This window comes from Rhinoraja longicauda, chromosome 2 (assembly GCF_053455715.1).
Source record: "Rhinoraja longicauda isolate Sanriku21f chromosome 2, sRhiLon1.1, whole genome shotgun sequence".
Lineage (NCBI taxonomy): Eukaryota > Metazoa > Chordata > Chondrichthyes > Rajiformes > Arhynchobatidae > Rhinoraja > Rhinoraja longicauda.
In genome coordinates this window covers 91607469-91751647 of record NC_135954.1, presented here as the reverse complement: position 1 = coordinate 91751647, position 144179 = coordinate 91607469, and the positions used below count along the sequence as shown (strand labels likewise).

Here is a 144179-nt window from a genome sequence, read left to right as displayed (position 1 = left end):
CGCGCTTCCTGGCAGGATGGAGGCACAATGCTAACGATCGCCCCGGTATCCACGAGGAAAACGGTACCGGTATGTTGCTCAGCAAGGTAGAGGCGATGGTTCTGGCCGATCGAGATTGCCTCTACATTTGATCGGCCGAGGCATTTCCCGAGAATGTGCAGTGGCTTCTACAGTTGCGTGCCTCTGCTCCCCACCGTTTATGAAAGAAACACCAGCCGCGCTGGTGTGTTTCTATGTCGCGAGCCTGTTTCAAAATTGCCGCCGTCGATGTGGCAGTTTGCCGGTTTTTTTTAAAAGTGGCGGGCGGATGGGTGCCATCTTGGCCGCGCGGTCGGTCGCTCACCTGTGTGGAAACCCGATTTACCGAGCCAGCGCGCTTCGTCTTTGCCGCGACCAGCGCATCCGCCTTCTCTGCAAAATCCATCGGGTCCCCGAACGGGACGTCTGCTAGAACTACGCGGACGTCCTCTGGCAGCTTCTCGCGGAATGCCTCGAACATGAGACATTTGGTGTGCTCTCCCGCCAGTCATCATCTCCATCATGAGGACCGACGGCGGTCGGTCCCCGAGCTCAGGTAAGTGCAGGAGTGTGCTGGCCCGCTGTTGTTGGCTGCGGCCGAAGGTTTTCAGCAGCAGCGACTTGAGGCCCGCATACTTGCCGGTTTCTGGCAGGTCGGTGAACGTACTGTGCTACCCGTGCGGTCGTCTCCGATGGCAGGACGCTCAATAGGTGGTAGAACCTGGTTTCGTCCTCCTTTACGCCCCGGAGGTGGAACTGGGCCTCCGCTTGGGCGAACCACAGGCGTGGTTGGTGGGCCCAGAACGGGGGCAGATGAACGCCGACTGCGTTCGGTGTCGATGCCTCCTTATGGGACATCTTGGTGATCTGTGATCACGTCGGGGTCACCACTATGGCGAGTCGTAAGGCGATGTGCGTTGAGGTAGACGTTTATTAGAAGGCTAACAACCGTGACAAAACCAACGCTGTAAACGACAGACAACCATAAATTCAACTGTCTTTCTTGGAGTTCAAAACCAGACTGATTGTTCCCTCTCCTGCGCACCTCCTGACCTCTTCGACCAATCAGAGGGTTCGATGGTCTGGACCAATCCCTGTGCCCCTACAACACAACTCTTTAGTTATTTCCACAACATCTAGAGCTTGCTACTTGTATCTAGATAATACACAAATGAGTTCAATTTGCAAGTTCTCCTCAAAGTCAGGGACTTGGGGTCTTTTGCGATTGTTGATCTGCAGAGTTATTGCTGTTGGCCATTTCATGAGTCAGCTGTGCACATTGCTTTACATATCTTCAAGTCATTCCTTAGATTTTTAAAGCCAATTGGCCATCCATCTATATCTATAACTCAGATCTTGTGAATATATGAATCCGTACCTATATATGTATCTGTGATTTCGGCTGATTTCGGCAACCGTAGCGCCACAATTTTTGCACCGCCTTAATCACCACTCTTCCCGCTGGTCGGCCATGATATTTACATTCAATTTGGTCATATATTTCTTAAGTTACAGAGGTTTTAAAGTTAAAACATTTCATTTCTAACCGATTTATTGAAGGTCTTCAGCGTGTGACGTCACAATGCCCCTGTGAGATGAGCTCGCGCTGCCCCCCCTCCCCCACAACTCATGCAGATATATGTATAACATGTGGACCTGCAGCCACAACGGTAAACCATAGCGCCACAATGTTAGCGCCACCTTAATCACCACTGTCCTCGCGACTGTTTATAACAAGTTTTATTTAAATTAGTCGTATATCTTTTAAGTTACAGACATTTTAAACTTTAAAACTCTCATTTCTAAACACATTTTTTCCAAGTGCTGTGTGTCTGACGTCACCACGCATGGCCTCTCATCACTCGCACAAAGAAGATGGACGCCGTTCGTGGAGCCGCCCGCCCGCAATCAGGGGCTCCCCTCTCACTACTCTTCCCCCCTCTCCCACACCCGGGGGCACACACGAGCAGGAAGGAAATGGTCCTCATCCTTCCCTTCAACCCATGGCGTCCTTGAGTCTCCCCTCCCGCACGGGCCCAGGACCGTCACCGCACACAGGGTGCAGCGCAGCGGGCAGCTTCTCCTCCTCCTCCTTCAGTGTTCGCTTCCACCGATGGCGGGGTCGACGTGGGCCGCTGCCACCGACGGTCCGTCGCCACTTCAGACAGATGGCGGCCTCCTCACGCTCCGCCATCTCGTGCGCGCCTCCCGCCGCGCCTCTCTCCTCTCCCCCCTCGCTTCTACCCCCTCCCCTCCCCACACTCCAAGACCGGCCCCGCCCGACTCGAGTAGTCCGACCTCCGCTGCCCGACTCGAGTAGTCCGGCGCTCCCTCCTCCTCCCTGCACGCTCGGTAAGTGCCTTTCGCCGCCAACGGCTCCACGGAGGGGAGGGGAAGTGGGGGCCGAGTGGGTGGGGGTAGGAGGGGGGTGAGGGTAGGGGGAGGAGAGAGTGGGAGGAGGAGAGAGTGGGGGAGGCGGGGGTGGGGGAGGAGAGAGGGGGTGGTGGGGAAAGGGGGGGTGGGGGAGAGTGAGTGAGAGTGGGGTTGGGGGAGGAGAGAATGGAGGGATGGGAGCAGAGAATGGGGGGAGAGTGGGATTGGGGAGGGGGACGGTGGGGGGAGGGGGACGGTGGGGGGAGGGGGGGTTGGGGGGAGAGAGTGAGTGGGGGGGAAGGGGAACAGTGGGGTCAGGGAAGAGGAGAGGAGGGGAGGAGTAGAGAGTGGGGGTGGGAGGGAGAGTGGGACTGGGGAGGGGGGTGGTGGTGGGGGGAAGGGAGAGTGGGGATGCGGGGAAGGGGGGCAGTAGACTGGGTCAGGGAAGAGTGGGGGGGAGGGAAAGGAGCAGAAGTTGGGTGGGGGAAGGGGACTGAGAGTGAAAGGGGGAGGATGGGGTGGGGGAGGAGGGAGGGGATTGGGAGGGGACAGCAGGTGTGGGGGGAGGAGAGAGTGGGGGTGGGGGAGGAGAGAGTGGGGGTGGGGGAGAAGGGGGACAGTGGGGGTCAGGGAGGATGGGAGAGTGGGGGGTAAGGAGGGGGGGGATAAGGGGGATTGAGTAGGGGGTTGAGGGTGCTACACCAATACAGGAGAGGGTTTGGGTCCAAGGCTCGGTCACACCCTCTCCCCTGTACTGCCTTTAATTGCGCTCCCCCTCCCCCTCCCCCTCCCCCTCCCCTGGAGGAGCACGGTACCACAGTGAAGGAGAAAGAAGATGGCCGCTGGCAGGACGGTGTCAGTGGCTCCCTCTCCCCTTCCCCCCCACCCTTTCCTCCCTTCTCAACCTCCAATCTCCACACCCCCCATTCCATTCCCCCCTCCTCACCCACCCCTCCCCTCTACCCCCTCACCCACCCCTCCCCTCTCCCCCCCCAACCCTCACCCACCACTCCCCTCTCCCCCCCCCACCCTCACCCACCCCTCCCCTCTCTCCCCCAACCCTCACCCACCCATCCCCTCTCCCCCCCTCACTCACCCTCCCCTCTCCCCCTCCCCCCCCCCCCCCCCCATTGAGATTCATTTCTTTTTTAACAGACAATTTATTTTAAAGAAAAAACGTAATTTCCCCAGGTCGCAATGGAAACCCTACGAGGACGGGCCCAACGGGCCCACTTGATCTAGTATATTATTAAAACTCTCATATTGTATATGCATATATATATATTGCATTTTAGTACGTAACCGAAATACAGCAAAAATGGTACACGATAGCACGACAATTTTAGCACCACCTTAATCACCATCATCCCACGGTTCAAATGGTTGTTATATTTCAAAAGTTTTTCACTTTTTTTTAACTTTAAAAATCACCTTTTTAAACTTTAAAAATCCCTTTTCCACCTTCCCTGCCCATCAGCCGCGTTCGACGTCACAATGGGGCCCGCCCGAGTGATGGGAGTGGCGGCCAATGGGGGGGGGGAGGGTGCCCAAGATGACCGCCAGGGGCAGGACCCGCCTGAGTGACGGGTGTGGCAGCCAAAGAGGGGTGGGGGGGGGGTGCCCATCTTCCCACTCAAAGCAACGGCCGTCGCCGTCGAGCTGCCGCTGCTGCTGAGCCGTCAAGCTGCCGCTGTTGCTGAGCCATTGAGTTGGGGGGGGGGGGGAGGGGGAGTGCTGGAGAGCCCCTAAGAGTGGAGGGAGGGGGGGGAGAGGAGTGCGGTTGAGGGGAGATGGTGGGGGGGGGGGGGGGGGACTTTGAGCCCAACAGGTCCACCCTGTCTAGTAAAAACCAATACTTTTCTTGCGTACTTTTTTCCCCCATTAATCCTTTCAAATTACTGGTTTCTGTACCCACCGAGCCACCTGGTCTGTAATAATCTGTGCTTACACTTGGTATCACAAGTCAAGTCAAGTCAAGTTTATTTATCACATACACATACACGATGTGCAGTGAAATGAAAGTGGCAATGCCTGCGGATTGTGCACAAAAAAGAATTACAGTTACAGCAAATAAATAAAGTTACTATAGTGTAGACAAAATTTAGTCTCTGGAGTTATAAAAGTTGACAGTCCTGATGGCCTGTGGGAAGAAACTCCGTCTCATCCACTCCGTTTTCACAGCGTGACAGCGGAGGCGTTTGCCTGACCGTAGCATCTGGAACAGTCCGTTACTGGGGTGGCAAGGGTCCCTCATAATCTTACTTGCTCTGGATCTGCACCTCCTGATGTATTGGTCCTGCAGGGGGACGAGTGTAGTTCCCATGGTGCGTTCTGCCGAACGCACTACTCTCTGCAGGGCCATCCTGTCCTGGGCAGAGCTGTTCCCAAACCAGACTGTAATGTTGCCGGACAGGATGCTCTCTACAGCCCCAGAGTAGAGGCAATGAAGGATCCTCAGAGACACTGAATTTCCTCAGCTGTCTAAGGTGGTAAAAGCGCTGCTTTGCCTTACCCACCAGTGCGGCAATGTGCGTTGCCCATGTCAGATCCTCTGTGATGCAGACTCCCAAATATTTAAAACTGCTCGCCCTATCCACAGTAGACCCATTTATCTCCAGTGGCGTGTATGTCCTTGGATGTTTAGCCCTTCTAAAGTCCACAATCAGCTCCTTAGTTTTAGTGAAATTCAAGAGGAGGCTATTGTCCTGACACCAGAGTGCCAAATCAGCCACCTCCTCCCGGTAGGCCTTCTCATCGTTGTCGGAGATCCGGCCCACCACCACAGTGTCATCAGCAAACTTGATGATGGAGTTTGAGCTGAACCTGGCCCCACAGTCATGTGTGTACAGGGAGTACAGTAGGGGGCTAAGGATGCAACCCTGGGGGGATCCTATGTTCAGGGTGAGGGAGCTAGATGTGTGTTCCCCCATCCTGACCACTTGGGGCCTGGCGGTGAGAAAGTCCGGGACCCAGGCACACAGAGGGGTGCTAAGCCCCAGTTCCAGCAGCTTCTCAACCAGTCTGCTGGGGACTATTGTGTTGAATGCTGAACTAAAGTCAATGAACAGCATCCTCACATAGCCCCCCTGGCTGTCCAGATGAGAGAGAGCGGTGTGCAGAACTTGGGAGACCGCATCATCCATGGACCTGTTCGGACGGTATGCGAACTGCAGTGGGTCCATGTCGCTAGGAAGGAGGGCACAGATGTGCTTCTTGATTAGCCTCTCGAAGCATTTCATGACAACCGAGGTGAGGGCCACCGGTCAGTAGTCATTTAAACACACTGGAGAGGCATTCTTTGGCACCGGTACAATGATGGATCTTTTGAAGCATGCAGGGACCACGGACTTTGCCAAGGAGAGGTTAAATATTGTGGTGAGCACTGGAGCAAGCTGAGTAGCACAAGACTTTAGTACTCGCCCAGATATACCATCTGGGCCCCTGGCTTTCCTCGTGTTCACACGCGTCAGAGCCCACCTCACCTCATGCTCGGACACCGAGAATGTGTGCACATCCCCGGCGGTGGATCCCCCTCCAGCCTCGCTAGCCAGCGCCCCTTCGGTGCTGTTTTTAGACGGCGAGCTGGTGGTGTTACCCGTCTCAAACCGTGCATAAAAAGAGTTCAGGTCATCAGCTAAGGAGGAGCCGGCACTTCCGGTTGAGGGGGTGCTGGACCTGTAGCTAGTTATAGTCCGTAGCCCCTGCCAAAGGCGCCTGGTGTCCTGCTGCTCCATCTGCGACTCCATCCTGTCCTGGTGCCTCTTTTTTGCATCCTTCACTGCCCTTCGCAGTCGGTAGGGACTCTCCCTTGTAGTCGTCCATGTTGCCGGATGCCAGGCCAGAGTTGTAAGCAGCGGTGCGAGCATTCAAGGCCACGCAAATAGACCTGTCCACCCAGGGTTTTTGGTTAGGAAAGATACCGACCCTTACCGTGGGGATGATGGTATCGGCTATTGTGGCAATGAAGTCCGTAACCGCTTCCGCAAACTCATTGACGTCTCTGGAACTTGCTTGGAACATGTTCCAGTCGACATCGCTCAGTGCATCTTGCAGCATGGCCTCTGAATGGTCAGCCCACCGCTTTACGTCCCTCGTCACTATCGCTTCCCGTACTATCCGTTGTTTATACTCCGGCAGCAGGAAAATGGCAGCGTGGTCAGATTTTCCAAAAGGAGGGAGAGAAACGGCCTTGTAGCCTTTCCTGAACGGCGTGTAGCAGTGGTCCAAAGTTCTTTCCCCCCCCTGGTGACACACATGATGTGGAGTAACTCAGCAGGTCAGGCAGCATCTCAGGAGAAAAGGAATGGGTGACGTTTCGGGTCGAGAATCTTTTAGACTTGTACATTGGCCTGTTTGCGTGCGTGTTTAGGGTAAGTGGGGATGTCCTCCAGTGCTGTAACAGTCATGTCAGCTGAAAAGCTGCCTCAGCTATTCTCCCACACTGACACAAACCATATGTCTAAGTATCAGGGTAACCCCACGTCACACAGATCCCCTTCCAACTGACAAGGTCTCTTTGTTTCCAAATCTTCTACTGGCTGCTTTCTTTCTCTCTCATCTGTCCTTTTTTGATTCCTGATCAACATGATTAAAGGATCACGACTTATCCAGGTAGACAAATCTAAACGCAAGCAACGAGTAATTGCATTGTGGAATCATTAACAGACAGTGAAAGATTTAGGAATGGGCTTAAGTAACAAAGGTTACACGTAACTTTTCTTTTCTAATAGTAGTTATAATTAACAACATAAGGTCTTGTGCAATAATAAGAATTTCTGCATGTGATATAAGATATATTTGAATATTTGTTCTCCAATTCTATAAGTTATCCTACCATGTAGAAATAAATATTTTAGTAATAGCAGTTTATACATCCTGGAAAGTCTGATGAGCATGGTGTGACGCAGAAAGTTGTCTTCTAGTAGTTGGTACTTTAGTTTTATTGGCACGTGATACAGTGAAAAGTTTTTTTGTTTTGTGCTGTCCAGTCAGTGGAAAGACGATACAATTATTACAATCAAACTGTCCACAAGTGTACAAATACAGGATGAAGGGAATAACGTTTAGTGCAAGAGCATTATTCTAATACATTCAAAATGTATAAGGAGCAAAGCAATATGAGCAAAGCACAATGTGCTGGAGGAACTCAGTGGGTCAGGCAGCATCTGTGGAGGGAATGGAGAGATGATGTTTTGATTCAAGACCCTTCAGGTTGAACAAAGATTTCGGCATCTGCAGTTTCTTGTATCTCCATTTTTATGCAGGTATTTTTGATATTATTCAAGACCCATAAATACTGTGAAGAGCATGGTCCTGAGTGTATCGAGCATCAATAGGTAATTGCCTCAGGCCTTGGTTAATCATGTGTGCATGATCTGTCAAGTCATTATCAATATCGGCATCATTATTGGTATTATTCATGTGGCTGTTATAGTCCAAAAATGTTTGGATGGACTCGGAAAGAACAGAAATACTGACTGTATTTTAAATGTTGTCATTGTACCTGCCTCAGCCACTTTCTCTGGCAGCTCGTTCCAACTAAGCAGCACCCTTTGGCAGCTCATTGTTGGTCACAAGCTTCCAGTCTGAAAAAAAATCCTTCTAACATCACCTTCGGCATGGTGGCGCAGCGGTAGAGTTGCTGCCTTACAGCGAATGCAGCGCCGGAGACTCGGGTTCGATCCTGACTACGGGCGCCGTCTGTACGGAGTTTGTACGTTCTCCCCGTGACCTGCGTGGGTTTTCTCCGAGATCTTCGGTTTCCTCCCACACTCCAAAGACGTACAGGTCCAAAAATTGTCCCTAGTGTGTGTAGGATAGTGTTAATGTGCGGGGATCACTGGGCGGTGCGGACTCGGAGGAAACCGCGCTGTATCTCTAAATCTAAAAATCTAAATCTAAATCTTCTGCTTCCGATCATCCAGCCAATGATGCATAGTTAGCTACCTCTGTGGATTCCAGATGATCCTACCATGCAGAACCTTGTCAAAGGCCTTGCTGAGCTCAATAAAGATAATAGGAAAAAAAACTGCAGATGCTGGTTTAAATCGAAGGTAGACACAAAATGCTAGAATAACTCTGCGGGTTAGGCAGCATCTTGGGAGAGAAGGAATGGGTGATGTTTTGGGTCGAGACCCTTCTTCAGACTGATATAGATAATGTTTGTTGCCCTGCCTTGAACTCTTGCTATTGTACTTTTAAAAGCTTCAGACTTACCAGAAGTCCCTTTGCTTGTAAACAGTCTCACCCAGTCAGCCTCTACAAGTTTCCACCTAAAACCTCCAAAATTTGCCTCACCCCAGTTTAGGACCTTAACTTGTGGATCAGTCTTATCCTTCTCTAAAGCTATTTTAAAAATAAGAACATTATGGTCATTGGTCCCACAGTGCTTCCCCCAATACTTCCGTCATTTGCCCTGTAGAATCAAAAGGAGACAAATTGTTGGAGTAACTTGGCAGGTCAGGCAGCATCTCTGGAGAACATGGATAGGTGGCGTTTTGAGATGAGACCCTTCCTTATTTGCCCAAGCTCTTTCTCCAGGAGTAGGCCCAGTGTTGCTTCCTCCCTACCAAGGGCCTTCTATATAATCGATGAAGGAAACTTTTTTTTTTCTTGAACACATTTTACAAATTCCACCCATGTCCAAGCCCTTTGCACTATGGGTGGCATACAGTCAAAATTCAAAAAGTTAAAATCTTCCACTAATATAACACTCTTATTTTTGCAGCAATCTGCAATCTTCCTGTATATTTGTTCCTCTAATTCCCGTTGATAATTGGGTGGCCTATAATACAGTTCCATCAATGTGATCATCCCCTTCTTGTTTCTAAGTTCTCCCCAGCCTGTGAACGATCCCTAAGAATATTGTTTAAACACCATGTTAAATACCACCTCGTCAATAAATCAACTGCACCCTCCGCACCTCACTCCCCTTCCACTCTTACCTGTACCTTGATCATGCCTGTCACACTTGTATCTTGGAACATTGAGTTGCTTGTCCTACCCTGCCCTACAGCCAGGTTTCTGTTATGGCCTGTTGCCTGAGCAAATCCACATCCTGAGTTTGTCCATCCTACCTGTTGAGGCTCTTACATTGAAATAAAAGCTGTTTAAGCTATTGGTCTTTCAGTCTGAGGAAGGCTCGCAACCCAAAATGTCATCTATTCATGTTCTCCAGAGATGCTGCCTAACCCGCTGATTTAATCCAGCACTTTGTAACTTTTTAAAATTGCTTTCCCCTCTTTGCTGTGCTCTTGGCTGTCTTTTTTTGGCTGTCTCTTTCACTATGGTTTTTGCCCAGAATTTCTCATTTGTCTCTTTTCTACTCTTCGAGTTCCCTCCCTCAAATCTAGTTTGAACCCTCCTGAGTAGCACCTACAAATCTCTTCACCCTACTTCAATTGGCGCCATCCATTGAGGGTTATTTGGCAACTGTAAATTAATCATTGGTAAACAATACAATACAATACAATATATCTTTATTGTCATTGTACAGGGGTACAACGAGATTGGGAATGCGCCTCCCATACGATGCAATAATTTAATTAGCTAGTCAGTATTAATTTAAACAACCCAATGAAACAAATTGTAACAGTTTTAAAACAGAATAAAGTGCAAGTAGATCTGTGCCAGTTCACTGTGCGATGTGACCATCCGGCTCATCAGGACCAGTTCACAGCAGCTATGGCCCTGGGGATGAAGCTGTTCTTGAGTCTGGAGGTGCGGGCGTAGAAGGCCTTGTATCGTCTGCCCGATGGTAGAAGTTCGAACAGACTGTTGCAGGGGTGTGAAGAGTCTTTGTGGATGCTGGTGGCTTTTCTTTAAAAAAAATTTTTTTAAAGCATATGTACAAATAATAATAAACGACAAACTGGTTATAGAGTTCTTACATAGCTTCAATTTTTAAATTTTTAAAGAAAAAATAAAGATGAAAAGAGACTGAAAAAAAAAGACTATAAACTAATAGAGAAAGAAAGCAAAGAAAAAAGAGAATTACAAACATAAAGATTATGGGGATAGATCCGGGAGTTAATGAGTATAGTTGTACATCCAACCCTAAACTCAAGTTTTAACTTTAGTTTTAAATTTTAGTTTTGTGACAAACCCATTTACTTTTTAAAAAATTCAATAAGTGGAGACCATATTTTAAAAAATAGATCTGGTTTGTCAATTAAGGCAAACCTTATTTTTTCCAAATGCAAGGTCTTGGTCATTTCCGTAATCCACATTTTAATTGTGGGGGTTACTGTTTTTTTCCCAAATTTAAGTATTAATTTTTTTGCAGTTATTAAACTGTAGTCAAGAAAGCGTCTCTGACTTAGCGTAAAGTTTGTAATGTGTTCTGATAATCCTAAAATTATTAATTTTGGATCTAAATCCAGTTGGTTATCGATAACTTTGGAAATTATTTTTTAAATATCGATCCAAAAATTTTGCATATTTGTACAAGTCACAAAAGTGTGAGTTAAATTGACTTCTTGAAATTGACATTTATCACAAATAGGAGAGATACTTGGGAAGATCCTGTTTAATTTTGTCTTCGAATAATGTAGTCTGTGTAATATTTTAAATTGTATTAATGAGTGTCTAGTGTTTAACGAGCATTGATGTATGTGTTGTAAACTTTCGTCCCCTCCATAACCTGGCCCCATCCTACCTGACCGACCTCCTCCACAGGCACACTCCCACTTGCACCCTCCGCTCTGCCGCTGCCAATCTCCTATCCCCCCACATCCGGACTAAACTCAGATCCTGGGGGGACAGGGCTTTCTCCATCGCTGCTCCCACCCTATGGAACTCACTACCCCAAACCATTAGAGACTCCTCCACACTCACCACATTCAAAACATCGCTGAAGTCTCACCTGTTCAGTACTGCCTTCAACCACTGAAGGTCACCTCACCTTCTGTCTCCTTTCTCTGTTCATTTATTTATTTACTTATTTATCTATTTATTCATTTCCCTATGTTCTCAAAATCTCTGTAAAGCGTCTTTGAGTATATGAAAAGCGCTATATAAATAAAATGCATTATTATTATTATTATTATTATATGTCTTGAGTTATGGGTTGAGCCAATTCGTCCTCCCATGCTCATCTATATGATTCTGATGACGGAATGTCGGTATCTAAAAGAGTGTTATAAATATAAGATATTAATTTATTTGTATTGTAGTGACGGTTCAAACATGCATCAAGAATTCCTGGGCCTCTAAATCTATATTCTTACGTATGTGATTTTACATAATCTCTGAGTTGTAAATATCTAAAAAAATTATTAGCATGTAATCCATACTTCTGTTGTAATTCCTAAAAAGAGAGAAAAGTTCCCTTATGATAAAGGTCTCCCACCATTTTAATTCCATAACTTTTCCATTGAATGAATCCTCTATCTGAGACAGACGGTTTGAAAGAAGGGTTATTTGCAATGGGTAGGAAGAAAGATAAATTACTCAATTTTAAAGTGAGTTTTAATTGTTTCCAAATACGGATAACACTATGTATAATCGGATTTCCTCCATATGTTTTTTTATTCAAAGTTATTGGGGCGAATAAGATCGCACCAATGTCAAATGGTAAGCAATCCTCCTTCTCCAACTTTAACCAATCTGGTTGCCGATCAATGTCGTCCAGCCAGAAGGTTATATTTTTAATATTAACCGCCCAGTAATAAAATAGGAAGTTTGGTAAAGCGAATCCTCCATTAGTTTTAGACTTGCATAAATGTCTTTTATTTATTCTATGGGTCTTATAATCCCAAATAAAATTAGTAATAATTGAATCAATTTTTTTGAAACATTTTTTTGGAAGGTGTATCGGGATTGCTTGAAATAAGTATAGTAGCTGTGGGAGGAAGATCATCTTTATAGCATTAATTCGACCAGCTAGTGAAATCGGGAGTGTTTTCCAAAATTGGATATTTCTATGTAATTTAGTAACTAAAGAAGGGAAATTTGATTTAAATAAAGAAGTATATTTCCTAGTCACGTAGATTCCAAGGTATTTGAACTTTTCATAGGCAATTTTAAAAGGGAATTGTTGAAGTATAGCCGGATTTTGTTCTGTAATTGGCATGATTTCGCTTTTGTACCAATTAATTCTATATCCGGAGCCAAATTGAGTTATGAGATTTAATAAATTCGGAATGCTAATTTCAGGGTTTGTGATGTATAATAGTACATCATCCGCATATAAGGAAATTTTGTTAATTGTATGTTTAGTGTTATAGCCGTGAATGTCTGGGTGTGATCTGATACTCTCGGCGAGTGGTTCTATAACGAGAGCAAATAAAAGCGGAGATAATGGACATAATAATAATAATAATAATATATTTATTTTATATAGCGCCTTAACACATGCACAAAGCGCTTTACAAATACTATTAACATAGAAACAAACAGACAAACTATCCTGACGGAAAAGCGGCGAATAATCAACGCCAGCGTCCTCTCACGTCAGGGTCCGACAGTAGACATTAAAGAACACAAGACACAACCTCTGGATAAGTGAAATTTTGGTGATCAACATTTGGTTTGTCAATATTCTAGCTGTTGGAGTTTAATATGGTGACTTTTCTGAGGCATCGTGTGTTGTTGATGCCCTCCAAGGCTGGTAGCTGTGTTCCGATGGTCCTCTGAGCTCTATGGACTACCTGCTGAAGAGCTTTCCTCTTTGCCTCCGTGCAGCTGAGGTACCACACAGGGATGCCATGTGTTAGGATGCTCTCTATGGTGCAGCGGTAGAATGTCGTCAGCAGCTGTTGGGGTTACACTCAGTGCTGGGACCCGAGGAGCCAGCGCTGCCCTCGCAGCTGCGGCTTGCCTGCAGTCCGTTTGTCTTTTGTGTTTTTTGTTGGTTTTGTCTGAATTGTAATTTTAAATATGGTGTAGTGTTTGTGATTGTACGTTGTGGGGGGGTGGGTGGGTGGGAACTGTAACATTGTCTCTCCCGAACGGAGACCCGACCTTTGTTTTCTGTGTCGTGTCTCCGTTCCCGCTGCAGCCTACCATCGGCCATGCACCTGGAGCTGGCGGGCTCCGGCTGGGACCACCTGGGGCGCTGGCTGCCTTTGGATGCTGCGGGAGCGGCTGCGACTCGTCTCCGGAGGCTCCGGCGCGGGCCGCCTGGACGTCGGAAGCCCGCAGGCCCCTGGGTGGGGGCCGACATCGGGAGCTCCGGCAGCGGCTGCGTCTTCGCCCGCCCCGAATCGCGGGGCTTAGGTCGGCCCGCCGCAGACCTTTCACCGTCCGGCGCGGCCTGGAATAGTTGAGTTCTCCATGAATGCTTTATTTGACTTGATTAGTAAGGCTGAATGGCCTAATTCTGCACCTATGTTGTTTAGTTTAGTTTATTGTCATGTGTACCGAGGAACAGTGAAAAGCTTCTTGTGTGTTATCCAGTCAGTGGAAAGACAATATATGATTACAATCTAGCAGTGTGCAGATACAGAATAAAGGGAATTGCATTTAGTGCAAGATAAAATCTAATAAAGTCTGATTAAATATAGTCCGATGAGAGATAGGAGGGGAGGACCACTCTGGTTGTTGATAGAATGATTCATTGCCTGATCATAGCTGGGAAGAAACTGTCTCTGAATTGAAGGTATGTGCTTTCACACATTTGTACCTCCTGCCTGATGGAAATGGAGAGAAGAGGGAGTAACCGGGGTGAGATTATGCTGGTGCCCTCGTCAAGGCAGCGTGAAGTATAGATGGAGTTAATGGAAGGGAGGTTAGTTTGTGTGATTATCTGGGCCAGTACAAGGTGAAGTCTGATTAAAGATGTGGTAGGTTAAGGCAACTCTAAAGTTGTTGATGGAATGGTTCAGTTGCCTGATAACAGCTGGATGTCCATTGTCCTGTGCTTTATTACAGCCATTTAAAGGAGGGACAGCATCTGATTGCTGACATTAGGTCTTTAGATCAGTAATGGATAGTGAGGTAAGGTGTGGCAGCTACCAGTAAGATGGATAAGTTACTCTGGGGAAAAAAATCCTTCCAGGCATACTGTTGAGTAACAAGAGTTGTGCATATTCCTGCTATTGACTTCCTCAGTTTCCCAATAGCGGAATTTCCCCTCCAAATTGCGTCAATCTGATGACTCACAAGACGTTGCCTTTCCATGACGTATGGGAGGGGCGGTTCCGTCCCGCGTTACCATAGTAACCAGGCTCTATTTCTCCCCGCTTCCAAATCTAACATATTTTGCTAGGGCGTGTGTGCATTAGATCAACAGTGGATATTAATTCGGTAAATATGATTCGCTCGGGGAGCACTTCTACCTGATTTCGGGCTGAGTGTCTCCGCAGACGCTCCCAGTCCTCCGGCTCTGCGTAGCCTGGGGACGGGTGGGGACGCCGCGTCATTTCCGCCCGCGGCGGTGACGTCGCACCCAGTGCGGGCCGGATGCCAGTCGCTGGCGCGGAGAGCTCGGAGCAGGACGTGTGTTGCAGCGGCCGTTACTTCAGGTGAGGCTCCTCTCCTCTCCTCTCCTCTCCTCTCCTCTCCTCTCCTCTCCTCTCCTCTCCTCTCCTCTCCTCTCCTCTCCTCTCCTCTCCTCTCCTCTCCTCTCCTCTCCTCTCCTCTCCTCTCCTCTCCTCTCCTCTCCTCTCCTCTCCTCTCCTCTCCTCTCCTCTCCTCTCCTCTCCTCTCCTCTCCTCTCCTCTCCTCTCCTCTCCTCTCCTCTCCTCTCCTCTCCTCTCCTCTCCTCTCCTCTCCTCTCCTCTCCTCTGGATGGGACAGATACCGGCTGCCGATGTAATCACCTCGGCTCTTTCCTACCGAACTCGTGTGCAGCCTGCCTGCTGCCGTGTTACGACTCGCTGAGCTGTATCACCGTCCATATCTCCCTTTACATCACCGTCCATATCACCCTTTACATCACCGTCCATATCTCCCTTTACATCACCGTCCATATCTCCCTTTACATCACCGTCCATATCACCCTTTACATCACCGTCCATATCACCCTTTACATCACCGTCCATATCTCCCTTTACATCACCGTCCATATCTCCCTTTACATCACCGTCCATATCTCCCTTTACATCACCGTCCATACCTCCCCTTTACATCACCGTCCATACCTCCCCTTTACATCACCGTCCATACTTCCCCTTTACATCACCGTCCATACCTCCCCTTTACATCACCGTCCATACCTCCCCTTTACATCACCGTCCATACCTCCCCTTTACATCACCGTCCATACCTCCCCTTTACATCACCGTCCATACCTCCCCTTTACATCACCGTCCATACCTCCCCTTTGCATCACCGTCCATACCTCCCCTTTGCATCACCGTCCATACCTCCCCTTTGCATCACCATCCATATCTCCCCTTTACATCATCGTCTGTATCTCTCGGTTCCCTCTCCCCCGACTCTCTGTCTGAATAAGTGTTCTGACCCATTCCTTTCCAGAGATGCTGTCTGTTACTCCATCCAGCGAGTTACTCCAGCATTTTATATCGATCTTTAAAGTTGCTGTGACCCTGACCTTGGGTGCTCACTGTCTGGAATTTGCATGCACCCCCTGTGGCCTGTGGGGATTTTACCTTGTTTCCTCCCACCTCACAAAAAATGTGTTGGTTGATGAGGCTGATATCTGCCTTGATAGCCTTGATTGACCTTGGCAATGATCATTTTCACCCACTGCAGATGGGTGATAACATCTGATGGGAGTTAATGGGAATGTGGGAGAATAAAATAGTAATGCAACTGGTTTAGGGTTAGTAATGAACAGTGGGATGAAGGTCCTGTTTTTATGCTCAATCTGAAAACTTCTGTGGACTGAAGTAGGGCACTGTTGTGAAATGTGTCTTTCCATCCCCTCCACAGATGCTGCCTGCCCTGCTAAGTTCCTCCAGCTCAGTGGATTTCAGATTCTGGTCTAATCAGTCTCGGTCTTTGGATTTTATTTTATTTTAAGTAAAATGTAGCCCCTTTATCTTTGCAGATTCACAATTCAGTGTATTAGTCTTAAATCATATTTTGCTTTATCGTGGTGTTCTGTAATGGGTAGGTCAGTTTTTTTATTGAGCTCTGGGATGAATGCAATTAGAAAACTTACTCCAATCGGCTCCAAACTTACCTGCATTATAGATGAGGCTCTCACTAGGGTCTCTTCTACATCCCACAGCTCTGCTCTTGCTCCCCCTGCCCCCACTCGTAACAAGGACAGAATCCACCTCGTTCTCAACTTCCACCCCGCCAGCCAGCGTATCCAACAAATCATCCACCAACATTTCCATCACCTACAACGGGACCCCACCACTGGCCATATCTTCCCATCCCCTTCCCTTTCTGCGTTCCGCAGAGACCGTTCCCTCCGTAACTCCCTGGTCCACTCGTCCCTTCCTACCCAAACCACCCCATCCCCAGGCACTTTCCCCTGCAACCGCACGAGATGCAACACCTGTCCCTTTACCTCCCCCCTCAACTCCATCCAAGGACCCAAACAGTATTTCCAGGTGAGACAGAGGTTCACCTGCACCTCCTCCAACCTCATCTATTGCATCCGCTCATCCAGATGTCAACTTATTTACATCGGCGAAACCAAACGCAGGCTTGCCGATCGCTTTGCTCAACACCTGTGCTCAGCCCGCATTAACCAATCTGATCTCCCGGTGGCTGAGCACTTCAACTCCCCCTCCCATCCCAGTCTGACCTTTCTGTCATGGGCCTCCTCCAGTGCCATAGTGAGTCCCACTGGAAATTGGAGGAACAGCACCTCATATTTCGCCTGGGCAGCTTGCAGCCCAGTGGTATGAACATTGACTTCTCCAATTTTAGATAGTTCCTCTGTCCCTCTCTTCCCCTCCCCCTTCCCAGATCTCCCACTGTCTTCCTGTCTCCACCTATATCCTTCCTTTGTCCCGCCCCCTGACATCAGTCTGAAGAAGGGTCTCGACCCGAAAAGTCGCCCGTTCCTTCTCTCCTGAGATGCTGCCTGACCTGCTGAGTTAAACCAGCATTTTGTGAATAAATACCTTCGATTTGTACCAGCATCTGCAGTTATTTTCTTACTCCAATCGGAAGGAATTTTCAATTACCTGGATTTTAAAGACGGCCTGAAACAGGACAGCAGGGACAATACTGCTTAGCAATTTCAGTTTAAGTGTTTCCTGTTCAGACTCTGGACAATGTAAACCAATAAACAGTTACTGGGAATCTGAAATAAAACCAGAACTGCTATAAACAGTAAGCAAATCAGATAGTATCTATGTTGCAAAGAGTTAATGTTTCAGAAGGAAGGTTCCATCAGAACCAGCAAAATGGAAAAACTAGTTTGAGTTATAGGGAGAGTGGGATAGGGATGTGTTGGACCAAGTGGATATCTTGGCCCTGCCCATCCTCTCTTCCATCTTTATTCTCTTCTCTTCCCCCCCTCCCCCACCCACCCTCACAATCAGTCTCAAGAAAGATCCTGACCCAAAACGTTACCTCTGTTTTCCAGAGAGGCTGCCTGACTCGCTGAGTTACTCCAGCATTTTGTGCCTTTCTTTGAATGTCTCTTGTGCGGGGTTACCTAGCTGATCCCACAGTTTATGGGGTTCTATGGTTGACATAATAAAGGAAGTTAAGGGGAGAAAGATTTCATTGTGAGATGCTGTTGATTATGAAAACGATTGGGGTTTTTTTTCTATTTATACTGATGTTTCTGTGATAGTCCATTAAATGTAAAGTGCTTGGAGATGGTTTAGACTTGTACAGTACCCGAAATATCCTGTCTTTTTTGTAGTAATGAGATTGTGCAGCAAGGATCTGTATTTTTAAACTTATAGGAGGTAATGCAAGATTTTGATAGCAGGGGAATTCTGCCCTGGCGAAGAAGTCTGGAACTCGACAAAAGGAGTTTCAGGATAGAATATATCATAGACTGGATATATAGTCATAGTTATACAGTAGTGAAATGGGTCCATCTGCCCATCGTATCCATGTTAACCAAGGTGCCTATCTGGGCAAAACCCGTTTGGCTATCCCTATACTCTTGATGTGGGCGTGGCTCGCTATACTCTTGATGTGGGCGTGGTCTCGCCAGCACCTTGTACACCTGTCCAATGCCCTGACCAATGAAGGCAAGTGTACCTTCCTCATTGCCCTCACTAACTGTCACCAGTTTTGGGGAACTGTGCTTTACCCCTAGGTCTCTCTGTTGTAAAACATTCTACTGCCATTGTGTAACTTTCTTGTTAAACCCTGCCTGGTTTAACTTTCTAAAATGCACAATTTTGCGCCTATCTGAGTTAAATGCCATCTGCCAATCATTTGCTGACTTTCCCAGTTGGTCAAGATCCTTCACAAATTTTTGTGGAATCCCCATACTTACTAATTATACCAACTACATTCTCATCCAAATTATTTACATAGATAACAAACAGCATGGGACCAGCCACAGATCCCTGAGGCATGACACTGGTCACTGTGGCCTAAACTGGAACATGACCCTCACTTCTACTCTCTGACTCCAACTAACAAGTTATTTTTTCGAAGATCTGTGAATGTAACATGTGCAGATCTTTGAGTCTGGAGAATCAAAGGATAGAGAGAAGTAAAGGATCAACCATGATATTCACTGAGATAGCAGCCGTGAGAGTCTGTATGTCTATTCATTGTGTGACAGTCAGCTTTCATTTGATTATCTAAAGCTGGTAGGAAGAAAGCAGCCGTCCAGAAAAATCTTTTAGAGATGACACTAAATAGAGACCTCCAGTTGTAATTTGACCATTAATTCAACACTTTTGCCAGTTAGGGAATATGCTGGAAATCACGGTTTCTGGTTTACAATTCACCCTTCTCTAATGAACCAACAAGCAATTTTGCAATGTCATTGTGAATAGCCAGAAAGTAATTCATGACTCATGTAAATGACGAGGGTTTCCTGTAAACCAAACCAAGCAAGTGGCCTCCACCCACAAAGTCTCAAAGCAAAAAATGTTTATGGGGAAGTATGTGGAAATACTTTAAGCCTGGTTTACACAACTATGTAAATCATTTCAGCCTATGAAACTAAAATTGAGTTTACTTTCCTTCAGGCAATTGTGGTACTAAACATGGCCATGTTACTATAAAGGAGAGACAGTTATATTCAGTTTTTACTTGGACCTGGCCATTGCTGGCAAGGTCAGTATTCTTTGCCCTCTCTGATTGACTGGTGCCCTGGCCCACTTACCTGAGCCTGATCATTTGCCTGTGTTTGGCCCAATATCCTTTGAAACTTTTATCTGTCTAAGTGTCTTTAAAATCTTGTAATTGTACCCACCTCTACGAGTGTATTAGTCTGAAATCATATTTTGCTTTATTGTGGTGTTCTGTAGTGGGTGGATCAGTTTTTTATTGACCTCTGGGATGAATGAAATTAGAAAATTTACTACAATCTGAAGTAATTTTCCATTTCTTGAATATAAAAGACAACCTGAAACAGGACAGCAGGGACAGTACGGCTTTGCAATTTCAGTTTAAGTGTTTCCTGTTTTGACTGGACAGTGTAAACCAATAAAAAACAGCTACTGGGAATCTGAAATAGAAAACGTAGAAAAAGAGGTGCAGGACTAGGCCATTCGGCCCTTCGAACCAGCACTGCCTGGGAAAACCAGAATAAAACCAGAAATGCTTTAAACAGTAAGCAATTCAGGCAGTATCTGTGGAAGAAAAGACTTGATGTTTCAGGTTGAAGATGCCATCAGAACGAGCAAAATGGAACTAGTTTGAGAGTGGGATAGGGATGTGTTGGACCAAGTGGATATCTTGGCCCTGCCCATCCTCTCTTCCAGCTTTATTCTCTTCTCTGACAACCCCCACCCGCCCTCACAATCAGTCTGAGGAAAGATCCCAACCAGAAACATTACCTCTGTTTTCCAGAGATGCTGCCTGACTCGCTGAGTTACTCCAGCATTTTGTGCCTTTCTTTGAATATCTCTTGTGCAGGTTTACCTAGCTGATCCCACAGTTTATGGGGTTCTATGGTTGACATAATAAAGGAAGTTAAGGGGAGAAAGATTTCATTGTGAGATGCCGTTATTATGAAAACGATTGGGTTTTTTTCTATTTATACTGATGTTTCTGTGATAGTTCATTAAATGTAAAGTGCTTGGAGATGGTTTAGACTTAGTGGAAGCATTGGAGATCATTTTTCAATGTTCTATAGATTCAGGATCAGTTCCTGTGGATTGGAGGATAGCAAATGTTATCCCACTTTTTAAGAAAGGAGGGAGAGAGAAAACGGGTAATTATAGACCAGTTAGTCTGACATCAGTGGTGGGGAAGATGCTGGAGTCAATTATAAAAGACGAAATTGCTGAGCATTTGGATAGCAGTAACGGGATCATTCCGAGTCAGCATGGATTTACGAATCATGCTTGACAAATCTACTGGAATTTTTTGAGGATGTAACTAGGAAAATTGACAGGGGAGAGTCAGTGGATGTGGTGTACCTCGACTTTCAGAAAGCCTTCGACAAGGTCCCACATAGGAGATTAGTGGGCAAAATTAGGGCACATGGTATTGGGGGTAGGGTACTGACATGGATCGAAAATTGGTTGACAGACAGAAAGCAAAGAGTGGGGATAAATGGGGCCCTTTCGGAATGGCAGGCAGTGACCAGTGGGGTACCGCAAGGTTCGGTGCTGGGACCCCAGCTATTTACGATATACATTAATGACTTAGACGAAGGGATTAAAAGTACCATTAGCAAATTTGCAGATGATACTAAGCTGGGGGGTAGTGTGAATTGTGAGGAAGATGCAATAAGGCTACAGGGTGACTTGGACAGGTTGTGTGAGTGGGCGGATACATGGCAGATGCAGTTTAATGTAGATAAGTGTGAGGTTATTCACTTTGGAAGTAAGAATAGAAAGGCAGATTATTATCTGAATGGTGTCAAGTTAGGAGGAGGGGGAGTTCAACGAGATCTGGGTGTCCTAGTGCATCAGTCAATGAAGGAAGCATGCAGGTACAGCAGGCAGTGAAGAAAGCCAATGGAATGTTGGCCTTCGTAACAAGAGGAGTTGAGTATAGGAGCAAAGAGGTCCTTCTACAGTTGTACTGGGCCCTGGTGAGACCGCACCTGGAGTACTGTGTGCAGTTTTGATCTCCAAATTTGAGGAAGGATATTCTTGCTATGGAGGGCGTGCAGCGTAGGTTCACTAGGTTAATTCCCGGAATGGCGGGACTGTCGTATGTTGAAAGGCTGGAGCGATTGGGCTTGTATACACTGGAATTTAGAAGGATGAGGGGGGATCTTATTGAAACATATAAGATAATTAGGGGATTGGACACATTAGAGGCAGGAAACATGTTCCCAATGTTGGGGGAAGTCCAGAACAAGGGGCCACAGTTTAAGAATAAGGGGTAGGCCATTTAGAACGGAGATGAGGAAGAACTTTTTCAGTCAGAGAGTGGTGAAGGTGTGGAATTCTCTGCCTCAGAAGGCAGTGGAGGCCAGTTTGTTGGATGCTTTCAAGAGAGAGCTGGATAGAGCTCTTAAGGATAGCGGAGTGAGGGGGTATGGGGAGAAGGCAGGAACGGGGTACTGATTGAGAGTGATCAGCCATGATCGCATTGAATGGCGGTGCTGGCTCGAAGGGCTGAATGGCCTACTCCTGCACCTATTGTCTATTGTCTATTGACTTGTACTGTGCCCGACATGTCCTGGCTTTTTTGTAGTAATGAGATTGTGTAGCAAGGATCCGTATTCTTAAACTTATAGGAGGTAATGCAAGATTTTGATAGCAGGGGATTTCTGCCCTGGCTAAGAAGGCTGAAACTGGGCAAAAGGAGTTTCAGGATAGAATATATCATAGACTGGATATATAGTCATAGTTATACACTAGTGAAATGGGTCCATCTGCCCATCTTATCCATGTCAAACAAGGTGCCTATCTGGGCAAAACCCATTTGCCTATCCCTCTGAAGATTTTCCCTTTTATGTAGTTGCCCAAATGTCTAAGTATTGTAATTGTCCTTAACTCTACCACTTTCTCTGACAGCTTGTTCCATATCCTCACCACTTTGTGGGGAAAAAAATCACCCCTTTAAATATTTTCACTTTAAACCCATGGCCCTTGGTTTTGGGCTCCCCAGCTCTATGAGAAACACAATAATCATTTTGCTTGTCTATCCCCTTCATGGTTTTATATACCTCTATAAGGTCTCCTCTTGCCCTCTTATGTTCCAGGGAAAACTGCCTCACCCTATCCTGTCACGCCATATAACTCTAACTTTTTGTTTCTGGCATCATCCTTGAATCTTTGCTGCATCCGTGTGCTTAATAACATCCTTCCTGTAATAAGGTGACTAGAACTGCACGCTGTACTCTTGGTGTGGGTGCGGTCTCGCCACCACCTTGTACACCTGTAACACAATGTCCCTACTCCTGTCCAATGAAGGCAAGTGTACCTTCCCCATTGCCTTTACTATCTGTGTCACCAGTTTTGGGGAACTGTGCTTTACCCCTAGGTCTCTCTGTTGTAAAACATTCTACAGGGCCCTGCCTGGTTTAACTTTCTAAAATGCACAATTTTGTGCCTATCTGAGATAAATGCCATCTGCCATTCATTTGCCCACTTTCCCATTTGGTCAAGATCCTTCACAGATTTTTGTGGAATCCCCATATTTACTAGTAATACCAACTACATTCTCATCCAAATTCTTTACATAGATAACAAGCAGCACGGGACCAAGCACAGATCCCTGAGTTATGACACTGGTCACCGTTGTCTAAACTGGAACATGACCCTCACTTCTACTCTCTGACTCCTTCTACTTTTAGAGTTGACAACTAACAAGTTATTTTTTTGAAGATCTGTGAATCTGGAGAATCAAAGGATAGAGAGCAGTAAAGGATCAACCATGATATTCACTGAGATGGCAGCCGTGAGATTCTGTATGTCTATTCATTGTGTGACAGTCAGCTTTGATTTGATTATCTAAAGCTGGTAGGAAGAAAGCAGCCGTCCAGAAAAATCTTTTAGAGATGTCACGAAATAGAGACCTCCAGTTGTAATAGACAATAGACAATAGACAATAGGTGCAGGAGTAGGCCATTCAGCCCTTCGAGCCAGCACCGCCATTCAATGCGATCATGGCTGATCACTATCAATCAGTACCCCGTTCCTGCCTTCTCCCCATACCCCCTCACTCCGCTATCCTTAAGAGCTCTATCCAGCTCTCTCTTGAAAGCATCCAACGAACTGGCCTCCACTGCCTTCTGAGGCAGAGAATTCCACACCTTCACCACCCTCTGACTGAAAAAGTTCTTCCTCATCTCCGTTCTAAATGGCCTACCCCTTATTCTCAAACTGTGGCCCCTTGTTCTGGACTCCCCCAACATTGGGAACATGTTATCTGCCTCTAATGTGTCCAATCCCCTAATTATCTTATATGTTTCAATAAGATCCCCCCTCATCCTTCTAAATTCCAGTGTATACAAGCCCAATCGCTCCAGCCTTTCAACATACGACAGTCCCGCCATTCCGGGAATTAATCTAGTGAACCTACGCTGCACGCCCTCCATAGCAAGAATATCCTTCCTCAAATTTGGAGACCAAAACTGCACACAGTACTCCAGGTGCGGTCTCACCAGGGCCCGGTACAACTGTAGAAGGACCTCTTTGCTCCTATACTCAACTCCTCTTGTTACGAAGGCCAACATTCCATTGGCTTTCTTCACTGCCTGCTGAACCTGCATGCTTCCTTTCATTGACTGATGCACTAGGACACCCAGATCTCGTTGAACTCCCCCTCCTCCTAACTTGACACCATTCAGATAATAATCTGCCTTTCTATTCTTACTTCCAAAGTGAATAACCTCACACTTATCTACATTAAACTGCATCTGCCATGTATCCGCCCACTCACACAACCTGTCCAGGTCACCCTGCAGCCTTATTGCATCTTCCTCACAATTCACACTACCCCCCAACTTAGTATCATCTGCAAATTTGCTAATGGTACTTTTAATCCCTTCGTCCAAGTCATTAATGTATATCGTAAATAGCTGGGGTCCCAGCACCGAACCTTGCGGTACCCCACTGGTCACTGCCTGCCATTCCGAAAGGGACCCATTTATCCCCACTCTTTGCTTTCTGTCTGTTAACCAATTTTCTATCCATGTCAGTACCCTACCCCCAATACCATGTGCCCTAATTTTGCCCACTAATCTCCTATGTGGGACCTTGTCGAAGGCTTTCTGAAAGTCGAGGTACACCACATCCACTGACTCTCCCTTGTCAATTTTCCTAGTTACATCCTCAAAAAATTCCAGTAGATTTGTCAAGCATGATTTCCCCTTCGTAAATCCATGCTGACTCGGAACGATCCCGTTACTGCTATCCAAATGCTCAGCAATTTCGTCTTTTATAATTGACTCCAGCATTTTCCCCACCACTGATGTCAGACTAACTGGTCTATAATTACCCGTTTTCTCTCTCCCTCCTTTCTTAAAAAGTGGGATAACATTTGCTATTCTCCAATCCACAGGAACTGATCCTGAATCTATAGAACATTGAAAAATGATCTCCAATGCTTCCACTATTTCTAGAGCCACCTCCTTAAGTACTCTGGGATGCAGACCATCAGGCCCTGGGGATTTATCAGCCTTCAGTCCCATCAGTCTACCCAAAACCATTTCCTGCCTAATGTGGATTTCCTTCAGTTCCTCCATCACCCTAGGTTCTCCAGCCCCTAGAACATTTGGGAGATTGTGTGTATCTTCCTCAGTGAAGACAGATCCAAAGTAACGGTTTAACTCGTCTGCCATTTCTTTGTTCCCCATAATAAATTCCCCTGCTTCTGTCTTCAAGGGACCCACATTTGCCTTGACTATTTTTTTCCTCTTCACGTACCTAAAAAAACTTTTGCTATCCTCCTTTATATTATTGGCTAGTTTACCCTCGTACCTCATCTTTTCTCCTCGTATTGCCTTTTTAGTTAACTTTTGTTGCTCTTTAAAAGAGTCCCAATCCTCTGTCTTCCCACTCTTCTTTGCTATGTTATACTTCCTCTCCTTAATTTTTATGCTGTCCCTGACTTCCCTTGTCAGCCACAGGTGTCTCTTACTCCCCTTAGAGTCTTTCCACCTCTTTGGAATAAATTGATCCTGCAACCTCTGCATTATTCCCAGGAATACCTGCCATTGCTGTTCTACCGTCTTCCCTGCTAGGGCCTCCTTCCAATCAATTTTGGCCAGCTCCCGCCTCATGCCTCTGTAATCCCCTTTGCTATACTGCAATACCGACACTTCCGATTTTCCCTTCTGCCTTTCCATTTGCAGAGTAAAACTTATCATGTTGTGATCACTGCCTCCTAATGGCTCTTTTACCTCTAGTCCCCTTACCAGATCAGGATCATTACACAACACTAAATCCAGAATTGCCTTCTCCCTGGTAGGCTCCAGTACAAGCTGTTCTAAGAATCCATCTCGAAGGCACTCTACAAACTCTCTTTCCTGGGGTCCATTTCCAACCTGATTTTCCCAGTCTACCTGCATGTTGAAATCTCCCATAACCACCGTAGCATTACATTTTTGACACGCCAATTTTATCTCCTGATTTAACTTGCACCCTAAGTCGAGGCTACTGTTTGGGGGCCTATAGATAACTCCCATTAGGGTCTTTTTACCCTTACAATTTCTCATTTCTATCCATACTGATTCAACATCTCCTGATTCTATGTCACCCCTTGCAAGGGAATGAATATCATTCCTTACCATCAGAGCAACCCCACCCCCTCTGCCCACCTGTCTGTCTTTTCTATACGTTGTGTACCCCTGAATATTCAGTTCCCAGCCCTGGTCCTCTTGTAGCCATGTCTCAGTGATCCCTACAACATCATACTTGCCCATGACTAACTGAGCCTCAAGCTCATCCACTTTATTTTTTATACTACGCGCATTTAAGTACAACACTTTAACTTCTGTATTTACCTCCCCTCTCACATCGTTCACAATTGGCCCTGCCCTTAATTTCTTTTCCGCTCTGGAACTTCTGTTCCCATTCTTCCTAGAGTCTTTTGCAATATCTCCTGTATTCCCTTTTACCTCATCTTCATATTCACAATTTGTTAACCCCTCCCCCCCACTACTTAGTTTAAAGCCACAGGTGTCACACTAGCAAACCTGCCTGCCAGAATGTTTGTCCCCCTGCTGTTAAGATGCAACCCGTCCCTTTTGTACAAGTCACCCCTAGCCCAGAAGAGATCCCAGTGGTCCAGAAATCTAAATCCCTGCTCTCTGCACCAGTCCCTCAGCCATAAATTCATACCCTCTATCTCTCTGTTCCTGGCCTCACCAGCACGAGGTACCGGTAGCAGTCCAGAGATAACCACCTTCGACGTCCTACTTCTCAGCGTTTTTCCCAACTCTCTAAACTCCCGCTGTAGCACCTCCTTCCTCTTCCGCCCGACGTCATTCGTGCCCACGTGCACAACGACTTCAGGTTGATCGCCTTCCCTCGCTAGGATTTTCTGAAGCCGGTCTGTGATGTGTTGAACCCTGGCACCAGGGAGGCAACAGACCATCCTCAAGTCCCTCCTGCTGCCACAGAATCTTCTATCCGTCCCTCGGACTATGGAGTCACCGACCACTACGGCTCTTCCAGACTTCGGTCTCCCCTGTCGTGTATCCTTGCCAACAGGTCCGCCACTCGGACTGGAAACGTCTTCTGCCCCGACAGTTCCCAAGAGGGTATACCTATTTGCAATAGGCACAGCCACCGGGGTCTCCTGTAGTCCACGTCCACTCCCCCCGGAAACAGTCTCCCACCTTCGCTCGACCTGGACCCTTGGCGTGACAGCCTCACAATAGGTCCTGTCGAGGAAACTCTCGCATTCCCGGATGGCCCTGAGGTCATCCAACTGCCTCTCCAACTCCACCACACGTCCCTTCAGGAGCTGCACCTGGACACAGTTCTTGCAGGTGTAGCTCCCAGAAGCTCCCGCGACGTCCCTGTCTTCCCACATCCTGCAGGAAACACACCGCACCAACTTTTCCGCCATCACCTTGTGCCTATAACCAGCTCTGGCTTAAAACAATGGTATCCTCCTCACCTCAGCCTCCTTGCCGAAGACTCGCAGCCAAAGACTCGCACTTTTCTCACTGGGCACTTCCCTCACTGGGCTGCACCTGAACAGGGCTGCACCCTTTTGTGAGCCTTGCTTATATCACCAATTTAAATTGCCTGATTGTCCAATTTACCTGACTTCTCACTTAAACTGCCTGTTGAACTGTGATTAGCACTTACTTTACTGCTCAGCCAACGGGCGTCCTTGCTCTGCTCCCGGACTTTTCAAACTGACTACTACTTCCTTTTGGCGCTCTTTTTAAACTGCCTGTTGAACTGTGATTAGCACTTACTTTACTGCTCAGCCAACGGGCGTCCTTGCTCTGCTCCCGGACTTTTCAAACTGACTACTACTTCCTTTTGGCGCTCTTTTTAAACTGCCTGTTGAACTGTGATTAGCACTTACTTTACTGCTCAGCCAACGGGCGTCCTTGCTCTGCTCCCGGACCATTAATTCATCACTTTTGCCAGTTAGGGTATATGCTGGAAATCCCGGTTTCTAGTTTACAATTCACCCTTCTCTAAGGAACCAACAAGCAATTTTGCAATGTCATTGTGAATAGCCAGAAAGTTATCCATGACTCTTTCATGTAAATGACGAGGGTTTCCTGTAAACCAAAACAAACAGGTGGCCTCAACCCACAAAGTCTCAAGGTAAAAAATGTTTATGGGGAAGTAATTGGAAATACTTTAAGCCTGGTTCACACAACTATGTAAATCATTTCAGCCTATGAAACTAAAATGGAGTTTATTTTCCCTCAGGCAATTGCAGTACTAAACATGGCCATGTTACTATAAAGGAGAGACTGTTATATTCAGTTTTTACTGGACTTGGCCATTGCTGGCACGGTCAGTATTCTTTGCCCTCTCTTTGAAGGTGCTCATGAGCAACAACAGTGAACCACCAAAAACCGGTGCCCACACTTACCTGAGCCAGATCATTTGCCTGTGTTTGGCCCAATATCCTTTGAAACCTTTCTTATCTGTCTAAATGTCTTTAAAATCTTGTAATTGTACCCACCTCTACGAGTGTATTAGTCTTAAATCATATTTTGCTTTATCGTGGTGTTCTGTAGTGGATGGATCAGTTTTTTATTGACCTCTGGGATGAATGCAATTAGAAAATTTACTACAATCTGAAGTGATTGTCCATTTCCTGGATATAAAAGACAGCCTGAAACAGAACAGCAGGGACAGTACGGCTTTGCAATTTCAGTTTAAGTGTTTCCTGTTCTGACTCTGGACAGTGTAAACCAATAAAAAACAGCTACTGGGAATCTGAAATAGAAAACGTAGAAAAAGAGGTGCAGGAGTAGGCCATTCAGCCCTTCGAACCAGCACTGCCTGGGAAAACCAAAATAAAACCAGAAATGCTTTAAACAGTAAGCAAGTCAGGCAGTATCCGTGGAAGAAAAGACTAAATGTTTCAGGTTGAAGATTCCATCAGATCCAGCAAAATGGAACTAGTTTGAGTTTATGGGGAGAGTGGGATAGGGATGTGTTGGACCAAGTGGATATCTTGGCCCTGCTCATCCTCTCTTCCAGCTTTATTCTCTTCTCTTACACCCCCCACCCGCCCTCACAATCAGTCTGAGGAAAGATCCTGACCAGAAACATTACCTCTGTTTTCCAGAGATGCTGCCTGACCCGCTGAGTTACTCCAGCATTTTGTGCCTTTCTTTGGATATCCCTTGTGTAGGTTTGTCTAGCTGATCCCATAGTTTATGGGGCTCTATGGTTGACATAATAAAGGAAGTTAGGGGGAGAAAAAAAAATCACAGGACATGTTTAAGCTGTGAAATACAAGTTGGAACTATTGTTGAAGTTGGAACTATTGTTGAAACCTAAAATTAATTGAGAATGCTGTAAATCCCCAACAGATCTGGTAGTGTTTGTGAAGAGAGGGAAACTATTTAAAATTACGGGTATACCACTGTACAGGAGGGCCAGCCAGTTCTGGTATGAGTAAAAGCTAGTTAACTGATGATATTGAATGTCCCTGCAATGTGCCTTGACTGAAAATGAGGTGCTGTTGCTCAAAGTCACGCAGGGCTTTGTCGGATTCCTATCACCAGACAGTGTAGGAAAATAACTGCAGATGCTGGTACAAATCGAAGGTATTTATTCACAAAATGCTGGAGTAACTCAGCAGGTCAGGCAGCATCTCAGGAGAGAAGGAATGGGTGACGTTTCGGGTCGAGACCCTTCTTCAGACCCTATCACCAGACAGATCAATGAAATTGTTTAAATTAGCCTAATTAATGTCATCTGGAATTTCACTTTATAAAAATGTGTTGTATTTCTGAGCTGCAATTTTTTTAAGCTCTATTTATAATCCTGACATTTATTGTCAACAAGAAAATTCATTGCAATGTTATCCTTTTTTTCCCTTTGTATTTGCTTCAGTTATCTTGAGGTCTTTTTACTTCAAGTTGCAGGTGTACTAGAAGGGAGTCTCCTGTATTAACCGGGTAGTAAGTCAATTCCGGTAAAGAATTTGCATGTAACTAGGGAGTGGACCTTGAAAGCAATGAGCAATACTTGAGTACATGCATAACTTTACCATTCTTTAGGATTTCAGTGTACTGCTCATTGATTTTGGGGTAATTAAGCTAAACCCATGATTCTGTTTGTACGTTTGCTCAAGTCGAGGCTTAATTATTGAGCCGCACAACAGAGAATTAAGCATAACATTTAAGGAAAACTTCTTGCCTTACTGGATAAGTGCATTTAAAATGTTTTATGACACAATGTTCAAGGTGCCTAGAAGACTTTGTATTAGACCTCCTGGCTGGCATTTGTCTCAGCTAACTTTATTGTAGATTTCATTGTGAGATGCTGTTGATTATGAAAATGAAAATGATTTATTTTTCCATTTATACTGATGTTTCTGTACATTCCATTAAATGTAAAGTGCTTGGAGATAGTTTAGACTTTGTACAGTGCCCGACATGTCCTATCTTTTTTTGTAGTAATGAAATTGTGTATCAAGGATCTGTATTCTTAAACTTACAAGAGGTAATGCCTTAGAGGTAAAGAGGTATAGTCATAGTTAAACACTAGTGAATTGGGTCCATCTGCCCATCTTATCCATGTCAACCAAGGTGCCTATCTTGGCAAAACCCATTTGGCTATCCCTCTGAAGCTTTCCTTTTTATGTAGTTGCCCAAATGTCTAAGTATTGTAATTATCCTTAACTCTACCACTTTCTCTGACAGCTTGCTCCATATCCTCACCACTTTGTGGGGAAAAAAATCACCCCTTTAAATATTTTCACTTTAAACCTATGGCCCTTGGTTTTGGGCTCCCCTGCTCTATGAGAAACAGTAATCATTTTGCTTGTCTATCCCCCTCATGGTTTTATATACCTCTCTCAGATCTCCTCTTGCCCTTTTATGTTCCAGGGAAAACTGCCTCACCCTATCCTGTCACGCCATATAACTCTAGCTTTTTGTTTCTGGCATCATTCTTGAGCTTAAGCACATCCTTTCTGTAATAAGATGACTAGAACTGCACCCTATACTCTTGGTGTGGGTGCGGTCTCGCCAGCACCTTGTACACCTGTGACACAATGTCCCTACTCCTGTTTTAAATGCCCTGACCAAAGAAGGCAAGTGTATCTTCCCCATTGCCCTTACTACCTGTTTTGGGGAGCTGTGCTTTATCCCTAGTTCTCTCTGTTGTAAAACATTCTACTGGGTCCTGCCATTGTGTAACTTTCTTGTTAAACCCTGCCTGGTTTAACATTTTAAAATGCACCACTTCGCACTTGTCTGAGTTAAATGCCATCTGCCATTCATTTGCCCACTTTCCCAGTTGGTCAAGATCCTGCTGTAATCTTGGACGTCACCATCACAAATATTTGTGGAATCTCCATACTTACTAATTATACCACTACATTCTCATCCAAATTATTTCAAAGGTCTTTTATTGTCATGTGTACCAATTAAGGTATAGTGATATGCGAATTACCATACAGCCATACTAAAAAAAGCAACAACACACACAACTACATAAAAGTTAACATAAACACCCACCACAGCGGATTCCTCACTGTGATGGAGGGAATAAAGTCTAAGCTTCTTCCTCTTTATTCTCCCATGGTTGGGGGAGTCGAACCATCCGTCGGGGTGATCGGAGCTCCCGCAGCCGGCGTTAGAAGCTCCCGCGTCCGGGCAGTGAAGCTCCTGCGGCTTGACGGTCCCAAAGTTGGTCTCTAAACAGAGACCGCGAGCTCCACGATGTTAAAGTCCGCAGGCTCCCGCGGTTGGTGCTCCGAGGTCGGTCACTAGCAAAGGGATCGCGAGCTCTGCAATGGTAAGCCTGCAGGCTCCCGGGGTTGGAGCTCCCGAAGTCGGTCTCCAGCAAAGGCCGCCAACTCCTCGATGTTAGGCCGCCGTGCGAACGGAGATACGATACGGGGAAAAAATCGGATCTTCGAGGTGAGAGATTTTTAAAAGTCTCCCCCAACCCCATCCCCCACATAAAACAAGCTAAAGAACACTAAAAACATACATTTAACACATACTATTAAAACAACAAAGAAATAAAGGACAGACAGACTGTTGGTGAGGCAGCCATTGCTGGGTTTACATAGATAACAAACAACAGGGGACCAAGCACAGATCCCCGAGACATGACACTGGTCACCGGCATCGAAACTGGAATATGACCTTCACTTCTACTCTCTAACTAATTGAGTAGACATGAACGTCATGTAATCATCAGTAATCACTCTCCATTTCTGATAATGTGATAAAAGGATAGACATTGAAACTGTTGAAGGTGTTTGGGCCGAAGATACTCCTCTGAAGAACTTCTGCAGTGATGCCCTTGGGCTGGTGTGATCGAATATATATTTTCTCACTTTATTCATAGAAATATGACTTTTACCTTGGGGGCAACTGTCTCATGTTAATCGCTAGCATCTTATAGCAGTTCTCCCTAAATACTTAACAGGTGTTATTAACTTTAATATCTTTATTCCTGCAGCCATCATGTCTACAAGTAATGCAAACTTGCTTCCTACACATGGCCAAGAAGATGACCACACTTCTAAACTTCTTCGAAAATCCAAGGAGTCCCCGTTTGTTCCTATCGGTAAGTTGGTTACTAGATCACCAAGCCATAATTCTCAGGTTTCTAATGTTGCAGAAACTATTATATTCCAAATTATTGGTCAAAATTAAAAGTATTTATGGTTGGGATTAGAGGACAGGAACAGGTTTATTGTATATTGAACCAATTTATAAATTTTGAGCTGTGGTCAGCTTCAATCCCTCATTCTGGGCCTGAGTTTGCAATGTGGTTCATTGAGTGCATTTTGCTGAATTTGCACTTGAGTGAATCTTTGTACTGTTCATTCAATAATTGGGAATTTGTTCAATGATCCATGTAAGTCCACATTCAAATAATATTGCAGCTAGAAACCCAGAGCTCAGTGGTTGGGTATTTGTGGATGCAGCATCTCAATGTCCAGACCTTTCAATAACAGTTAAAGCATGAGTGATCAGATAGTTGTTACGGTGGGTGGGCACTTATCTTTGTAAATTAAATGTCATGAGTAGCGAAATCGGAGGCCTTGCAAAGGAAAATATTGGAGATGCTGAAATAGAAGCAGAAAATGCTGGTAATAGCAAGTCAGGGAGAGAAACAATTAATGTTTGGGGTTTGGTTTTCCATCCGAGACATTTCCTTTAGATTCTGGAAATTATTAACAGTTTAGATAGATTGGCTTTCCTTTAGAAAGGGGGTACTAATTTGCTTAGTCATCGTGACACATCAGATGGTGAACAATGGAATTAAATTTTATCTGACTCTACTATGCAAGCAGTACTGTAATTTCTGATTAAAAGTATGGCATGGTTTAGACAATATTCTGAATAGTTTCCAGCTTTCAGAAAAAATATTGTTTCTCTTTGTTTCAGGTATTGCTGGCTTTGCATCAGTGGTAGCCTATGGACTCTACAAAATGAAGGCCAGAGGGAACAAAAAAATGTCAGTGCATTTTATCCACATGCGTGTGGCAGCCCAAGGATGTGTGGTGGGAGCAATGACTATAGGTAATTGTCTCGTTGAAAACAATCGTTCAGTTGGAAATTTTCTGAACCTCTTTGAGGTTGGTGTTAAATAAATAGACCTTTTAATTGCACCTCTTAGAGGCCATCTGGTCACCTTTGGCTGTTCACAATCTTGCTGGCACTTCTGGTTTCGAATTCATGTTGTTTCCTGTGGAAATAGCAATTTTGCAATGTTATTGGCAATTCGTGAGTGCGATACGTTAATCACAAACTATTTTAAAACCTTGAAGTTTGAATGCTGATGACTTTGTGGAGGTGGGTAAATGCTACAACGTGTCCAACACTGCTCTCAAGAGGGTGCAGATCATTGGCTGAGGTTTGATTCTGGAGCAGCTGACAATTGTACGTTGGCCTCAGTGGAGCTATTTGAGTGGGGAAAGGGAAGCCTAAGATGTTGGATTGCACATTCCTCTGCAACTCAACATACTCAGTCCAGGCCATGTTTGTGCACTGCGCCACATTCCTTCTGAAGTTTCTTTGATGTATTAAGTAGGAGCATGTCTCGGGGAGAGTGTAGGACCCGAGATCATAGCCTCAGAATAAAAGGAAGTGGCTTTAGAAAGGAGATGAGAAGGAATTTCTTTATTCAGAAGGTGGTGAGGCGGAATTTCTTTAGTCAGAAGACTGTGGAAGCCGTCAATGGGTCTTTTTACGGCAGAGATTGATAGATTCTTGATTAGTACACTTCACATTTGTCATAAGTTAATTGTCTGATAACTATTCATCCAATGTTTTTTCTATTGCAGGAGTTCTGTACTCTATGTACAAAGAATACATTGTGAAGCCCAAAGAGAAAAATGCTCTCCTTCATAAATGAATTGAGACTTCTACAGAATCTCCAAGAACTTAATTTTAGGCTCTTAAGTATACCGCACACTGAGAAGATTAGAATTTTTCTTGTTTTAAATATTTGAGAATACGTGCTGTAAACCTAAGGTGGGTTCACACTTTGGGAGTAGTTGCAACAAAGAACTGCAGATGCTGCTGAAGGCACAAAAGGCCACACTGCTGGAGTGACCCAGCAAGTCAGGCAGCATCTCCAGAGAACATGGATAAGAAATAGAATTGGTGGCAACATTTTATTTACATTAACTTTCATGTATTTGCACATTTCTAGCTGTGTAAAAAGATTCCAATTGATTGAGTTATTTTCATGCTTTGTTTTTTATTTTGGAAAATTCTAATTTCCAGCACATTATATATTCAGCATCTCTACTGATTTTCCAAGAAGACTGAATACGGGTTTAAAGTACATGAGACTTTTGAATGGGAAACAGTATCAGAACTGGGCTTTCATTTTGACATTGTAGCAGTGCTTTGATGTGTTAAACCTTGCACCAAGATTTTTAATCTCAACTGTGGTAAAACTTAACATGCCGAGATTAAATTTCAGTACTAAAGACTTGAATATTGTTAATGTATGAGAGTGAAAACTATAGATTGGTTTCTGAAAAGTGGTATTGTTTTTCAGTGAAATTAATATTAAAGCAGTGGTTATCACACAGATCTAAAATGCCAGCACACACTTCCAGTGGTGTTTTACTCCCCTTGCAAGTTCTAGTGTGATTTGACTACCTCTTTTAAGTATGTAAATTAAAGAAACATAAAGATGAATTATAGATTTATTATAGTAGAAATCGTTTTCTTAATGCCTGATTTAAGGTTGTATTTTAGTTATTTATGCATTACAAAATCTCCCCAATGAAAATAGTTGAAACAAATAAAAGTCTCAGACTGTTGTTATTTTTATATGTAACTAGCAAAGCGGGCCCGTTGGGCCCGACCCCACACCCCCCATTCTCTCCTCCCCCAGCCCCACTCTTACTCTCCCCACACTCTCCCCTTTGGCCCGTCCTCTTAGGGTTTCCATTGTAACCGGGAGGGAGTGAAGGGGGGAGGGAGGGAGAGGGAGGTTTGGGGGGGGGAGGGAGGTGTGGAGGGATCGAGGGGGAGGTGGTGGTGGAGGAAGGGAGGTGTTGAGGATGGAGGGGGGGGAGGGAGTGGGGGAGGGTGATGAGAGATGGGGTGGTATTTGTGGAGGGGGAGGGAGGGAGGGGGGGAGAGAGTGGGGGGGAGGAGGGAGGGATGGGGGGGGGGGGGGGGAGGGATATGGACCTCCCCTTTTCCCAGTACCCCTCTTTCCCCCACCACCAAGTCCCCTCCGCACGACCCCTGTTGTCCCATTCCCCATTCTCAGCCCCCCCCCCATTTTCTCTCCCCCAGACACACTCTTAGCATCAGTTAAAGGCCCGGGGGGGGGGGGGGGGGGGGGTGCGGGGGATCGGATCAGTGAAAAGTCCGGGGGGGGGTGCGGGAGATCGCATAATTCAAAGGCCCGGGGGGGGGATAGCCGGGAGATGTTCTCCCGGGTGTGGGAGAGAGGAGAGAAGCATGGGGAGAGAGGAGAGGTGAGCCGGTGATCGCGGGCTGGCGCCGCTAACGGCGTCCATTTTTTTGGTGCGAGTGAGGAGATGCCGCACATGCGTGCTGAGCAGAGTGAGGAGATTCCGCGCATGCGTACTGAGCACTGCCTCACCGCAGCGCCCTCTATAGAAACCTCAATAAGGGGGGGGGGGCAGTGTTTAAAACCTCTGTAACTTAAAAAATATGCAACCGAATTAAATAAAAATATCATTTTCCAGCCCCACCCCGCGTGGTGATTAAGGCGGTGCAAAAATCGTGGCGCTACGGTTCACCGTTTTTTCAGAAATCAGCGAAATCGCAGATACATACATAACATATATTCACGAGATCTGAGTTTTAGTAGTACACTAGAACAAGTGTGCCCGTTCAAAGCGGGCCCGTTGGGCCCGTCCCCACACCCCCCATTCTCTCCTCCCCCAGCCCCACTCTTACCCGTTGGGCCCGTCCTCCTGATCTGTGTATGTCAAGTGACCACTATATTTCCTAATCAGATGTTAATAGTTAATAGTTAATAGTCGTTTATTTGTCACATACACATAAATGTGTAGTGAAATGAAACATTACCTGCAGTTGAACAATAAGACCAATAAGAATAATCAATAAAAATGCAATAACACATACAATCACAAACTAACACCAAACAAAAAGAAACATCCATCACAGTGAGTCTCCTCCAGTCCCTCCTCACTGTGATGGAAGGCCACAATGTCTTTTCTCTTCCCTGCCGTCTTCTCCCACGGTCAGGCTGTTGGCGTTGCCACGTCGGGGTGGTCGGGACTCCCGACATTGAAGCCCCCGCTGGGCGGTGAAAATCCCGCGGCCTATTCCAGGCCGCGCCGGACGGTGAAAGGTCCGCGGCGGGCCGACCCAAGCCCCGCGATTCGGGACGGGCGAACACGCTGTCGCTGCCGTTGCCGGAGGTCCCGATGTCGGCCCCCATCCAGGGGCCTGCGGGCTTCTGACATCCACGCGGCCCGCGCCGGAGCTTCCGGAGACGAGTCGCAGCCGCACCCGCAGCATCTGAAGGCAGCCAGCGCCGCAGGTGGTGAGTCCGGGCCGCGGGCTCTGCGAACCAGAGCCCCAGGTGGTCCCAAGTGCATGGCCGATGGTAGGCCGCAACGGGAACGGGGACACGACACAGAAACAAAGGTCGCGTCTCCGTTCGGGAGAGAGAATTTTACAGTTCCCGTTCCCTCCCACCCCCCCCCCCCCCCCCCCCCCCCAAACATAACATACAAACCCTACACCATATTAAAACTACAATTCAGACAAAAACAACAAAAACCACAAAAGACAGATGGACGGCAGGCAAGCCGCAGCTGCAGCACTTTGGTCAACGTGGGTTGTTTTTAAATGTGCTATACAAATATAATTGACTTGACTTGACTTGACTTGCAATAACAAAAAACAGCACTTTAAAACAATCCTGGAAACTTTTCGAAACAATGTTCGAAACAATGTAGCCGTCACAAGCTGAAGACCAAATCTGCACTGCAGCGCCCCCCTGAAAAGGGGGGGGGGGCAGCGCTTTAAAACCTCTGTAACTTAAAAATCACGCGACCAAAGTAAATGAAAATATCACGGCCGAGCGAGCGCGAGATTGGCGATTGAGGCGGTGCGAAAACCGTCGCGCTACGGTCCGCCTTTTTTCCGCAATCGATGTTACGTACGGTTCAGGTCTTGGCGCCACGGTTTACCGTTTTGCCGTAATCAGCCGAATCAGTGAAATATATGTACAAGTGAGGAGATGCCGCGCATGCGTACTGAGCACAGCCTCACCGCAGCGCCCTCTATAGAAACCTCAATAAGGGGGGGGCAGTGCTTTAAAACCTCTGTAACTTAAAACATATGCAACCGAATTAAATAAAAATATCATTTTCCAGCCCCACCCCGCGTGGTGATTAAGGCGGTGCGCGTGGCGCTACGGTTCACCGTTTTTTCCGAAATCAGCGAAATCGCAGATACATACATAACATATATTCACGAGATCTGAGTTTTAGTAGTATACTAGAACAAGTGTGCCCGTTCAAAGCGGGCCCGTTGGGCCCGTCCCCACACCCCCCATTCTCTCCTCCCCCAGCCCCACTCTTACCCGTTGGGCCCGTCCTCCTGATCTGTGTATGTCAAGTGACCACTATATTTCCTAATCAGATGTGCAGCACTTTGGTCAACGTGGGTCGTTTTTAAATGTGCTATACAAATATAATTGACTTGACTTGACTTGACTTGACTTGACTTGCAATAACAAAAAACAGCACTTTAAAACAATCCTGGAAACTTTCGAAACAATGTTCGAAACAATGTAGCCGTCACAAGCTGAAGACCAAATCTGCACTGCAGCGCCCCCCTGAAAAGGGGGGGGGGGCAGCGCTTTAAAACCTCTGTAACTTAAAAATCACGCGACCAAAGTAAATGAAAATATCACGGCCGAGCGAGCGCCAGATTGGCGATTGAGGCGGTGCGAAAACCGTCGCGCTACGGTCCGCCTTTTTTCCGCAATCGATGTTACGTACGGTTCAGGTCATTCTCAAAAATATACACAAGATCTGAGTTTTAATAGTATATAGATAGATAGATAGATAGACTAGAAAAGAGGGCCCGTTGGGCCCGTCCCCACACCCCCCATTCTCTCCTCCCCCAGCCCCACTCTTACTCTCCAAGTGTGCCCGTTGGGCCCGTCCTCCTGATCTGTGTATGTCAAGTGACCACTATAGCCTTCTTTTTTTTTTTTTTCCTAATCAGATGTGCAGCACTTTGGTCAACGTGGGTTGTTTTTAAATGTGCTATACAAATAAAACTGACTTGACTTGACTTGACTTGACTTGCAATAACAAAAAAGACTACTTGGAAGCTTTTCGAAACAATGTAGCCGTCACAAGCTGAAAACTAAATCCTTTTCTGGAAACTTTCGAAACAAATGTAGCCGTCACAAGCCACAAGCTGAAAACTAAATCTGCACCGCAGCGCCCCCCTGAAAAAGGGGGGGGCAGCGCTTTAAAACCTCTGTAACTTAAAAAACATGCGACCAAATTAAATGGAAATATCACGGCCGAGCGAGCGCGAGATTGGGGATTGAGGCGGTGCGAAAACCGTCGTGCTACGGTCCGCCGTTTTGCTGCAATCGCTGTTACGTATAAATATACGATATATTCAGGTCAAACCCAAAAAAAATATATAAACAAGATCTGAGTTTTAATAGTATACTAGAACAAGTGTGCCCGTTCAAAGCGGGCCCGTTGGGCCCGTCCCCACACCCCCCATTCTCTCCTCCACCAGCCCCACTCTTACCCGTTGGGGCCGTCCTCCTGATCTGTGTATGTCAAGTGACCACTATATTTCCTAATCAGATGTGCAGCACTTTGGTCAACGTGGGTTGTTTTTAAATGTGCTATACAAATATAATTGACTTGACTTGACTTGACTTGACTTGACTTGACTTGACTTGCAATAACAAAAAACAGCACTTTAAAACAATCCTGGAAACTTTTCGAAACAATGTTGGAAACAATGTAGCCGTCACAAGCTGAAGACCAAATCTGCACTGCAGCGCCCCCCTGAAAACCTCTGTAACTTAAAAATCAACTGATCTGTGTATGTCAAGTGACCACTATATTTCCTAATCAGATGTGCAGCACTTTGGTCAACGTGGGTTGTTTTTAAATGTGCTATTAATTGACTTGACTTGACTTGACTTGACTTGCAATAACAAAAAACAGCACTTTAAAACAATCCTGGAAACTTTTCGAAACAATGTTGGAAACAATGTAGCCGTCACAAGCTGAAGACCAAATCTGCACTGCAGCGCCCCCCTGAAAAGGGGGGGGGGGCAGCGCTTTAAAACCTCTGTAACTTAAAAATCACGCGACCAAAGTAAATGAAAATATCACGGCCGAGCGAGCGCGAGATCGGCGATTGAGGCGGTGCGAAAACCGTCGCGCTACGGTCCGCCTTTTTTCCGCAATCGATGTTACGTACGGTTCAGGTCATTCTCAAAAATATACACAAGATCTGAGTTTTAATAGTATATAGATAGATAGATAGACTAGAAAAGAGGGCCCGTTGGGCCCGTCCCCACACCCCCCATTCTCTCCTCCCCCAGCCCCACTCTTACTCTCCAAGTGTGCCCGTTGGGCCCGTCCTCCTGATCTGTGTATGTCAAGTGACCACTATAGCCTTCTTTTTTTTTTCCTAATCAGATGTGCAGCACTTTGGTCAACGTGGGTTGTTTTTAAATGTGCTATACAAATAAAACTGACTTGACTTGACTTGCAATAACAAAAAAGACTACTTGGAAGCTTTTCGAAACAATGTAGCCGTCACAAGCTGAAAACTAAATCCTTTTCTGGAAACTTTCGAAACAAATGTAGCCGTCACAAGCCACAAGCTGAAAACGATAGATAGATAGATTAGGATAGATAGATTAGGATAGATAGATAGATAGATAGATAGATAGATAGATAGATAGATAGATAGATAGATAGATAGATAGATAGATAGATAGATAGATAGATAGATAGATAGATAGATAGATAGATAGATAGATAGATAGATAGATGGATGGATGGATGGATGGATGGATGGATGGATGGATGGATGGATGGATGGATGGATGGATGGATGGATGGATGGATGGATGGATGGATGGATAGATAGATTAGATAGATAGATAGATAGATAGATAGATAGATAGATAGATAGAATAAATTGAAGATGTCTTCTGTTGTCTTGTACAGTTAGTTACAGGGAACACTGGGCTTATGTATTGCAAGGTTGCGACTATTGTGTAGCAACAGTTTAGTTTAGAGACATGGAGTGGAAACGAGCCCTTCCGCCCACTGAGTTTGTGCCGCCCAATGATCACCAGTACACTAGTTCTATGTTATCCCCGTTTCACATCCTACACACAAGGGACAAATTAAACAAACCAATTAACCTACGAGCCTGCACATCTTTGGAATGTGGGAAACGGGAGCCCGTGGAGATAACCCATGTGGTCACAGGGAGAGCATGCAAACTACAGATGGAATCTGCAATCGTCGGTCTCTGGCATTGCAACTCTACTGCTATGCTCAATGTATAAATGTGGTTGAGACTGGCTTAGTCATGCAAAATCATGAGGAAACCAGCTGTCAGGCAACTTATTACAGACTGCTTTGCTGTTAAAAGGCAGCTGGCAAAATAACATTCAGTCTCTTGAATTGATTAGTCAAAATAATAACCTAATCAAAGATTGCATCTTTGCTCATGACTGATGTTCTCCAGAGGTGCTGCCTGACCTGAGTTACTCCAACACTGTGGTTTTTTGTTTGTAAACCAGCTTCTGCAGTGCCTTGTATCCAAAAAAACACATCTTCCCTTGATGTTGCCTTTGTTATAGCCTCTGTTTCACGCTAATGGAGAGAGAACCCCATTTATAGAAAAAAAACATCGGAAGATGGTAATTTGTGTTTGACAAGGAAGTGCAAGTTAGCAAATCCAAGAATTTACAAAAGTTTATCAGACTGAGATGAGACATGAATTATGAGAAGCAGACTTGGCCTACACCAGTTTTGAAGTATGCAATGTTATTGAAGTATACATTTATAAACAGGACTAGACATGATGGGCACAACAATACAACAATGCCTAAATGTAGGGATGGCTGTCCCAAAATAAGAAATTGGCCATTTAAATTTGACATCAGAAATTTCTCCCCCAAGAGGATCCTTGGCATACTCCACCCCCACAAAATGTAGAGATTTGTTTATTCAAGGCAAAACTCAATAGATGCTTGGAAATTTAGGGAATTAAATGATATGTAGTTTCTACAAAAAAAACTATACCAATGGAAAGTTACTAGAGAGTATTCTGAGGGATAGGTTATGCAGGCATTTGGACCGACATGGGCTGATTAGGGATACTCAGCATAGTTTTGTACGTAGGAGGTCGTGTCTCACAAATCTGAGTTTTTTGAAGATGTGACCAAAAAAGTCTGAGGGCAGAGCTGTATATGTTGTATACATGGATTTCGGTATGGCATTTAACAAGGTTCCGCATGGGAGGCTGTTCTGGAAGGTTAGATCGCATGGGATCCAAGGAGAGATAGATGAATGGATAGCAAATTGGCTCCAGGGAAGGAAGCTTCTCGGACTGGAGGCCTGTGACTAGTGGTGTGCCTCAGGGTTAGGTGCAGGGCCCAGTACTGTTTGTCATCTCCATACAGACAAGAACATACAGGCAAGATTAGCAAGTTTGCTGACGATACAAAAGTGGGTGTTTTTTTCAGATAGTGAAGATGGTTGTGAAAGATTGCAGCAGGATCTGGATCGATTGGCCAGGTGGGTGAGGAATGGTTGATGGAATTTAATACAGAGAAGTGAGAGGTGTTGCATTTTGGGATGTCTAACAGGAGCAGGACCTACACAGTGAATAATAAGCCTCTGGGGAGTGTTGTAGAGCAGAGGGATCCAGGAGTGCAGGTGCATGGTTCCTTGAAGGTCGAGTTGCAGGGAGATAAGAGGCTTTTGGTACCTTGGCCTTCATCAGCCAGAGTATAGAAGTTACATAGATACATAAGGGGCGTGGCTGTGTTCTGCAGCTGCGGCTCACCGGCAGTCTCTCCGTTTTTTTGGTGTTTTTTTGTCATTGTCGATGTTAAATGTACGTTTTGTTTTATTTTTAACTCTGTGTATGTAGGGGGGTGGTGGGGGGGTTGGGGGAAACCTTTTTTTAAATCTCCTCCTCAACGGAGATGCGACCTTTACCGTGTCGTATCTCTGTTCGCGCTACGGCCTAACATCGTGGAGTCGGCGGCCTCCAGCTGGGATCGACCTCAAAGACTCCGGTCGCAGGGCCTAGACTTACCATCTCGGAGGCCTCGGCCGTGGGCCCTGCAGACCGCAACATCGGGAGTTCGCAGGTCCCTGGCTGGCGACCGGCTTTGGGAGCTCCAGCCGTAACAGCTTCGACCGCCCCGAAGCGCGAGGTACGATCAACCCGCCCGCAGGCCCTTCATCGCCCTGCGTGGCTCGGCCGCAGCACTTTCCATCGCCCGGTGGGGGCTCAGGACTTTCATCGCCCTGCGTGGCTCGGCCCTGGGACTTTCCATCGCCCGGTGGGGGCTCAGGACTTTCATCGGCCTGCTCGGCTCGGCCCTGGGACTTTCCATCGCCCGGTGGGGGCTTCAAGGGGTTGGGAGCCTCGATCACCTCGTGGCGCCACGGGAGAAGAATGAGGAGGAGATAAGACTTTGCCTTCCATCACAGTGAGGGTATGCCTGGAGCAATCACTGTGATGGCTGTTTTGTGTAAAAAATTGTATCTGTGTGTCTTGTGCTTTTTGATGTCTGCTGCCGGACCCTGACGTGAGAGGACGCTGGCGTTGAGTATTCGCCGCTTTTCCGTCAGGATAGTTTGTCTGTTTGTTTCTATGTTAATTGTATTTGTAAAGCGCTTTGAGCATGTGATAAGGCGCTATATAAAATAAATATATTATTATTATTATTATTATTATAGACAATAGGCGCAGGAGTAGGTCCTTCGAGCCAGCACCACCATTCAATGTGATCATGGCTGATCACAATCAGTTCCCCGTTTCTGCCTTCTCAACAGTCAACAGTCAACAGAGCTTTATTTGTCATTCGGCACCAAGGTACCGAACAAAATTACATAGCAGTCACACAAAAAAAAAAGAACACAAGACGCATGACCCCAACACAAACGTCCATCACAGTGACTCCAAACACCCCCTCACTGTGATGGAGGCAACAAAACTTCCACTCTCTTCCCCACGGACAGACAGCTCGTCCCCGACCGGCCCCATATCCCTTGATTCTGCTAGCCCTAAGAGCTCTATCTAACTCTCTTTTAAATACATCCAGTGAATTGGCCTCCACTGCCCTCTGAGGCAGAGAATTCCACAAATTCGCAACTCTCTGGGTGAAAAAGTTTTTCCTCATCTCAGTTCTAAATGGCCTACCCCTTATTCTTAAACTGTGGCCCCTGGTTCTGGACTCCCCCAACATTGGAAACATGTTTCCTGCATCTAGCGTGTCCAATCCCTTAATAATTTTACATGTTTCTATAAGATCCCCTCTTATCCTTCTAAATTCCAGTGAATAACAGCCCAGTCACTCCAATCTTTCCTCATATAACAATCCCTCCATCCCGGGAATTAACCACGTGAAACTATGCTGCACTCTGTCGATAGCAAGAATGTCCTTCCTCAAATTAGCCCAAAATTGCACACAATGCTCCAGGTGTGGTCTCATCAGGGCCCTGTACAACTGCAGAAGGACCTCTTGGCTCCTATAATCAACTCGTCTCTTTATGGCCAACATGCCATTAGCTTTCTTCACTGCCTGCTGTACCTGCATGCTTACTTTCAGTGACTGATGTGCAAGCACACCCAGGTCTCATTGTACTTCTCCTTTTCCTAACCTGACACTATTCAGATAATAATCTGCCTTCCTGTTCTTGCCACCAAAGTGAATAATGTCACACTTATCCACATTATACTGCATCTGCCATGCATTTGTCCACTCACCCAACCTGTCCAAGTCACCCTGCATCCTCATAGCATCCTCTTCACAGTTCACATTGTCACCCAGCTTTGTGTCATTTGAAATTTGCTAATGTTACTTTTAATTCCTTCATCTAAATCATTAATGTATAGCTGTGGTCCTAGCACCGAGCCGTGCGGCACCCCACTAGTCACTACCTGCCATTCTGAAAGGGACCCATTAATCCCTACTCTTTGTTTCCTGTCTGCCAATCAATTTTCTATCCATGTCAATACCCTACCCCCAATACCATGTGCTCTAATTTTGCCCACTAATCTCCTGTGTGGGGCCTTATCAAAGGCTTTCTGAAAGTTCAGGTACACTACACCCACTGGCTCTCCCTTGTCCATTTTACTTGTTACATCCTCAAATAATTCCAGAAGATTAGTCAAGCTTGATTTCCCCTTTGTAAATCCATGCTGACTTGGACCGATCCCATTACTGCTATCCAAAAGCGCCGCTATTACATATTTAATAATCGACTCCAGTGTCTTCCCCACCACATGTTGCAGTTGTATAAGACGTTGGTGAGACCGCATTTAGAATATTATGTTCAGTTCTGGGCACCATGTTATGGGAAAGATATTGTCCAGCTTGAAAGGGTTCAGAGAAGATTTATGAGGATGTTGCTAGGACTGGAGGGTGTGAGCTATAGGGAGGTTGAATAGGCTGGGTTTCTATTCCTTGGAGCGCAGGAGGATGAAGGTTGATCTTATGGAGGTGTACAAAATCATAAGAGGAATAGATTGGGTAGATGCACAGAGTCTCTTGCCCAGAGTATGGGAATTGAGGACCAGAGGGCATAAGTTTAAGGTGAAGGGGAAAAGATTTAATAGGCATCTGAGGGGTAACCTTTTTACACAAAGGGTGGTGGGTGTGTGGAACAAGCTGCCAGATGAGGTAGTTGAGGCTGGGACTATCCCAACGTTTAAGAAACAGTTAGACAGGTACATGGGTAGGACAGGTTTGGAGGGATATGGACCAAGCGCAGGCAGGTGGGACTTGTGTAGCTGGGACATATTGGCGAGTTGGGCCAAAGTGCCTGTTTCCACACTGTATCACTCTATACCTCGAAGATGAAGGAGAGGGGCCAAATGTCCAATCCCACATTTTCTTGGGTTCCAGTGTAATAAGTGGCATCCAATTGCAGGTCTGGTTTAATGAGTTTTATCTAGGCTCAATCTGCACAGCTCCAATAAGTAATTTATTATAAAAATATATTATTTGTCTCAATATAACCAATTTCTGAAGCAGTCATTGCTGCCGTTATCTATTGTGGAATCACATATAACACCTATTTCCAAACTCTTAGAAATACTGTAGATACAGGGAATTCAATCTGAGTTTGATGCATGACTAACCTATGCGGCGTGTTTAAGGAATACAATAATTAAACATATTGTTTTTAAGGCATTTTCCAGTATTCGGTATCTATCTCCTACAAACAAATATATGCAAGAGCGTAAGTTTACAAATGAGCGGAGAAAGGAGACAAAACGGGGTCAATAATGAGAATGAGGAGAAGCGGGTGTGTAGGAGACAGATTTGTAGGAACAGTGGGTCTACCATGGCCGAGGCATGAACGAGGCGCAACTCAGCATTGTGTCAAATCCGCAATGAAAATAAAAATTCATAGAGTTGCTATTGGGAAAGAGAAAAGAGGCATTTGCACTAATAGAGTGTTCGAACAAGTTTTTAAATAGTATTTACGTTTGCTTGTTATATGCATTTCCCCACTAGATGGCATTTGGCAGACACTACAAACTTATCCTGAGTAGGAAAGGGAATGCACCGAAAAAGTTGAAATCTCACTTATGTGCAAAAGTAAGATTCCAGCGTTTTCATTGCACACGTACCCGAGTGGCAAAGTGAATGCACTCAAAAAGTTGCAATCTCACTCTTGTAAATCAAAAAATGTTTTGTTTTTTAAGCTGCAAGAGTGAGATAATTGGGCTGCGGAAACATTTTTTTATAATAATAATTTTGCAATGTTTTTTTTTGTGGGAATGCTGCATTGTGGCTGAGAGAGGATCCCAGGGCAGCGCGTGCTTGTGGTCACCGCCGGCCCGGCCGCCAGTGGCAGTGGCAGTGGCCGCGTGCCCCGCGCTGCGTCTCCCCGGCTACCGTTGCCATGACACTGCGGCCTGCGGCCCAGCGGACGGGCCTCACGCCAGGCCCGTCCCCCGGGGATAGTCTGAGTGAGGATGGAGGGCGGCGTGGACGCGGACGAGGACGAGGAGGTGACCCGGGGCCTGAGGCAGCAGTTCCAAGCCCTGCAGGAGCAGCAGCAGAGAAGGCTGGAGAAGATGCTGGCCGCCAGGAAGGAGCAGGCTGCCAGCCCGGCCGCGCCTGACCTGCAGGATGACTTGAAGCTGCACCTGGCGGCTCCCCAGCCGGCCACCATCGACGTTGCTGCCAGGTAGTTACACTGTCATGGCGGCTGCAGCTTGCTTCTCCTCTTCCTCCACCTCTCCAAACCACCCAATCTCTTCTCCCACCGAACCTAGTCCTCTTGCCCAACTTCCTCCTCCCGTCCGCACCAATTCCCTTCCCTCTGTGCCCTCGCCCCACCTCTTCATCCCCAATGCAATGCCCCTCTCTGACTCCCATTATCCCGCTCTCTCCATTGCCCCTAATCCCACTTTTTCCATCACACTGCTTCCTCTCCCGATTCCTTTCTTCCCGTTCTCCCAATTCCCATCCCGCCATCCTCTCAGTTCCACCCCTCCATCCTCCTGATCCCCCCCCCACATTCCTCAGTTCCACCCGTCCATCCTCCTGATCCCCCCCCCCACATTCCTCAGTTCCACCCCTCCATCCTCCTGATTCCCCCCCCACATTCCTCAGTTCCACCCCTCCATCCTCCTGATTCCCCCCCCCACATTCCTCAGTTCCACCCCTCCATCCTCCTGATCCCCCCCCCCCACATTCCTCAGTTCCACCCCTCCATCCTCCTGTTCCCCCCCCCACATTCCTCAGTTCCACCCCTCCATCCTCCTGATCCCCCCCCACATTCCTCAGTTCCACCCCTCCATCCTCCTGATTACTTTGCCCTTCATATTCTTGATTCCCACTCTTTCCATCCTTCTGATTCCTCCTCTCGCTATCCCCCCCGTTTTGCCCTCTCCCGTTTTCTCCATTACCTCGATGGCCCTGTCTCCTTCTAAAGCTTGGAGCACACGGATGAACCCCTGCGGTCACAGGGAGAATGAGCAAACTCCACACAGACAGTGCCCGAGGTCAGGATCGAACCCGGGTCTCTGGCGCTGTGAAGTAGAAGTCTTGAGTCTAATTCCCAGATAAGAACATAAAACACAGCCTTTGTAATGTTGCTATTTCATCAAGGTTTTTTTTAGATATGACTTTAAGCAATCTCCCTTGCCTGTCAATTGGATAGGAAAGTTCCCTCGGTGCCTTTTCAAGGAAGAGTAAAGGAATTTGTGCTGTTCTCTTGGCTGATACTTGACTTATATTAACAGCTTTCAGTCATACACTGGCTTTAACATAGGAACTTCACGAGGACATGTCAAACACAAATTGGCACATTTGTGATGACAATATAGTTGACAAATGGTGTGATCAAACAGACATACTTTAAGTTGCCACTAAAAGAAGGAAAGAAGATAATAATTCCCTGATTATTGTCTCATTCTGATTTCTGAAACCTTGATTTATGTAAATCGGCTGCCTTTAATAAAACTGACACTTTAATAAAACTAAAACCGCCATTGCCTGTGAAGGACTTTGGGATGTCAAACTGTGGAAGATTTATATCTGTATAAGTTATAATCATTTGTGATATTTTTATTACATAGGCAATGGGTTGAAAATTCCACCTGTCTCCAATTATTCACATAAACTAAAAAAATTAGTGAGTAAGTGGGTGATTTCAAACTTCGAGTATTCGAGCTTTGCTGGTGGAGATCACAAAATCAATGAAGTGAACATTGATCAGGTAATCTTTTATTGCACACCAGGAGAGGTCAACGTTGATACAAGCAACTGCGGATGTTCGTGTACAACAAAACGACACAATTAACTGGAGTGACTCTGTGGGTCGGGCAGCTCTCTGGAGAAAGTGGATAGGTGATGTTTGAAGAAGGGTCCCGACCCAAAGCATTACCTATCAGTGTACTCTAGAGATGCTGCCTGACACGTGGGTTGCTCCAGCAATCTGTCTTTTTTGAGGTCAACATTGACAGCATACATGTAATGAAATTGCATTTCGCTATTTCTTTTCAGACTGTCCTGTATGATGTATATGGAGCGCCACCTGGTGGACATATTTCTAATAAGATTTTAAAAAGAGATACAGCATGGAAACAGGCCCTTTGGCCCACCAAGTCCATGCTGACTGTTGATCATCTGATCACACTATCATATCATATCATATCATATATATACAGCCGGAAACAGGCCTTTTTGGCCCTCCAAGTCCGTGCCGCCCAGCGATCCCCGTACATTAACACTATCCTATACCCACTAGGGACAATTTTTACATTTACCCAGCCAATTAACCTACATACCTAGTTCTATGTAATCCCACTTCTCATCAACTCTGTACACATTTGGGGCAATTTTTTTACAGAGGTTAATTAACCCACAAACCCACACGTCTTGGGATGTGGGAGGAAACCGAAGCACCTGAGTGAAACTCACGTGGTCACAGGGAGAACGTGCAAACTCCACACGGACAGCACTAGAGATCAGGATCAAACTCAGGTCTCTGAAGCTGTGATGCAGAGGCTCTACCAGCTGCACCACTGTGCCGTCCATGTTGAAATATATATAAACGCAAAATATACTCAAAGGACTAGAGTAGTTCAGGCCCTAAGAATAAACCTTTCTTGAATCATAACTGTTTCCAGTTGTGATAGAAACCAGACTTGGAAGAATTAGTTTTGTTGCTCTTTCCAAAGATAATGTTTCACCTGATCCCAGTTTACAGCATTCCTGCTTTTAAACTTCAGATTACTACCTTTAGCTGTACTTTGCTGTACGAAAGTGAAGATGGGTCTCGACCCAAAACATCACCCATTCCTTCTCTCCAGAGATGTTGCCTGTCCTGCTGAGTTACTCCAGCATTTTGTCTTTATCTTTGGTTTAAACCAGCAACTGCAGTTCCTTCTTACACCTCACTTTAGCTTATTCTAATTTTCTTAAGTGTTCCCATCGATTTGCTTGAAAGCTCCATGAACCCTTTCCTACCAACCTTCCTGAATCATTGTGTGCTGCATGTCATCCCCCATTCTTATATTTCTAAAATTGCTTAACACTCACAGTTTTATATTGTTTGTACAATCCAAGGAAGGTGATGGCTTGAGGCCCGCAGCAGCCTGGGAGTCGCCTGGATCGAGCACCACTCATAAGAACTAGAGTGTGGACAGGACTTTGAAAATGGCACCAAAACATAGCACATGCGGGCTCAGTAGACTATTTCTGTAACTTTGTTAATCGGGTATGGCAATACTTTACTGGGCCATATGTAAGAAAGGAATTTCACTGTGCGTTTGCACATGTGACAATAAATGCACCATTGAACATTGAACCGTGCTTTGAAATCCATATAACCATTCCATGAATGCCTTGCCTTCTCTCTTATAATCTTTGTAGCCTTGATATTTTACATTTAGGGTCTATGTTTTTTTTAAGCTTTGTTCCTTCCCCTAAGCATTTCTAATAATTTATTTCTATAGTGAGAATAATTATAGATTCTGTTTCTATTATTGCTTTTGGATCTTAGTCAATGTTTTGATTTTTAAATTTTCATCTTTGTTTTTGTGTCTCTTGGTGGTCTCACCCTTCCCTATTGATGTAATCACCTCCAGTCTTACAAATCTCCAGAAAATTCTGTACTTTTCCAGTCTGAATTCTTAGGTGCCACTGAATATAATGGAACCCACATCTTCAGCTGCCAAATCATCACGATCTTGAGTTCCCTCCCAGACGTCACCCATCATTCCTTTGATAAGACATTCCTTACATTCTACCTCTTTAACCTTGTTTCAGTTAAAGGATGACTCATTTATGTCCTTTGAGGCCACTTTTTAAAATTATTCATTAACACTTCTCTGAACCACCTTGGGATGTTTCTGTTTTGCTTGATAAGTAGCTCAATTACTGCATAGTTAGTTTGATGGCCTAGTTAGATTCAGGATAGTTCTTCAGTCCGAAGAAGGAGTTTAGTATTAGTTGATTTTTTTTTAGATTAGAGATTTAGATTCTGACTCAAAATGTGATCTGTCCAGTTTCCTGACCTGCTGGTTCATCCAACAATTTGTTTTTTGCTCACTATCATATAAAATAGTTTTGATGTTTTACTAGAGAGTGATTATAAAGAAGAAGAACATGAAAGATCAATGGCACTATTCTGAAGATGAGCAGAGAAGCTGAGGCATAAAAAATCCTGGAAGAAGAAATAATAATTATCAATACAGTGATAGGGCTGAAGAGTCTGTTTTCATGCCGGGTCATTCAATCAATCAATCAATCAATCAAACTCATGTCAATGGTTCATTGGGCACCAACAATATCAAGATATATGGAGATAAGATGGAAAACCAGAGTACATGTAAAAGTCCAGTTGTGACTTTCAAAATTTAGCAATGTAGTCAGAATATTCCACATATTGGAAAAGTAGCTCAGGTATGGTCTCAAATCTTTCCACAGACGGGTTTCATTTCAATTTTTAATCCTTTCTTATTTAGCTATCATACCAGATATGTGTTAATATTCCAGACAAATTCAACTGACCTGTGCAATAATTTCTATAGTAATAAAATCTGATGATAGTGAGCATGATTCGGAGCACAGTGGATGTTTTGTTTAGTTTAGTTTAGAGATACAGCGCAGAAACGGGGCTTTCGAGTCTGTGCCGACCAGCGATCCCCGTACACTAACACTATCCTACACACAAGGGATGATTAATTATTTTTACCAAAGCCAATTAACCTACATCCTACAAGTCTTTGGAATGTGGGAGGAAACCGGAGCAACTGGGGAAAACACACATGGTCACGGGGAGAATGCACAAACTCCATACAGACAGCATCCATAGTCAGGATCGAAGCCGGGACTCTGGCATTGTCAGGCAGGAACTCTACTGCTGTCTGAAGAAGGATCTCGACCCAAAACGTCACCCATTCTCTCCATTCTGTCTACCTTCGATTTAAACCAGCATCTGCAGCTCTTCCCTTCACACTCTACAGCTGCCCCTGTTGGCAGAGAAGATGCGGAGAAAGTAAATCTTGTGATTCCTGTAATGATCCAGGCATCCTACAGAGACTATGTTTGAGAAAACAAAACCGTGGTTTTATATAGCAGCTTTAACTTCCCTTTCAGATGTCGCAAAGCAGTTAACAGTTACTTTTGGTAGTGTGATGGAGGTTATAAATTTCTATCTTCACAGTAAGATTTTCAAAATAAGTTGATTGACAAATTTGTGTGCAACGAGGAAGTCGCAACTGGGCCTGCTTTTACTCTTCCAGTTCTTTCTTGGGTGACTGGTGAACATCAAAACTATTTCACTCTCCCAAATCTTGAGTTTATCCAAAACTCTGCTGCCACCATCCTTGCCCAATGTTTAAAAACTGTCTTTTTGTGCAAGGGTTTGGTTATCTATCCTAATGCTTCCTCCAGTATGTCACAGTCTGTCTGATTTTGCACCTGTGAAGCATCTTGTATGTTTCACTACATTAAAGAATGTATAAATTGTACAATTTCTTGTTGCATTACATTTCATTTTGGTATATTGAATTCATTCATTTATTCAAAATAAATCTGCATTGAACAGTGCATGTTATTTAAAAGAAGCAAGTTCAGCATTTGTACAGGTACAGTGCCATGCAGAAATACTAGCCCATAGATTTTGGAGGGGATTGCCTTGAAGAGACAAATAGGACAGGATCATTGGCTCAGGAGACTTTTTAAGAAAGGAGGGAGAGAGAAAACAGGAAATTATAGACCAGTTAGTCTGACATCGGTGGTGGGGAAGATGCTGGAGTCAATTATAAAAGACGAAATTGCGAAGCATTTGGATAGCAGTAACAGGATCGTTCCAAGTCAGCATGGATTTATGAAGGGGAAATCATGCTTGACTACTCTTCTGGATTTTTTTGAGGATGTAACTAGGAAAATTGACAGGGGAGAGCCGGTGGATGTAGTGTACCTTGACTTTCAAAAAGCCTTCGACAAGGTCTCACATAGGAGATTAGTGGGCAAAATTAGAGCACGTGGTATTGGGGGTAGGGTACTGACATGGATAGAAAATTGGTTGGCAGACAGAAAGCAAAGAGCGGGGATAAATGTGTCCCTTTCAGAATGGCAGGCAGTGACTAGTGGGGTACCGCAAGGCTCGGTGCTGGGACCGCAGCTATTTACAGTATACATTAATGACTTGGATGAAGGGATTAAAAGTAACATTAGCAAATTTGCAGATGGTACAAAGCTGGGTGGCAGTGTGAACTGTGAGGAAGATGCTATGAGGTTGCAGGGTGACTTGGACAGGTTGTGTGAGTGGGCGGATGCATGGCAGATGCAGTTTAATGTGGATAAGTGTGAAGTTATCCACTTTGGTGGTAAGAATAGGTAGGCAGATTATTATCTGAATGGTGTCAAGTTAGGAAAAGGGGACGTACAACGAGATCTGGGTGTCCTAGTGCATCAGTCACTGAAAGGAAGCATGCAGGTACAGCAGGCAGTGAAGAAAGCCAATGGAATGTTGGCCTTCATAACAAGAGGAGTTGAGTATAGGAGCAAAGAGGTCCTTCTGCAGTTGTACAGGGCCCTAGTGAGACCGCACCTGGAGTACTGTGTGCAGTTTTGGTCTCCAAATTTGAGGAAGGATATTCTTGCTATTGAAGGCGTGCAGCGTAGGTTTACTAGGTTAATTCCCGGAATGGCGGGACTGTCATATGTTGAAAGACTGGAGCGACTAGGCTTGTATACACTGGAATTTAGAAGGATGAGAGGGGATCTTATTGAAACATATAAGATTATTAAGGGGTTGGACACGTTAGAGGCAGGAATCATGTTCCCAATGTTGGGGGAGTCCAGAACCAGGGGCAACAGTTTAAGAATAAGGGGTAGGCCATTTAGAACGGAGATGAGGAAAAACTTTCTCAGTCAGAGAGTTGTAAATCTGTGGAATTCTCTGCCTCAGAAGGCAGTGGAGGCCAATTCTCTGTATGCTTTCAAGAGAGAGCTAGACAGAGCTCTTAAGGATAGCAGAATCAGGGGGTATGGGGAGAAGGCAGGAACGGGGGTACTGATTGAGAATGATCAGCCGTGATCACATTGAATGGTGGTGCTGGCTCGAAGGGCCGAATGGCCTCCTCCTGCACCTATTGTCTAGACAATTATTAGAGTGATTATTACAGATTATCAGGTATTATAAAGCTCTGTAGAACACAAAGTGTTGGAGCAACTCAGTGAAGCAGGCAGCATCTCTGGTGGACATGGATAGGTGATGTTGCAGACCAGGATCCTTTTTCAGACTGAAGAAGGGTCCCCATGCGAAACGTCATGTAACCACATCCTCCAGAGATATTGCCTGACCTGGTGAGTTGCTGCAGTACTTTGTGTTCTTTGTAAGATTCCAGCATCTGGAGTTCTTCGTGTTTATACTTTACAGGCACATATATCATTTTGTCCAATTAATAGGTGCAGAGGAAGGCAGATAAACTAAAACGCCACATTTTGAGAAGTGTAGATTAATTTGGTGCAACGATGCATAATGCCGCAATACTCCATGGTTCTGGCAGCATTTGTGGAAATAATTGGGTTGTGTGATTGTGGCTATACAATATACAATAGACAATAGGTGCAGGAGGAGGCCATTCGGCCATTCGAGCCAGCACCACCATTCAATGTGATCATGGCTGAAATAATCTGCCTTCCTATTCTTACCACCAAAGTGGATAACCTCACACTTATCCACATTAAACTGCATCTGCCATGCATCCGCCCAATCACACAACCTGTCCAAGTCACCCTGCAACCTCATAGCATCTTCCTCACAGTTCACACTGCCACCCAGCTTTGTATCATCTGCAAATTTGCTAATGTTACTTTTAATCCCTTCATCCAAGTCATTAATGTATATTGTAAATAGCTGCGGTCCCAGCACCGAGCCTTACGGTACCCCATTAGTCACTGCCAGCCATTCTGAAAGGGACCCATTTATCCCCACTCTTTGCTTTCTGGCTCTTTGCTATAAGAAGGGTTTGAGTTGATACAGGGTCTTTTCCTGTCTTGTCATTGTTTCTGTGTTTGTAGTGTGCAATGGTGTGAATCCCTGAATTTTCTAGCTTGTTGGAAAATGAGAACGAACAGCTGCAGGAACAGATCCTGGAACTGAGGAATGAGAACGGCCGGCTCTACAAACTCCTCAGTGAGAGGGATTATGAAATCAAATACCTGAAGAGAAAAAGGGAGGAAGATCGACTTGCCCTGGCAGGTAAGTAGACTGGCAGGCAGGTTTGGATGCTGATAACACGTGAGTCACTCTGATTCCAGTAGATACTGTTGGAGCCTCCCTCCAAAATAATGTCTATTGAATAGTACAAGTTCAAGAGTTCAAGATTCAAGATTCAATTTAATTGTCACATGTACCAATTAAGGTACAGTGAAATTTGGGTTGCCAAGTTGGTGTAAAAGGAACAAAGTTCCATATTGGCACAAGAGTATCGCCAAGTAGAAATTATAGCCCATAGATTTTGGAGGGAATTGACTAGAGGACACAAATAGGAGAGGGTCATTCCCCAATTTGCATTCCCACCCCAAGGGTTTGTGTGGTTGTGTGCATGCGTGGTGAGAAGGGGCGAGCTGATTGTGCATTTTATTAAACAATTAATAGCAGGGATAGATTGCTCGAAACAGGCAGGTGGTCAATGTTTCATCTTTGTCAAATTTAACATTTTGGCTAGAATCTCAACAGGCTTTGTCAGAGCATTAGTTAAAAGAGTTATAAAAATAATAATCATCTAAAATTGGTGTGTGTCGCAATCTGTGTGTTTTTTTAATGTATTCTAATGTGAGAGGGACAGATTATTTTTCTCTCTGACCTCTTATTCTATGATCAAGGGCGGCACAGTGGGGCAGCAGGGTAGCTGCTGCCTAACAGTGCCGGCCGGAGACCCGAGTTCAATCCTGACTACGGGTGCTGCCTGTACGGTTTGTACATTCTCCCTGAGACCGCATGGGCTTCCTCCGGGTGCTCAGGTTGCCTCCCATATCCCTAGCATGTGCAGGTTTGTAAGTTAATTGGCTTCTGTAAAAAATAAATTGTCCCTAGTAGTGTGTAGGATAGTGCTAGTGTACAGGTTGATCGCCGGTCGGCGTGGACTCGGTGGGCCGGAGTGCCTGTTTTCACACTGTGTCTCTAAACTAAACTAAACTAAATAAAGTGTAGCATAATATGTTCCTGAGAATTTCCAGGAAAAGGAAAAAGTATACAATATTTCAGCTCTTCCTGGGTGGGAAGTACTGTATTGTCAGAGCTGTTTAAAGATGCTTAGACAGACATCTGAAGGGAATAGAGGGATGCGGTGATGGGATTAGTTAGATTGGCATCGTGTTTGGCGCAGACCTGATGGGCCAAAGGGCCTGTTCTTGTGCTGTACTGTTCTACCTTCTATATTCTTTGCTGCTGATGAAATAAATGTCACCTCCATAGGCTCTTTAAAGCAATGGTGTGTTACCAACCTGTGTTGCATTGCAGGGACTGCTGGCATGACAAGCGATGTAGCTGCAAGCAAAATGGTTGAGCTGTCAAAGAGGAACCGCGAGCTGACTGTAGAGAACGAAAGCCATAAATCAAAGGTCAAGCAACTGAGCAACAAACTGCAAGAGCTGGAAAAGGAGGTGCTGTCACAATCCAGTTGTAGATATTTGAGGTGCAGTTGAGAGTTTGAAAATGTTACAACAAATATGTTCCACCTTTCACCCTCTGGTATAAATACTTCAATGATGTTTTATTGGCACATGCACCGAGGTACAGTGAAATTCTTTGTTTTGCATACAATCCAGTAAAATCAATAAGCACAGTCATAGATAAGTATAAAAGTGCAAGATTGTAATGTAAGAATTGTAGACTTCACTTAGGCACTACACAAAGAGTTGCCATGTTGCTTGCGCCAACCCACAGGATCACAAGGAGAACGTGCAAACTCCACACAGTCAGCACCCAAGGCCACGATTGAACCCAGGTCTCTGGCGCTGTAAGGCAATGGTTCTACTAGCTGCATCACTGTGCACTAGATAGGTGGATTTTCCCTTGTTGAGCAAATGGAAATTCTCCAGGTAAATGTACAAGATGCTGATGAGGTGGATTTGGAGTATTATGTTCAGTTTACCCTGTTACCCTGTCATAGGAAGGGTGTTGAGCTGGAAACAGTGTAGAGAAGGTTTATGAGTATGTTGCCAGGACTTGAGGGTCTGAGCCATGGGGAGAGGTTGGGTAGGCCAGCACTCTATTGTTTGAAGCGCAGGAGGATGTGGTGATCTTATAGTGATGTATAAGACCATGAGGAGAATAGATAATAATAATAATAATAATAAACATTTATTTTATATAGCGCTTTTGCAAGTGCTCAAAGACGCTTTACAAAAACAGTCATAGATAGGGTGAATGCAGAGTCTTATACCCAGAGTTGAGGAATCAAGAACCAGAGGACATAGGTTTAAGATGAGAAAGATGTAATAGAAATCCGAGAGACAACCTTTTCACACAGAGGGTGGTGGATATATGTAGGCAGGTACTATAACAGCATTTAAAGGATATTTGGACAGGTAAATGGATAAGAAAGGTTTAAAGGGACATGGGCCAAACATGGACAGCTGGGACAAACATAGATTCAGTTTCTGTGCTCTATGGCTCTATGACACTATGTGGATTTCTAGTAGCTTAAATTTGAGATTTCAACGTAGTTTGATAGATTTACATTCCTATAAAATAAGCAGTCAACCAAAAATGGAAAACTTGTGCTAATAACATTGTTTGCACCTGGAGTGGATTGATCATAGTATTATTCAGAGCATACCATCAGAAGAACAATAAATATGATAACCTGGATCAGGTACTGAACCCAGCTAGTGAAAGATTTATGAGAATAACTTTTCTAGCACCTCAAGAATCAAGAGTGTTTTATTGTCATATGTCCCAGATAGAACAATCACATTCTTTCTTTCTGCAGCACAACAGAAATGTAAACATAGTACACTGTAAACAATATAATAAACGAGAAAAAAAGTTCAGTGTGTATATATACACATACTCACAAGTATACACACATATATATATATATATATACACATACACACACACATATACGTACACACATAAAACAAACAATAGCAGTGCAATAACAATAATAATAATAATAGTCTATTGTAGTACAGAGCTTATTTCAGAGCTTATATGCGGGTTGGATCATACAACTGCTGCGGGCTATGCCTGGGTAACAACGCAGGAGACAGAGCCCGACGTATAGTAGTTGACAACCTGCTGAAAAGCTGTGACATTTTATGTTTACAAGAAACGTTTTTATCGAAACAGGACTTGGGAAAATTGAACTCTTTTAATGATGATTTCCACGGGGCTGGTGAGTCCACTACTGACCTATCTATGGGAATAGTGAGAGGAAGGATAGCAGGGGGAGTGGCCATCCTTTGGCAGAAAAGGATGGACTCTGCTATTAATGTCATTAGGCTAGAAGTTGACTGGTGTATCGCTATACAGATAAAAATGAATAACAAAGAAGTTACTATCCTCAATGTATACACACCGTATGAGTCACAACAAAATGAAGACGAATACCTGATTAGATTAGCTTTTATAAATTCTTTTATTTCTGATAATCATTCCACAAGTATCTATGTAGTGGGTGACATGAATGCTGACCTATCAGACAAAAGTTCCTTGTTTGCAAAGCATATGCTGCAGTTTTGTGTCGATAACACTCTTATATTATCCAGCCAAAAGCTCCTACCTGCAGATAATTATTCTTACATAAGTGAGGCCTGGCACTCTACATCATGGCTTGACCACTGCATTAGCACTGCTGATGCTCATGATATTCTAAGATCTATGGAGATTGTGTATGAGGCATCTATGTCTGATCATGTTCCTTTTGTTATGGCACTCGATTGGGGCAGTCTCCCGGAAATGTCTCAGGAGGTTAATAGTGCCTGTAAGGCTAAACTGGATTGGTCTAAGCTCTCAGATGAGGATGTGATGTTATACTATGGGAGAACTGATGTCCTTCTAAGTAATGTATATCTACCCAGAGATGCGATTATGTGTACTGATGTGAATTGTAATAACAGCGCTCACTGTAAGGACCTCTGTGCTATGTATAATTGTATTGTGGGTGCTGTGTATGAAGCTAGTAGGCCATGCTTTACTCACTCTGATAAAAGACACAGCATTAAGCCAGGGTGGAATAAACATGTGGCTGCTCATCATGCTGAAGCTAAGGATGCCTTTAAGGCTTGGGTCCTGGCAGGTAGGCCCAGAGAGGGGCCTGTCCTGGATCACAAAAAGCTTAGTAATGCTCGGTATAAATATGCAGTTCGTTATATCAGCAAACACGAACAATTAATGAGAGCAGACTCTATGGCTGATAAGCTCCTTGGTAACGATGTTACTGGCTTCTGGAAGGAGGTGAGAGCTCTGAACAGAGGCAGTACATCGTTACCATGTACCATAGAAGGAGTCTCAGGAGCCGACAACATAGCTGATTTGTGGAGGCAACATTACTCTGAGCTATTCAATTGTATTAAAAGTGATCCCTACAAAGTGGGCAACATTGCCAACAGTGACAAAGTGGGAATCACAGCCAATAAGGTCTATCAAGCAATCACACAGCTAGCTGATAACAAAGCTAGCGGCTTAGATCAGATCACTGCAGAGCACCTCAAACTTGCAAGCCCGAGAGTTGCTGCCCTTCTTGCAATCTGTTTTACTGGCCTTATGAATCATGGTCTGTTACCGGACTCCATGTTGTCCGTTACTCTGGTGCCTGTCATCAAGGACAAAGCGGGCAAGGTGGGGAGCTTGGATAATTACAGACCGATTGCTCTAGCCAGTGTGTTATCCAAAGTCCTGGAAAGAATTTTATTAGATAGATTATGTTTTTATTTGGGTACTACAGACAACCAGTTTGGCTTCAAGGCTAAGCATGGTACTGATTTATGTATCTATGCCCTGAAGGAAATGGTTGAAATGTATAGAAGGCAGAATTCCTCTGTGTTAATTGGTTTTATTGATGCCTCTAAAGCTTTTGATCGAGTCAACCATCATAAGCTGTTCCAAAAACTGAGTCAAAGAGGAGTGCCTAACAGTATAATTAGGGTCCTGGCATATTGGTACGCCAACCAGAGCATGCAGGTCAAATGGGGTAATGCAGTCTCTGTACCATTTGGTGTTGGTAATGGGGTTCGCCAGGGGGGGCTACTCTCACCAGCCCTCTTTAATGTGTACATGAATGATTTATCTGACCAGCTTAGAGGCTGTAAAACAGGATGTATGATTGGTAACACCCTGGTAAACCATCTTATGTATGCCGATGATCTGGCGATTTTTTCTCCTAGCAGTGCTGGGTTTCAGCAGATGTTGAATATATGCTCTGAGTATGGTGTCCAATTTGACGTGAAATACAATGCTAAAAAGAGCGTTGTCATGATTTGTAAAGTAAAAAGGGACAAAGATCTAGTCTTCCCATCATTTTACCTGTCAGGGCAGGTTCTATCTGTCTGCTGTAAAGCTAAGTATCTGGGACATGTCATTACAGATCAAATGTCTGATGATGAGGACATGTATAGACAGCGCCGCATGTTGTATGCACAAGCTAACATGTTGGTTAGGAAATTCCACTGGTGCTCAGGAAATGTCAAGATAAACCTGTTTAGAGCGTACTGTACTCCTCTTTACACTGCTCCTTTGTGGATAAAGTTTAATAAGTCAAGCATCCATAAACTTAAGGTTGCCTATAATGACTGTATGCGCATATTGCTTAGAAAGCCAAGGTGGTGCAGTGCAAGTGAACTGTTTTGTAGTGCAGGAGTCAATACGTTTCATGCCCTGTTGAGGAATCTCATGTTTAAATTTATATGCCGATTGAATGGTTCTCAGAATTCCATCATTGTGCTGCTGGTAAATCCTGGTTTCAGTGCCGTGAGATACCTGTCACCTATGTGGAAACATTGGTATTGTTGCCTTTTCTAATTTAATTTAATTTTATATGTATATACTGTGTACTGTATGTGTATTCTAATGGACCATGAGTCTGCTTAATAAATTTAATTAATTAATTAATAGTCCGATGGCTGTAGGGAAGAAGCTGTTCCTGAACCTGGATGTTACAGTTTGCAGGCTCCTGTACCTTCTTCCCGATGGCAGAGGTGAAATGAGTGTGTGGCCAGGATGGTGTGGGTCTCTGATGATGCTGGCTGCCTTTTTGAGGCAGTGTTTCTGATAAATCCCTTCGATGGTGGGAAGGTCAGACTCGGCAGTGTTCACCACTCTGAGTGTAGGGTGTATGACAATGTTCTATAATCTCTACAAGTCAAGCCAAATCAAGTCGAGTTTATTGTCATATGCACAAGTATGGTGAGATACATGCATCACAGGCACATGGACTCAGACAATACAAACAAACATAAATGATACATAAAATACACATAAATACTATGAGAAGGAATGGAGCATTGTGACCTACTGTGAACTTTAAGTTGATGGCTTCATCATTCTGATACCTCCATAATGTAATGTATGTTTTTGTAGCTTCAAACGTCCCTAAAGGGCAACCAACCACTCAGTGTCAATGAAGCATCTGGACAAACCAACAAGAAGTCATCTCCCAAGATACAGAATGAATCGCTGGTCAGTAGAAAGAATGAACTGTAACTCTCTTTCTTTTCTCTCAGTATTCTCTGTCTTTATGATACTTTTGTGGTTTCTGTTTCCTCCTCTATTTCCTTCATGCATCTTTATATCTTCAGTTTTCTGGCTCTCTCTTATTTTTCTCTCTTTCTCATAGTGCTCTTTTTCTTTTCCCTTGTTTTCCAGAGGCCCTTTACTCAGTTTGGAGTTACTTGTTAGCATCCTGCTCTAAAGATATTTCCCTTGCGTTTATCCCTTGAGGCATCTTTTTCTATTTTATGCCAGTTATCTCCAAAAAAAAGGTTAGGCCTCTCCTTTTCATTGTATCTATGCTACTCCACTTACCTCGGTGTGAATTTACTCAGCAGTAATCAAACCCAATTTGTGTTATTCTGACAGAGTTTGGGAGCCGCCATGTTTAAATTACAAAGAGTGGTGGAACAGATGCAGCCCGGGGCAAAGTTGTCTTCTCTGTTCCTCTCCTTGATTTCCTCTTTTCCTTATGTCTCCTAAATCAATATTTAAAGCTATTTATTTTCACATGATTCTTAGCAATCTTTGCCATTAACAGGCAGCGCCTGTGGAAATATGAGGTAGCCTTGTACTGATTTAATTCATGGTCACCATCAGGAAACATTACCTGCAATCTCTCTACAGATGCTACCTGACTGACTGTGAACTTACAGATTTCTATTGTCTGCAATATTTTGTTCTGTGTTAGGTATCTTTGTACCCTATTATGAAGTACACATTTAAAATTATCTTAATCAATTGTTTCATTTAAAAAAAAATTATTTTCCGTAACTCATGTTTGCACTCTGATTATTGTTGTCCATAGTCTGACAGCATTGACGTGAAAACTCTTCAAGATAAACTTTCAGCAGCTAACCTTAAGCTGGTTGAATCCCGGAACCAAATGCTGAGTGTTAAACAAGAGCTGAAAGTGGCGCACAAGGTACTCACTAACTAGTCTAAAGCTGGTAAAATTTAATGTAAATACAATAGCAACTGGCTACACCACGTCACCCTCTTCCCACAAATAAACTATTCGTGGACTCACTGTTACACAAAATTGAATGTAAAGGGGTCATAGATCAGAAGACAAAGGAGCAGAATTAGGCCATTCGGCCCATCAGGTGGGGGTTAAGTAAATATTAATGTAATGACCTGCCTAATGGAAGATGTGGACTACTGGTTTCACACCAGGCCTAATATTGCTATTCATTGTCGAAGTGCAAAATCTGGTGGGTTGCAAAACTTGATCCCTTCATTTCTCTGTCAGGGTGGTGGGGATGCAATCAATTGTTGTTGTTTAAGCTAAAGTTAGCTCCATTATATCTGGGGATGCTTCTGTGCAATGCTGATGAGGGCGCTACTTTGCCAGAGGTGGTAGATGTTAGTGAGCCCTGCAGAGATATGTGCAGGAATGCAGCTTTCACAGACCACAGCAACGAGGACTCAGATAATTTTGATGTTTTCTTCAAGAACTGAAGATTTGAAAATCTTTTTCCAGGTTTTGACTAATGAAGTGGGTGATGAAGTGAACATCCAACATTTGCTGAATAACAAGGGCTCGTGGCGTGGCCGAGCCCAGCAGATCCTCACCTTGCAGAAAAAGGTATTGGTTTTAGTTTATTATTGTCATTTGCACCGAGATACAGTGATTAGTTTAGTTTAGTTTCAAGATACAGTGGGGAAAGGGCCCACCGAGTCCACGCCGACCAATGATCACCTGTACTATCCTAGTTCTATCCTACACACTAGGGATAATTTACAGAAGCCGATTAATCGACAACCCTGCACATCTTTGGAATGTGAGAGGATACCGGAGCACCCAGAGAAAACCTATGTGGTCACAGGGAGATCATACAAACTCCCTGCAGACAGTACCTGGAGGATTGAACCCACGTCTCTGGCGCTGTAAGGCAGCCACTGTGCTGTAACGGTAGAGGAAAGACACAAATTATTGGAGTAACTTTTGCCAGATTATTCCAACTTGCTAATTTTTTTTTAAAGTCCTATTTTTTCATACCACCAAACTCTATTGATCTTTTGTCTGAGTCCATTTTATGTCTGTCGACTGTTTACGTTCTCCCGCTGTTTCTCTACTGATTCTTTTCATCTTCACATCCTCCATATGCTCAGTGTTCAGTCCTTAGTGTGCTGTGTCGGAATACCCTGCTCATCTCAACAACCTTTGAAGGAGCTCTAAAAACCCATGTCTATCAGCTCTTTGTTGAGTATATCTTTATCAAATCTTGTTAACAGAAACCTGACCACTCATGGGTTTATCTTTAGCGATTGTTTACTTGTCACCCCATTTGGATTTGAGCTGGGCTCTGATTATTAGCATAACAGGAATCCATACATTGTAAACAGGTCACTTTAGGAATTGTGACTGAAGCTCTGGGCTACCAGTCTTCCAGTCTCAGGGTCTAACTATTACAGCAGTCCTGATAATACTCAGGATACCGTCCACAGGTAGCTAATCCAGAAGTCCAAAACACAAAATGCTGGAGTAATTCAGGGGGTCAGGCAGCGTCTCTGGAGGACATGGATAGGCGATGTTTCTGGCTGGGACCCTTCCTGACCCGAAACGTCGTCTATCCATGTCCTCCATAGATGATGCCTGATGCGCTGAGTTACTCCAGCATTTTGTGTTTTGCTTAAGATTTCAGCATCTATAGTTCCTTGTTTCTCCAAATTACAAATCCTCTCAGTCTTAGGCCTCCATCTCAGCCCTTTCCTCAAATCTTGAACCATTCATAGTTTGGTGCAACTGACGGGCTTGCTTAGTCATTTCAGAGGGCTTTGCTGTAGAAATGCAACACATATAAGTCAGAATGAGTAGGAACAGCAAGTTTCCTCAAAGAACAGGATGCGTTTTCTTGATAATGACATGGTATTACATGGTAGTACAAGAAAATAACTGCAGATGCTGGTACAAATCGAAGGTATTTATTCACAAAATGCTGGAGTAACTCAGCAGGTCAGGCAGCATCTCGGGAGAGAAGGAATGGGCGACGTTTCGGGTTGAGTCCCTTCTTCAGACTGATGTCAGGGGGCGGGACAAAGGAAGGATATAGGTGGAGACAGGAAGATAAAGGGAGATCTGGGAAGGGTGAGGGGAAGAGAGGGACAGAGGAACTATCTAAAGTTGGAGAAGTCGATGTTCATACCACTGGGCTGCAAGCTGCCCAGGCGAAATATGAGGTGCTGTTCCTCCAATTTCCGGTGGGCCTCACTATGGCACTGGAGGAGGCCCATGACAGAAAGGTCAGACTGGGAGTGGGAGGGGGAGTTGAAGTGCTCGGCCACCGGGAGATCAGATTGGTTAACGCGGACCGAGCGCAGGTGTTGAATGAAGCGATCGCCGAGCCTGTGTTTGGTTTCGCCGATGTAAATAAGTTGACATCTGGAGCAGCGGATGCAATAGATGAGGTTGGAGGAGGTTACATGGTTATCATTACTGGTTCTAGATTTTTTTTTTCATGATGAACTATTCCCTGGCTGTTGGGAATTTTTATAATTTACATCTCTGGATCTTTGGGACAAACTTGGATTAATAGTTTAGTAACGCGAGCACAATGCTTCATTCCTCTTTTTATTAATGCTGCATAGAAACTGTAAACACAAGGAATCTGCAGATGTTGGTTTAAAAAAAAGACATGAAATGCTGGAGCAACTCAGCAGGTCAGGCAGCATCTCTCGAGAACATGAATAGGAGATGTTTCACTCAACTATCCATGTTTTCTGCATAGTTTTTAAGAATGATTAAAAGTAGAGATGACATATTCTAATTATATCTAACTAATAATATTCTGCTTATGTAGATTCGAGATTTGGAAAGTCAAATTGGGTCAAATACGCATAAGGAGCAATCATCTGGACCCAGTGTTGAAGAGGAAATGCTGGGTGCTTCTGGTAACCGACGTCTCTCGAACCAGGAGAAAAATGTTGTGCACATTCGGGCAATGGAGAAAGAAAGAAAAGAAGCTTTTGAGGTAAGACCTTAAGGGGAAGAATTAGATGCAGATATAAAGAATAAAAACATTTTGGTAAGGAAAAATACTTATTTGTGGCTGTTTGATGATCATTGAATGAACTTGAATGTAGCCCCTCAAGTCATGTATGACTTCCCCCCTTTTTCCACCCTCTCTTTCCTATGACCTACCGTGGTATGCAACATTCTCCCACTATCCTGTCCCCCTTTTCCCTGCCGTCCCCCCCGCCCTTCCATATATATCCCTATCTCTGGGTTTATAATTCACTCCTCCTCTCTCCTAATCTGACACCTTTTATCTCCCTTTCATCTCTAGCTTTTGTCCATCTATCTGCAATCAAACTACCCTCACCTATCTCCACCTGTCATTTGCCAGGCTTTGCCCCACCCACAAGGTAGATACAAAAAGCTGGAGTAACTCAGCGCGACAGGCAGCGTCTCTGGAGATAAGGAATGGGTGACGTTTTGGGTTGAGACCCTTCTTCAGACTTGAAGGAGTTTGTCCCACTCCCATCTGTTTTCCAGCTTTCTCCCCCCACTACAGTCAGTCTGAAGAAGGATCCCAAACCAAAACATTGCCTATCCATTTCCTCCAGAAATCCTGCCTGATCCACTGAGTTACTCCAACACTTTGATTTTTTTTTGTAAACTAGCATTTGCAGTTCTTTGTATATATTCTAACTGGGAAAGATATTGTTGTCATATGGTCTAAGTTCTGAAATTCATGTAATCAAATAGAGGTGTCTTTCACCAGAATGACTGGAGCAACCCAAGAAGGCTACTTACATTCACCTTCTCAAGAGTAGAAACAAGGAATGCTGTTGGTGGTTCACAAAAGAAGACTCAAAGTGCTAGAGTAACTCAGCTGGTCAGACAGCATCTCTGGTAAACATGGATAGGTGGTGTTTTGTGTCGGGACCTTTCCCAAGGACAGTTAAGGTTGGGGAATGAACGCTGTATTTGCTTGTGACACCCATAATCAATAGCTGAATAAAAAAATGATTGGGGAGAAAGAGAGAGTAAAAGGGGCATCAGGACAGTAGCACATGCTTGTAGGCAGACCATCGTTTCCGAGAGGTAGTGTCAGTGCTATGTCAATGGACACCAACTGATTGACTCCCGAGCAGCAAAGCCAATTATGTCATCTATGAATATTTATACAAGCTGTGCTTTATTCATTTTCTTAGAGAATGACTGGTGACTATGAGAAGCTGAAAAAAGATCACGAGGATCTCAAGAGCAAATTCGATGGATCAAAAGCAAGAATCCAGGTTCTGTCCACGGAGCTGAAAACTTCAAAGAGTCAAGTGGTAACACTTCTCCAGAAAGGAAAGCATGATGACGAACTTGTTGACGCATTGCTGGTGAGAAATCATATTTAGTTAAGATAAAAATGAAGAGTGGAAAGCGCCGTGTTTCAAAAAAGCTGGCTGGTTTGGTGCACAATAAAAATATTAAGTAGGTCAGACAGCGTATGTGTGGAGAGATAAATTGTTTTGGTGTTACTAGTTTGAGTAGAATGAATAAAACTAGCAGTTTTCCTGTTAAAGATAGACACAAAGTGCTGGTGTAACTCAGCGGGCCAGGCAGCATCTCTGGAGAAAAAGGCTGGGTGCTTTTTCTCCAGAGATGTTGCCTGACCTGCTGAGTTTCTCCATCAGTTTGTGTCTATCTTTGGTATAAACCAGCATCTACAGTTCCTTGTTTCTACAGCTATCCTGTAAATCTAAGTGTCCTGGATACCATTGCATCATGTCAGCCACCCTGAAACTGGCCATTTAGTTTTTTTTTGCTTCCTATAGAGCAAGGCTCATTGTTGATGAGTGGAACGTAGGCATGTGAAAATTCTACCACAACTACTGCAACCTGTTCATTTACAACTCAACCTCGACTAACTCAGATAAAACAGAATAATTGTACATTTCTTTGTTATTTTGGGACATAGATCGCCTGCTGCATGGATTAACAATGGTGGTCATTGGTGGCCCTTTTCTCTCCACATGAATATGAGGGATTGTGTGGACCAAAGTTACATATGGGGTAAAAATTGTGTTTATTTTCTAACCATGCCATTGATATGGACTTAGCCCAGTTCTTTTGGGCTGGAACACTGCTTCTTTATGGCGGGTGACATTCTCCTGCCTAAAGAGTTAAAATTTATGACTTTTAAAAGACATTTGGATAGATATATGGATAGGGATGGTTTAGAGGGCAATGGGCCAATGCATACAAATGGAATCCGCTCAGAATGCCATCTTGATCAGCATGGGCAAGGTGGGCCAAAGACCTGATTCTGAGCTTTACAGCTCGATAAATCATTGATTCAATATAAAAATGGTAGGTGCCAGAACAAGGTTTGATATTCTCTCCTCTGCTGACTACACATGTATTGTTCTTACCGGGGAGAGGGGGTTGAAATCAACCCTTTAACTATCCATTGCAAAGAGCAAGAAGCACAATGTTATTGACAGTAGACTTTCTCTTATATCGGATCTCTTACAGAAACAGCAGAAGCAAATGCAGGAACTTCTAGCTCATGCAAATGAACCGGGTTCGAAGAGCAAGGAAAATGTGAGCCAGCATCTGAATGTTGAAGCTCAGAAGCAGGACTTCCTGATTGGAGAGCTGAAACAGATGGTAACTGAGCGGGAAGCCAAGGTGAACGATCTTGAGAAAGAGATCAGACAGCTACTGCTAAAGGTATGCAAAAGGCCTTTGTTCATCCCAGGAAAGGATATAAAGTGTTGGAGTAACTCAGCGGGTCAGGCAGCATCTCTGGAGAACATGGATAGGTGACGTTTCGGGTCACGACTCATCCCAGAACTTGATGTTGTCTTTGTACTGCTTCAGTGAAATAAGATTTCAGCAGTCCAGCATTGGATATATTTTTAATCCACAGACAATATTTAGTGTCTGAAGCAACAGTCAGAGAGGTGAGGCCTTGTTCTCACTCTAATTCTGCTGGGACATTTCATTCGGGAAATTGTTCCCAATTAATGAACTGAGGTTCACTAAAACCCAGCATATATACGAAATGAATCTATTGCAAAAATATAGATATTGGCACTGTTTATTATTGTTATATGTACCAAGATACACCGTGCAATCCAGTCAAATCATACTATACATTACATGAGTACAATCAAGCCAATACAAGTTCAACAGAGAGTACATAGAGAAAAATAAACAGAATGCAGAATATAGTGCTGCAGCATTGTCGCATTGCAGCTAGAGCGGAAAAAGCCATTTAAACACAAAAGTGCAATGGCTGCAAGAGGGTAGGTTGACTAATCGAGACTACACACTTGGCTTATGCGAAGACTGTTCAGTAGTCTGATAAAAGTGGGAAAGAAGCTGTTCCTAAATCTGGTCATATGTGCGTTCAAGCTTTTGTACCTTCTGGCTAAACTGTGGATAACTCATTGATTTTATCAGTTTCATCATGAACTTCCACCCTGTGCTCAAATTCACTTGGGCCATCTCTGACACTGCGCACACCCTTTCTTGAACTATCTGGCTCCATCGCAGGTGACAGACTATAAACTGATCTACCACAAAGCTATTGTCTGCCGCTACTACTTTGACTATACCTCCTTCCACCCTGCCTCTTGCACCAATGACATCCCTCACTGTCAATTTCTCTGTCTCCATTGAATCTGCTCCCAAGATCCCTTTCTTCAGTGAGCACAATTTGCTCCTGCTGTTGTGATGAAGCCCTCACCTATGTCTCCTCTATTTCCCATAGTTCTGCTCTTTCTCCCCTCCCCCCCCCCCCCCCCCCACACTCCCCTCCCCAGACAGAATGTGGATCACCACCATCACAGGTCACATCTTCTTGTCCCCATCCCTTTCTGCTTTATGCAGAGACCATTCTCTCTGCAACTCCTTGGTTCCTCATTCGTCCTCTCCTTCCTCTGAAACCGCAGGAGATATAACATCTGCCCCTACATATCCTCTCTCACTTCCATCCACGGACCCCATCAAACCTTTGAGCTAAGACCTATGTTCACTTGCATCTCTTCCATCCTCGCCTATTGCATTCATTGCTCCGATGTGGTCTCCACATTGGCAAGACCAACTGTAGACTAGGTTCTGCTGAAGGTGTGTGCTCTGCCTGCCAAGGCCTGCTGGAGCTCCCAGTTGCTAACCATTTTAACTCCCCTTTCCATTCCCATATTGACCTTTATGTTGTTGGGCTCCAAGTGTTCAGCAAAACAGTCGCCTTGTCTGCGCCCAGTCGGAAGCTCCAGGGCATTTATCTGCTTTTAGTTAGTATAGTCTTAGAATTGGACAGCACAGATACAGATCCTTTGGACCACCATGTCCTTTCTGCATGTGGTACCTACCTTCATTAATCCCATTTACCAGCATTAGGTCTGTAGGCTTCTTTGCCTTGGCGATTCAACTACAGTTTGCCTCACTCTTTTTGTCTAAAGATAGAAACTCTTCCAGATGGTCAATTACACTGAGAAAGATTCTAAAATATCGCTTTACTATTGTCATGTGTACCGAGATATAGAGAAAACAATGTTATTTTGCATGCAATATTTTGCATACAAATCAAAAATGTGTACAATCAAGCCATACACAAATACAACAGATAGCGCAAAGAGAAAAATACTAGAGTGAAGAAATATAATGATATAGCATTACTGCTACAGAGAAAGTGCAAATTAAAAAAAGAGTCAGCGCAGTTAGTGCAAGACCTGCAAAGAGATAGGTTGGGAGATTACACTCAAGTTTATGGGAGGATCGTTCAGAAGTCTGACAACAGCAGGGAAGAAACTGTTCCTGAATTTAATGGTACGTTGCTCTTGTAAGCTTTTGTCTCTTCTGCTCGACGGGAGAGAGGTGAAGAGGGATGACATTTGGTTATTGATTATATTAGTAGCCTTTAAATATTAAATATTTTTGCAGCCAAGTAACCTCAAATGACTTGTATCTGACTAAAGGTGGATCAAGAAGAATTGGCCATACTGGTAATTTCAACATTATCTGGCTGATAAATGAACTAAACAGTTTGACACCTTCCCCAGCAAGTAACTTGTCCAGTCTGCCCTCCATTTTAAGGCATCGATTTATGTGTCATGTTTGGTCCCACATGATGGTCATAACGAGATTTATATACTTTGTCACACAGCAACTGCAGGAGAAGAAAGTGTTAGCTGATCAGTCAGTGGTAAATCCCACTCAATCCCACCTTTCCTCAGCTCAACTGGACACTAACAGTGGCCTGCCAGTACCGGATCCTCTGACGGCTGATGGTGAACTCTCAGGAAGGCCAATTTCTGCCTGGTAAGACAATAAAAAAATTAAGCATTAAGAAAACTGCATCAAGCTCAAACTGAGCAAAATTTGGTATATTATACAAAATATAGCAACCTCAATATTTTATCCATATTGAGAACTCTTACCAGTTTAAGGACAGAGTATCTTAGACCAAGATTATCTCTACCTACTTAGACCAAGAGCATCTTAGACCAAGACTACTATGAATGTGATGTATGAGTTCCAAACTATCAAGAGAGACAAGGGGATCTAGCTTAGGTAAATGGACACATTTCTCTCTGACATAACTTCTCAAATGACCCGACCTTTCTTTCAACCAGTTTCTTAACTGTTAATGGGATATAGAGTCAAAAGTGTTTCATTACGAAAACCATTGGGACCTGACAATGAAAGTTCTTGCTTGCAGCAGCTTTGCAGGTCCATTAACATAATTACACCACAGCTACATATACAATAATCAATAATGCAATAAGTTAGCAGTTGTGGTGTATTATGATAAGAATCGACGAGTGAGACGGGTTAGCATACAACATATAGCCGCTTTACTTCAACACCACCAGAGAGTTAATACAGGTATCCCACAATGCTTTATACCCGGAACTACGGCAAGGCTCAGCTGCCAAAACACAAAAACTCAAATGGTAAATACACCACATTACCCCCTTTTTAAAATGAAGGTAATCATAAATAACTGAAATTAGCAAGTGCCTTATTACTGACAATAACCATTCTCAAAGTTACTACTATGCAAAGTTACTTGTTATCACTAGAGACCCTCTTGTAGTTTTAACATGTCTCAGTCCATCTGTGTGTTCATATTAATGAAAACAACTTAAACAACTAAACAGTCCTTCATGCCGAACATTTCCTTTTTTTTTAATGAAGCTTAAGGGACATAGCGGTCTGGAGGCTTCCTGACCCTTGATGATCGGCGTGGACTCAGCGGAGCAGCAGCTGCAGCTGTACTGTCCCTGGCTCGCTGCATGATGACATGTCCTCCGGCTGTGCGGGTTGGCTCGGTGCAGAAGTGTCAGTGGTTGAGTTTTCAGTGTCCTGATCCAGTCCATCTCCCATGACTCTGAATCTCAGCTGATCTCCATGTCTCCTGTAGGTGATGTCAGTGTCTCCTCCTTGTACTTTGTAAGACACCGGTCCTGTTTGATCCACTATGACTCCAGGAATCCATGTGCGTCCTCCCCCAGCCGTATTGTATAAATACACTGGGTCAGCCACTGAGAAACACCTGTCTGCTGCACGGAGGTCATGGTGGAACTTCTGCTTGTACTGTTTTTTACGAACAGCGGCTGCTGTGTCCGGACGGATGAAATCCAGACGGGTGCGCACGTGTCTGTTCAGAAACAGGTCAGCGGGTGACTGACCAGTAGTGCAGTTTGGTGTGGTGCGATACTGCATCAAAAAGAGGGAGACCCTGTCCTCCACATCCATTGCGGTGTGTGTCAGCTTTTTCATTCCACCCTTGAATGACTGAACGTACCGTTCTGCCAGGCCATTCGAGGCAGGGTGACCAGGAGCACTTGTAGAATGAAGGATTCCATTCTGCTGCATGAAGTTTTTAAACTCCTCTGACGTGAACTGCGTTCCATTATCCGTGACAATGTGCTCCGGCAATCCATAAGCTGCGAACAGTCTTCTCAGTCGTGTGATAGTGGCTTGTGATGTGATAATCATAGGCAGAGAGAATCATTGCCCATCTTTGGATTCGAGCTGCAGCCATGGTGGGCAGGCTTTTGTGTTCTCCAAACAGTGTTAGCAGGGGTTTGTGATCAGTCACAAGTTTGAATTTCCTCCCCCACAGGGACTGGTGAAACTTCTTTACACCAAAAATGAGTGCCAGTCCCTCTTTCTCAATCTGAGAATATTTCTTCTCAGCAGGGGATAATGTGCGTGATGAGAAGGCGATGGGGCGCTCCTCCCCTGTAGGCATTTTGTGTTGTATGACAGCTCCAATGCCATACGCTGAGGAGCTGAGGAGTCACTGGCCAGAGTGAGAGGAAGCTTTTGGTCATAGTGCACCAGGATCTTGTCACTTGTGAGCAGCGATTTGCACTTGTCAAAAGCTTTCTGCTCTCGACTTTTCCACTCCCACGACACCTGGTCTTTCAGCAACCTGTACAGGGAAGCCAGCACGGTGCTTTGGTTGGGCATGAACCGACCATAATAATTCACTAGTCCCAAGAAAGCTCTGAGCTCTTTCACACAGGTGGGGGCTGGTGCATCCTTTATTGCTCTGACTTTCTCCGGTGACGGCTGGATGCCCTGGCTGTTTAACACATGACCCAAGTATTCGATTTGTTTCTTTCCAAACTCACACTTTGACTCCCTGACTCTCAGTCCGCTCTCCTGCAGTCTCTGTAGCACTTTATGCAGGTTTTGCAGATGCTCTTGTTCAGTTTTTCCTGTGATGAGGAGATCATCCAGATACACCACTACATCCAGATCTTTCATGAGGTTCTCCATGATTCTTTGGAAGATGGAGGGTGCTGCGCTCACACCAAAAGCCAGTCTGTTATAGACAAATAAGCCTCGGTGTGTGTTAATGGTCAACAGTTTTTTTTATTCATCCTCCAGAAGTACCTGCTGGTACGCTGAGGCGAGGTCGATCTTTGAAAACACTGTTCCTCCACTGAGGGTTGCCATCAGCTCCTCTATCCGTGGCAAGGGATAAGTCTCTGTGGTGGCAGCTTGGTTTACAGTGAGTTTGTAATCTCCACACAGACGAATGGTATGGTCCTTTTTTTCAACAGGAACAACGGGTGCTGCCCATTCACTATGTTTGACTGGAGTAATTATGTTGGCCTTTTCCAGTCGGTCCAATTCAGCCTCCACCCGTGCTTTCATGGCAAATGGCAGTGGGCGGCTTTTGCAAAACTTTGGGCGGGCCCCTGGTTCCACCAGAATTGTTGCTTTGACATCACGCAGAGTGACAAGTTCATCTTTAAACACTTCAGAGTGTAACTCCAGTACATCCTGTATTGATGTCAGGTGAGGCATTTCCTTAATATGCTTTATGTCTTCCTGATGAGACTTGTCACTGGCATGTTTAATTTTTTTCCAGTTTAAGGTGAGCTTTTTTAACCAGTTCCTTCCACACAAAGCTGGTCCTGCTCCCTTTACCACAATCATTGGTAACTGCTCACTCTGAATCTCATAGCTGACAGTGGCTTCAAACTGTCCCAACACAGGAATAACCTCCCCTGTGCATGTCTTTAGTGTGACTTCAGCAAGCCCAAGTGGTTGCTTTAAAAAGGTGGTCTGAAACAGCTCCTCTGAGATGATGCTCACGGCAGCTCCGGTGTCAATTTCTAGTTTGACTTCTTTGCCATTAACCACAAAACATGCCCTGTATGCTTGTTTACAGTTGTTGCCATTTACTAATGAAAACATGGGCAACACTATTTCTTCTGCCTCCACATACTTTGTGTTTTTATCAGTCTGTCGTTTATATCTGCTCTGTGTCGGTGCCGCCGCCACTTTTCCTCTGCATGCTCTTTTAATATGCCCGGTTTTACCACAGTTGTAACACTTTGCGTCTTTAAAGCGACACACCTGTGGGCTGTGATTTTTGCCGTTACATCTGTGGCAGTTCCTCCCCGTTTGCTTAGCCGTGTGCGCATCCACTTTATGCACTTGGTTCGGACGCGCCTCGTGTCCCCGCAGCTGCTGCGTGTCTCTCTCCGCAGTCTCCATGCTGAGGGCGACTTCAAATGCCCGTGCAAAAGTCAGGTTGGACTCCGACAACAGCTGGCGCTGGCTTGCCTCGTTACAAATCCCACTGATAAAACGGTCACGAAGCGTCTCGTTCAACGTCGCTCCAAACTCACAGTTAACTGCACACTGTTTCAGCTCCGCAAAGTAACTGGTCACAGACTCGTCCGCCCGCTGGTTGCATCGGTTAAAGCGGAATCTCTCCGCAATAAGCAACGGCTTGGGTTCAAAATGAGTCTTTAAAATGTTCACAATGTCGCCGTAGGACTTATCTTTTGGCTTCAGCGGCTGCACCAGGTTCCTTAACAGACCATATGTAGATGCTCCCATCACACTTAACAGAGTAGCCACTTGCTTCTCCTCTGCAATGTCGTTAGCCTCAAAAAACTGCTCTAAACGTTCCACATACGCCGACCAAGACTCTGTCTTCGGGGCGAACTCCCCTATGGAACCTATGATAGGCATTTTCTGCATGTTTTATCCTCGTCGCCAACTTTAACTGTGGTGTATTATGATAAGAATCGACGAGTGAGACGGGTTAGCATACAACATATAGCCGCTTTACTTCAACACCACCAGAGAGTTAATACAGGTATCCCACAATGCTTTATACCCGGAACTATGGCAAGGCTCAGCTGCCAAAACACAAAAACTCAAATGGTAAATACACCACAGCAGTAATACTTTGTAACCAGACCATAATAGGGCCCTGTATTTTACCCTGAATTGCCATGATCAGAGTTGAAGTAATAAACTTTCACTTTGTTAAGACCATTTGAAGTACAGGACAGACCTCTTTGGACTTAATGCAATCCACTAATCACACCTCAAAGTTAAGGATGTGGTTAGAACCAATGTTGTCAATAACTTTGATATTGTTTTAGATGCTGTGTATGTTTGCTCCTGATGCTCAAATTCACACATTTAGTTAAACTAATAAATCTTTACTTTAATTTGTCTTTTAAGCATGCTTTTCCAGCTTTCTTCTCACCCCCCCCCACAATCAATCTGAAGAAGGATCACAACCCAAAACGTCACCTATCCATGTTCTCCAGAGATGTTGCCTGACCTGCTGAGTTATTCCAGCACTTTGTTTCCTTTTGTGTATTAATCAGCATCTGCATTCTTTGTTTTGACACTATGCTTTTTAAAAAATACTAGCATCAGCTAATCTGTTACCAATCTTCTGAGGCCTTCCCATTGAATGACTTCTGCAAAATGACCCTGAATATTTCATGGATTTCCTTCCTGGTTTTCTTGGTCGTCAAGTGAATAACTGTGGTTACACTGCTGGACTAGAAATCCTGAGGCATGGGCTAACAATTCAGTGACCCAGGTTCAAATCCTACTGTGGCAACTGGCAACATCTCTGGAGAGAAGTGAGTGTGAAGGAGGGTCCTGACCTGAAACATCGTCTGTCCATTTCCATGCACAGATGCTGCCTGGGCTGCTGAGCTCCTCCAGCACTTTTTGCTCAATCATTTGCATAGGTGCCCCATCCATCACCAGGCAGTGGTGGAGTCCCCAATCTGGGAAGCTGAAAAAATGCCACCTATTCTACATGAAGGTGTCTTTACCTTCTGTGGATGTGTCTTTGTGTCCCAGTATCAGACTCCTGAACCATCTCAAGAACCCTAAGTAAAAATGCACAAAAAATCATTCTTGAATAAAGTGACCAACAATGACAATAAATACATCTATAAGGGTGCTCATGCCTTCCCTGTGAGTATACAGAGGAAGTGGTCATTCAGGACATTTACCACCTTGTGCTTGCTTTTGGATTTGAGTATACTTTGCATCTCTTAAGCTTTTCACATTTTCTCTGATTCTTTTCTTTTTGCTGTTATGAAAAAGTGTATTTTTTTTTAACCATCAGGGTATTTTCAGTCTGATCACATTTTCATCGTGTTTCTACAATGAACCCCTTGAAATCCCTTTACTATTTTCCTTGTGAGATTTGTACATTTTCATTTTTTAATACCTGAAGTAACTTTAAAATTGTTACTTAGTTCTGGTACATATTCAGTTCATCTGAGGTTTTTAGTTAAAGAAGTTCTCCATTATTGCAATATACGTTCTGTAGTTGTGTTTTTCATGTAGGAGGGAATCAGGAATTTATAATACCAGAGTGGCTGATTCTCCCACCTTTCTCTTATTATGTTACACAGTCTCTCGCGGCTGGAAACATGGTGGGAGTGTGCAATTGAATGTGAATCCCACAACCTGATGGTGCAGCCCAGCTACACCCCAAAGAAGGGTCTCGACTCGAAACATCACCTATCCATGTTCTCCAGAGATGCTGCCTGACCTGCTGAGATACTCTAGCACGGTGTCCCCAGGCTTAAACATAGTTTAGAAGTATTGCTCTGTGGTTATTTTATGAAGATAACACTTTCATTGTCATCAAATCTGTAAAGAGTAAACGTCAGTGCTTCCAGCTGAGAGCCCAGGTCAAATAACTCAAATTGCAGCCGCCCATCGTCAGTGGTTTCCTGCTGAGTCAGTCCTTAGTACCCAGAATGAAGTGGATAATTGGACTCAACTAACTGAGGGTGAAATCGTAGCCTTGGGTGATCGTCAGATTAGACAAACACTTCTTTCTCGGTGGTCAGGTCATGTGCCTCACTGCAGAAGTAGAGAGTCAGTCAAAAGGAGGTTTTGACTTACTGTGTCCACACAAAATGAGGCCTTTAGCAAGATGAAAAAGAGTAAAGTTGGAAGGGAGGCTAAACATCAATAAAATTGAAAAAGCACAAACTGCAGATGCTGGTTTACAAAGAAAGACACAGAGTGCTGGATAACTTAGCAGGTCAGCATCCATGGAGGACATGGTGAGGTGACGCATGCGTAATAAAGTATCTACTACTGACTAATGTGTACTGTTGTTTTTCAGCGAACTTTAACAAGGATCCTTCAAGTTGAAAACCTAGTAATTGTTTCTGAGACTACTTAGGATTTATGGCATAGAAACCTACATAGTGTGTCTATGCTCCATTTCAGCTCCTTTCACCTTTTCCCATTGAAATCTATCAGTATACTCCTCTGTCCCTTTTGCTCCACATTCTCAACACTGTCTTTGGACACGTGACGAGCCATTTATTCAGTCTCTGAGCTGGTATTTTAGCCATAGTACTTATGCGGCTGGTCCAATTGAATTGCTAGTCAATGGCTGCCCCTCAGGATATTGATGGTGGCGGATTCAGCATTAGTAATGCCGTTGAATATCAAAGAAAAGTGATTATATTCTCTCTTGAGAAAGTATCATTGCCAGGCAATTCTGTGTTCTCTGTCTTACCACTTCTGCACGATGGGAAGTAACTGTTTCATCAGAATTCCCCCTGGGTTTCTTGGTGACTGTCTTATATTGAAGGCCTGCAGTTATACATTTCTGTATTTGGAAACATTGCCCCAGTACCCTTTCTATGAAAACCTCTCATAAATTCAAAGACCACTTTTAGATCAGCCCCAATCTTCTCTTCACAAAGGGCAAGGGACCCAGTCTTGCTGATAGGGAGGCAGTCACATTTCTCTTATCATCCTTTAAAATTTTCGCTATGCCCTTTCTGGTGCTTCCATTGTCTTTTGACAAGTATCCAATTGAGATTGTCATGCCCCTACTGAATTTATTATTATTTTCTTAATCCAACCAGTTCGGTATCCAAAATGGGTCACATCCTGATCGAGTCTGCTGCCCTGCGATCACGCTCAGGAACTCCTATAGGAAGAACTAACAGGTTTATTCACTTTCTTTAACAAAGAGTTTTGTGCTTTGAATGTAAAGATCTGAAATGTCAAGCTTGTTACTTTATAAGAGGTACGACCAATAGAGTGGTACGCTCATCAAGGCATGGGATGAAAATAACTTGCACATTTTGAGACTACAGTCAATTAATATTTCTTGAAAATTAGAACATAAGGAAAGGGCACAGTAAGATATTTGGTCGTTTGAGTCTTTTTCAGCACTCAGTAAAATCTTGGCTATTCTGACAACTGCTGCTTTTGTGGAACATAGAAAAGTACAGCATGAGCAGGCCATTCAGCCCACAATATCTGTGTAATCTGGCAAATGCAGCTCACAGGTAGCTGCTACAAACTATAGAACTGTGAAAAGATCCTTGGGGGACTCCAAAGATAATTGTGGGAACTGAAAAAGAAGGCATTGCTGCTGATTCTGTGACTATGCTGGATTGAGAAAGAGTTATAGTGTCATACAGTGTAGAAACAGGCCCTTCGGCCCAACTTGCCCACGATCTCATGATCTACATCTCTATAAGATTATCCCTCATCTTCCTGCGCTCCGAGGAATGAAGTCCTAGCCTGCTCAACTTCTCCCTCGTCCTGGCAAGGGTGAAAGAGCACCTTGATAGTGAAAGAGTACTCCATTGAGACTTGTTCAACATGAGACTTCATAGAAGGAGAAGTTTAAGTCAATTGTTAGGACAGTATGCAGAGATGTTCAACTCTCCATTTAGTTTTACCATGCTATTGCTCGGTCGAAACATCAAATGAGCTGTCCGAATTTAAATAGCACAGTATAAATTTTAAGCAAATGAAACTATGTTTTTTTTAACTTGTTACTTTTCCTCCACAGTGTGAATCAGATTGATGTGAAAGCTCTGCAGCTACAGTGCACAGAGTACAAGGCTTTATATCAAGCTGCAGAAGTGGAAAGGGATAAACTAACAGAGCTAGTTACTCTCCTGCAGAAGAGGTAAGATCAAGATCACAAATATCTCAAGCTAGCATGACCAGCTCCAGCAAGAGAGAATGTAACTACTTGCCCTGCAAATTCAATAGCATTACTATTGCCAAATGCCTCACATCAACATCCTGGGGGGTACTCTTGACCAGAAAACCAACTGGGACGGCACATATATACCAGGGGTATAAAATAGGTTCAGATCAGAGGCTAGATAACCTGCACTAGGTGACTCACCTGCTGACTTCTCAATCCACAATCTACAAATCAGGAATGTAAACTAAACTAAACTAATGGAATATTCTCCATTTGCTTGGCTGTGTAGAGCTACCAGCACTCAAGAAATTCAATACTATCCAAGACAAAGTATCACCCAATCCTTCACCTTGATATGAATTTCCTGCACCACCAGTGCAATATTATCAAAGTATATACCACCTAAAAACTGCATTGCAGCTACTTGCCTAGGTGAATCCAACATCAATTCCCAATGCCAAGAGGAAGGTTAGTAAGTACAAGGGAACACCACAATCTGCAGGTTTCCCTCCAAGTCACATACTATCTTGAGTTGGTAGCATATTGTGGTTCTGTCACCGTCACTGTATCTAAATGCTGGAACTCCCTGCCCAACAATGATGGCTGCTTTTACAGGAAGGACTGCAATTCTTCTTTCGTGTTCATCATTCAAATGTTACATCACTGTCATCGTCCGTCCTGAAAAAGGCACAAGCTTCCGGTGACAATCATTGGGAGCCATCGCTTGTACAGTTGACGATGGTGGTAGCAGAAATAGCTCAGGACACTTCCAGTTTCCAGCCCCGTGATGTGGACGCTTCTGCTATGGGGCCAGGACTGCAATGACTCGGGGAGATGGCACACCACAACCTTCTCAATGGCATTCAGAGATGGCCAATATGATCAAAACATGTGATTAAAACAGAAACTACTCGAAATACTCTGAAGGTCAGGCAGGATCTATGGAGGTTGAATCAGACTTAGCGATTCAGATTCGTGACCTTTCACACAGTTTAGAAAAAAAAATAGATTAAGAATGATAGTCATTCTGTGCAAATTGCTCTCTCACCTTTTACAGCCAAGAATATATTTCATCTGTACCTAGAAATTTATCTAATTTCAAAGTTGCTAATCCTATAATTCTCCATTTGTTATGGTATTTATCTCACCCATTATCTCACAGTTCAGACTTCTGACTACTAATGCTGCCTTGCCCATAACCAATCTTTTGGCCAGACTTTGTTATCTGCTGTAATATGTATTGGTTTTAGGTTATGTTGGTCATGTTGGCCATCGTTATTGTGAAGTGCCTTTTACCACTTTACAGACACTGGCAATTATTGTTGTAGTTGTTTTGAATCCAAGTTTAATTTATGAATTATGTGCAGCTGTAAAGGGACGATGCTAATATCACTGACTATGCTTTAGGTTAAAAGATAGCAATGACAAGATTTTGGACGCTGAGCAGAAGTTTCAAGAACAGCGACGGTGGTCCGTGACTTTAGAGCAACAACTTGGAAAAGCCAAGCTCGATATGGGAAAGAGTCATGATGTTAACAAACTCACCAACAAGAACAAAACAAGTTAAGTACATTGTTGTGATCCGAGTAGCTAGCTCATTTGGATAGAGTCATAGAGTCATACAGTGTGGAAACAGGTCCTTCGGTCCAACATGCCCACACCGACCAACATACCCCATCTACACTAGTCCCACCTGTCCGTGTTGGCCCATATCCCTCTCGACTTATCCTACCTATGTACCTGTCCAAATGTTTTCCAAATGTTGTGATAGTAGCTGCCTCAACTACCTTATCTGGCAGCTCGTTCCGTATACCTACCAAGCTATGTGTAAAAAAAAGTCACCCCTCAGGTTCCTATTAAATCTTTCCCCTCTCACCTTAAACCTATGTCGTCTGGTTCACAATTCCCCTACTCTGGGCATGAGTTTCTGTGCATTTACCCTATCTATTCCTCTCAAGATCTTATCCAACTCTATAAGATTACCTATCATCCTCCTGCGCTCCAAGGAATAAAGTCCTAGCCTGCTCAACCTCTCCCTATAGCTCAGACCCTTAAGTGTTGGCATGTCCGTGTAAATCTTCTCTACTGTTTTTCCAACGATCTCTGCCTGTCCAGATGCTGGTTGATCCAAAAAGATTTCAATAATTTCCCTACCATTCATATTAGCTTGTCAATTGCTGCTTATTCCTTGCTGTTCCTTTGAATAAATTCAGTCACCTGGCACCTCTTCTGTGTTCAGAGAAGCTTGGATTCATCTCATCAAGTTGTACAAGTCATACATCATGGAGAAGGGCCATTCGGCTAGCAACCTCCATGCTGATTAATTGGCTCCCATCTATATTAATCCCATCTTCCAACAATTGGCCTGTAGCCTTCTATGTCTAATCGTTTCAAGTGCTCCTCTACAACTTTCTTATATGCTAACCCCCAAAACTGCACGTCTTTGGGATGTGAGAGGAAACCGGAGCAGCGGCAGGAAATCCGGTCACAGAGAGAATGTGCAAACTCTGCACAGACAGGACCCGAGCTGGTAGAGCTGCTGCCTCACAGCACCAGAGGATCGAACCCGGGTCTCTGGTGCTGTGAGGCAGCGACTCTACCAGCTGCCCCCGCCGATGTTGTATAAAGTCTAATTAATGTTGTGTAAAGTTGGACCATTACCTCACTACTCTTATATTCAATGCCCAAGCCTATGAAGGTCAGGACCCCATATTAAAATAATGGTTTTGCCTTGAGCATAGATGTAATTTATGTAGTTTTGTATTGATTTTTTTAAATCTCTGTGAGCACGACTAACAGATGATCTGTGAAATGTTGCCTATGATTCTAAAAACTAAAACTCATACAGCTCTGTTTCACTAAATAAAGGTTTGTCCATCAATACCAGCCATCTGTGTGGCAGTGGTGACCTGTCTCCAGGGAAATCTTCGGCCTTAAGTTTGGAGACACAACTGGAAGAACTGAATATAAGGTAAGAAGTTGTTTAACTTTTAAGAGTCAAAATGACTTAATGGCAGCAGTTACTTCCACATTAAGCTTCTCGGTTGTGCAATGAGTTATTAATGATTTGGTGGCGGCCAAACCATGATTACCTGCCTGGCAAACGAGACTTAGAGGCAGCACAGTGGCGTAGCAGTGGAGCTGCTGCATTACAGTCCAGAGACCCGGGTTCAATCATGACCACGCGTGCTGGCTGTTTGTATGTTCTCTCTATGACCACATGGGTTTTCTCCGGGTTGTGGGAGGAAGCCGGAGCAGCAGGAGGAAACCTGGTCACAGAGAGAACGTGCAAACTCTGCTCAGACAGGACCCGAGCTGATGGAGCTGCTGCCTCACAGCACCAGAGGATTTCCTCCCACACTCCAAAGATGTACAGATTGGTAGGTTAATTGACTTTTTTTAAGGTGTAAATTGTCCCTAGTGTGTAGGATAGTGTTAGTATGTGGGTCGCGCGGACTTGTTGGGCCAAAGGGCTTGTTTCCGCGGTGTATCTCTAAAGTCTATAGTCTTAAACAAGTTGGATGCAAAAAATTGAACTGACCGGATATAAACAGAAAATGGAAAATGCTGGAAAACCTAAGCAGCATCTGGAAAACCTAAGCAGCAGAAAAATGGTTACGTTAAAGTCTTCACTTAAGGTCTATGCATGAAGGCATTGTGCATTGTTGAAATGATTTAATTCATGCAGGAAATATATCTTACAATTTTAAGATTTGTTTGACACTTTTTTTTCAACAATAGTATTAAAAGTGATGAGGCATATTTCCATATCTCTAATTCACAAATCAAGTGAGTTGCAATCAAGAGATGTGGATGGATAGTGAACCCCCTGTCCCATTGTCATGTTGGACGGCGTCAGAAAATCGATGTGAGAGATCCCTGGCTGCCAGTGGCTGACTATAAGATGCTTCATTCTTGCTGATCTGCCCTGTTCTCTTGGGGTGTTTTAATCCTTTTGCATGGTGGCTATGTCAGAACAATTAGATGTTTTTTTACTTATTTCGATGTTACACGTGATTAGGTACATACTAAATGCAGTTGTTTTTAAATAGTACAGATACACCACTGATTTTCCAGGATTCGGTTCCAGAGCCTTTCGAGGTATTCCGTTTTGGCGGACTAACAGAGGTCACAGCCTCTGAGAGGAGTCCAAAGGTACCGGAACGGTCCGCCGAGGCCGCCTAGCAGCTGAGATGCCTCCAGCGCCTGCAAGGTCGGCTGCAGAAGGCGTTTCCCCCGGGACACAGAGGCGGTTGGTCGGGCGAGGAGAGGGACGTCGATCGAACGGCCGAGCCAATCGAGGGCGATGGAGGCCTTGCAGCAGCCTGGGGCTCACCTGGATCAGCACCACTCCAGTACATCTAGTGCGCGGACCCAACTTTGGTCATTTTGTAAACGCCGCCAAATATGGTGGTGACTTGTGCATGTGTGATCGGCGCTAAAATAATTCCACTGTGCAGTGCACACGTGACCATAAACCACCATTCACATCGGCCGCTAAAAAAAAAAAAGTTCCCACGCTACCACGGAACGTGCTTGCTGCGGGCCGGATAAAATCTCGTGGCAGGCTGGATGTGGCCCGCAGGCCACAGTTTGGAGACCGCTGGTTTAGAAGTTAATAAAAGAACCCGACTCGGCTCTGCAGTTGCCCTTAACTCTACATTAACCAACAACCCATTCTAAAGCCAGAACTGTATATTATATTTACTTTTTAAAAAATTGGTTCAATATATAATTTGTTGTTTAAACTTGTTTAAACAACAAATTATATATTGCACCAATGTACAAAACAATTAAAACAAGTATTTTATCAAAATCTACCAATAAGAATAGCACAGGACCGACCGCATCATTTCATTTTATGCAGTACGGCACTCAGCAAAGGGCAAGCGTTCCATCACTGGATCAACAAAAGGGATTTTGTGCGATTTGAAGATTAGTGATAGATGTTTTCAATTGCAGTGCCTGATGCTTTGAACTGTTCTGGTGATTTGTTTTAGGGTGGAAGTTTAGCCCTTCAAATCTTTGATCTGGTCGTACTGATAGAAACTCATGGACGAATGCGAGTTTCGGTTGCCTGATACCTTGATGGAGCCAAGCAATAATCACACACAGGATGTAGGCTGCTACTGAGATTTGGCTAATACCCAGCAAATGGAATGATAGAATGAATGATTCAAGATTTCAAGAACAATTTATTGTCATATGTACCAATTAAGGTACAATGAAATTTGAATTACCATACAGCCATACTAAGTGAAAGGCAACAAGACACGCAGTCACATAGAATAAAATTTGACATAAACATCCACCATATGGGATTCCACATTCCTCACTGTGATGGTAGGTTATAAAGTTCAATCATCTTCTTCTTTGTTCTCCTGCGGTCAAGGCTGTTGAACCATCCATCCGCAGTTGGGGCCCTCGATCAAAGCCCCCGCAGCCGATGGTCCGAAGCCCTCGTGTCGGGATGATCAAAACTCCCATGTCGGGGCGGTTGAAACTCTCTCTGTGGCATGGAGCTCCTGTGTTGGCCTCTTCTTACCAGAGACCGCGGACTTCATAATGTTAAAGTCCACAGGCCCAGCGGTTGGAGCTCTCCACAGTCGATCCCAGGCAAAGGGATCGCAGCTCCGTGATGTTAAAGTCCGCACCGTGCCCGCGGCATGAAGCACCGGGCCAGTCTCCAAGAAAGGCTGCCAATTCCTCGATGTTAGGCCGCAGTGGGGACGGAGATACGGTATGGGAAAAAATCGCATCTCCGTCGAGGTAAGAGATTGAAAAAAAGTTTCCCCCCAACTCCCCCCCCACCCCCCACATAAAACAACCCAAGGAACACTAAAACATACTTTTTAAACATACATAAAATAACAAAAACAGAAGAAACGACAGACAGACTGTTGGCGAGGCAGCCATTGCTGATGATTATCATAGGCACAAAATCCGGTGAAGTATAGGTCCAATGAAAGTTTTGCTTGTAACAGCATCACATGCATCTAGACTCATACAGCAGACCAAAATATAAATACACATAAATAATACATAAATCGCAAATAAAATTTGCAAGTCAGTAAAAAAGAAAAAAAGTCTGCAAAGAACAAGACAGTAGTGCAAAACTCAATTAGAAAAAAAAAAACAAGACCATGATAGTGCAAGAAGTGTTCCATGGTGTTCCATTGTCAAGATAGGATTAGAGTTGTGCAGGTCAGTTCAAGAACCTGATGGTTGTAGGAAAGTAGCTGTTCCTGCACCTGGTAGTGTGGGACTTCAGGCTTCTGTGGCAGAGAAGAGAGCATGACCCGAATAGTGGGGATCCATGAAGATAAATGCCACCTTCCTGACATAACACCTAATGTAGATGTTTTCGACGGTGGTAGACACAAACTGCTGGAGTAACTCAGCAGGTCAGGCAGCATCTTGGGAGAGGAGGAATGGGTGATGTTTCGGGTCGAGACCCTTCTTCAGACTGATGTCAGGGGAGGGGGCGGGACAAAGATAGAATATAGCCTGAGACAGGAAGACTAGTGGGAGAACTGGGAAGGGGAAGGGGATGGAGAGGGAAAGCAGGGACTATCTGAAGTTAGAGAAGTCAATGTTCATACCGCTGGGGTGTAAACTACCCAAGCAAAATATGAGGTGCTGTTCCTCCAATTTGTGCTGGGCCTCACTCTGACAATGGAGGAGGCCCAGGACAAAAAGGTCAGATTGGGAATGGGAGGGGGGAGTTGAAGTGCTGAGCCACCGGGAGATCAAGTAGGTTAAGACGGACTGAGCGGAGGTGTTCAGCGAAACGATCGCCTAGCCTGCGCTTGGTTTCGCCAATGTAGAGAAGTTGACACCTGGAACAACGGATACAGTAGATGAGGTTGGAGGAGGTGCAGGTGAACCTCTGCCTCACCTGGAAAGACTGTTTGGGTTCTTGGATGGAGTCGAGGAGGGAGGTAAAGGGACAGATGTTGCATCTCCTGCAGTTGCAGGGGAAAGTACCTGGGGAGGGGGTGGTTTGGGTGGGAAGGGGCGAGTTGACCAGGGAGTTTCGGAGGGAACGATCTCTGCGGAAAGCAGAAAGGTGTGGAAATGGGAAGATCTGGCCAGTAGTGGGATCCCGTTGGAGGTGGCGAGAAGGGCTGTGCTCATGATGGGCTAAGCTGGGTCCACCACTCTCTACAGCGTCTTGTGTTCCTATGCTTTGGAAATACCATACCAGGCCTTTACGCGATCCATCAGTAGACTTTCTACAGTACATCTGTAGTACAAAGTAGGCACTGGCACCTACTCAGTACATAATGACTGGAACAGTGGCATTGTTGCCTCACAGTTCCAGTCACCTAGCTTAACCCCGACTTTTAGTGCTGTCTGGAGTTTCCCCGTTCTTCCTGTTATTGCGCGGGTTTCCTTTGGATACTCTGGTTTTTTTCCACATCCCAAATACTCCACAAAGGGTTGTGAGTTTAAATAAAATTACCCCTTGTATGTGGCTGAGTGGTAGAATCTGGGGCAGGGTTGATGGGAATATTTAGTTTAGTTTCGTTTATTGTCATGTGTACCGAGGTACAGTTAAAAGGTTTTTGTTGTGTGCTATCCAGTCAGTGTAAAGACTATAATCGAGCTGTCCACAGTGTACATATACAGGATCAAGAAAATAATGCACAGTGTAAGATAAAGTCCAGTAAAGTTTGATTAAAGATGATCCGAGTATCTCCAATAAGATAGATAATAGCTCAGGACCGCTCTCTAGTTGTTGGTTGTATGGTTCAGTTGCCAAATGAAACTGTCCCTGAATCTGGAGGTGTGCATTTTCACACTTCTGTACCTCTTGCCTGATGGGAGAGGGGAGAAGAGGAAGTGACCGTGGTGAGACTTGTTTTTGATTATGCTGGTTGCCTTGCTGAAGCTGCATGAAGTGTAAATGGAGTCAATGGAAGGGAGGTTAGTTTGTGTGATGGTCTGGGCTGCGTCCACAATTCTCCACAATTTCCTGCGGTCTTGGATGGAGCTTTTCGCAAACCATGCTGTGATGCATCCTGATAAAATGCTTTCTACGGTGCATCTGTAGAAGTTGGTGCGAGTTGTCAAGGATACACCAAACTTCCTGAGCCGTCTAAGGAAGTAGAGGCATTGGTGTGTTTTCTTGACCATTGTTTCAATATGCTTAGTCCAGGAGAAGGTGATATTTATTCCTAGGAGTCTGAAGCTTTCAACCATCTCTACTTCAGTACCATCAATGTAGACTGGGGTATGTGTACTGCTTCACTTCCTGAAGTCGATTACTATCTGCTTTGTTTTGCTGACATTGAGAGAAAAGTTGTCGTCTTGACACTGGGTTACGAGGTTCTTAATCCCCTTCTTGTACTCTGTATCGCCATTATTTGATATCTTGCCACATTATTGGTGTTGTCCACAAATTTGTAAATTGAGTTGGATTTGTAATTGGCTGCACAGTTGTGGGTGTATAAGATGGGGGCTGAGAAAGCATCCTTGTGGAGCACCAGTGTTATCTGTACAAAATAATGCTTTCAAATGAATCCACCAACTTAAAACTGTGGCATCTGTTTGATTTCAGACTCACCATACAGATGGACGAAAACGAGGCCTTAAAGATGGGTTTGCAAAGCAGCTTACAAGCCAAAGAAGAAGACCTGAAATTGTACCATGACATGCTGAGCCAAGTGAAGCAGGTCTTCCTACAAGCTCTTCGACAGCACAAGGAAAATAATTAAATCCACTACTTCAGCCAGAACAATGTTCCTTGAGTTTGGTGTGGAGGTATCTAAAATATCTAGCATTTGGAGAACAAACAATCAAAAGAGGAAAGAAAATAAGCCAGCTCAGGAGCATGTCACTGAGAAACAAGGCGTGCAGATGCTGGAACTCTGAAATCAACCTGACTGCTGAGTATCTCTGTGTAGAAAGGAGCTGCAGATGCTGGTTTATACCGAAAATAGACACAAAGGGCTGGAGTAACTCAGCAGCTCAGGCAGCGTCTCCGGAGAAAAAGGATGGGGTCAGAAGAAGGCTCCTGACCCAAAACGTCACCCATTTCTTTTCTCCAGAGATGCTGCCTGGCCCACTGAATTCCTCCAGCACTTTGCGTCTATTCTCTGAGTATCTCTGACAGTTTCTGTTTGTATTTTTCATCGTACGTTAGCTTGAACTGTTGCAAACCAGACTGGGTTAATTGGCTATTTGCCTGGCTCCTGTCTTTTATATCTCAAATGACTTGAGCAGATCAATGCAGGGTGACAAATGAGGCGTGCTACTCAAATCATCTGCGGTTCCCTACCCCATCACAGTAGTGGACTGTCTCCACAATGACTTGCAATGTTTTTGTTTTACCCTTCAGCCGAAAGCTTTTTCCAAGTGTTAATCGGTCATACCAGAGGCATAAGAAAAGCTTTGAACAATGAAAAGCACAGACTGGCATTAGCAGAGGCTGGCACAATGGTTCGTAAGAACAGTAGCTTTTGAACTGACAGTGGAATTATTGTTAAAGTTAACTCAAAGCCTCATTAATCAGCTTGCGTGCAATCTCATGTGCATATTGTACACTTTACTTGTTCTACACTGAGGAAAGTACATTTTAAATATAGAATATATATGTTTTCATATTTCGTCAAGACGGAAGAGACCAGCAGATTTATGCTCTCAGAGCGATCTCAGATTAAAAGCCTAATTATTTCCAACACAGTTTTCACATACAGAACTTGTTTAAAAAAAAGTTTCCGAGGAGCGTTGACACCAATCTCTGCACTTACCTTCTAGGTTTGTAGGTTAATTAGCTTGGGTAAAAATAGTAAATTGTTCCTAGTGCGTATGATAGTGTTAGTTTATGGGGTGATCACTGGTCGGTGCGGGCTCAGTGGGCCGAAGGGCCTGATTTGGCACTGTATCTCTAAAGTCTGAAGTCTACAGAGCAGCTTACAGAGCAAACCTGGTAAGAGTGGGTTGGCACTAATTCAGTAGCCTCATTCCTCATGGCGCAAGGTTGGACTGCATTATACATGGACACTCCTCCTTGCGTTGCCAGGAGATACATTGCCTGGGGAGCTCTGATTGATATGTGGTCCATTTTGTTCTGGTCCAAATGGCAGGAGAAAATCATTTTCCCAACATCACTTCCCTTCATCTCAGTGAAGACTCATACATTCAGAAAGAATACAGGTAACTTTTTGAAAGTAAATGTGCAAACATGCTAACCTCGTTTGGAAATAAATATGTCTTTGTACAATGGAACGGGATGTTTTCACGCAACTTGCTTCCTTTTTCAAGATGCAAAATGCCTGTAGATGAATAATAACTCAAAGGGAGGAAGTTACAAGTCTAACTATGTTTGAAAAATAGCAATGAAGAAAATGATGAGATTGAAGATGGACAAGTCTTGATGATTTGATGGTTTCCAATCCCAAGTTAGAAAAACGGAAAATAAATTGAGATGTTTTAGTGATGTTACTTTCATTTTAAAAGTTCAGTAGTTAACAAAGTCACTCCATTATTTAAGATTGATGAAAATATTGTAATATAGAGGTCCAGGCGTTGTGTAAACACTTTGTTTAATCATTAACCGAATACAACCCCTGTCACTCACCCGTGCGTGCCCGAGTTCAAATCCCTGCTACCAAATCCTTTGTTCTCCTGGCACACGACGGCCCGCCCCCCGGACCGCGTGATTGGTCGGCCCAGATCACGCCCAGTCCATGCGAAAGTTCGAGCCCGACAAACAACGGTTCAATACCAAAGTGGTTTGGCCCGCCACATGACCCCCCCCCCCCCCCCCCAGAACCGGAGCAATGGAGGCGGTTAGGCTGACGAGTGAGGCGGCATGATCGCGTGTACGTGTCTCCTGTGTTCAGGGTCGCAGCTGGCAGAGTTGAGGGCGCGTGTGGTCGTGACGGTGGACGCCCTTTGCGGCAGGGTTGTGCCACCTGCACTGGTTGGTCAATGTCCAAGTGCGCCGGCTTAAGACGGTCCACGGAGACAGTCGTGCTTGCCGCCCATGTCGATGATGAAAGTCGTGGTGCCTTGTTGCAGTACCTGGAAGGGTCCCTCGTAAGGCCTTTGCAGTGGCATACGGTGGGAATCGCGGCGAAGGAAGACGTACTGGCAGTCCTGGAGGGCGGGTGGGACGTACGAGGTGGTGGGTCCGTGACGGGACTTTGGGACTGGAGAGAGCGTGCCCACCTTCTCATGGAGGTGCGTCACCATGGTCGTGGCCGGTTCCTAATGTCCACGTGCCGCCGGGATGACGTCCCTTGGGACCATAAGCGGGGCGCCGTACACCAGCTCGACCAAGGAAATTGCCAGGTCCTCCTTCGGGGCAGTGCGTATCCCCAGCAGGACCCACAGCAACTCGTCCATCCAGTCCGGGCCTGTGAGCCGTGCCTCTAGGGATGCCACTAGGTGCCGGTGAAAACGCTCCACGAGGCTGTTTGCTTGCGGGTGGTAGGCCGTAGTGTGGATCAGCTTAGTGCCAAGCAGCTGGGCCATTGCTGACCACAACTCAGAGGTGAACTGCGCATCTCTGTCGTAGATGTCCACCGGCAAGCCAATGTAGGCAATCCAGTGGGCAGTGAAGGCATGTGCACACGTCGCAGTGGAGGTATCCGAGAGTGGGACGGCTTCCGGCCATCTCGTAAATCTGTCCACGTTGGTGATTAGGTGCGTGACACCTCTGGATGGAGGCAGCGGTCCAACGATGTCGACGTGGATGTGTTCGAAACGTCGGTGTGTCAGGGCGAAATTCTGCAGCGGTGCCTTGATGTGTTGCTGAATCTTTGAGGGGATGCACGCCCTGGCCCAGTTGCCGACCTGTTTGCGCAACCTGTGCCACATGAACTTGGCTGCCACCAGTGCCTTTGTTGTCCGGATGGAAGGGTGAGCCAAACCATGAACCATGTCGAACATCCGGCAGCGACAGGCTGTGGGATTGATGTGTCTTGGCTGTCCGGTAGACACGTGGCAAAGGAGCGTGGTGTCAGCGGGCCCGAATCGCACATCCTCCAACAGCAGGCCTGAGATGGCAGTGCGGTAGGTTAGCATCTCCTCATCCTCTCGCTGGGCGGCTGCCACGGCCGTGTAGTCGGCACCTGGGGCCAAAGCGTGGATGGCATTGATGGCGGTGCGGGACAACGCATCTACGACCCGGTTGCACTTGCCTGCGATGTGCTGGACGCAAGTCGTGTACTTGGAGATGTAGGCCAAGTGACGCTGCTGCCGGGATGACCAGGGATCAGACACCTTGGCAAAGGCAAACGTGAGTGGCTTGTGGTCGGTGAAAGCTGTGAAATCCCTGCCCTCGAGGAAGTAGCAGAAATGGCGGATGGCCAGGTAGAGCGCGAGGAGCTCCCGCTCGAAATCACTGTATTTCTGCTCGGGGGGTCTCCACTGTAGAGGTCCAGGCATTGCGTAAACACTCTCTTTAATCATTAACCGAATACAGGCCCCGTCGCTCACCCGCGCATGCCCGAGTTCCGTCGCTCACCCACGCATGCCCGAGTTCCGTCCCTCACCCGCGCATGCCCGAGTTCAGTCCCTCTCCCGCGCACTGCCATCTGTAAATCCTCTGTCCAACATGAGCCGATTCCTTAATGGCCAAAATCTTAGCAACAGACCTAATTATGGCATTGATTTGTTTGATTGAAAATTGACAAACATTCACGCTGCTGAAGCAACGGGTAAAAAAAGCAGCTGCAAAGTCCTGCATTCAAAATATGGAGTTATACTAAGAGATTTCTCGCGAGTCGGGTTTCTCCTCATCATCACCTCTGAAATGTTTGAGACAGATGTCTGGGTGCTGCCTTGAGAATGTAACAGCCTCGTTTATAGAATCACAGCAGCTGGGAGGGGCTCCAAGAGGGGTTTGAGGTAGTGCATTTCCCACAGGGGAGCCTGGATCCCTTCCACAGAATCCAATGCAGACTAGGATACGGTAAAGTCAGAAAAAATCATCAGCTTTTTCCAAGAATGTCCTCAAGTTTCTTCAGTCAATCAGCAAGATCCAGCAGTAGAGTTGCTATCTTACAGTGCCAGAGACCCAGGTTCGATTCTGACTGTGGCGTTTGTACTTTCTCCCTGTGATCCCGTGGGTTTTCTCCGGTTTCTTCCCACACTCCAAAGACATACAGGTTGGTTGGTTAATTGGTTTAGGTAAAAATGGTCAATTATTCCTAGTGTGTAAGATGGTGCTAGTGTATGGGGTGATCGCTGGTCAATATAGACTCGGTGGGCCGAAGGGCCTGTTTCCCCACTGTATCTCTAAAGTTTAATGTCACCTATCCTTTTTTCTCCAGAGATGCTGTCTGACCCGCTGAGTTATTGCAGTACTTGTGATGATACTTTATTGTCACTTGTACCCAGCTAGGTGCAGTGAAATTCTTTGTTTATACATACTGCTGCTCACCGGGTGTGTATCGGCCTGCTGCTCTTTGTGTCTATCTTTAATTAACTACAAAGCAGCCTGACAGTATGTTTAAAATTGCTTAAGGACAGATATTAAATGGGAACAGGATGTTAAATTCGATGAGCACAGCCAAAGACCATCAGAATCTAGCCTCAAGTGCCTCTTTGAGAACAGAAGGAAGTTCTTTGACGGGTGAAGGGATATTTACTGGAGCCAGGTGGATTAGTAGTTTATTTTAGTTCAGTTTATTATTATGTGTACCAAGGTACAGTGAAAAGCTTCTGTTGCATGCTAACCAGCCAGTAGAAGGACAATACATGTTTACAATCGAGCCATTCACAGTGTACAGATACATGATAGGGAATAACATTTAGTGCAAGATAAAGCCAGTAAAGTCTGATCAAAGATAGTCCGAGGGTCCCCGATGAGGTAGATAGTAGTTCAGGACTGCTCTCTGGTTGAGGTAACATGATTCAGCTGCCTGATAACAGCTGGGAAGAAACTGTCCCTGAATCTGGAGCCGTGCGTTTTCACACTTCTATACCTTTTACCCAATGCTTCAGTGTGGCAATGTTTTACTGGACTGTATGTAAGAAAATAATTTCACGGTGCCTCTGATTGTGCAGGTCATTGCCAATACTGTGCTTAGAGAATAAGACTTGTTGAGAAAGCAGCAGTGTGCAGGAAACAGAGTCTGGGTGGTGTGTAGCAGGTGTATTGGGAACCTGATCAATGTCAAGGGAATCAGGATGAAAAAGAATGCTCCCTTGACTATTCTGTGGGGAAAAAAATACATTGTTATTGTGAAAAATTGAATAATTTAAAAAAACTAGAGCTTAATAATTTAAAAAAACTAGAGGATTAAGCAAAAAGATAGAAAATAGTAGATCATTTGGGCCTTTCACAATTTAGTAGGATCTTACACGAAGGGTGGCGCATGTATGAAATGAGCTGCCTGGGGAGGTAGTTGAGGCAGGTACTATCAAAACGTTTAAAAAACCTTTGGACATGTACATGGATAGGATAGTTTTCGACTGATATGGGCCAAACGCAGGAGGTGGGACTGGTGTAGATGGGGTATGTTTGTCAGCATGGGAAAGCCTGTTTCCACACTGTATGACTCTATGATTCTGTCTCTATACTATGTTCCTGCCCTTTCCCATGCACTTTGACTTCTTTAGTTTTGAGAAATCCAAGTCAAGTCAAGCGTATTGTCATGTGGACGGGTGCAGTGAGGTACAGATACACTGCAAATCTTGCAACAGCATCACAGCACATAAACTCAGACAACACACAAAATGTAACTTCTACAAGGCAGTGAAAAGAAAACAGTTATGCACAGACCAGATATTAGTGCAAAACACAATTAGAAATTATTGTGCAAAAGCTGGTTCATAATGTACCAATGCTGAAGTAGGATTAAGGTTGTTCAAGAACATGATGGGTGTAGAAAAGTAGCCGTTCCTCAACTAAGTGGTGTGGGATTTCAGGCTACTGTACAGTAGCAGTGATAAGAGGGCACGGCCCCAGATGGTGGGGATCCACAATGATAGATGCTGTCTTTTTGAAGCATAATTTCATGTCGACGCTTTCAATGGTAGCTGTAACCATGATGGACTGGGCCATCTATCTTTTTCATCCATCGTTTGATCTCCACAACCTTCTGTAACAGATTTACCGCTCTCTACAGGCTGCACACTGGGAAGCATTCAAAAAATATGATAGTGAGATTGCAGCACCAAAGAGCTTGAGCAATAATTAATGATCAGGCCAAGGAATCAAGAAACCTGAATGCCAGGGAACTGGACAAGGAAGAACAAGATAGCACATGAGAACTGAAAACCAGTGAGGCCTTACAGGAGTACAGAAAATGTGCAAAATATTTAAAAACATAAGTGAAAAGAGGGCACAAAATGGCTCTGGCAGCCATATTTATGGAAAATCCTGAACCATTTTAAAAGCGTGTAAAGGGTGAGAGGATAACTAGGGAAACAATACTGTCAATTAGCGACCAAAGAGGCAATCAAGTGGGGAACTGCAGCTGCTAGTTTATAACAAAAATAGACACAAAATACTGGAGTAACAGTGGGTTAGGCAGCATCTCTGGAGGAAAGGAATAGGTGACGTTTTGGGTTGGAACCCGTCTCCAGTCTGAAGAAGTCCATCACTGAATTCATTTCCACACACCTCGACTCCATTCTATCCCCCCTGGTCCAATTTCTCCATTCCCATATCCAAGACACTTCACACACCCTTTGTCTCTTCAATAACTTCTGTTTTCCAGGCCCCCACTCCCTCATCTTTACTATGGATGTCCAGTCACTCTACACCTCCATCCCCCACCAGGAAGGTCTTAAAGCCCTCTGGTTTTTCCTCAACCGCAGAACCAGCCAATTTCCATCCACAAACACTCTCCTCCGCCTAGGAGAGCTGGTCCTAACCCTTAACAACTTCTCTTTCGACTCCTTCCACTTCCTCCAAATCCAAGCCGTAGCAATGGGCACTCGCATGGGCCCCAGCTATGCTTGCGTCTTTGTAGGGTACATTGAGTAATCACTGTTCCAGGCATACACTGGCCCTATCCCCGAACTCCACCTCTGCTACATTGACAACTGCATCGGTGCTACCTCCTGCACACATGCAGAACTCACTGACTTCATCAACTTCACGACTAATTTCCATTCTGCACTCAAATTCACTTGGACCATCTCCCTACCATTTCTAGATCTCACAAAGTGCTGGAGTAACTCAGCAGGTCGGGCAGCATCTCGAGAGAGAGAAGGAATGGGTGACGTTTCGGGTCGAGACCCTTCTTCAGACTGATCTCGCCGTCTCCATCACAGGAGATGGACTATCGACTGTCATCTACTACAAACCCACTGACTCCCATAGCTATCCAGACTACACTTCTTCCCACCCTGCTTCCAGTAAAGACTATCTCCTACTCCCAATTCCTCCGTCTACGCTGCATCTGTGCCCAGGATGACTTGTTCCATACCAGGTCATCGGAGATGTCCTCACTCTTTAGGAAATGGGGGTTGCCCTCTTCCTTTATAGATGAGGCTCTTACTAGGGTCTCCTCGATATCCTGTAGCTCCGCTCGTGCTTCCCCTCCCCCCATTCGTAACAAGGACAGAGTCCCCCTTGTCCTCACCTTCCTCCCCATCAGCCGTCGCATACAGGACATAATCCTCCGACATTTTTTCCACCTCCAACAGGATCCACTACACCTTGCCACATCCAACAGGATCCACTACATCTTCCCATCTTCACCCCTTTCTGCTTTCCTCAAAAACCGTTCCCTATGTAACTCCCTAGTCAACTCATCCCTTCCCACCCAAACCACCCCCTCCCCTAGGTACTTTCCCCTGCAACCACAGGAGATGCAACACCTGTCCCTATATCTCCCCCCTTGACTCTGTCCAAGGATCCCGCAGTCTTTTCAGGTGAGGCAGAGGTTCACCTCCTCCAACTTCATCTACTGTATCCGCTGTTCCAGGTGTAGACTCCTGTATCTTGGCGAGACCAAGAGCAGGCTTGGCGATCATTTCACTGAACACCTCCGCTCAGTGCGCCTAAACCTACCTGATACCTTGGTTGCTCAACACTTTAACTCCCCCTCCCATTCCCACATTGACCTTTCTGTCTTGGGCCTTCTCCATTGTCAGAATGAGGCCCAGCACAAATTGGAGGGACAGCACCTCATATTTCGCTTGGGTAGCTTACCAGTGGCATGAACATTGACTTCTCTAACTTCAAGTAGCCCTTGCTTTCCCTCTCTCTGCATCACCTCCCCCCTCCCACTTCTCCTACCAGTCTGAATGTCTCCAACTACATTTTATCTCTGTACCGCCCACTCTTCTGACATCAGTCCGAAAAAGGGTCTCGACCTGAAACATCACCCATTCCTTCTCTCCAAGGATGCTGCATGGCCTGTTCCTTTTCTCCAGAGATGCTGCATGGCTCCATCCTCTCCATATCCACTCGATTTAGGCCTTTCATTATTCATTAGGTCCTACAGGAAGTGGCAGCACTGCGCAGCAGCTGCGGCTCGCCTGCAGTCCGTTTGTCTTTTGTGTTTTTTTTGTTTTTTTGTCTTAATTGTAGTGTTTGGATGTGATGTAGTGTTTTTTGTGGTTGTGTGCTATGTGTGGGGGGACTTTAATAAATTCCCTACGAAGTCTCTTCCAAACGGAGACGTGACCTTTTTCTGGGTCGTATTTCCGTTCCCGCTGCGGCCTACCATCGGCCATGCTCCTGGAGCTGGCGGCCTCCAGCTGGGACCACATGGGCTCTGGTTCGCAGAGCCCGTGGACTGTACTCACCACCTGCGGAGCTGGCTGCCTTGGGAGGCTGTGGTGGCACTGCGAGTGCGGCTGCGACTCGCCTTCGGAGGATCCGGAGGCTCCGGCCATGGACCGCGGGCCCTGTGGACATCTGAAGCTCGCAGGTCCTTGGGTGGGGGTCGACTTCGGGAGCTCCGGCTGTGGCAGCGTCTTCGCCCATCCCGAATCGCGGGGCTTGGGTCGGCCCGCTGCGGACCTTCACCGTACGCGGGATTTTCTCCGCCCAGCTGGGGCTTCAATGTCGGGAGCCCCGACCGCCCCTACGTGGCAATTTCAACAGCCTCACCGCGGGAGAAGAGGAAAGGGAAGAGGGAAGAGGGAAGGGAAGAGAAAGACATTCTGGCCTTCCATCACAGTGAGGAGGTGATTGGACGAGACTCACTGTGATGGATGTTTTTTTGTTTTGTGTTGGTTTTGTGATTGTGTGTGTTATTGCTTTATTTTTATTGCTTCTTATTGTAGACTGTGGGTAATGGAATTTCGTCCAAAATACATGTTTTTTGGATGACATTAAAGGCTATTCTGATTCTGATTCTAATGATGGCAAACCTAATTTTGGATTAAGTAGAGAAAGAAACAAAACAACTATTGGATACGTGGCTTCAAAGAGAGCTCACTGAGCTGGTCACTGAAGTCTAAGTCATGGTCCATTTGGTTGCGCCTTCAGGGGGAGTCAGTCCCCAGCGGCCGAACGGACGTCCCGGCGGATTGCGGCCTGCAGGAGAAAATCACCGCGCCGGTCCCCTCCTCGTTGGACCCAGCTGAGTGCCAGCCTGGAAGGGGGAGGCTGCCGTGCCAGCACCTGTTCCTCCGCCTAAGACCAGAGATCGGATGGATGGAGCTAGCGATGACGGGCGGGGAGCGAGGCCGGTAAGAGAGGAGAGGGAGCTGGAGTCTGGCCAACCGTGCCCTCGAGATTGGCTGTGGGACGTACCCCTGGGTAACAAAAGTGGATGGGCGAGGTCAGGACAGAGACGTGGTGTCAAAGGAAGGAGACGGCTGGAGAACTGCAGTAGCCTAGGATTTGCCTGGAACAGGCACCACTCATAAAACTAAAGCGTGGACTTTGAAAATTGGCGCCAAAACACCGCACCTCTTGTAGGCGGGCTGAGTAGACTATTTCTGTACACTTGCTAATTGGGGATCAGGAGTTTGGCAATATTCTACTGGACTGTTTGTAAGGAAATGTATTTCACTGTGTTGGCACTTGGCACATGCGATAATAAAAGCACCATTGACAATTGAACCATTGGAATTGGAGATGCATCACTGTATTCTATTTCTCCTGGTGGGAGGTGGGGGTCAAAAGTGAGAAAGGTAGAGCGTACAAGCCTCCACTTCAGGAGAACTCTCCCCCAAACAGACCAAAGCATTGAGACCGCAGTCTGGGTGTCAATGATTTAGATGTAAATGAGGAGCATTCTACTTAATGCGTGACCGGCATCTCAAATCTTATTGTTCGGGAGGTTTTGTTTAAAGCTTTTAACATTCATGAGGACGTAAAGTTTGCTGCTTACTCTCAGACATAAGTTTAAAAAGAGGAAAATGACTTCATACTCATTCCATGCAATAGAGCTATAGAGCTTGAAATGTTGTCATGTCAAAGGGTGTGTAGGCACATATATAAACCTGTATTGTACCTCATGAATAATACCTATTTGGAAATTAGACAGCTTAGTGGCACAGCAGGTTAAGTCAATGACTCACAGCTCCAACCTATAGGATTTGATTCTGGCTTCTGGTATGTGTTTCCTCGTTTTCTCTGTGACTGCGTGGGTTTCCTTCAGTCACCTTTCTACAGAGCATCTGGATTTACAAAGGACTGGAAGGTAAGCTAATGTGACCCCACTTTTTAAGAAAGGAGGGAGAGAGAAAACAGGGAATTATAGACCAATTAGCCTAACATCGGTAGTGGGGAAGATGCTTGAGTCGATTATTAAAGATGTAATAGCAGCGCATTTGGAAAGCAGTGACTGTCAGCATGGATTTATGAAAGGGAAATAATGCTTGACTAATCTTCTAGAATATTTCGAGGATGTAACAAGTAGAATGGATAAGGGGGAGCCAGTGGATGTGGTGTATCTGGACTTTCAGAAAGCCTTTGACAAGGTCCCACACAAGAGAATAGTGTGCAAAATTAGAGCACATGGTATTGGGGGTAGGGTATTGACATGGATAGAGAACTGGTTGGCAGACAGGAAGCAAAGAATAGGAATTAATGGGTCCTTTTCAGAATGGCAGGCAGTGCCAATGGGGTGTCGCAATTATTAACAATTTAGATGAAGGAATTAAATGTAACATTTCCAAGTTTGCTAATGACACAAAGCTGGGTGGCAGTGTGCGCTGCGAGGATGCTATGAGGCTGCAGGGTGACTTGGATAGGTTGGGTGAGTGGGCAGATACATGGAAGATGCAGTATAATGTGGATAAATATGAGGTTGTCCACTTAGGTGGTAAGAACAAAAAGACTGATTATTACCTGAATGGTGTCAGATTAGGAAAAGGGGAGGTACAGCGAGACCTGGGTATCCTTGTACATCAGTCACTGAAAGTAAGCATGCAGATACAGCAGGCAGTGAAGAAAACAAATGGCATGTTGGCCTTCATAGCGAGAGGATTTGAGTATAGGAGCAAGGAGGTCCTACTGCAGTTGTAGGCTCTGGTGAGACCACATCTGGAGTACTGTGTGCAGTTGTGGTCTTCTAATTTGAGGAAGGATATTCTCGCTATTGAAGGAGTGCAGCGTTGGTTCACCAGGTTATTTCCCGGGATGGCGGGGCTGACATTTGAAAGAATGGATTGACTGTGCTTATATTCACTGGAAATTAGAAGGATGAGAGGGGATCCTATAGAAACATACAATTCTTAAGGGATTGGACAGGCTAGGTGCAGGAAAAATGTTCCCAATGTTGGGGGAATCCAAAAACAGGGGTCACTGTTTAAGAATAAGGCCATTTAGGACTGAGATGAGGAAAAACTTTTTCAGCCAGAGTTGTGAATCTGTGGAATTCTCTGCCACAGAAGGCAGTGGAGGTCAATTCACTGGATGTTTTCAAGAGAGAGTTAGATTTAGCTCTTAGGGCTAAAGGAATTAAGGGATATGGGGAAAAAGCAGGAACGGGCTACTGATTTAGGATGATCAACCATGATCATGTTGAATGGCGGTGCTGGCTCGGCCTGGAAACCTGTACATCTTTGGAGTGTGGGAAGCAACCGGAGCACCCGGGGAAAACCCACATGGTCATAGGGAGAACGGAAGTATTGGAGGCTGTGGGACAACCTGCTAGATTATAAAATTATGAAAGTATAGATGGGGTAGACAGTCAGAACCTTTTTTCTCAGAGTGAAAACATTAAATATTAGAGAGCCTAGATTTAACATGAGAAGGAGAAAGCTTAAAGGAGAAGTGTGAGAAAAGGTTTTTTTTACACAGAGGGTGGTGGAAAAGATCAGGCTGCCAGGGAAGATAATAGAAATAATTATAATATGTTTAAGAGACATTTGACATGAACAGTCACAGAAAGGAGAGATATAGACAATGTGCAAGCATTCTTCCGACAGATGGAGCAGGGAGAACAAAGCTGGAAAAGGGAGGCGAGGGTGGGCCAAAGCCTGGCAAGTGATGGGTGGATACAGGTGAAGGGGGGGGGGGGGGGATGGGGGGAGTAAATGACAAGGACTAGAGATGGAAAGTCAGATAAGGAGAGCAGAATCTGATTTTTGAGGCAGGTACTATAACAGCATTTAAAATACATTTGAACAGTTTACATGGAAAGGAAAGGATGAGAGGATTATGGACCACACGCAGGCGGGTGAGACTAGTGTGGATGGGGCATTTTGGTTGGCATGGACAAGTTGGGCGAAAGGGCCTGTTTCCGTGCTGTATTAGTCTTTGAAGAGGGGGAGGGGGGGGGGGGGGGGTCTTGCAGTGCGGAAACAAACCATTTGGCCCGACTCGCCCGTGCAATAACAGCATTAAAGGTGAAATTATCTGGGTAAACGCCCCAGCGGCGCTGGGTTGTTAACTGTGCGGGTGCCAGCAGATACAACCCAGGACATAAGCGGAGTGGTGTTGGGTGTCCCGGCAACTCCAAACGCCCAGTCCTCTCCCTCTCTCCCAGAATTGCTGATCGCGGGTGGATTTGACAAACAGCTGATCGGGGTGAGCCAAATGCCACTGGCAGGTCTAAATTTAAAAATACCCATCTGAGCTGCACTCCGCACAAGTCGCTGCTCATCTCACTAGCAACAACATTGTCACCCGGAGCGAAATCAGGCTGGCAAATTTTCCCTCGGGCATCTTATTTTAAAACAATCAGCAAGATTTTGAGTGTTTCCGCCTTCAAGGTGTGTGTGTTAACTAACTGGATAGAAGGTTAGTAAGATTGAAAGACACTGCGGATGGGTTGCACAATTGCTGATAGTAAGTAATGTGATGACCTCCGCCTGTATTTCTGTGTGTCTGTGTGTGTCTGTATGTGTGTGTGTTTGGCTGCAGCAAATTCTGAGCCATTATCCCAATCACAGCATCTCTTTTCTTATTATTTGGGTTAATGAGAATCGAAAGAAAACTGGCCCGCAGTTTGCTGCCTCGAGTTTCGAACCGCCCATCCGAGCGCTATCGAGTGTCACTGCGGTAACCCATGTTTAGCCGCATTTCCCTTTCCAGTATAACAATTGGCCGGTTTGTTTTCACCGTCTCATTCCTTTTGATTTGTGTTACATCAAATCGTGTTGGTGGAAGTTTTTTAATCAAACATAATCGACATAGAAGAATGTAGAGACAAGGAACTGCAGGTGTTGAATTAGACAAAAAAGACAGCGCCGGAGTAACAGAGTTTAGTAGGATGAGGGAGGGGGGTCTTTATTGAAACCTAACCGAATAGCGCAAGAACTGGATTAAGTGGATGGGGAGAGGATGCTCCCACTAGTGAGAGAGTCTAGGACCAGAGGCCATAGCCTCAGAATAAAAGGATGTAAAGAGATGAGGAGGAATTTCATTAGCCAGAGGGTGGTGAACCTATGGAATTCATTGCTGCAGGCGTCATTGAGTATTTTTAAAGCGCAGATTGACAGATTCTTGATTAGTAAGGGTGTCAGAGATTATGGAGAGATGGCAGGAGAATGGGGTGGAGAGGAAAAGATAGATCAGCCATGATTGAATGGTAGTGTAGATTTGATGGGCCGTATGGGCAAATTCTGCTCCTATAACTTATGAGCTTACGAGTAACTCAGTGGGCCAGGAGGCGTCTCTGGAGAACATGGATTGGCAACGTTTGGGACCCTTCTTCAGTAATCAGCATATCTTTGTTACGGAGAAATCCTGTCCAACCAATTTGATTGAGTTTTTCAAACGGTTGCAAAATTCATCGATGAGGGTGGTATGGTTCATATGGTCTACATTGACCTCAGCAAGGCCTTTGACCAGGTACCACATGAGCTAGTTCAAAAGATGAGAGTTTGTGGGATCCAGGACAAGATAACAAATTAGTTCTGAACTTGGTTTGGTGATATGAGACAGGATGGCGGAGGAAGTAGTTCTTGTGACTGGAAACCTGTGACTGACTAGTGGTGTAACACAAGGATTGCTGTAGCATTTCTACTGTTCTTTATATACATTCATGATTTATAAGTGGATGTAACGGGTGAAGTTTAATTTAGTAAAGAGGTACGGTGAAAAACATTTTGTTGCGTGTCAACCAGTTAGTAGAAAGACTATACATGATTAGAATCGAGCCATCCACAGTGTACAGATACAGGATAAGGTGAATAACATTTAGTGTAAAGTAAAGTCCAATTAAAGAGGGTCTCCAATGAGGTAGATAGTAGCTCAGGACCGCTCTCTTGTTGTTGGTAGGATGGTTCAATTGCCTGATAACAGCTGGGAAGAAAGTGTCTCTAAAACTGGAGGTTTGTGTTTTCGCACTTCTGTACCTCTTGCCTGATGGGAGAGGGAAGACGAGGGAGTGACCGGGGTGAGACTCGTCCTTGATTATGCTGGTGGCCTTGCCGAGGCAGCGGGAAGTGTAGATGGAGTCAAAGGAAGGGAGTTTTGTTTGTGTGATGGTCTGGGCTGTGTCCACAATTCTCTGCAATTTCTTGTGGTCTTGGATGGAGCTGTTCCCAAACCATGCTGTGATGCATCCTGATATAATTCTCTGTACGGTGCAATTGTAGAATACAGCACATTTGCAGGTGACATGACAATCAGTATTGTCGTTAATAGGGAAGGGGATAGCCTTGGGCTCCTGGCCAACATTAATGAGTTGGTACAATGGGCAGAGCAATGAGATATGGAATTTAATCCCAATAAGTATGAGATAATGTATTTGGGAGGATAATTACGGGTAGGACATGCTCTAGGGGATACTGAGAAACAGTGAGAACTTTGTTCATGAGTCTGACAATTCCTAAAGATGGCAGCACACGTAGCTAAACATACCAACACAGGTAAACAAGGCATACCGTAGAGGAGACTCAAGGAACGGCAGAAATTGGTTTACAAAAAAAGACACAAAGTGCTGGAGTAACTCAACGGGTCAGGCAACATCTCTGGAGAACATGGAAAAATGACTGAAGAAGTATCTTCACCGGAAACATTACCTATCCATGTCCTCCAGCGATGCTGCCTGGAGTTACTCCGGCACCTTGTGTCTTTTTTTATAAGCCAGCATCTGCAGTTCTTTGTATCTATGATGCCAAGTTAAATTAATCTCCACTGCCTGCCTGCGATCTATCTCCCTCCATTCCCCATATATCCATGTGCCTATTAAAAGCTCCAAAAAAATGTCACTATCGTATCTGCCGCCGCCACCTCCCATGGCAGCTCATTCCAGGCACTCGCCACTCTCCGTGTGTAAAAAGGAAACCTACCCCACATTCCTTCCCTGGTGGCTGCTGTTATCATTGTGAACTGGGCCATGGAATTCTTGTATTCATGATGCACCTTGTATCCAGACTCCGTCAAATCCAGTGATTTTGTTCTTGAATCTCGTTGGGCTAAGCAGATTTGCAGATCCAGCAATTTGCACCCTAATTATAACTGTCTCATGTTGCAGTTTGAGAATGTTGTTCAGTTAACATTAACCCCTTGCTTGCACCAGGCCTGGCTCCATGGATGGTAGGTTTGCTGTATGAGGAGGTACCCATGACTTGGCAGAGAAAGTGAAGAGGTCCTGCAGAAATAATATGGGGAGTTAGGCAGAAGGTTGAAAAGCAGGACCTCATGGGCTGTAATCTCCAAATTGCTCCTAACGCCATGTGCTAATGAGACGAGGAATAGGAAAATAGAGCAGATGGGTGTGTGGCTGAGGAGTTGGGGCAGAAGATTATGATTTGGACCACTTTTGAGCCAAAGGTGACTGTACGAGGGAAATGGGTTCAATAGGGGGATCAATATTCTGGCTGGAGATTTGCTGGAGGTATTTGGGAGGATATCCAAAACTCCAGATTCACAGTTTCTTCCCAACTGAGCGGTCCTCTCATCAGTTCGAGTACGGTCCTGACCTCCCATCTACCTCATTGGAGACCTTTGAACTTTCTTTCATTGGACTTTATCAGATTTCAATGTTATTTCTTTGCGCTGAATGTTGTACCTATTATCCTTTATCTTTATTTGTGCACTGTGGACGGCTTGATTGTATTCATGTATAGTTTTATCTTTGACTGGATAGCACACAAACAAAAGCTTTTCACTGTATCTCGGTAAATGTGACAATAATAAACTAAACTTAGCTAAATGAAACTAAACTAGTTTGGAAGGGTTGGCAAGCAGTAGTGTGGCTGATGAGATAGTTGACAGAGAAGTAAAAGCAAGCAAATTTAAAAGGCAGTGTGGGATGGGAGGTGATCGACTAAATTACATTTAATTTAATGCAAAGCCTTACTCTAAGGCAGCTAAGCTCAATACGTGGATAGGTTTATGAGATTGTGGTATAGCTATTATGGAAATATGGTTGAGGGAGGAACAAGACTGGCACCTCAGTTTCCAGGATACAAATGCTAAGGGAGGGATAGAGATGAGAGTAAGAGAGGAGAGAGAACGTCAGGGTGATACATAGAGAGGATATTCCCGGGGGATTGTCCAGCAAGGCTATATGGGTGGAACTGAGAAATAAGGGGTGATTGTACCATAGGCATCCCCAATAATCAGTAGAAATTAGAGGGACATAGAAACATTAAAAAATAGGTGCAGGAATAGGCCATTCGACCGTTTGAGCCAGCACCGCCATTCAATATGATGATGGCTGATCATCTAAAATCAGTATCCTGTTCCTGCTTTTTCCCCATATCCTTTGGCCCTAAGAGCTAAATCTAACTCTCTCTTGAAAACATCCAGTGAATTGGCCACCACTGCCTTCTGTGGCAGAGAATTCCACTCGCTGGGTGAAGAGGTTTTTCCTCATCTCGGTTCTAAATGGCCTACCCCTTATTCTTAAACTGTGACCCCTGGTTCTGGACTCCACCAAAATCAGGGACATTTTTCCTGCATCTAGCCTGTCCAATCCTTTAACAATTGTATATGTTTCGATAAGATCTCCTCTCATCCTTCTAAATTCCAGTGAATACAAGCCCAGTTGACCCATTTTTCATTATATGTCCGTCCCGCCATCCCGGGAATTAACCTGGTGAACCTACGCTGCACTCCCTCAATAGCAATAATGTCCTTCCTCAAATTAGGAGACCAAAATTACACACAATGCTCCAGGTGTGGTCTCACCAGGGTCCTGTGCAATTGCAGTAGGACCTCCTTGCTCCTAAACTCAAATCCTCTCGCAATGAAGACCAACATGCCGTTAGCTTTCTTCATTGCCTGCTGCATCTGAATGCTTACTTTCAGTGACTGATGTACTAGCACACCCTGGTCTCATTGCACCTCCCCTTCTCCTAATCTGACACCATTCAGATAACAATCTGCCTTTCTCTTCTTGCCACCAAAGTGGATAACCTCACCTCCACATTATACTGCTTCTACCATGCATCTGCCCATTCACCCACCTGTCCAAGTTACCCTGCAGCCTCATAGCATCCTCATCACTGCTCACACTGCCACCCAGCTTTGTGTCCACTGCAAAATTGGAGATGTCACATTTAATTCCCTCATCTAAATCGTTAATATACATTGTAAATAACTGAAGTCCCAGCACCGAGCCTTGTGGTACCTCACTAGTCACTGCCTGCCATTCTGAAAAGGACCTGTTAATTCCTATTCTTTGCTTCCTGTCTGCCAACCAGTTCACTATCCATGTCAATACCCTACCTCCAATACCATGTGCTCTAATTTTGCACACTATTCTCTTATGTGGGACCTTGTCAAAGGCTTTTTGAAAGTCCAGATACATCATATTCACTGGCTCCCCCTTATCCATTCTACTTGTTACATCCTCAAAATATTCTAGAAGATTAGTCAAGCATTATTTCCCTTTCATAAATCCATGCTGACAGTCACTGCTTTCCAAATGCGCTGCGATTACACCTTTAATAATCGACTCAAGCATCTTCCCCACTACCGATGATAGGCTAACTGGTCTATAATTCCCTGTTTTTTCTCTCCCTCCTTTCTTAAAAGTGGGGTCACATTAGCTTACCTTCCAGTCCTCTGTAAATCCAGATGATCTGTAGAAAGGTGACAAAGGTCTTGTTGGTCACCCTTGTGTCAAACATAGTCTTCCTTTCAGCAAGAAATAATTACTCATCATGAAGGTAGTGTCCAAAGAAATACTAAGGAGGATAGTCATGACAGTGAAGATATCAGGGATCATGGTTGATCCAAGACAGCTAAATCTAGATTATTTTGAAGAAAAATTATTGTCTGACAATTCAGAAGTTGTAACTTACAGAGTGGGGTCCTCAGAGAAAGACTGATGACAGCTTCAGTAATGTATGAAATCTATTTCACGTTACAGATTTTCTCCCTTCCATCATTTTATCCTGCTGGAGAAGCCACATAGCTATCTCCATTGACAATCATGTATATCAGCCCATTACCGGTCTGGCTTTGTCGTGCCCCTGCTCTCTTCCAGCTTTCTTCCCTTTGTGAGGCGATGAACTATTTTAGTTTAATTTCGTTTTTTGTTGTCATGTGTACCAAGGAACTGTGAAAAGCTTTTGTTTATGTGCTATCCAGTCAAAGAAAATATGATACATGATAAAGGATATGGGTTACACATTTTGTGCAAAGTAGAACATTGAAGTCCGATAAAATCAGATTAATGAAAGTTTAAAGGTCTCCAATGAGGTAGACAGGAGGTCAGAACCGATCTCTAGCTGGGGACAGGATGGTTCAGTTGCCTGATAACAGCTGGTAAGAAACTGTTCCTGAACCTGGAGGTGTGCATCTTCAAACTTCTGTACCCCTTGTTTGCTCTATGACTTTATAACATGGTAAAAAGAACAGGAAATGCATATGTGGTTGGCTTATAGGTTCAGAAGGCTGGTTACCACCTACACTGACTGGTTGGGTGACAAATCTATTTCCTTCATGTTCCAATATCCTTGTATGTAAAGGAAGAAATGCTGGTTTATACCGAAGATAGACACAAAATGCTGGAGTAACTCAGTGGGTCAGGCAGTATTTCTGGAGAAAGGAATATGTGACATTTCGGGTCGAGACATTTCTTCAAGCAGTCGCAAGAACGCTCTCGATTCAAAACGTCACCAATTCCTTTTTTCCAGAAAAGCTGCCTGACCTGTTGAGTTACACCTGCATTTTGTATTTATCTTCTTTGCATGTAAATATCTGTTTCGCAATCTGATGCTGCGCTTATAACAACTAACTTGATATACAGGTAAGATTTTGCACAGAGCTGAAAAGATGTACATAGTTTCCTGCCAAGTGCAGTTAACATCAGTTGAGAAAGAAGCAGAGTTAATGTTTCAGGTTCTTTTTAAGATATTCGGATGAAGGGTCCCACACTGGAAATTATAACCTATTTCATTCTCCACAGATGCTGCCTGACTTGCTGGGAACTTTATTTGTGTTTCCAGCATTTTACCAATTTTATTTCTGATTTTCGACATCTGCATTTTAAAAAAAGTTATTTTTGACTGTCTGGCGTCAGAAGTTTGTTGATTAATTGTTGAAACAACATTCTGAATCAATCTTTTTAATATATTCTGTGTACGTTTGAGATTTTTGAAATGTAATGGATTATAATAGGATGTGGTGCAAGACCCAACCCCATCAACAAACTGGTCCAAGCAAAAGATCTGGCCAGAGCCATTTGTTTGGTTGTGGGCGATTCATTGAATATACGGCACAGGAATGGGCTCTTCAGCCGACAATGTTTGTGCCAAACATGATGTTTGTGCCAAACATCAAGTTAAACTGATCTCATCTGCCTGTACATGATCCATATCCCTCTAATTCCTGCACTTCCATGTGCCTATCTAAAAGCCTCTTAAACACCACCGTCGCATCTGCCTCCACCATCACCCATGGCAAAACGTTCCAGGCCCCCACTACCCAGTGCAAAGAACCTGCCATGCATATCTCCATTAAACAGGCAGCAGAGTTGAGCATTTCCCCCTGGAAGTGGAAGGTCAAAGGGAAGGTCAGCAATCGGTCAATTGAGATTCCCCCACAACCCTGTGCAAAGACCCTCCCGTGTTAGCATTGACCAGTCAGTAAATGACCTGACTGGGAGGTATTACTGATCTTCCAATCTACCTCATTGTAACCATAGAGTCAGACAGCATGAAACCAGGCCCTTCAGCACAACTTGCCCATGCTGACCAAGATGCCTCATCTACACTAGTCCTCCCTGCCTGCATTTGGCCCATATCCCCCTAAACCACTGCTATCCAGGTACCTGTCTAAATGACTGAAAAGGGGATATAGTTGCACTTTCTTTCATATGCACTTTCTCTGTAGCTCTAGATTATATTCTGCACTCCCGTTATTTTATTTTTTGTACTACCTGTTGTACTCGGGTGTGGAGGATTTGCCAGGATAGCACACAAAACACTGTACCTTGGTACACATGACAAGAAAATTTCAACACCTTTGAATGCCTGTAGAACTCGTATGTCAACTGTCCCCTTTCTATAACAAAGACTCTTGCTGACAAATGCTTTGACAGAAGTTCCATCGTTCATAGTCCTGGCTCTCAAGAGGATCACAAAATAAGACACAAAGTGCTGGAGTTGTGCTGCCCCATGCCCATCCTTCAACCAACACCAACATAGCAGTTTGCATTTGCATTTGGGAGTTTGCTGCCTGAAAAACTCTGCTCCATTTTCCACAGTACAACCTTCACAAAAGCATTATCATTCAATTAAACTCAAGTGTGCATTTACTTAGACACAAGGAACTGCAGATGCACATTTACCAAAAAAACCACAAAGTGCTGGAGCAACTCAGCAGGTCAGGCAGCATCTCTGGAGATGAAGATATGACTGGTGGAAGGATCATGTTGAAAGTGGCACAAATTACTTTAGTTTAATTTATAGATACAGCCCCTTCAGCTCACCGACTCCGCACAGACCAGCGATCACCCATATACTAGTTCTATCCTACACACTAGGGACAATTTACAGAAGGCAGTTAACCTTCAAACCTGTACACCTTTGGAATGTGGAAGGAAACAGGAGCACCTGGGGAAAACCCACACAGTCACAGGAAGAACATACAAATTCCATACAGTAGAGCACCTGTACCTGGGAAGTCACCTCTCCTCCAATGTCGACCTTGATGACGAGATCCAACATCATCTTAAGTGTGCTGGAACAGCTTTTGGATGTCTTCGAACGAGAGTCTTTCAAAATCGTGACATCCGAACAGACACCAAAATGTTAGTGTACAAAGCAGTGGTGATTCCAAAGCTCCAGTATGTATCAGAAACCTTGACAACATACCGACGCCATCTGAGAACACTTGAAAAGTTCCATCAAGGATGTCTATGAAGCAGCTTAAATATCGGCTGGGAAGACAGAAGAACCAATGTCAGTGTGCAGAATGAAGCAAAAACATCGAGCATCGAAGTCTTCGTCATCAAGAACCAACTAAGATGGAGCGGTCATGTTTTTTGGATGGAAGACGAGCGTCTCTCAAAGCAAACCTTCTACTCCCAGCTTAAAGAAGACAAACGTAAAAGAGGCGAACAAAAGAAGAGATTCAAAGAGGCGAACCATCATCCAAAAAGGAACAACAACCTTCGAAACCAACAGATGCGCAGAATTAGAAGATAAGAGAAGTAAACAGAAAGAGAGGCAGCAACAACCAAAGCCCAATCTGACATCTGGAATTACCTGCCCTGAATGCTGAAGAACTTTCAAAGCTAGGATTGGACTCGTAAGCCACCCGAGAGTTCATAAAAACAATGGAACGTAGACCATCATCCTTGACCTCGAGGGATAGCCATGACGTCGACTGTTTGGATCGAACATTTGTCGCTGGCGCTGTAAGAGTCTGGGTGACCTTGGCCTCTTTCTTATGGTGATGTACTCAATGGGCTGAATGGCCTGATTCTGCTCCTATGACTTATGAACATGAGATGGACTTTGGTGCCCCTGCCCATACATTACAGTGGGAGCTCTGTGCATGGGGCTTGGATTATTTGCTCTGTGACCTCCTCTACTCTGCCCTCCTGACTCCAGAGGTACTGCAGCCATTGCTGCAATGATACAAGAGCTGGAGCAGTAACAAGAGTCGGGCACTTGGCTGAGATCAGACACCCAGCTGCACCGAATGTGATCTGCTTCCTTGTGAGCTGAGATATGTCTGGCTGTGTGCTCCTTGGCTGCAATACCAGACAGAGGTTGCAGATTCCTGCCGGATATCATCACTAACACATCCAAAGCTCGTCAGAAATAAGAGGAGAAGGCCATTCAGCCCATCGAGCTTGTTCCTGCACATTCAATAAACTCAGCACTGATCCATTAACTCGGAAACCTCCAATGGTTCTTTATTATCGCATGCACTGCGGTACAGTGGAATTCTTATTTTGCATCAATAAATTATTACTATACATAGGCACAGTCCCAGGTTAAGTATAAAGTGTATAGAAATAGCCCACTGCGGTCATATACAAGAGTCGACAGGTTTTGTTGTTTCCAAAGTCCCAACTGCAGCCATCGTTTCCATCTGGATCGGCCAGTGAACTGTCGTCCCTCTCCTCGCCTGGCCAGCCTTGTGTGTCAGAACCTTTCTTCAGACTGACGGGAAGAGAAGGAGAACTTCTTCAAAGTAGGCAGACTGTGTGGTGATTTTGGAGTGGAGCAGACGACATGTGTAGGAAGGAATCGCAGATGCTAGTTTATACCGAAAATAGACAAAAAAGTGTTGGGGTATTTCAGCCGCTCAGGCAGCATCTGTGGAGAAAAAGGATGGGTGACGTTTTGGGTCGGGACTCTTCCTCAGACTGAGGATTACATCACAGCTTGGTTTGGGAACAGCTCTTCCCAAGACCGCAATAAATTTCAGAGAGTTGTAGATGTAGCCCAGTCCATCACACAGACCAGACTTCTCACCATTAACTCCATCTACACTTCACCTTGCCTTGGAAAAGCAGCCAACTTAATCAAAGACTTGTTCCACCCAGGTCGTTCCTTTTTCTCCATGCTCCCATTCAGCAGAAGGTACAGAAACTTGAAAGGGCACACCACCAGACTCAGGAAGGGCTTCTTCCACTCTGTTAAAAGCTTCTAAACTGTCCTTCCATAAGTTAGGGTTCTGTCTGATTCATCTTTGCCCCATTGCAGACATTGGATTTTGTTTCAGGAACTAATGCGCTACAATGTTGAGAACAACATCCTGAACTTTGTACCTTTACTCTACCTAATGTACTTGGGTTTGACTTTTTGCATTTATTTATGTACCTCTCCCTGTAGCTCAGGCCCTTGAGCCTGGCACCAACCTCGTAAATCTTAAGTTCTATGTCTTTGTTTCTTTATTGATGTCTCTTATCATATAAATTGGCCCATCTTCTGAGCAAGTGAAGCACATTTAGGAATGGTACTTGCCGTTAAGCGGTTATTTGCTTTACTCATGGATGAGAAGCGGACACCATTTTCTTTTGCCCAATTTTTTAATGGTCCTTGGACTCTGACCTACAAGGTAATTTTGGAGCCTTGTTGACCTCACCCTGGCGGTCACACGCAGACTTCCTTCCCAAAGGGTTCTCTGCACTCACTTTTAAGGTGAGCGGGGAAAGATTTATTGGGAACCTGAGGGGTAATTTTTTTACAAAGGGTGGTAGGTGTATGGAACAAGCTGCTGAATGAGGTAGTTGAGGCAGGTACAATCGCAATGTTTAAGAAACATTTAGACAGGTACATGGATAGGATAGGTTTAGAGGGATATGGGTCAAATGCGAACAGGTGGGACTATTGTAGAGGGGGGCATGTAGGTATGCGTGGGCAAGTTGGATGGAAAGGCCTATTTCCAAACTATGACTATGATTCTAAATGTCTGTGCAGGAGCTGGGTGCTAATATTTGCAAAGGGTGTTGGTTAATTCTCCACACTTTGTCATGAAAACAGCATACTTTTAGTTTCCCTTTAAGGATACAACATTCAGCCATAGATGTTGTCCAACAATCCATTGCTGATGTGATGTCAGCTGGTAGAGCTGGTGCCATAGGATTATGGTATGCAAGGCCGTAGTCATGTTCATAGGAGCAGAATTAGGCCATTCAATCCATCAAGTCTATTCCACCTTTCAATCATGGCTGATCTATCTTTCCCCCTCAACCCCATTCTCCTGCCTTCTTCCCATAACCCCTGACACCCTTACTAATCAAGAACCTGTCAATCTCCGTTTTAAAATACCCAATGGCTTGGCCTCCACAGCCACCTGTGGCAATGAATTCCACACATTCACCACCCTCTGACTATAGAAATCCCTCCTCATCTCCCTTATAAACATACGTCCTTTTATTCTGAGGCTGTGCCCTCTGGTCCCAGACTCTCTCACTAGTGGAAACATCCTTGTCATATCGACTCTATTCAGGCCTTTCACTATTCGGTAAGTTTCAATGAGGTCCCCCTCATCCTTCTAGTTAATGAATAGCATGCTGAGGTAGGTGCTCTTCTTGTTAAGGTGATCACGAGTAAGAGAGATTGGTATTGGTTATTATTGTCAAATATAGTGAGATACAGTGAAAAGCTTTGTTTGCATGCTATCCAGTCAAATCACACTCTACACGAGTACAATCAAACCACGCACAAATACGACAGGTAGTGCAAAGAGAGAAATACCAGAGTGCAGAATATAGCATCACAATGTTACAATGTTACAGGTGCAGAGAAAGTGCAGGTAATAAAAAGTGCAAGGGCCACAATGGGGTAAGTTGGAAGATTGAGACTACACCCTAGTTTATGAAAGGACCGTTCAGCAGTTTGATAACAGCAGGAAAGAAACTGTTCCTGAATCTGGTGGTACGTGATTTCAAGCTTTTGTATTTTCTGCCCGACAGGAGAGGGGAGAAGATGGAATTGCCGTCCCCTATAGACCTATTTTTACTGTGTGAAAATTGCAAGGAGTCTAGATTGCGCAGAAGACTAATTTAGATTTTCTGTTCCTTTTTCAGCTCTTCCCTCCACGATTTAGACTTCCTCTCCTGAAGCTGGTGAAGTGCAGACATGGGGCTTACGACTGCCTTACCCAAGGTGGAACTGTACCTTTACAGTCTAGTGTTGACCATGGCAGTCCTGTGGTCAGCTAGCTGGATCTATGAAGCATCGACAGGTAAGGTGCGAACGGTTTCGCAGTAGAAGCTCAGTTGTCATTTCCCCCCCTGAACCCCTCCGTCATTTTCATTGCTCTGAAAAACATTGAATAATTTGCTAACCATTTAAACTCCCCTTCCCATTCTCACACCAACAATTCTGTCCTGGGCCATCTCCATTGTCAGAGTGAGGCCACACACAAATATAAGGAACAGCACCTCATATTCCACTTTTTGTAGCTTACAACCCAAGGGTATGAACATTGAATTCTTCAATTTTAGGTAACAAACCTACAAACAACTGTTCCCCCCCCCTTGTTTGTAGGTTACTTGTAGGTTAGTTTATTTTAGTTGAGAGATACAGCGCGGAAACAGGCTCTTCGGCCCAACGAGTCCGCACCGACCAGCGATCCCCGCACGTCAACATTATCCTACACACACTAGGGACAATTTCTACATTTACCAAGGCAATTAACCGACAAACCTGTACGTCTTTGGAGTGTGGGAGGAAACCAAAGATCTCGGAGAAAACCCACGCAGATCACGGGGAGAACGTACAAACTCCATACAGACAGCGCCCGTAGTCAGGATCGAACCCGGGTCTCCGGCGTTGCACTCGCTGTAAGGCAGCAACTCTACCGCTGTGCCACCGTGCCGCCCAGTTTGTAGGTTACTTGGCTTCTGTAAATTGTTCCTAGTGTGTAGGCTAAAACTAGTGATCGTTGGTCAGTGTGGACTCGGTTGGCCAAAGCACCTGTTTCCATGCTGTATCTCTAAACCAAACTAATTAAGGGGCCACTGATAAAGTGGAGGGTTTACTGTGTTTTTCCAGGGTAGGGAGTCTAAAAGTAGAGGACATAGATTTAAGGTGAGAAGGCAAAGATTTAAAAGGGACCTGAGAGGCAACCTTTTCACACAAGAGGGTGGTGGGTATGCGGGATGTGCTGACAACCTATCATTGAAGCAGGTACTGTAATAACATGTGCAGGGCAGCACAGTGGCACAGCAGTAGAGTTGCTGCTGATGTTCACAGAAACAAGCTTGTTCAGCAGCGGGATGTGTAATTAAGCCCAGCGGGTAAATCTGCTGCCCATCAAATAAAGATGTCAAAGCCAAGAAGCACAGCATCGCCACATAGTGGTAGGAATGGGTAAGCTGCACATTCGAGGGAAATGCACCATTCATTGAGATTCTTTGTGAATAATTTTTAAAAGAGTAGGGGGAATAATGAATTTGTCGTTGTGCAGGGAAGGACGTTGTGCAGGGAATTTGTCGTTGTGCAGGTCGTTGTGTGTCTGTGTGGAGGGAAGATCGGTTTAAAAAACAGACTGGTGACATTTGAAAAGATATACCCAAGAGTGACATGAAAGTATGAAGCCACAGGTTGGCAGCATGGAAGAGTGCTACAGCATCCCAGCGTAACAACGACAGGGATGTGGGATGAGACTGTTAATGATTCAATGGTGCTTTTATTGTCATTTTGTGAAGTGCTAACACAGTGAAATTCTTTATCTTACTCACAGTCCAGTAGGACATTGCTATACCCCCAATCCTCGATGTACAATCCTCAAAGTGTACAGAAATAGTCTACTGAGTCCGCATGTAAGAGGCACCATGTTTTGGCACCATCTTCAAAATCCACGCTCTAGTTCTTATGAGCGGTGCCTGTACCAGGCAAGTCCCAGGCTGTTGCGAGCCTCCAGCCGTCTCCTTTCCTGGGCGCCACGTCCCTCTCCTCGCCCGTCCATCTTTGTTCACCTGGGTGCCTCCCTCAGCTGACCACCAGGGTGCGGTAGACCAAACCCCGGTTCCCTCTCCTCTCCTACCTGCTTTGCTCCTTGCGGGGCGTCCTTGGACTTGTCCAGGACAGGTTCTTAGGGAATTGTTGCTTCTTGTGGGATGAGACTGATCCTAAGACTTCTCCTGTGGAAAATCCAGCAATGTCGGTGGAGAACCATTCGGCTGAATTCATCCTTGCCGACTAAACCAGACCCACCTCTCAGTATTTGGCTCCTATCTAAACTTTTCCTATCCATAGGGTGTCATAGTGGCACAGCAGTAGAGTTGCTGCCTCACAGCGCCAGAAACACAGGTTCGATCCTGACTACAGATGCTGCCTGCGCGCCACTTATTCTAGCCATCTGTCAATCAAACTTCCCATCTGTATCCACCTGTCACTTGCTAGACTTTGTCCCACCCCACCTCTCTTTTCCAGCGTTAACCCCCCCTCCCCCCACTCCATCAGTCTGAAGAATGGTCCCGATCTGAAACATTGCCTGTCCATTTCTCTCCACAGATGCTGCCCGACCCGCTGAGATCCTCCAGCTCGTTGTGTTTTGCTCGAGGTTCCAGCATCTGCACTTCCTTGTGTCTCCTTTGAACTTGTGTCGTTCTCCATGATGACCTATGTTTCTGTTCTCACCTAGAAAACATGAGCAAGCAGACCTTTAAGCAAAGTGTCAAGCGTGGCTGGTCGTACATTGGTCGTAAGATGGTGAGCTTTGCTATTCTATGTCATGGCGGTTCCTCGAGCCTGTTGTTGTGCCGTCACCTCGCTGCTGGCCAGCAGAACTGACCTGATGGACCATTCCTGGCCATCAATCACTAAAGAGACTCTGCTGTCATGAAAGCCGTGGGCAGCACAGTGGCGCAGCGGTAGAGGCCCTCTGAGGGGGCGCTGTGAACTGTTTATGTATGTGCTGTTATGTTTGTGTACCATTGTATGTTCTTTTTTAGTACCCTGCACTGATGTACAGCACTTTGGTTAACGTGGGTTGTTTTTAAATGTGCTATACAAATAAAATTGACTTGACTTGACAAGATAATCAAGGACGAGTTTCACCCCGGTCACTCCCTCTTCTCCCCTCTCCCATCAGGCAAGAGGTACGGAAGTGTGAAAACACACACCTCCAGATTCAGGGACAGTTTCTTCCCAGCTTTTATCAGGCGACTGAACCATCCTATCAACAACAAGAAAGCGGTCCTGAGATCGCTCTACCTCTCCGGAGACCCTCGGACCATCTTTAATCTGACTTTACTGGACTTTATCTTGCACAAAACATTATTCCCTTTATCCTGTATCTGTACACTGTGGGCTGCTCGATTGTAATTACGTACAGTCTTTCTGGTGACTGGTTTGCACGCAACAAAAGTTTTCCAATGTACCTATGTGACTATAAACTGAATGAAACTAAACACTGCAATTTAAAACAAACCAAGTATGCTAAAAATCCTCCAGCTCCAGAATCCATTTATTTAATTCTGGATTTAAATTTGCAGGGCAGCTAAAATTAGATTCTGTGTTAAATGTTTATACTCTGTGCTAAACAAAAGAATTAAAATAACACAGACTGTGTTGGTTAGGGGAAGCGGGCTGGCCCTGAACCACAGTGTGAGTGCTTCCTAAACAGAGGCGAGATTGTTTTCCGGACCCTGTTGTACAAGCAGTTGCTACTTCTGCCTCCTAATTTCTTCTTTAGCCCTTTACTTTAAGGGTGGCACAGTGGCGCAGTGGAGACCTGAGTTCGATCCTGACTGTGGGTGCTGTCTGTACGGAATTTGTACGTTCTCCCGGTGACCGCGTGGGTTTTCTTCGGGTGCTCCAGTTTCCTCCCACACTCCAAAGACATACAAGTTTGCAGGTTAATTCGGTTTGGTAAAAATTGTAAAATTGTTCCTCGAGTGTAGGATAGTCCTAGTGTACGAGTGATCGCTGTTCAGCACAGACTCGATGGGCCAAAAGGCTTGTTTCTGTGCTGTATCCCTAAAATGTTCTCCAAAAAGGGGATTAAAGCTAATATATAATTAAAACATCATGTTTACAGCCACCCCACAGTCCACTCTGTCACAGTTCCAGAGGACATTGGTTTAATATGAGAGGAGAACAATTTACTATTAACCCGAGGGGCAATGTTTTCACTAAGAGGGAGGTGAGTATATGGAACAAGCTTCCTGAGGAGGTAGTTGAGGCAGGTACAATGACAGCATTTAGAGGACAATTGGACAGGTACAACGATAGGAAAGGATTAGAGGGATGTGGGCCAAATGGGTCTATCTGAGATTAGGGCATCTTTTTTGGCATGGAGGAGTTGGGCTGAAGGGCATGTTGCAATGCTGTATGGCTTTATGACTCCAATAGTGTATTAATTAGATTAGTTTGGAGATAGAGCGTGGAGACAGGCCCTTCAGCCCACCGAGTCCAAGCCGAACAGCAATCATGCCATACAATAGCACGATCCTACACACTAGGGACAATTTACAGAAGCCAAATGATCTGCAAACCTGCACGTCTTTGGAATGTTTGAGGAAACCGGAGCACCCGGAGAAAACCCACACGGTCAGAGGGAGAACGTGCAAACTCCGTACAAACACCACTCGTAGTCAGGATGGAACCCGGGTCTCTCTGGTGCTGTAAGGCAGCAACTCTACCGCTGTTCCACGTGCCGCCCTAACCAGCTCTCACCGCTCACCAGGTAAAGTGCGGCCCCGACCTCCCAGCTACCTCATTGGAGACCTTTGAACTGCCGAACTACTTGTACTTTGTGCTTTGAAGTTAGGTTTTGTAAAACATAAGGTGCGAAATCCAGTCTCTTGCTGTGATTCATTCTTACCCATGCAGCTGGGGTCCGATCCGTTATCATTCAGGACATGAGCACTGCCTTGTACTGTTGCTCAAGTGGTGAAGCCCCCAAAGGGCCTGTTTTAGTGGTGTATGACTCTGACTTCACAAGTGCCTTCACTTGTTGGCACTGCAGTTGTAAAGTCTGCTCTTAAGTGTGCAGTTTTGCTACAGGGATAGGCTCTGACAACCTAAAGCATTTCACTCTATCTTGGTACACGTGATATTAAACTAAACTGAACTGATTAGAGAGCAGATCGGTTGGACAAATCGCTGGAGACTTTCATACTTCCAGACGGTACATGTACAGGTGACGTCTCGGGTCGGATCCCTTCTTCAGACTGATTTTTTTTTCTCCCCTCCCTTTCTCCCCTGCGCCCCACCTGGATGCACACACATTCTTCACACAATCCCACCCACTCTTTCCCCTTCCACCTTTATTCCTTCTGGCTTCACATTTTTACACCTCGTCTCTCCTTATCTTCTTATCTCACAGCCTTTTGTCTTGCTATCTCTGGCCTTTGCCCAACAATCTGCCACAAACATTCCTCACCCCCCCCCCCCCCCCAGCTCCCCTCACCTGTATTCACCTATCAGGCCACCTCTCTTCCAGCTTTCTCCACCCTTCTACAATCAGTCTGAAGAAGGGTCCCAAGCCGAAAAGTCATCTGTCCACATTTTCCAGGGATGCTGCCTGACCTGCTGAGTTGCTCCAGCACTTTGTGTGCTTTTTTTTGGTAAATGAGCATCTTCAGTTCCATGTATCTAAGGAAATGCACACTTGAGTTTGAGAGAAGGATTGAATGATAATGCTTTTGTGAAAGTTGTACTGTGGAAAATTGAGCAGAGAGTTTGCAGGCAGCAAACTCCCACCATACATAATGCTTCTGGTGGTGTTGGTTGAAGGATGGGCATGGGACAGGACCACTCGGGCCAACTTTGAGACAGCACCACAATTCAAAGCCAATTAACCTACAAACTTGCATGTCTTTGGAATGTTTGAGGAAACCGGAGCCAACACTCAAAGTTTTCTTTGAGACAGCACCCCAATCTATAGAGTCCTCTGGCTGGGGAGTGGGTCAGGAGGGAGAAGGGATTGCATGTGTAAGAAGGAACTGCAGATGTTGGTTTACACCGAAGATAGACACAAAATGCTGGAGTAACTCAGCGGGTCAGGCAGCATCTCCGGAGAAAAGGAATAGGTGACGTTTCAGGTCGAGACCCTTCATCAAAGTAAGAGTCAGGCTGCGTTTGACCCATCAAAAGGATTGCATGGTTGTGCTTCAGGTATATTGAATGGGAGAACATCCTCATGGAATTTAGTTTAGTATAGATACAGCATGGAAACAGGCCATTCGGCCCACCAGGTCCACACCAACCATCGATCATCCACTCGCACTGCTTCTATGTTATCCCACTTTTACAACCACTCCCTACACACTAGGGGCAATTTTACAGGGGCCGATTAACCTACAAACCTGCACGTCTTTGGGACGTGGGAGGAAACCAAAGCAAATGGAGGAAACCCACACAGGGAGAACGTGCAAACTCCATAAAGACAGTACCCGAGCTCAGGATTGAACCCAGGTCTCTGGCTCCTTGAGGCTGCAGCTATGCCAACTGCGCCACTGTGCCGCCCCAAGTGAAGAACCTTGCTTCTGTGCTCGAGACCCCTTGTCAGAATGCTGATGGGCGTCAACAGGATAGTTTGTCAAAATCTTTATCCCAGGCCAGGGAAGTCTGGAACTAGAGGGCAAGGGTTTAAGGTAAGAAGGTATGAAGATTTAAAAGAAATCTGAGATGCAACTTTGTCATACAGAGGGCAGTCAATATCTGGAACAAGCCACAAGAGGAAGTGGTGGAGGGAGAAACCATTACAATGTTTAAAAGGCATTTGGACAGGTTCATGGATAGGATCAGTGTAGAGGGGTACAGTACTGATGCATGGATAGGATAGATGGTCAAAGCCTTTTACCTGGGGTGGAAATGTCAAAGACTAGAGGTCATAACGTTAAGAGGAGGGGGCAGAGTTTAAAGTTTAAAAGAGATATGTGGGGGAGCGTTTTTTTTGCACAGAGTGTGAGTGCCTAGAATGTGCTGCCAGGGGTGGTGGTGGGAGCAGATACAATAGTAGTGTTTAAGTAGTGTTTAAATGAGCACATGGATGTGCAGAGAATGGAGGGAAATCGATCACATAAAGGCAGAAAAGATTAATTTAACATAGGCATGGTCTTTTACCCAGAGTAGGAGAATCAAGAACCAGAGGACATATGTTTAAGGTGAGGGAGAAAAGATTTAATAAGAACCTGAGGGGCAACGTTTTTATACAAAGTTTGGTGGGTGCATGGAATGAGCTGCCGAAGGAGTTAGTTGATGCAGGTACTATCACAGTTTAAGAAACATTTAGACAGGTACATGGATAGGGCAGGTTTATAAGGATATGGGCCAAACACAGGCAGGTGGGACTAGTGTATATGAGGCATGTTGGTCAGCATGGGCAAGTTGGGCTGAAGGGCCTGTTCCACGCTGTATGACTCGATGGCAGTGTGGGCCGAAGGGCCTGTTCCTGTGCTGTATTGTTCGATGGTCTATGTCGTTATGGACGGGGTGGGTTGGAAGGGCCCGTATCGGTGCTGTGTTGTGATTCTCCGAGATCTGAACCGCATCTTTGGGATGAGAACGTGCATGAGACCCAATGCAAGGGTGATTGCACCATGTACTAATCAGCCGCTGTTTCTCTCCTAGGACGTGGCCGACTTCGAGTGGGTGATGTGGTTCACCAAGTTCCGAAACTACATTCTTTTCGCCTTGTCGGGCCATGTGCTGTTTGCCAAAGCCATTTCCATGTCCTTCCCTCAGGTGGGTGCCTTCTCCCTCCGTACCTAAAAACAGCTTCTCATGTTCCACTTGTACAGTTTAAAACCCAACGCTGTGAACATTGCAAAAAGACACACAGTGCTGGAGTAACTCAGCGGGCGGGCCAGGCAGCATCTCTGGAGAACATAGATCTGTGACCTTTCGCACAGTGCTGGAGTAACTCAGCGGGCCAGGCAGCATCTCTGGAGAACAATGGCTCTGTGACCTTTCGGGTGACTTTTCAGACTGAAGAAGGGTCCTGACCTAAAACACCACCTATCTATGTTTTCCATAGATGCTGCCTGACCTGCTGAGTTACTCCTGCCCTTTGTGTCTCTTTTTATAAACCAGTATCTGCAGTTCCTTGTTTCTACAGTGTGAACATTGACTTCTCCAATTTTAAGTTTAATTATAGAGGCATAACCTTACAGCGTGGAAACAGGCCTTCAGCCCAACTTGCCCCACATTGGCCAATACATTCCATCTGCCTACATTTGCCGCTAAACTTATCCTATCCACGTCTAAATGCTTCTTCAACTTTGCAATAGTCCCTGCCTCAACTACCTCCTCCAGCAGCTTGTTCCATAGACCCACCACTCTTTGTGTGAAAAAGTTATACCTCAGGTTCCTATTAAATCTTTCCCCCACTCTTTAGTTTACAGATGCAGGGTGTAAACAGGCCCTTCGGCCCACCGGGTCCACATGAACCAGCGATCAACTGGATAGTTCTATCCTACACACTAGGACCAATTTACAGAAGCCAATTAACCTACAGACCCACACATCTTTGGAATGTTGGAGGAAACTGTACGTTTCGTTATCATCTTCCCAAAGCTAACAATAATTTATTCTACATTTTCCTTGAACTACATCCCCTTTGACCTCTCGTTTTCACACCTTACCCTTGCATATCTCTAGTTTCACTCTCCCCTGACTCTCAGTCTGAAGAAGGCTTTTGACCCAAAACATCACCCATTCCTTCTATCCAGAGATGCTGCCTGTATCGCTGAGTTATTCCAGTGTCTTGTGTCTATCTTCAGGGTAAACCAGCATCTGCAGTTCCTTCACACAGGAAACTGGGGCACCTGGACAAAATCCCACATGGTTACAGGGAGAAGCTCCGTATACAAGCTCCGTATAGACAGCACCCGTAGTCACGATCGAACCCGGGTCTCTGGCACTGAAAAGCAGCAACTCTACCGCTGCGCCACCATGCCGCCCTTAATACCCGTAATACCCACTTGCCCTTCCCTCTTTCCTGTGATCCCCTCCTCACATCTCAACTCCTACCCTCCCACCCCAGTCCCCACCCATTTCTCCCACTCCCTCCACCACCTTTCACCCACATCCCTCCCTTTTGCTTCACATTTCCTTCCTCTTATTTCACTCTTTTGTCTCCTTTGCACTTCGTCCACGCATCTGCCAATTTCCCCCTCTCACTTGTATCCACCTATCACTAGCCCAGCTTTGTCCCGCCCCTATTTATTTTCCAGCTTTCTCCGCCCCCACTAAGGGTCCCGACCCGAAACATCATCTGTCCATTCATTCCGCAGATGCTGCCTGACCTGTTGAACTCCTCCGGCCAATGGTTATACAAATGATTATTTGTTCTCGGACTGCAGGCAGTAATGAAGAAGTAGCAGACATCCTAAAGTTAAAATCATCTTGCCAGAATGAGATTAAATTTTGTCTAAAATTGACCATTCCCCTGGCTCTATGTTTTTTATTGTGATTGATTGAAAGATACAGCAGGGAAACAGGTCCTTCGGCCCACCGAGTCCACACCGACAATCGATCGCCTGTCAACACTAGTTATCCCACTTTCATATCCACTCCCTGCACACGAGGGACAATTTACAGAGGCTAATTAACCGACAAACCTGTGTGTCTTTGGGTGATATGGGAGGAAACCGGAGCACCCAGAAGAAACCCACGCAGTCAAGAGTAAGAACTTGCAAACTCCACACAGACAGCACCCGAGATCAGGATCGAACCCATGTCTCTGGTCTCTCTGTTCTACAGCTGCACCACTGTGCTTCCCTTTTACTCCAGATGTTTTTGCTTTCAACGGTAGTTGTGATATATTGAAAGATGGCCGATTTATGGCAATATTTACTCTTCTCTCTTTCACAGCACAGATCCCTCTACTTCATGGTCTATGGGATTCTTGCAGTCCTGGCTACAATGGGTTTCTCGTATTTGGCATTAATCCTGTCCCACTGCATTCTGCTCTACGGCATTGGCTTGGCTAAGCAGAAGTGGCTGTGTTTCGCTGCTGGTCTGTGCAGTTTAGCGACATTTAAAATTGAGCCTGTGGCTTCTTGGCAGGTAAGAACATAAGAACATGTCACAGGAGTTGGCCACAAGTCCGTTGAACCACGTCGCTGTTCACCAAATTTGCTGGCAGATTGTTATCTCAACACTGCTTTCTATTCTCAAAGATATTCTGTGATTTAACATCCCACAACCATGTGAGGTAATGAAATCTGACTTGGATCTACCTTCGACACGATGGAAAATGTTGCACATTTTCTTACATACGTTTAGAGTTTAGAGATACAGTGTGGAAAGAGGCCCTTTGCCTCATTGAGCCTACATCGACCATCGATTACCCGTACACTAGTTCTATGTCGGGATGCATCACAGCATGGTTTGTGAACTGCTCCATCCAAGGCCGCAAGAAAATGCAGAGTTGTGGGCACAGCCCAGATGCAAACCAACCTCTCTTCTCTTGACTCCTTCTACACTTCACGCTGCCTCGGCAAGACCGTCGGCATAACCAAGGAACAGTCTCACCCTGGTCATTCCCTTTCCTCCCCTCTCCGATCAGACAAGAGGTACAGAAGTGTGAAAACGCACACCTCCATATTCAGGGACAGTTTCTTCCCAGCTGTCACCAGGCAACCGAATCATCCTATCACCAACTAGAGAGTGGCCCTGCCTGAACTCCCATCTACCTCATTGGCAGCCCATGGAGTATCTTTAATCAGATTTTGCTAGACTTTACCTTGCACTAAATGTTATTCCCTGTATCCTGTATCTGTACACTGTGGACTGCTTGATTGTAATCATGTTTGGCCTTTCTGCTGGCTGGATAGACAAGAGAGGAGACGTCTGGGGCTTGAAGGAGATCTTTCTATCCTCATTAGTTGTACGCAAGATCCCAGACACAGGAGAATAGCTGGTGTTGTTCATCTGGTCAAGAAGGTAAATACAGCCAAACCAGTTTAGTTTAGGGTAGTTTAGAGTTTAGTTTAGATTAGAGATACAGCTCAGAAACAGGCTCTTCGACGCACCGACCACCCATACACTAGTTCTATCCTACACTCTAGGAACAATTTACTGAAGCCAATTAACCTACAAACCGGCACATCTTTGGAATGTGGGAGGAAACCAGAGCACCCGGAGAAAATCCACACGGGCACTGGGAGAACGTGCAAACTCCTTTCAGACAGCACCCATGGTCAGGATCGAATCTAGGTCCCTGGCACTGTAAGGCAGCAACTCTACCACTGCGCCACTGTGCTGCCCCAAAGGCTACACAACAATAGTAGAGAAATTATTGGAGAAGAATCTTAGGGATAGTTTTGACTCGCGTCTGGGAAGCATACAATTCGCAGGGTAGTTGGCATGGCTTTTTATGGAGGAGGTAATGTCTCACAAAATTGATTTGAGTTATTTGAAGAGGTGATTAAGGTGTTTGCTGAGGGTAGGGCAGTGGATGTCGTCCACATGGAGTTTAGTAAAGCTTTTGACAACATCCGTCATGGTTGACTGATACGGAAGATTAAGGTGCGTGGTATCCATGGAAACGTGATAGATTGTATTCAAAATTAGCTTGGCCATAGATGACAGAGGGTAATGGTGCAGAGCTGTGACTGGAGGTCTGTCACCAGTGGTATTCCGCAGGAATCAGTGCTGGGACCTCTGTTGTTTGTATGTAGAAATTATTTAGAAATAAGGAACTGCAGATATTGGTTTATACCATGGATGGAGACAAAGTAGTGGAGTAACTCAGCGGGTCAGGCAGGATCTCTGGAGGCAAAGGATGTGTGATGTTTCGGGTTGGGACCCTTCATTAGACAAAGAAGGGGATGGGGGGGTTGAAGATCTGGAGGTGAGAAAAGACCAGGCCCAGATTTTAATTTAATTTATTATTGTCATGTGTACCGAGATACAGAGAAAAACCTTTGTTTGCGTGCTATCCCAGTTTAAAAAAAAAGACTAAACATGAATACAATCAAGTTGTTAACAGTGCACAGATAAGGAATAAAAGGTGCTGCATTTTATGCAAAAATATAACATTGAAGTCTGATAAAGTCCGATTAAATAAAGTTCAAAGGTTTCCAATGAGATAGATGGGAGATCAGGACCGCTCTCTAACTGGTGAGAGGACAGTTCAGTTGCCTGATAACAGCTGGGAAGAAACTGTCCCTGAATCTGTGGGTGATTGTTTTCAAACCTCTGTTACTTTTGATTGAGGGGGGAGGGGAGAAGAGGGAGTGATGGGGCTGAGAAGGGTCCCGGATTACGCGGGCTGCCATGCTGAGACAGTATGAAGTGTAGACAGAAGAATGTAGATTGTTGAATAGTAAGATCGCAAATAACACCGAAACCGTCAGAATTGTGTACAGTGAGAAGGGTTGTCAATGGATTCAGCAGAATATAGATCAGTTGGAAACGTGGTCTGAGAAATGGCCAATAAAATTTGAACTCATGTATGGTTTGATGTTCATCATGTACGATATGATTTACTTGAATAACATCCAAAAGCTTTTCACTATCGTTTGGTACACATGCCAATAATGTGATTATTTAGTTAAACTCCTTGTATCAATTCAGCCCGTTAGACATCGGAGTGACGAGGAGATGGGCTAAATGGACTCATTCTACTCCTATGAGAGAGCTGGATAGAGCTCTTAAGGATAGCGGAGTCAGGGGGTATGGGGAGAAGGCAGGAACGGGGTACTGATTGAGAATGATCAGCCATGATCACACTGAATGGCGGTGCTGGCTCAAAGGGCCGAATGGCCTCCTCCTGCACCTATTGTCTATTGACTTATAAGTGAATGAATGAACGATACTTTATTATCACATGTGACATGTCTCAGTGAAATTCTTTGTTTCTTTGTAAAATTCTTTCTACCACAATTTTTTGTAAAATTCTTTGTACCAATTCTTTGTAAAATGTTTTCTACCATACACAAATTATGCAAAGAGTGCTCACTTTTACTTTAGTTCAGAGATACGGTGGCACGGTGGCGCAGAGGTAGAGTTGCTGCCTTACAGCGAATGCAGCGCCGGAGACTCGGGTTCGATCCTGACTACGGGCGCCGTCTGTACGGAGTTTGTACGTTCTCCCCATGATGTGCATGGGTTTTCTCCGAGATCTTCGGTTTCCTCCCACACTCCAAAGACGTACAGGTATGTAGGTTAATTGGCTCAGCAAATGTAAAAATTGTCCCTAGTAGGTGTAGGGTAGTGTTAGTGTGCGGGGATCGCTGGGCGGCGCAGACACGGTGGGCCGAAGGGCCTGTTTCGGCGCTGTATCTCTGTATCTCTAAATCTAATACGGTGCGGAAGCAGGCCCTTCAGCCCGCACCGACCAGTGATCCGTGCACATTACCACTGCCCTACACACAGCAGGGACATCTTTTTCCATTTATACCAAGCCAATCAACCTACAAACCGGTACGTCTTTGGAGTGTGGGAACAAAACAAAGATTTTGGAGAAAGCCCACGCAGGTCACGGGGAGAGCGTACAAACTTCGTACAGACAGCACCCATAGTCGGGATCGAACCCGGGTCTCATGCACTGTAAGGCAGTAGCTCTATCGCTATGCTATCTTATAGGGCGCCAAACTGATGAACATTTTAAAAAAGGACATAAAGTGCTGGAGTAATTCAACTGGTCATGCAGCATCTCTGGAAAACATGGATAGGTGACATTTTGGGTCGAGAACCTTCTTTTACCCATGTTCTCTAGAGATGCTGCCTGACCCGTTGAGTTACTCCAGAGCTTTGTGTCCTTATGTGTAAACCGGCATCTGCAGTTCCTTGTTTCTGCAGGCAAAAGGGATAATTTGTTCCCAATAGCGGAATTGATCCTGAAATATCATTGATGCAGCAGAACTTATGTCAGTTCCGGTCTGTCTCGTCCCAGACAGGGTTTGTAACGGGCACCTTCCAGCTCCAGGATGTCCTGTTTTACGGAGGAACTGGTTTCACCATCATGCGGTGCATGAGCTTCGCCTTGGAGAATGCCGAGAAGAAAGATGGGAACTACTCGATCCTGGACCTTCTCATCTACAACTTCTACCTCCCCTTCTTCTTCTTCGGCCCTGTGATGACGTTCGATCAGTTCCACGCTCAGGTAAGCTGTGAGGCTAGGCCAGGAGATTCAACATGGACAACGTCCTTTACGGACGTGATGTTGCAAAGCACTTCACACCTGCACACCTCCTGCCCTGTTTAAACTTTCACCAGGAGAGGTGGTAGAAACACCTCTTAGATAATCAACCCTAAAAAAGACACAAAGTGCTGGAGTAACTCAGCGGGTCAGGCCGCATCTCTGGAAAACGGATAGGTGATGTTTTTGGACATGAAATTCCCGGGAAACGTCAGGACTTTGGTCTACCACCGGGCGGCGGCAATGTCCGGAGCCTCTGTCCTTCCTGGTCCTGTCCTGATGAATCTTCAGAACCTGGAGACGGGACCAGGGCGTGGAAGAACGTTAAGGGAACCATCATCGCATAGTTCTGGTCTTTTATTCCACAGCTGCGTCTGCCTCGTACTGAGCCTCATTGGTCATAGAGTCAAGGAGTTCTAGGCAGTGAAACAGGCCCTTCGGCCCACTGCACCCGTGCTGACCTTTATGCCCACCTACACAAATCCTATGTGCCACAAAAGAACAACATAGAATGGTACAGCACAGGTACAGGCCCTTTGGCCCACATGTTCTGTGCTGAACATGAAGCCACAATAAGCGATGCTAGGGTCCATATGCTTCTATTCTTGGCTTTTGGGTCAGGACCATTCCTCAGACTCCGTTCTTGCCATTGTCTGAAGGAGGGTCTCGACCTGAAACGTCACCTATCCATGTTCTCTAGAGATGCTGCCTGACCAGCTGAGTTTCTCCAGAACTTTGCATCCTTTTGTGTATTAACCAGCACCTGCAGTTCCGTGTTTTTACTATCCTCGGCTAGTAAAGCCCCTGCCTAAATGTCTCTTAGCCACAGTAACTGTAAATGATTCTACTACCTCATCTGGCAGCGAGGTCCAAGATATCAATGGCTTTCTATGTGGGGGAGTGGAGGGGGGGGTAACTTTCTCCACAACCCTTGGTCACTAGTCGAGGGATAAGGTCTACTCAAAGGGAGTGGAGTTAGAGTCATACAATGTGGAAACAGGACCTTCAGCCCAACTTGCCCACATGGACCTATCCTCTCCATGTACCTGTCCAAATGTTTTATAAGCAGATCGTACCTGCCTCAACTACCTCCTCCAGCAGCTCGTTCCAAATACGCACCACCCTTTGTGTAAAAAAAAAGTTGCCTCTCAGGTTCCTATTAAGTTTTTCACTCCTCACCTTAAACCTATTTCCTCTGGTTCTCAATTCCCCTTACTCTGGGTAAAAGACTGTTATTTTACCCTATCTATTCCTCTCATGATCTTATACACCTCTATAAGATCACCCCTTATCCTCCTGAGCTCCAAGGAATAAAGTCCTAGCCTGCCCAACCTTTCCCTGTAGCTCAGGCCCTTAAGTCCTGGCAACATTCTCGTAAATCTTCTCTGCACCCTTTCCTGCTTTGCGACATATTTCCTATAACGGGGTGACCAAAACTGAACACAATTCTCAAAGATGTTGTCGACCCCTGATGATTCTGTGCCTTATGACCCACAGATAAATCAATCCAAGTTTGCTCGGAAAGAGAATGAAGTGTGGAACATTGGGAGATATGCCTTAGTGCACCTTGCTGTGATCATCCTTGTGGATATCTTCTTCCATTACCTCTACATCCTGACCATACCGTCTGACCTCAAGCTGGCCACAATGCTGTCTGACTGGGCATTAGGTAGGTCGCTGGCAGGGACATCAGTATGGACCTTGACCATTCCCTGCAAAACTTCCCTCTGGATTGGAGGCTTCCGCCATCACTCAATTCCTATACCTGATCTTGTCTCTTGTCTCTCTGCTCCCGCCCCCCTGTTGCCCTCACTCTTCATCCACTGGATCTTCTCCTCCATCTTGGCAGAACGGTGGTTCAGTGGGTAGAGCCGCTGCCTCACAGGGCCAGGGTCCTGGGTTCAATCCTGACCTCGGGTGCTGTCTGTGTGTGGAGGTTGCACGGTTCTCCCTGTGACTTTCCTCCGGGTGCTCCGGTTTCCTCCCACATTCCAAAGACGTGCAGGTTTGTAGGTTAATTGGCTTTTGTAAATTTTGTTGGGAATGTTTGAAAAAGTGGGATAACATGGAACTAGTGTATGGGTGATTGATGGTCGGCGTGGACTCGTTTGGCCGAAGGGCCTGTTTCCATGTTTCCATGCTGCATCTCCAAACAAAATGTGGAACATAGAATAGTATAGCACAGGAACGGCCCTTCAGCCCACCACATTTGTGCCGACCGTGATGCCAAGTTAATCCAATCTCATCTGCCTGTACATGATCCACATCCCTCCATTCCCTACACTTCCACGTGCCTATCTAAAAGCCTCTTAAACACCACTATCATATCTATCATTCTATCTGCTCTTCACCTCTCCCCTAACAGTTCCCATTATCACCTCCATTACTTGTCAGGATCCTTTGCATCGGTAGCCTTTGTGTCCCTGCTTATTACCCTGTGAGCTGCCTCTACCTCCACCCTCCCCTCCCCCAACCTGCCTCCATCTGCCCTTTATTTCCCCATTTCCCCCTTCCTTTCCTCCATGCATCAGCCACCTGCCTCCGTCTCCCAACTCCACCTCATTGCCCTTTCATGCCTGACTCCTTCTATCCACCATTTATCACCTTCCAGACCCGGCCCCACCCCTCCACCATCTCCCATCTCCTCCACCTTCCTTCCCTCTTCTCTGCAGCATTTTTTCCTGAAACATCGATAATTTCTTTCCTCTCCACCCCCACCACCACCACACCCGCCCAACTAACAGATCCTGCTTGACCTGCTGAGTTCTTCCCGTGGTGTGCCTCTGCCTCTATCTTCCCCCTTCACTGATGCAATATCTCCTCCCAAAACTTTGGCAATTTCTTTCCCCCTTCACAGATGCTGCTCGACCCACTGAGTTCCTTCAGCAGTTTGTTCTTTCCTCTCGTTTCTCAGCCTCATCCCATTTAACGCGTAGGTCGGCAAATTGCCTGCCCTTCTTTTTTTTTGTCTTGCTCGTGCATTTACAAACCTGTAGCCTCTTGTTCTTTAATCTGCAATCCTTAATCCAGACTCTGCCATCCCACATTTTGCCAGTCGGCACTCCCCCTCTTCTACCCTCCCAACAAAGAATTCCCACCAAAGAGTGAATCCTCCAACACCACACTCCTCCCGTGTCACTTCTCACCCTGTTGGTTCAATAAAATGTTAACAATCCCTTTCATTATCACGGCATGGTGGCGGTAGAACTGCTGCCTCACAGCGCCAGAGACACAGGTTTGATCCTACAGTAACTACGGTTGCTGTCGGTACGGCGTTTGTATGTTCTCCCCGCGACCACATGGGTTTACTCCGGGTGCTCTGGTTTCCTCCCACTCTCCAAAGATGTACAGGTTTGTAGGTTAATTGGCTTCTGTAAAAATTGTAAATTGTCTCGGTGTAGGATAGTGTTTGTGTACAGGGTGACTGCTGATTGGCGTAGGCTCGGTGGGCTGAAGGGCTTGTTTCTGCGCTGTATCTCTCAAAGCTAAATAGGAAAGGTACTGATGGCCTGTGTAGTGTGATGTGAAATAGGGCAGCCATTTTGTACACAGCAAGCTCCCATGAACAGCAGCGAGATTAGAATCCAATAGGCCCACTGCTTGCATAGGACTTCCTCATCCATGCAGTCACTGCCATTGGGGGTTGGGGGGTCACAGCCAGATAAAAGTGTTCACTACGAGAGTGACGGGCACTCACCAGCTTAGTTTAGTTTAGTTTAGAGATACAGTGCGGAAACAGCCCTTCGGCCCACTGAGTCTGTGCCAACCTGAGACTATCCCATACACTAGCACTATTCTCCACACAGGGACAATTGCAATAATAAGTTGCAATTTTTACTGAAGCCAATTAACCAACAGCATTTTTACTAAAGCCAATTCATCTATGTCATTGGGATGTGGGAGGAAACTAGAGCACCTGGAGAAAACCCGCGCAGTCACAGGGAGAACGTACAAACTCCATGCAGACAGCAGTCGAGGTCCGGATCGAACCCGGGTCTCTGGCACTGTAAGTCTGCAGCTCTACCACTGTGCCACTATGTAAACGTGAAGCTTAGAGCTAATGGAGCCGTGATTTATTAACTAATGGGACTTGCCTTCCCCGGCAGCCTGCTTGGCTTACTTCAACCTGGTGTACGACTGGGTAAAGGCGGCCGTGCTGTTTGGGGTGGTCGGGACAGTGGCCAGATTGGACTACCTCGACCCACCAAAGCCACCGAAATGCATCACCATGCTCTACGTTTTTGCTGAGACGTAAGTGTTTTGTTTTCCTCTTAAATTGCCCCGATTTCTCGCTCCGTCAAGCCGAGGGTTACTCCAAGATTGGTGAAGGCAAAGAGATTTGGGAAAACTGAATCAAGGCGGAGATTGACAGATTCTTGAATAGTACGGGTGTCAAGGGTTATGGGGAGATAGCAGGAAAATGGGGTTGAGAGGGAAAGATAGATCAGCCAGGATTTAATGGTGGAGCAGACGATGGACCAAATGGCCTAATCCTGCTCCTATAATTTATGTACATGTCAGGCATAGTCATAGCATCATACAGTTTGCAAAATGGGCCCTTTGGCCCAACTTGCCCACGCCAACCAACATGTCCCATCTTTACTACTCCCACCTGCCTGCGATTGGCCCAAATCCCTCTAAACCTATCCTATCCTAACTGTCCAAATGTTTCTTAAACAATGTGATAGTACCTGCCTCAGCCTCTTCCGGCAGGTCATTCCACATACCTACCACTCTTTGTGTGAAGAAAATTGCCCCTCAGATTCCTATTAAATCTTCCCCCCCTCACCTTAAACCTACGTCCTCTGGTTCTCAATCCCACAACTCTGGGTAAAGATTTCTGTGCATTCACCCTATCTATTCCTCTCATGATCTTATACACTTCTATAAGATTTGGGGTGGCACAGTGGTGTAGCCGTTGAACTGCTGCCTTACAGCGCCAGTGGCCCGGGTTTGATCCTGGCTACGGGTGCTGTCTGTGCAGAGTTTGTACGTCCTCCCTGTGACTACGTTGGTTTTCTGCGGGTGTTCCAGTTTTCTTCCACACTCCAAAGATGTACAGGTTTGTCGACTAATTGGCTTTGGTAAAAAATTGTAAATTGTCCCTAGTGTGTAGGTTAGTGTTGGTGTATGGAGTGATAGTTGGTCGTCGCGGACTCGGTTGTGGGCTGATGGGCCTGTTCCGCGTTGTATCACTAAAGTCTAAAGATCATTCCTCATCCTGCTGTACTCCAAGGAATAAAGTCTTAAAGTTCCCACTTCATTCCCCACTGGAGGAATTGACGTGACAAGGAGCTGTCGATGCTGGAATCCTAATCAAAGCATAAAGTGCTGGAGTAACTTAGTACATCAGGCAGCATCTATGGTTTAGGTATAGGTTTATTATTGTTATGTGCACGGAGGTAGAATGAATAGCTTTGTTTTGTATGCTATCCATAAGGACAGGAACATGGATAGGAAGAGTTTAGAGGGATATGGGCCAAACATGGGCAAGTGGAACTAGTGTAGATGGAGCATCTTGGTCAGCATGACCAAGATGGGCCGAAGGACCTGTTTCCTATGTGACTATGAATCTAATGCTATACATAAATAGAATCAAGTGAACTTCGAGTACAGTAGGAAGGGCAAAGGCGAAGATAGAGTGCAGAATATAGTTCTCAGCATTGTAGCACATCAGTTCCAGAGACAAAGTCCAATGTCCGCAATGGGGTAGAGGTGAATCAGACAGTAGATTAGCTTATGAAGAACCATTTAAAAGCCTGATAACTGAGGGGAAGATGCTGTTCCTGAGTTTGGAGGGAATGGACAGGCAATGTTTTAGTTTGTGTCTGAAGAAGGGTCCTGACAAGAAACGTCGCCTGTCTATTTCCTCCACAGATGCTGCCTTACCTGCTGAGTTTCTCCAGACATCAGGAGAGGTTGGATAGAGGAATGAAACCGAAAACATTTTGCTGATTATGTGATTTGTATTTCAGGCACTTTGACAGAGGAATTAATGACTGGCTGTGCAAGTAAGTTATTAGAACTGCTCTCTACCCGTTGCTATATTAATTGTGGGCTTTGCCCTGTGATCAGTGGGGCTTGAATGTCTTTACTTTACTTTGGAGATACAGCGTGGAAACAGGCCCTTCAGCCCACCGGCTCCATGCCGACCAGCAATCACCTTGCACACTGGCACCATCTGACCCACTAGAGACGATTTACAATTTACTGAAGCCAATTAACCTACAAACCTGTTCGTCTTTGGGATGTGGGAGGAAACTGGAGCTCCTGGAGAAAACCCACGAATGTACAAACTCCATACGGCCAGTGCTGGTAGTCAGATTTGAACCTGGGTCTCTGGCCCCGTGAGGCAGCAGCTCTACCAGCTGTTCCACTGTGCCATCATGCCTTCTGTGGACGTTATATGGATCTTGATGTTTGTACCATGTTATGATAAATAATTTATTTTGATTATGTTTGACATGTTTGATTATTATTTATTATCTGCGAGTTATCGTGTTTACAGGTCTATTAAGCTGCAGCAAGTAAGGAAGTTATTGTTCCATTGTCAGAACTTAAGATTTAAAAGAGTCAGGAGTGTTTAATTGTCATATGCACAGACAACAGAGCAATATAATTCTTCCAGCAGCATTATCGTCCTGTAAAAGCAATACACACAGATAATCTATAATAATCAAAAATTCAATAAATTAATAACCACAATACTAGAGCAAATTGACATAAGCCCAATGCTCTTAGTGCAACCAAAGGCAGCCCAGAGTAGTTCATAGTTGAGGTTAGTGTTGTGCAGTGTTCAAGAGCCTGATGGTTGTTGGGAAGAAGCTATTCTTGAACCTAGTGGTCACGGCTTTTAAGCGCCCATATTTTAGATGCAGTGCCTCCTATAGATCCCTTCGATGGTGGGGAGGCCAGTACCCGTGATGGACCAGGCAAAGTCTATCACTCTCTGTATTGTACTTCATTCCTGGGCATTCGAGTTGCTGAACCAGGCCTTGATGCAACCGTCAATATGCTTCAACATTTCAGAAACATTCAGATAGAAACATTCAGATAGGGCAGGATTAGTGGAATATGGGTCAAGTGGGTGGGACTAGTGTGCATGGGACATGTATGTCGGCATGGGCAGTTTGGGTCAGACAGCCTGCTTCCAGGCTGTATGACTCTATGACTATGTTCTCTATTGTACACCAGTAGAAGTTCAAGAGTATTCGTAGTCAAACTGAAATTCCTCAATCTTGATGATGATGATACTTTAAAGATTACTTTGATGATGATGATGATGATAGTTCTAAGGAAGTTGAGGCAAATGCATGTGATGATTAAACACACGTGACTCTTGGCTCCACACCTGACCAGTGCCATGTGCTGCCACTTTCCAGGTACGTCTACGACTACCTGGGAGAAGACCACACCAACATCCTGAAGGAGCTGCTGGCAACGGTTTGCACCTTCCTGGTCACCACACTGTGGCTGGGGCCCGAGAACGTGGTGTACATCTGGTCTGTGTGCAACTGCTTTGGCCTCAACTTCGAGCTGTGGGTGCAGAAGTTCTTTGAGCTCAAACCTCTTGCGTCGGTTGAGGTAAGAGACCAGGGCATCCTATCCCACCACTGTTCCCTAGACTGATTCCCCCTTGCTGTCTACTTCAGTTGCTGTAGGCACGGCTCGGTGCAGAGCCTGTCTTGCTCTGTTACAGAGTCCAAGAGCGGAAACGGGCCATTCGGCCCACCTCGTCCAAGCCGACCACCTTGTCCATGGGATGCTGGGCTTTGCCCCATTTGCCTACGTTTGGACCTCGGAGATTGACAGATTCTTGATAAGTAGGGATGTCAAAGGTTATGGGGAAAAGGCAGGAGAATGGGGTTGAGAGGGAAAGGTAGATCAGCATTGAATGGTGGAGTAGACTCGATGGGCTGAATGGCCTACTGTTTCTATGACTTATGAACTTATGAACCTTTCTCATCCATTTATTATTTTAGACTTTAGACTTTAGAGATACAGTGTGGAAACAGAGTCCACACCGACCAACAATCACCTCCGTACACTAACTAGCATTATCCTACACACTAGGGACAATTTACAATTTTTACTGATGCCAATTAACCTACAAACCCGTATGTCTTTGGAGTGTGAGAAGAGCACCCAGAGAAAACCCACGCAGGTCATGGGGAGAACGTACAAACTCCGTACAGACAGCACCCGTAGTCAGGATCGAACTTGGATCTCTGGCGATGTAAGGCAGCAACCCTATCGTTACGCCACCTTGCTGAGTGGTAGAGCTACCCAGCACGGAAATGGGCCATTCGACCCATCTTATCCATGCCGACCAACTTATATGTTCTTCCTGTGATCACGTGGGTTTCCATTGGGTGTTCCAATTCCCTCCCACATCTCAAAGACGTGCGGGTTTGTAGGTAAATAGGCTTCTGTAAAATTGCTCCTCGTGTGTAGGAGAAAGTGGAATAACAAAGAACTAGTGTGACTGGGGTGGGACAAGTTTTGATTATGCCAGCTGCTTTTCTGAGGCATCGTGAAGTGCAGATGGAGTCAGTGGTGGGGCATCTGGTCTGTGCGATGGACTGGGCCGTAAAACTTACAACAGTGATGCAGAGAAACGTCACCCATCCTTTTCATCCAGAGAGGCCGCTGAGTTACTTCAGAACTTTGGGTCTATCTTTGGTATAAACCAGCATCTGCAGTTCTTTGTTTCTACATTTTGTAATGCATCAGTTTGTTTTGTTTCGTAGACGAAGCAGATGTCCATGGCAATGTCGAGAAGAATCAGAGCTGTCTTTGGTGCTGCAAATTTCTGGGCCATCATCTTGTACAACATCCTCGCGTTGAACAGTGTTGACTTTGCGTTGTTGGTTGCTCGAAGGCTGTTCCTGGGTGGTAAGTTCTATCAAGAAAGGTTTGGAGGGATATGGGGAAACAAGGAACTTCAGTTGCTGGTTTATACCAAGGAAATACACAATGTGCTAGAGTAATTCAGCGGGTTAGGCGGAATTTCTGGAGATGCTGCTTGACCTGCTGAGTTACTCCAGCACTTTGTGTCTATCTTTGGAGGGATAAGGGCCAAAGGTAGGCAGGTGGGGCTAGCATAGAGGGGGCATCTTGGTCAGCATGGATGAGTGGGACCGAAGGGCCTATTTCAGTGCTGTATGATCCTATGACTATCACTCAGGGGAGTGGGTGGAAGGAATGTAACAGTTACCTCATTGACAGTCACCATCTTCAACACCTCGAACTACTTTGTGTAGCTCCACACCTCCGGAGCCATGGCTGGGTTCACGCTGGTTCTTCGAGGGAGTGGGTTGCCTTGTTTTGATTAATTAATTGAAAGATACAGCATAGAAACAGGCCCTTTGGCCCACCAAGTCTAGTTCTATGTTATCCCGCTTTCTCATCCACTCCCTACGCACTAGGGGCAATTTTCAGAGGCCAACTAACCTGCAAACCCGCACGTCTTTGGGATGTGGGAGGAAAGTGGAGTACCCGGAGGAAACCCACGCGGTCACAGGGAGAACGTACAAACTTCACAAGGACAGCACCCACGGTCAGGATCGAAACGGGTCTCTGACGCCGTGAGCCAGCGGCTCTACCAGCTGCACCAATGTGCTGCCCTCTTGCATGGATTTGATTCAAGTTATCTTCTGTGTTATGAGAGGCATAGATAGGGTGGACCATTAGAACATTTTTCCATGGCTAGAAATGTCAAAGACTTGAGGGCTTTTGGGAGAATCAACTGAGGGTATAAAATAACGAGGGATTCGGTAGAGTAAACAGGAAGGACCTATTTCCTTTAGCAAAGGAATAACTGACAAGTACCTAGATGGTACTGTGAACAATAATCCTTTTATGGTACGACCGTCACCCTGTACAGATAAGGAAGCACTGTTTTTCAGCAGTGCGTCCTGCGTGAAAGATGTCAGTAAAAATGTCCAGTGTATTTTGTCTGCTAGTTATGTTCAGTCTTTAGTCTTTTAGTTGTAATCCCATAGTTTTTGATTTTGTTAGTTATGATATGTTCAGTTTTTAGTTTAGACTTTAGAGATATAGCACGGAAACAGACCCTTTAGCCCACGGAGTCTGTGCCGACCAGCTATCTGTACACTAGCACTAGGGACAATTTACACTTTTACAGGGGCCAATTAACCAACAAACTTACGGACGGTGGGCTGAAGTGCCTGTTTCCTCACTGTAACTTTAATCTAATTAATCAAAAAGCATTTGAGTTGCCAGGAGGCTTTGGAGATCAATTGCTGGTGAATGGGGCCAATATAGATGGATATCTGGGGGCTGGCATGGACTCAGTGGGCTGAAGGGCCTGTTTCTGCACAGTGTGATTCTGTCGTCACAGGAGAGTGCAGGAAGGCACTGAAGGCTCTAGTCAGCTGTTACTGGGTCAGGAAAGCTGGTGGAGGAGGTTGTTGTACCCATGAGCAAGTGACACATTGGCTCACATCTCCAGCGACCCAAGTTCGAATGGGACCTCTGCTCCTGTTTGTGTAGAGTTAGCACGTTTCCCTCTTGACCTCATGGTTTCTCTGGTTTCCTCCACGTCCCATTGACACACTAGTAGGTTAGTTGGCCTTTGAAACATCCCCTCCTCCTGCCCCCACAAAATGGGCAGCACAGTGACGCAGCGGTAGAGTTGCTGCCTTAAGCGCCAGAGACCATGGGTGCTGTCTGAACGAAGTTTGTACATTCTCCCGAGTGGGTTTTCTCTGGATGCTCTGGTTTCCTCGCACATTCCAGAGTTGCAGGTTTGTAGGTTAACTGGCTTCTATAAATTCTCTGAGTGAGAAGAAGGGTCCTAACCCAAAACATCACCCATCCTTTTACTTCAGAGATGCTGCCTGAACCGTGAGTTATTCCAGCACTTTGTGTTTATCACGAGTACAAACAAGCCATACAACAGGTAGTGCAAAGAGAAAAATAAGTACTAATTACTAAAAACTAGTATTAATTTAGTAACAATGAATTCTAACACAGAATATACAGTAGTGTAACAGGATTATAGCATTACAACTTCAGAGAAAGTGCAGTTTAAAAAAAAAGGCAAAGTCCTCATGAGGTACGTTGGAAGATTGTGACTGCACCCTATCTTTTGGTAGTACTGTATATGGTCTGGTGACAGCAGACTGTTTCTGAGTCTGGTGGTACTTACTTTCAAGCTTTCTAGTTCAGTTTAGTTTAGTGATATGGCATAGAAACAGGCCCTTCGGCCCACTGAGTCCACCTTGACTAATGATCAGCTGCACACTAGTTCTATCCAAAGTACTTGGGACAATTTACAGAAGACAAATAACCTAGAAATCTGCACGTCTTTGGAGTGTGGGAGGAATCTGGAGCACCCGGAGAAAACCCACACAGGGAGAACGTACAAACTCCGTACGGTCAAACCCGGGTCTCTGGTGCTGTAAGGCAGCACAACTCTACCACTGCGGCAGTCCGCCATCCCATAAATGATGAAGTATTCCATAGTCAGTGGCATACCGGCAGTCACTTTATCCCTCTAAATCTTTCCAATCCACGTACCTGCCTAAATGTCTTTTAAATATTGTTATTACACTGGCAAAACACGGGATTGAAACAGAAAACCTTTAGCTCTTCAGTCCAATGCTGTGAGTGGCCCTTGGTTGTCTTTGACTGGAAGTGTGTGTTAAAATTCATTCTGCCTCGGCAAGGCCACCAGCATAATCAAAGACCAGTCTCACCCCGTCACTCCCTCTTCTCCCTGCTCCCATAAGGCAAGAGGTACAGAAGTGTGAAAACGCACACCTCTAGTTTCAGGGACAGTTTCTTCCCAGCTGTTATCAGGCAACTGAACCATCCTATCAACAACTAGAGAGCAGTCCTGAACTACTATCTACCTCATTGGAGACCCTCGGACTATCTTTAGTCGGACTTTACTGGATTTTATCTTGGACTAAACGTTATTCCCTTTATCCTGTGTCTGTACACTGTGGACGGCTTGATTGAAAATCATGTATAGGCTTTCTGCTAACATAACAAAAAAGCTTTTCACTGTACCTCGGTACACGTGACAATAATAAACAAAACTAAACCAGACATTAATATGCTGTGCGTTTTAATTTCTCATTCAGGGTTTCCCCTGAGCCCGATCAGCATCCTCTTTGTGACCTATTGTGGCGTCCAACTGATCAAAGAAAACGAACGCAGGCTGGCTCTGGAAGCTGAGAAAGAGAAGACGGAATAGAAGAAACTGGCTGAGAGAGAAAGAGGGAGTGAGAAAGGAAGCCACAGAAAATCCTTCCCACACAACAGTTACCTAATTGTCCTTTCCTAAGTCTCGCAAAGGAAGTTTCTAGTTATCTAACTGAACCGTTACCGAGAGAATTGTTGCCACGCTGGTGGTCATGTCCACACCTCTGCTCCATGGGGCATGGCATCACTTTGGATCATCTCCCGCTCCTCACACATAACTGGACACTCTTCCTGCTGGAATCTTGTGCATAGAGGGAAGGACATCCAACTCAGGCAATGGCTGACCTCTCCCTCTCCCTCTTCCCCTCCTCGTCCTCTCCCCCACCCTCCCTATATTCCTCTTTCCCTCTCCCTCTTTCCCTATCCCTTCCCCTCTCTTTTCCTATCTCTCTCCCCCTCTCCATTCCCCTTTCTCCTTCCCCTTCTTCCTTCCTTTCCCCCTCCCCGCCTCTCTCTCCACCTCCTTCTCCCTCCCCAATCTCTCCCTTCTCTTCCCTATCTCCCTCATCCTCCCTCTTCCTCTCACCTTCTCCCCCTCTCCTCTCCCCTCACCCTGTCTCACTCCTCTGCTTCCCTTCTCCCTCCCCTACATCCTCCTTTTCCCCTCATTCTTTCTCCCTCTCTCTCTTTCCCCCTTCATCTCCCCTAAGTCTGTCACCCGCTCTCCCTCTTCCCCTCCCTCTCTTCCCCGCCGCCTCCCTCTCTTTCTATCCCCCTACATTGTTTCCCCCTTCCCAAGCACGCCATGTTCCAGGTTTGAACATTGCTGGGTGGGGTGTACATTGGGCGTCTGAGGAAAGTGTTTCTCGATCGTGGATGGCCAGTTGGCGTGTCAGGAAATGGATTTAACTCTAACCCGACCACACTGGGGGAGTACAGAAGAGCCTGTGTCTACGTGATGCCCAGCCCTTCCTGAGTCCATCATAGTCAATCCAGGTGTGCACAGGAAATGATGGCCAGTGTTAGGCTGGGTCAGACTGGGAACTGGGATATCTCAGTCTCTCAGAAAACCCCTTCCACCCAGGACACGTCCACTCTCCTCCAATAACAGGTATAGCAGTAGTACACTGAGTCACTGCCGCCCAAGATGCCCCACCTCCTGCCCTCTCCCCCCCCCCCCCCCCCCCACACCATCTTCCACCCCCAACCCCCTATACTGCAGGGACCTGAAACCCTCATTCTTGCCAATGTCTTCATCTTATTCCCTTCAGTGTTATACAGTCATGGAGTCATGCAGCACAGCCACAGGCCCTTCGATCCAACTCGTCCACGGTGACCAAGGTGCCACATTTAAGCTGGTATCTTTTGCCCACGTTTGGTCCTTATCATAGTCATAGCGTCATACAGTGGAAATAGGCCCTTCGGCCCAACGTACCGCATTGAGCAGCATGCCCCATCTACTCTAGTCCTACCTGCCTGCATTTGCTCGATATTATAGTCATATAGCGTAGAAACAGGCCCTTCGGCCCAACTCATCCATGCCAACCAAGATGCCCCATCTAAACTAGTCTCTTTTACCCACATTTAGTCCATATCTGTCATACGGCGTGAAAACAGGCCCTTCGGCCCAACATGCCTATGCTGACCAACATGCTCTCATCTACACTAGTTCCACCTCCCTGCGTTCGGAACATATCCGTCTAAACCTGTCCTATCCACGTTATCATCGGATCTTTCGGGCTCTGCACACCCGAGGTCACCGCAGCTGAACAGGTGAGATGATCTGGTGATCTGCTCTGTAATCTGCACAGACAGGGTGCCCATCACTTCCACTGGGCTCCAGGTGTGAATTGTGGGCAGCTTTCCTCACCCGCCCCCCCACCCACAGATACTGAGTACTGAAAAGATTCAAGACTGCCATTGACAGTTTGCAAACAACAATCAAATAATTATCATATGACAATGTTATCAACCTTATCCACATTACACTCGTCCTCCTGTAGCGACCAGCGTTCACAGAAGGCCTCCAGAGTCCCTGTGGACACCGCGTGCTCGTTGTCCAGGGCACGCAGGCACGGAGGTAGGCCAAGAAGAGGAGCAGGCCATCTTGGCCAGGCCCAGGGGCAAACCAACTGGGGAGATTCACCTCCCCCCCCTCCCCCCTGCCAATGTGATGTTCTGGCCCCATTGAGCAGGGGTAAAGGGAGGAATCCACAGAGGCACTGGAGGGGAGGGCTATGCTATACGTCACATGGGCGCACGGAGTGGTTGGCAGGGCCTGGTGGAGCAATCTCTCACTTTCTCGGATGGCAGCACTTCCCCAATTGTCCAAAGACTCAGCGTTGAATTGATATCATCGGTTTAATTTCCTTTCCTCGTTGTGGCCTTTGCTGTGATGCAGATGTGAAAGTCGTTTGCACAGCTAGATTCTGAACTGAATGCATTGTCCCTTACAATGCAGTGTACCCTGCAATGCCCTGAGCCCTTCAATATACTGTACCCTACAACACACTGAACCCTACAATGCTGTGTACCCTGCAATGCACTGTTCAATAAACTGAAAATTATAAGCACATCCGTAAATAATACATGTAATATTAAATTTGCTCTTTAATTTTCTTTCTGTCTTCAGTTTCTTTGTCATAGAGTGATACATTGTGGAAACAGGCCCTTCGGCCCAACTCACCCACACTGGCCAACAATGTCCCAGCTACCCTAGTCTCACTTGCCTATGCTTGCTCCATATCCCTCCAAACCTGTCCTATCCATGTACCTGTCTAACTGTTTCTTAAATGATGGGATAGTCCCAACCTCAACTACCTCGTCTGGCAGCTTGTTTCATGCACCCACCACCCTTTGTGTGAAAAAATTACCCCTTGGATTCCTATTAAATCTTTTCCCCTTCACCTTGAATCTATGTCCTCTGGTCCTCTTTTCCCCTAATCTGGGCAAAAGGCTACCCGATCTATCCGATCTATTCCTCTCATGTTATTGTACACCTCTGTAAGATCTCCCCTCATCCTCCTGTGCTCCATGGAATAGAGACCCAGCCTACTCAACCTCTTCCTATAGCTCACACCCTCTAGTCCCGGCAACATCCTTGTAAATCTTTTCTGAACCCTTTCAAGCTTGACAATATCTTTCCTATAACATGGTGCCCAGAACTCAACACAATATTCTAAATGCAGTCTCACCAACATTTTATACAACTGCAACATGACCTCCCAACTTCTATACTCAATACTCTGACTGACGAAGGCCAAAATGCCAAAAGCCTTTTTGACCACCTTATCTACCTGCGACTCGATCTTCAACGAACCATGCACCTGTACTCCTAGATCCCTCTGCTCTACAACACTACCCAGAGGCCTACCATTTACTGTGTAGGTCCTGCCCTTGTTCGACGTCCTAAAATGCAACACTTCACACTTCTCTGTATTAAATTCCATCAACAATTCCTCTGCCCATCTGGCCGATTGATCCAGATCCTGCTGCAATCGTTCACAACTATCTTCACTATCTGCAAAACCACTAACTTTTGTATCATCAGCAAATTTGTTAATCTTGCCCTGTATGTTCTCATCCAAATCATTGATGTAGATGACAAACAGTAATGGGCCCAGCACCGAACCCTGAGGCACACCATCCACACTAGTCACAGGCCTCCAGTCTGTGAAGCAACCTTCCAGCATCACCCTCTGCTTCCTTCCATGGAACTAATTTGCTATCCATTCGGCTATCTCTCCTTGGATCCCATGTGATCTAACCTTCCAGAGCAGCCTACCATGCGGAACCTTGTCGAATGCCTTACTGAAGTCCATGTACACAACATCTACAACTCTGCCCTCATCAACCTTTTTGGTCATGTCTTCAAAAAAATCAAACAGATTTGTGAGACACGACCTCCCACGTACAAAACCATGCTGACTGTCCCTAATCAGCCCTTGCCCGTCTAAATGCCTGTATATTCTATTCCTCTGAATACTCTCCAGTAAATTACCAACTATGTTGGCTGTTCGGAATATCTTTAATCGGACTTTATCTTGCACTATTCCCTTTACCCTGCATCTGTACACTGTGGACGACTTGATTGTTATCATGTATAGTCATTCCACTGACTGGATAGCAAGCTACAAAAAAGCTTTTCACTGTACCTCAGTACACGTGACAATAAACTACACTAAAATGTTAGTGTGCAGGGATTGGTAGTCGGTGTGGACTCGGTGGACCGGAGGCCTGTTTCGACGCTGTATCTCTAAACTAAAATAAAACTAAACTGAACCCACCACCCCATTTGGAAAAAAATACCTGCCCCATACATCTCCTATAAATTTTGCCCCTCTCACATTAAAGCTATGCCATCTCGTCTTTGATTTTCTGCCCTAGGAGAAAGGTTCTGACTGTCTATATCTCTCACGGTTTTATACTGTATATTTCTATCAGGTGTCCCCCTAACGTCTGGCGTTCCATGTCTGCCCACTGATCACAGAAGTCCAGTGTGAATAACACCTTTCCACCACAATCCTCTGCCTTCTACCAGTGAACGAGTAGGTTGTTCAGGATGCTGCCCAGAACCTGTGTTCCCATGA

The 144179-nt window shown here is 45.3% G+C and overlaps 3 protein-coding genes across 4 annotated transcripts; all 3 read left to right on the top strand.

Annotated features, from left to right (window-relative positions):
* Positions 1–13351: 13351 nt before the first annotated feature.
* Positions 13352–35237, top strand: higd1a (HIG1 hypoxia inducible domain family, member 1A). Of its 2 annotated transcripts, none has more exons than XM_078423975.1 (4): positions 13352–13653; positions 32439–32546; positions 33374–33508; positions 34273–35237. In XM_078423975.1, the coding sequence occupies exons 1-4, from the start codon at positions 13404–13406 to the stop codon at positions 34341–34343; spliced, it is 564 nt and encodes a 187-aa protein (XP_078280101.1). In that variant the 5' UTR covers positions 13352–13403; the 3' UTR covers positions 34344–35237. The 2 variants fall into 2 exon arrangements, with proteins under 2 accessions (XP_078280101.1, XP_078280109.1); XM_078423983.1 differs by lacking the exon at positions 13352–13653 and adding an exon at positions 14634–14855.
* An 11383-nt stretch (positions 35238–46620) lies between these two features.
* Positions 46621–89308, top strand: ccdc13 (coiled-coil domain containing 13). The gene is given in 15 exon segments (XM_078423961.1): positions 46621–46686; positions 46688–46908; positions 54797–54945; positions 56209–56351; positions 61273–61371; positions 62210–62326; positions 62885–62989; positions 65205–65375; positions 66562–66738; positions 67877–68074; positions 70515–70669; positions 78981–79100; positions 80532–80686; positions 81993–82095; positions 87688–89308. Coding segments are annotated over 15 exon segments (2136 nt in total). The 3' UTR covers positions 87845–89308.
* An 11841-nt stretch (positions 89309–101149) lies between these two features.
* hhatlb (hedgehog acyltransferase like, b) lies at positions 101150–139642 on the top strand. The gene is made up of 12 exons (XM_078429230.1): positions 101150–101241; positions 113396–113553; positions 115960–116027; positions 120897–121010; positions 123141–123335; positions 127171–127380; positions 128914–129085; positions 131523–131667; positions 133392–133427; positions 134799–135000; positions 136167–136311; positions 139530–139642. Exons 2-12 carry the CDS (start codon positions 113448–113450, stop codon positions 139640–139642), a joined length of 1506 nt encoding a protein of 501 aa, XP_078285356.1. The 5' UTR covers positions 101150–101241; positions 113396–113447.
* Positions 139643–144179: the final 4537 nt, after the last annotated feature.

What these genes read in the sequence shown, in the direction of transcription:
- hhatlb (XM_078429230.1), top strand. Translation starts at nt 113,448, where the DNA reads ATGGGGCTTACGACTGCCTTACCCAAGGTGGAACTGTACCTTTACAGT. An exon ending in TCGATCAGTTCCACGCTCAG is followed by an intron (nt 127,381 to 128,913) that starts GTAAGCTGTGAG and finishes TATGACCCACAG; the next exon opens with ATAAATCAATCCAAGTTTGC. An exon ending in CTCTACGTTTTTGCTGAGAC is followed by an intron (nt 131,668 to 133,391) that starts GTAAGTGTTTTG and finishes TTTGTATTTCAG; the next exon opens with GCACTTTGACAGAGGAATTA.
- higd1a (XM_078423975.1), top strand. Translation starts at nt 13,404, where the DNA reads ATGCACCTGGAGCTGGCGGGCTCCGGCTGGGACCACCTGGGGCGCTGG. An exon ending in GTCCGGCGCGGCCTGGAATA is followed by an intron (nt 13,654 to 32,438) that starts GTTGAGTTCTCC and finishes TTATTCCTGCAG; the next exon opens with CCATCATGTCTACAAGTAAT. An exon ending in GTCCCCGTTTGTTCCTATCG is followed by an intron (nt 32,547 to 33,373) that starts GTAAGTTGGTTA and finishes TCTTTGTTTCAG; the next exon opens with GTATTGCTGGCTTTGCATCA.